At 48.3% G+C, this 125525-nt stretch overlaps 3 protein-coding genes, 1 long non-coding RNA gene, 2 pseudogenes and 1 gene segment (V, D, J or C); 4 read left to right on the forward strand and 3 right to left on the reverse strand.

Annotated features, from left to right (window-relative positions):
* The first annotated feature begins 349 nt into the window (after positions 1–349).
* LOC148163175 (uncharacterized) lies at positions 350–20095 on the forward strand. Its single transcript, XR_015769144.1, has 5 exons — positions 350–509; positions 16832–16866; positions 17981–18067; positions 18380–18509; positions 19741–20095. It is a non-coding gene; the product is annotated as an uncharacterized LOC148163175 (long non-coding RNA).
* LOC114203761 (immunoglobulin lambda variable 5-39-like) lies at positions 4556–15320 on the reverse strand. The segment is given in 5 exon segments: positions 4556–4949; positions 5582–5650; positions 6330–6486; positions 6799–7158; positions 15096–15320. Coding segments are annotated over 4 exon segments (651 nt in total).
* LOC114203763 (AN1-type zinc finger protein 6 pseudogene) lies at positions 7402–8956 on the forward strand (annotated as a pseudogene).
* An 805-nt stretch (positions 20096–20900) lies between the features above and the next one.
* Positions 20901–21481, reverse strand: LOC148163176 (large ribosomal subunit protein uL11 pseudogene; annotated as a pseudogene).
* A 14996-nt stretch (positions 21482–36477) lies between these two features.
* On the forward strand, positions 36478–62981 carry LOC148163177 (pyruvate dehydrogenase phosphatase regulatory subunit, mitochondrial-like). Its single transcript, XM_088026915.1, has 10 exons — positions 36478–36701; positions 37850–37983; positions 42605–42692; positions 42778–42919; positions 44552–44669; positions 45377–45526; positions 46598–46697; positions 47189–47313; positions 52545–52640; positions 58492–62981. The coding sequence occupies exons 1-10, from the start codon at positions 36478–36480 to the stop codon at positions 58632–58634; spliced, it is 1320 nt and encodes a 439-aa protein (XP_087883041.1). The 3' UTR covers positions 58635–62981.
* A 3071-nt stretch (positions 62982–66052) lies between these two features.
* LOC148163178 (D-lactate dehydrogenase, mitochondrial-like) lies at positions 66053–70350 on the reverse strand. 2 transcript variants are annotated; one of them, XM_088027146.1, is made up of 12 exons: positions 70277–70349; positions 69878–69925; positions 69419–69533; positions 69055–69196; positions 68703–68844; positions 68418–68577; positions 67954–68153; positions 67731–67859; positions 67505–67632; positions 66862–66952; positions 66641–66752; positions 66053–66566 (listed from the first exon to the last, which is right to left on the reverse strand). In XM_088027146.1, exons 1-12 carry the CDS (start codon positions 70347–70349, stop codon positions 66401–66403), a joined length of 1506 nt encoding a protein of 501 aa, XP_087883272.1. In that variant the 3' UTR covers positions 66053–66400. The 2 variants fall into 2 exon arrangements, with proteins under 2 accessions (XP_087883272.1, XP_087883273.1); XM_088027147.1 differs by lacking the exon at positions 69878–69925 and having other exon boundaries at positions 69419–69531; positions 70275–70350.
* Positions 70351–84489: 14139 nt separating this feature from the next.
* On the forward strand, positions 84490–110803 carry ZFP1 (ZFP1 zinc finger protein). Of its 3 annotated transcripts, none has more exons than XM_028096913.2 (4): positions 84490–84628; positions 90498–90556; positions 106306–106432; positions 108003–110803. In XM_028096913.2, exons 2-4 carry the CDS (start codon positions 90542–90544, stop codon positions 109076–109078), a joined length of 1218 nt encoding a protein of 405 aa, XP_027952714.1. In that variant the 5' UTR covers positions 84490–84628; positions 90498–90541; the 3' UTR covers positions 109079–110803. The 3 variants fall into 3 exon arrangements, with proteins under 3 accessions (XP_027952714.1, XP_027952710.1, XP_027952718.1); XM_028096909.2 differs by lacking the exon at positions 84490–84628 and adding an exon at positions 89472–89561 and having other exon boundaries at positions 106281–106432; XM_028096917.2 differs by lacking the exon at positions 84490–84628 and adding an exon at positions 89472–89561.
* The last annotated feature ends 14722 nt before the right edge of the window (positions 110804–125525 follow it).

Genomic DNA, 125525 nt, shown 5'->3' on the forward strand with positions numbered 1-125525 from the left:
TTGAAAAATTATAGGTGACATTTACTTTTATTTTATACATATTTTCTAATTAGCATAGATTACCTATGTAATCTTTATTTTTTTTTTGTAATCTTTAAAGGCCAGGTTTTTTATTTGGGGATAAGCGGTAGTTATAATTCATAACCCTTTCTGGAGAAAATGAATGGTTCAGACGCGGGATTATCGCCTCCGCCGGGAATTATCTCGGTCAGGTTCTTGCCACCCGCCAAACTAGGAGAAGACCTTCCAGAGAGTCCCCAGAGCGGCACGCCCAAAGGCTTATGGGAAATGTAGTCCCGGCGTTCTATAAACCACCCCTCAGAGGACCCTGGGACGGCGAGCAGCCCTTGCATCTGCGCATGTGCAATGTTGCGAGCGCGCTGGTGGCTGCCCTTCCCCCACCTCCTGCCGTGAGTGGGTGACAGGGCCCCGGTCTCCGCGCGTCTTCACCGACCCGCGCCGTGACCCGGCCTGGCACCGAGCCACAAGTGGAGGCTGTGCCCCTCCAGGTATGAGGGGGGTTGCCACGCAGCTCCGCGGGCCTTGAGGGCCGAGGGGAAGGAGATGAGGGATGGGCTCCTATCCGCGCGGGGTGGGAGCCCAAACTTCGGCGACTCGCAGGCGGCGGTGACCCTCGGGGCGGCGTCAGGGGCCGCCCGGCGGTGTCGTCGGCGCGGGGCTAGCGGGGCCCGCCTGGCCGGACGTGCGGGGGCGGAGACGGCTGCGAGGGAGGGCGGCGGCGAGGGCTCGCCTTCCTCCCTTTGTCAGGAGAAGCGCCGCCGACCGGCCGCAAGTGTCTCCTGCCGCTCGGGAGCGAGTCCGGAAGCCCGCACGGGCGCGCGCGTGACCAGGCCCCGAGGGCGCGGGGCGAGGCCGGGGGCGGGGCCGGACACACCTGGCGGCGCCCGGAAGCCGTGTGCTGCGTGCCCGAGCCTCGCCAGGTGCAGGGAGGCAAGAAAGCCCCCGCGAGTTGCCTGATGCCCACGGCGTGCCAAATGAGAGCTCTGACCTTTTTGCGAAAGCCTTTAAAAGCTAAATCTTCCTCTGATCCTGACATCTAGCCGGTGACGCCCCTGTATCTCAGTTGCAACTGGAGGTAAAACGGAGGCTCGGATGCAATACCCGAGATCATACGGCCAGCCAGTACTTATGTGTGAATGGCACGTGTTTTTTCATTTGCCTTTTGATTTTGCTCACTGGTAGTTTAGCCATGCAGGCGTTTTGAATTTCTCTGTCGTTGAATTTACTGCTCTTCCCCTGTACGACATCCAGAAGCCTTCACCACTTTGAGATTATGCAAGTTGACTTATGATTCCCACTGTACTTTGGAATCGGTTGTATTAAATCTGTCTATACTTTTATGATGATCCTATTAATGGCTGCATTTAATTAGGGGGAATGGACTCCTTTATGATGTTGGGGCTTAACTGCAGGCCTTCCCAGTGTTCAAGTTGGCATTATTAAGGCCCTTGATAACCTTAATTACAAAAGTTTGTTATTTTTCTCTATTTTTTTAATATATTATTTATTTATTTGACAGAGAGAGAGAGAGGGAACACAGCAGGGGAAGTGGGAGAGGGAGAAGCAGGCTTCCCGCGGAGCAGGGAACCCGATGTGGGACTGGATCCTGGGACTCCAGGACCATGACCTGAGCCAGAGGCAGACGCTTAAGGACTGAGCCACCCAGGCGCCCCTCTCAACTTTATTCTTATGTCGTATTTTATTGCTATTGAAGACTTAATCATTTTTCCATTATTTCATGTTTTTTCTCGTTTTTGTTGATATTTTCCACTGTTCTTATTTTGTATATTTGGGATTTCTCCTTTTTGTTTTCGCCTCCTTAATTATTGTAGATAACAGTTATTTTTATTATTAAAGAATAACTCTTTAATATCTATAGCATCTATAGTAGTGTCTCCTCCATCATTTTTTTTTTAAGATTTTATTTATTTGTTTGAGAGAGAATGAGAGAGAGAGAGAGCACGAGAGGGAAGGGGGTCGGAGGGAGAAGCAGACTCCCTGCCGAGCAGGGAGCCCGATGCGGGACTCGATCCCGGGACTCCAAGATCATGACCTGAGCCGAAGGCAGTCGCTTAACCAACTGAGCCACCCAGGCGCCCCTCCTCCATCATTTTTGATACTGGTAATTGGTGTCCTTTTATTTTTCCTTTGGCCAGTTTGCCTAGAGGTTTTTTCAATGTTATTGATCTTTTCAGATAACCAGCTTTTGGTTTTATTGAATTTCTCTGTTATTTTTCTGTTTCGAAGTTTTTTTTTTTATTTCTATGCTTTATTATTTCCTTCCTTATGTTTGCTTTGGGTTTGATTTCCTTTTCTCTTTCTGATTTCTTAAGGTGGAAGCTGAGTTCATTGATGAAAATCTTTTCTGATATAGTTTAATGCAATGTTTATTTTTTATTTTTATTTTTCGAGATTTTATTTATTTGTCAGAGAGAGAGAGAGCACAAACGGGGAGTGGCAGGCAGAGGGAGAAGCAGTCTCCCTGCTGAGCAAGGAGCCCAACGGGACTCGATCCCAGGACCCCGGGATCATGACCTGAGCCAAACACAGACGCTTAACTGACTGAGCCACCCAGGTGTCCCTAATGCAGTGTTTATAGTTACAGTTAATACAATTAATAGTTTAACGCTATATTACTACTTTAGGTATATCCCTCAAATTTTGATGTGTTGTGCTTTCATTTCCATTCAGTTCTATGGTTTTTTTAAGGTTTCCTGGTGACTTTTCACCCCTTGGTTATTTAGAAGTCTGTTGTTTAATTTCCAAATATTTGGAAGGAAGGAATTTCCAGATCTCTTTCTATTAATTGATTTCTAGTTTAATTCTGTTTCAAAGAATATACCTTGTTACAGATTTCAGTTCTTTAAAACTTGAGGTTTGTTTTCTGGCCAAGAATGTGATCTATCTTAGAAAATTTTAATCCGTACTTTAATGACTGTTGTGCTGGTGGTGGTGGAGTCTTCTATAGATACGAAATGGGTCAGGGTGGTTGATAGTGTGGTTCAATTCTTCCGTATCCTTACCGGTTTTCTGTCTACCTGTTCTGTCACTGAGAAGAGTATTGAAGTCTCCAACTATAATTGTGAATGTATCTATTTTTTTCTTTCTGTTCTGTCAGCTTTTGCTTCTTGTATTTTGAAGTTCTTTTGTTAGGTACATATGCATTTAGGATTGTTAGGTCTTCTGGTCCTTTGGCACATTTATCAGGTGTTGTCCATCACAGTGACATGTAATATCACTGTCTCTGGTAATATTCTGAAGTCTCCTCTGTTTTATATTAATATAATCACTCTAGCTTTCTTTTGATCAGTGTTTACAAAGCACATCTTTTTCATCCTTTTACTTTTTTTTTTTAAGATTTTGTTTTAGAGAGGGAGAGAGAGAAAGAACGTGTGGGGAGAGGGGAAGCACAGGGAGAGGGGTAAGCAGACTGCACCTGAGATCATGGCCTGAGCCAAAGCTGAGAGCCGGCCGCAGACACCTGGCAGCCACAGACCGAGCCACCCAGGCGCCTCCGTCCTTTTACTTTTGATCTAGCTATGTTTTTATGTGTCTGACTGCTTATAAACAGCACAGACTTTGGCCTTGCTTTTTTTTTTCCAGTTTGACAACCTCTGTCATTTCTTTGGTGTATTTATAGCAATTATCAGCATGGTTTGATTAAAATCTACTGTCTTGCTAGTTTTTTCTACTTGTCCTGTTTGCTCTTTGTTCCTATTTTCCTCTTTTTCTGACTACTTTTGGATTAGTGGGTATTTTTATGATTTCATTTTTTTTTCTCCACTATTGGCTTATTTATACCTCTTAAAAACTTTTTTTTGTGGTTGCTCTAGAGTTTACAGTATACATGTGGAGTTAATCACAGTGGACCTTTAAGTAATATTATATTGCTTTATGTATAAGATCCTTATGACAGTATACTCCCAATTTCATCATCCCATCTTTTGTGCTCTTGTCATGTATTTTACTTTTACATATGCCATAAGCCCACAAAACTGCTGCTATTTTTTGACAAATCAGTTATCTTTTAGAGTGATTAAAAGTAAGAAAAAGTTTCTTTGGGGTGCTTGGGTGGCACAGTTGGTGAATCAACTGACTTCGGCTCAGGTCATGGTCCCAGGGTCCTGGGATGGAGCCCCATATTGGTCTCTCTGCTTAGCGGGGAGCCTGCTTCTCCGTCTCTCTCTCAAATAAATAAATAAAATCTTTAAAGGGGGGGTAAGAATAAAAGGATTTTAACCAAAAAGGGGGGGACCCTAGATACCCCACTCTCAACTAGATGAAGAAGTGAGAGAGGGTGGGTGTGACCCGGCTTTCTCAGTTCATGAGCCGCAAAACATGATCGTCTGCCTCTGCCATATGTGTTTCCCTCCAACGAGCCATATTGGCTTCGGGACCTATTTGACCATCAGGCTCCGGGCTGGGGTGGCTGACCTGTCCTCAGAGTCTGCCGACCCTGGACAGGCCTCCCCTGGGAGCTGCTGGCCTCGGTCCTGGGATCCCACCTCCCTTGCCCAGAACAACAGCACAGCAGTATCTTCTCAAATTCCCTGTATTTGTGGAGAAATTTGAACAGTCTGGGAGAAAAAAGGGGGCCCCACGGGGTAACAAAAGGCAGCAGACTAGGAGGAAGCTGGCTGGAGCAAGGAGGGAGGGTCCAGCGCACGGGCAGCCCCTCGGAGGATGACGTGGAATCCGCTGGGGGGTAGGCCCCTTGCGCTCCGGGGCCCTGACAGGGGGGCACCTTCTGCCCGCCTGCACCCTGGAACCGAGGGCTGCTCCTTGACCCTGTCGGGTGAGTGGCTCCATAGGGTGGGCCTTACAGCAGCGATCCCTCTGGAGGGCAGCCACGATGAGGCCATAGACCAGAGCTGCAGCAAGCAGGCCCAGGTAGCAGCAGGCGGCAGCGGTGAGGGTCTGTTCCAGCTCTGCTGCGAGGGAGACAGGCACAGCGTGAGTCGGACCAGCCTGGCCCTCTGACTGCCTCCTGGAGAGCTCTCTCTGGCTCACTTGATCCTCCAGGAGGTTCTATTACTCCCCATTTTTACAGATGAAAAAGTTAGACTTAAGATCTGTAAGGGCAAAGACAGTTTGGCCTGGGAGTGGTAGATGGGTGGGTGGATCTGAGGCCGAGAGAAGGTGAAAGACTCCAAGGGGCCACAGAGAGTTGAGGGCAGAACCAGGACTAGACCCAGGTGCTCTTGACTGGGTCCAGCTAGAATCTGAGGGCTCAGCTCTGACTCTGCTTCGTCCACGGGAGCTTCCCGGGCCCTCCTGCAGGAGGGCCCCCCCACCCCCCGCCCCAGCTCTCTCAGCTCCTGAATATCCCGTGTTCCTGCCCTAAAACCCTTAGGGCCGTTCTCCTTGCATTTTAAACATTGGTTCAGTGTCTGACCTAGCTTTCTAGACTCACTAATGTTCACACTGTTCCAGTCATCTCTCTGCCCTAGGAAATACATAGTACTCCCTAAATGCTTGTCAAATGGGTGGTTGGTGGTGAAAAGTCATGGCTTTGCTACCTAGGGGTCCAGGTCCCAGCTCAATGTCTGAGGGTCCTAACCTAGACGAGTGTGTCCGATCTTGTCATGAGTCTCCTTCCTGTTCTTCAATTCCAGCCTTCTCCCGCACCCTGGAACAGAGCAGATGCCCTTCAGATAGCTTCCCTCTGCTGTATCCCCCAAAGGAAATAAAGAGGCATTTGCCACTAGAGAATGCAGAAGCCAGGAGTGACAGAGTAGGTATGAGGGCTTTGGGGGAAGTTGGTCCCACAACGTCACTGCATAGGCTCCAAAGCCAAGTCCAGGCTTCACCCGGAAGCTGGGGCAGAGCCAAGGGTTCTTTGCCCCGCACAGCAGTGCCTTGCAGTTTGCCAGGGGGAACTGATGTCAGTGTCCCAGGTGGTTGCATCAGGAAGCCTGGAGCACACCCCTAGGTCCTCTTTTCTCACCTTGGCTGCAGGGGAGGGACAGCGCGGCTTCTGAGACTCCAGTCTGGTGCAAGCTTCGGCAAGTCACAGACATTGCCGCCACCTCCCGAGGCAGCTGCAGCCAGCTGACCACGGGCTCCCCGGCTCCTCCGGTGGAGTCCTCTTCCTCCCGATACTGGCCTTTCAGGACCCAGGAGACCCTCAGAGGGTCAGGGTTGTGTCCGAGGGCCACACAAAGTACGTGGAAGGGAGGGCCAGAGGCTGGGACAAACGGGCTCAGCTCAGGTGGCTGGAAAGCCGGGGATTGCCTCTTAGCTGCAGGGAATGACGGGGAAGTCACCCACTACCACCAGCCCCTTCCAAGCTCATAGTCCTGTTGCACCTCCTTCCTTCTGGAGACACTTCTCCCCTTCCTCCATGGCCTTCGCTTGCTTTTCTCGGAATCTGTTTCCCCCCACAGCTAGCCTTCTGGCCAGAAGATGAGCTCTGAGTTTGTCTCTGCCACGTACTCTTCATCCTCTGGGCCTCCAGCATCCTTCCTACAGAGCAAGGGAAGGGAAGGGATGTAATGTTCTTGATTAGGCTTCCCCTCCCAGGCCTAAAAGTCTGGGCCTAAGGTGTCTGTGTCCATCCTCAGATGCTCGCAGTCGAATCCACCATCCAGAAGCTTGAGCCTTTTCTCTGCTGGTCGTCTAGTCTTCTGGGCCTTCCTTCTCTTCCCCTTATCCCTACTGAGCAAGGCTTCCTCCAAGGGGGCTCCACCATCGACACCTTTCTGCCCACTGCCACCCCCACCATTGCAGTCTTACACACTAGGGCTACCACATCCCTACACTCTGAGACTCACTCACCCTGATAGAGCAGACGGGTACCTTCTCCAAAGACATACTGGCCTGAAAACCACAGGGCACAGTAGTAGATGCCCTCGTCAGCAGGGCTGGCATTGCCCACAGTAAGGAGGGCGGCATTCTTGCCTGGGTCCATCTCTACCAGGAAGCGAGGATTCACACCCAAACCATAGGTGGGGGGCATCCCTTCTCGCTGACTCAGCAGGAAGGTGGGGCCACTCCCCCTCAGCTGCTGGTACCAAGACAAGACATGAGCACTGGCAGGGCTGCCCTGCACCACACACCAGATCTGTGGATTGCCTTGCCCACTCACCACAGAAGACTGAGTCTGGAACAGAGAGGGCTGGGAGACCTCTGAGGCACCTGAAGAGGCAGAGAAGATAGTGACCCGCTCGAAACACCTCAGTGGTCATTTATTAGACACTGTCAGCTCAGCCGAGTGCACGGTCTTACTAGAGGGCCGTTTGACAATACCTGTCAAAATTGCAAATCGTCATACTTTGTGACCTGGCCATTTTATTTCCATAAATTTATCTTACAAAAATAACTCATGTATATCGGTATACCTATAAGCATGATTATTGCAGTACTCATTATAATAATGAGAAAATAATTATAATTAGAAGAGAGGTTAAATTTTTAAACGAGACACTCATATGATGCAATACTCCACAGCCTCCAAAAAGGAAAATGTAGAACTCTCACGTCTGGGTAGGATGGAGTAGTTGGCAGCCAAATAACATTCCCAGTGAAAATAAACAGGTGATATTTCAAGTTTAAGAGAGTTACAGGAGCAACAGCTATTGGAAGGGTTAAGGTTGTGGAGAGGGGAGAACCGTGGGGATTTTCAGCCACTTGCCTTTGCTGACTCTGGCAGGAGGCTAAGGATCCAGGCTTTCCCCAGGCAGAAGGGTTTTTATAGTGAGACAAGAGAAATTAGCGGAGGTTTTTATAGTCTCATAGGCTGGAGTGATGAAATTGAAGGTTTGAGAAGCCTCAAATATAAGTTCAGGTTTCATGCCATTTACTGAAGACTGAAGTTTTACAAGATGGGAACCTTAGAAGCTAAGCCCAGACCTCTGTAAAGCAGAGCAGAATTTTGCAGAGTCACAGTGCTGAGAAGATAAGAGATCAGAATTCAGCCTCTCTCAAAAGGAAAGACCCTGCTGTATACACCAGGATTTCAGTTGAAAACCCCAAAGGGGTAGGCCCTTAGGAACAAAGCAAATGAGAAGTAGATGGAACTCTTATTAAAAAATGCATTCTGGAATCTGAGGGGAAGCAAACAGAAAATTGTGGAGGTTTTGGTGGTGTGCAACAGAGGAACATGGCTCAAGAAACTAATCACAGCCAAGTGCCTATGCTTTGTTCCACTGGCTGCGGATTTTATGGAAACCCTCGTACAAATGGCATGTGTTCAGTGTGCTATAAAGAACATCTTCAAAGACAGAATAGTAGTAATGGTAGAATAAGCCCACCTGCAGCTTCTGTCAGTAGTCTGTCTGAATCTTTACCCGTCCAGTGCACAGACGACAGTGTCCTGGCTGCCCAGTCACCGCTAGACACCACGTCTGCATCTGTGCAGCCAAGCCCTGTATCAAATCAGTCTCTTTTATCAGAATCTGTAGCATCTTCCCAAGTGGACAGTACATCTGTGGACAAAGCAGTACCTGAAACAGAAGACCTGCAAGCTTCAGTATCAGATACGGCACAACAGCCATCTGAAGAGCAAAGCAAGTCTCTTGAAAAACCAAAACAAAAAAAGAATCGCTGTTTCATGTGCAGGAAGAAAGTGGGACTTACTGGGTTTGAATGCCGGTGTGGAAATGTTTACTGTGGTGTACACCGTTACTCAGATGTACACAATTGCTCTTACAATTACAAAGCTGATGCTGCTGAGAAAATCAGAAAAGAAAATCCAGTAGTTGGTGAAAAGATCCAGAAGATTTGAACTCCTGCTGGAATACAAAATCCTTTGACCATCTGCAAACTAAAAATTGACTTGAGGTTTTTTTTTTCCTAGTCATTGGGAATGTAGAGCAATGTATCTTGCATAGACCTTTTAATCATGCATGTCATCAGAAGAATAGATTTTTATTTTTGTTTTGAAAATGACTCTGAACATTTATTTCCATTGCAGTTTCTGTGGCTGAAAAGACTTAAGTAAACTTCACAAGTATTATCCTTTTAAGATCATCTTAATTTTAGTTGAGTGCAGAGGGCTTTTATAACAAACGTGGAGAAATTTTGGAGGGCCGTGATTTTTCCAGTATTAAACATGCATGCGTTGATCTTGCAGTTTATTTTCTCATTGTGTGTGTACATAGCTTTTCTCTGCAGCACGATCTCTGTCGATGGCGCCCCTCAGGGCACAACTAGTTACCAGTCACTGAATGTATCTTCATCCTTACGGCTGCTTCTGGGTTTTCATTAACAAAGGTTCTACATATGTTAGCATATAGTTTCTTTGCACCCACTATTTATGTCTGAATCATTTGTCACAAGAGAGTGTGTGCTGATGAGATTCTAAGTTTGTGTGTTTTTAAATTTTTTTTGAGCGAGGGAAGGAAAAGCTGTAAGCATTTCATTGCCGACTGCAGGTTTCTTTCAGATTACATTTATGTATTTATGTTTACCCACCAGTCTTTGATTAAATAAAAAGGAAAACCATAAAAAAAAATGCATTCTGTAGACTTCCACCTAATTGTAGAAGGAATTCTGGAATTAGAAAGCCACCGTTTGACAACCACCATAGTAGTAATTGCTCAGGCAAGAAGCATCAATAGAGGATAAAAAGTTTTGGGCTTTTGGGGGGGGGGTGTGTGTGTGTGTGTGTGTGTGTTTGTGTTTTGAGATCAGTATCTTCATAAATTCTCAAAATTCCTCCCCCAAATTACTTGTTAACTACAGGGAGAAAAAAATAGTAATTTATAGTGCAGAAATCTGGCAGACACAGCTTAACCACATGATCAAAATTAGTATCAGCAGGAATGGGGCAAATAGACTTCATGTGCCTCCTGATATAATGCATTGAGAACACTACCTCCTTTCTGAGGTATTCCTGTCAAAAATGCATAGCCTGAATCTAATCATGAGGAAATATCAGACAAACCCAAGCTGAGGGATGTTCTACAGAAGAACTGGCCTGCACTCTATCATGAAAGGTGAAGACTAAGGAACTGTTCCACATTAAAGGAGACTAAATCAAGAGATATGATAACTAAATACAGTGTGAGCCTAGATTAGATCCTAGACCATATTTTTTGTTGTTGTTCTACAGAATACTGGAGAGAGAACTGGTGAAATCTGAGTAAGATTGGTAGGTTAAATCCCATATTAATGTTGACTTCTTGATTTTTTTAATTTGATGAGACTTTTTTTTATTAACATATAATGTATTATTTGTTTCAGGGTTACAGGGCTTCTTGATTTTGATTAATGTACTGTGTTACACTAAGAATAATGGCTTACTTCTCATCAGATATGATGAAAGCCAGAAAACAATGAAAAGACATATTTAAAGTTCTGGGGTGAAAAAAACTGCCACCACACTTTGTTTTTGTTTTTGTCTTTTCCTAATGAAAACAGTCTTTAAAATAAAGGTGTTCTCAGATAAAAGCTGAGAGAATTTGTCACCATGAGGCTTTCACAAAAGGAATCCTAAAGGGAAATCTTCAGGCAAAAGAAAAGTGATCCTAGGGGCACGCCTGGGTGGCTCAGTCGTTACGCGTCTGCCTTCGGCTCAGGTCATGATCCCAGGGTCCTGGGATCGAGCCCCACGTTGGGCTCCCTGCTCCGCGGGAGGCCTGCTTCTCCCTCTCCCACTCCCCCTGCTTGTGTTCCCTCTCTCACTGTGTCTGTCTCTGTCAAATAAATACATAAAATCTTTTTTAAAATAAGTAGGCAAAGATTTCCTAGATAGAAATAGGGAAATGCATGAAGGAATGAAGAGCCTTAGGGTGAATATGTAGTTAAATATAAATAAACATTGTCTGCACAAAGCAATACAAATGTCTTTAAAATATATATTGACTTAAAATGCCTTACCAAAACAACACAAAAGTTGGGAGGAGAAAAGTGAAGTTAAAGTACTCTAATATCCTAGCCTTATTTGAGAAGTGATCAATGTAATATTATATTAGACCATAAAGTCAGAAATGCATATTTTAATCTGTCAGAGTAGCCACTAAAAGAATAATAAAACAATGTTTAATTAGCAAGTTTTTAGAGGAGGGAATGATATTTTTTTTAAAGATTTTTTAATTTATTTTTTTTAAAGAGAGAGAGACGGCGAGAGAGGGAATACAAGCAGGGGGAGTGGGAGAGGGAGAAGCAGGCAGAAGCAGGCCTCCCATGGAGCCGGGAACCCGGTGTGGGGCTTGATGCGGGGCTCGATCCCAGGACCCTGGGATCATGAGCTGAGCTGAAGGCAGACGCTTAACGACTGAGCCATCCAGGCACCCCAGGAATGATATTTTTTAAAAGAATCCAAAAGAAGACAACAAATGGAGAAAAAGGAAGAAGAAACAAACAATAGAATAGATATAAATGCAAATATATTAGTAATTATGCTAAATATAAGTGGATTAATTCTATGATTAAAAGACTAAGATAGAATGGATCAAAATCTAACAACTATAACCTGCTAACCGAAGACACACCCTAAATATTAGGACATCAAAACACTGAAAGTAAAAATGTGAATATAACTGGTACAGCTATACTAGTATCAGACCAAGTAGACTTTAAGGCAAGAAACAGTATGAGAGATAAAGATGTCCACTTAATGATGTAAAGGGGTCATTCTACCATAAACCCAGCCATATCAATAATCATATTAAATGCAAGTGGTCTAACACCTCAACTGAAAGTCTGATTGGATAAGAAAATAAGCCCAACTATATTCCATCACAAGAAACCCACTTAAAGACAAAGATAGTTTAAAAGAAGAAAGATGGAAATGAGAGACTATGCTACTATGATTTAAAAACAAACAACTGAAGGGGCAGTATCAAAATCAGATAAAGCTGATTTCAGGGCAAAGAATATTACTGATGGTAAAAAGTTTTATTTCATAATGTTAAAGAGCTTAATTCATCAAGAGAATTTAACGATCTTAAACATTTATGCACACAATGGAGTTTTAAAATAAAAGAAGCAAAAGGAATAGAACTGCACAGAAAGATCCACAGTAACAGCCAGAGATTTCAACACCCATCTTTTAGTATTTGTTAGAAGTACAAAGAAAATCACTGAGGATAAAGATGACTTGAATAATACCATCAAACAACTTTTTTTTTTACCATCAACCAATTTAATAAGTGCTATTTATGGAACAACCCACCCAACAACTGCCAAATATACTTTTTTTTCAAAAGTCCATGGAACTTTTATCAGCATAGATCACAGTCTGAGCCATAAAACAAGTCTTAATTACACTTAAAAGGATTCAAGTCATACAAATAATGTTCTTTGACTACAATGGAATTAAATTAGAAATCTAACAAAGATATTTGAAAAGTTCCCAAATGTTTGGAAAACAGCATACTTCCAAATAACCCTTCTAAAAAAAAATGCTTTAAAACTCGATTGTACACTTAAAATGGGTGAATTGTATGACACGTATACTTCACAGAAGTTGTTTCTAAAAACATAAGGACTGGAAAGGAAGAAATAAAATTTCATTTGTAGACAACCTAGTGGTATTCATAATAAGTTTTTAAGTGTATAGACTATATTAGAATTAATGAATGAGTTTAGCAAGGTCACTGGATATAAGGTGAAGATAGAAAAATAGACAATGAAATTAATAAAATATCTATGATAGCATCAAAAACATCAGATACCTAGAAATTAATAAAAATATGCAAGTCCTCTACACTGAAATCTATACAACATTACTGAAAGAAATTGTGAAAATGTAAATAAGTGGAGGGATATACTATGTGCATGTATTGGAATATTCAATAGTATAGAGTTATCAGTTCTTCCCAGACTGGTACACAGTTTCAAACCAGTTCCAATCAAGCCCCAGCGTGTCTTTTTGTGGAAAATGATAAGCTGATTCTAAAATTTTTATGGAAATATAAAGTTCCTAGAATATCTAGGGCCTTCTTTTTTTTTAAAGATTTTATTTATTTATTCATTTGAGAGAGCGAGAAAGAGAGCACATGAGAGGGGGGCGGGTCAGAGGGAGAAGCAGACTCCCTGCTAAAAGCAGAGAGTCTAGGGCCTTCTTGAAAAACAGCAAAACTGGAGGACTTACACTACCAGGGAACCAAACCATTGAAGGACTGATGTAACGTGAACAGTGTGGGGTTGGTGCAAGAATAGACAAGGGGTCAGCGGAACACAGGACAGAATCCAAAACGTGTATACAGTGTTAGGACAAAGGAATACCGCACGTCTATGGAGAAGGGACAGTCCTTCCCATCAGTGGTGCTGGGTCAACTTGGTAGGCACAGGAAGTGAATTCTCACCTCCATTCTTCGTAGATTATAACCAAAAATTAGTTTCAGCTGGATTATATACTAAATCTGGAACGTAAACCAATAAAGCTTAGAGGAAAACATAGGAGAATATCAACATAAATCCTAGAAAGAAATCTCAGTAGGCAAAGATTTCTTAAATACAGTACCAAAAAAAGTCAGTTATAATGGAAAAACTTTTATTTGAACAACAAAAAACTGGGAGCCTTTGTTTAGCAGGAGACACCATTAACAACAGTGAGAAAATCCACGGAGTGGAAGATACAACACATATGACCAACAGAGGAGTTCTTTTAAAGACCTGCAAATCAGTAACAAGAAGTCAAACGAACCAATAGAAAAACAAACAAAAATTTCAACAGGCCCCTCACAGAACAAGATATCCTAAAGTTCGATACACATGAAAACGCGCTCAATCCCGTTATTCATCAGGGAAACAGAAATTAAGACTACAGTGAGATCAGGTGCACACACACCTGAATGGCTAAAATGAAAGGTAACGTTTCGTTTTGGCAAAGATGTGGAGCAATGGGAATTCTCTTATATTGGTATGTGTCTGTTTTGGTCTGTATCCCCAGATCCGAAGGAGATTTTAAAACCAGTCATAGCAGTGGTCTGTGGGTTTAGAATCGTGGGAGGTCCTAACACCTTTTAATATGTCTACCCCTGTTGAATTGTATTTCTCAGGCTTTACTATTACAGTCAGAAATGAAAAGTTTCACATTTGGAAAAGAACAAGCCCCTCTCTCCCACCACACTCGCCCGCCACAACCAGTAGGTACTGGGATCTCCTGGTCTTCATCTCTCCCGAACTTTCTGCAGCACTGACCTTGACCACTCCTGTGGCAAAGCCCGGTCGGCTCTCACCACCCCCCACCCCCGCTAGCCCCCCCCACCTCCCCTGCCCATCCCATCGGCCCTTCCAGTGCCTCCATCTTAGTCGCTGCTCCATCTCCCCCTCCCTGTCTCTCCTCGCTCCCGTAGGAGCGCACCTGGGGTAGCTCTTCCCTGAGGACTCCTCGGTTCCTCTCTGGTCTCCTTTACACACAATTCGAGGGAGGAAGATTCCCCACCCCCTCCATTCCCCATCCTCGGAGCTTCACCAGCCTGCAGACAAAGTCTGGGTCTCCAGGTCCTGCAGATCCTGTCACCCAGCTGTCCACCCCTCCACCGAAGCCTCCCCAGCCTGAGTCACCTCCTGCCTCCTGGATGGCCCCCAGCCTCCCGCTGCTCCTGCTGACGCCTCTGTCCTGCTCCAGCCCATCCCCCCCCAGGAACTCCACGGCTTCCACCAGACCCCCAGCGGCCCCGGGTCAGCCCCCATCTGCGAGCTGTGTGACTGTGGACACCTTACGGGAGCCTCAGTGTCACTGTAAAGTGAGGGTTGTAGAACCCACCTCGCAGAATCGTCATAAGGATTAAATGAGATAAAGTCTAGCACACAGTGACTGCTTGATCAGTGTCACGAATTTCTATTATTTCTGTTTAGCTCCATTGGACAGCATCACACAAGGGATCTGTCCCCCTTCCCCGAGTACCGGTGCCGACCCTCCCATCCCTCAACTGCCCTTCCCAAGACTCAGCCCCCTCAACCCCCCATCTTCTCGGTGCCCTGTTGTCCCTCAGGTCTGGGTTCATCACAGGGGCTGGGAGTGAGGGGTCCACGGAGCTGTGCACCAGCCTCTCTCCGGTCCACACCCACTCCTTCTAGGTTCCTAAACCAGAGTCTGTCTGTTGGGCAGCCCTCCACCCCTATAAAAAGGAGAGAGAGGCCTAATTAGGCTCTGGGACAGGGAGAAGGGAGGACCTCACCAGAAACAGACAGCAGGAGCCAGACACACAGGACCCAGCCACGCCAGGACACCGGGACCCCGCTCGGAAGCTCTGGTTGGGTTGCCATCTCGTAACCGCCCCGGGACTGGAGGGAGCGTGCAGCGCTTCTCAAACTGAGCCCTCCCTGGGGCCCCAGAACCAGGGGCTTGGTGTCTGCTTCCTCCCTAGGTCTGGAGTGTGGGGGACAGACAGGCACAGTGCAATTGCGGGCCAACCCCAATATCCGGGTCTCTCGGAAAGCCCCTGTAGGAGTGGGGGTGGGGCATCTGAGTGCTGGGTCGAAGCACAGACGACTGCTTGGTTTGCAAAAAACAGAAACCCAAGTGCAACCAGTTTAAGCAAAGGAGGTGGTTTATTGCCCCCCAAAAGAGTCCTGAAGAGGTCCCAGCTTCATGGATGGCTGGACAGGCCTGAACTATGATGTCAGAAACACATCCCTTTCCTTCTCTCCATCCTGCATCCATCTTTTGGTAGGCTCTCCACGTGTGGTGGAGAGATGCCCAGCAGCATCCAGGGCTCCCGTTGGCCAGCATAGCCAGCCACCCCAGGGAAAAGGGGAAGTCTCCTTCCTGTTACTTAGAGCACATGTCCAAGGCTGATGTTGGTTGACCTAGCCTGGCTCATGCATTTGCCCGAGCCAATCACTGAGATCAGTGAGCTGGCTGGGCCCTCTGGAAGCTGTGGTGGGAGCAGGGGGCAATTTCAGCTGACCTTTGAGGACTTCAAATCATAACATGGTGGTTCCCAGAGGAAAGCTGGATACAATTACCAGAGGGTCCTGGGCGGGCATCTACCTGTCCAAAGGGATAATGTAGCAGAAGAAGGGGGGACCCCTCCTGCCCAAGAGAGGCCCCTCTGCAAGCCCCTTCCTGCTTCTCAGTTCAGCAGCCATGTCCCGACACTCGTCCACAAAGCCTCCACCTCATTGTGTTGCTCTGTAAAGGGCGCCTCTGCTTCCTGACGTGTCCCAAGAAGTGGGGAGCAGCTTCTCCTGCGGCTCAGGGAGAAAAGCCCTGATGTCCTGCTCACCAGAGCCCTGAGACGCCCTTCCCTCCCAGAGACCAAGACCTCATGGCTCTCTGATCACAATCAAGATAATAATAACAATAAAGAGTTGGCCACTTCCTCATCTTCCCTTCTGGTTGGGTTGCTGGGTGGGTGGACTTAGTACCAGTGCTGTAAAGTACTTAGCACACATCTGGTTGAAACACCTGCTGAATGAGGTAGGTTGTATTTTCCAAGATGGCGGCCACAATGTTTCTCACCCCACACACCCTTCCTTTTTCCACCATAGTATTCATTTTGGAAGTTGAAATATAATTGACACACATCAAGATATTGAACATATCCATCAACCTTAAAAGTTTCCTCATGCCCCTCTGCCATCCTTCCCTCCACCCCACCCCTAGCATCTCCAGGCAACCTTTGGTGTGCTTTCTGTCATCACAGGTTAGTTTGTATTTTCTAGGCTTTTATATAAATTGAATAATACCGTACCTGCACTGTTTTGTCTGGCTTCTTTCACTCAGCCTAATAACTTGGAGAGCTGTCCACGTTGTTGCATGTATCAACAGTTAATTTGTATTGATGAATTGTATTTCACTCTATACCATAAATTACTTATCTGTTCACCTGTTGAGGGACATTTGGGTTGTTTCTCATATTTGGCTAGTTCAAATAAAGCTGCTACGAACATACGCTTTCCTTTCCCTCAGGTGGTTACGTCGGAGTTGCATGGCGGGGTCATATGGTAAGTGGATGTTTCACTTCTGAAGAAACTGCCCAGCCCTTTTCCAAAATGGTTGTATGAGAGCATCCTTGACAACACTGGGTATATTCCCAGTCTTTTTCGTTTAGACATTCTAGGAGGGGTGTAGTGGTATTTCAGTGTGGTTTTAATTTGCATCATCTAATACGAATGATCCGGCTGGCCCGCCACACTGGCGGGAAGCCCGGCAGAGGCAGGCAGAGCCCACGTGTAGGGGTTCAGCTGACGACCAGCCGCCGCCGCTGGACATGTAAGAAACTGTCACGTGATTCCATCCCCCAGCCTCCAGGCCACCCCCACAGATGCCACATGGAGCAGAAACAAGCTGACCCCACCAAGCCCGCCCCAAACGACAGATTCATGAGCAAAACAGATGATTGGTGTTTTAAATCCTTGTTGGGGCGGGGGGGTGTGCAGCGGTAGATAAACCAGAACAGTGAGTCGGCTAGCTGTGATGTTATCACCACTGACGTAATTCTGTTCATCCACCGGTGGTTTATATTCGTCTTCTCAACAAACCCGCAGCTCCTGCAAGACAGACATCAACTCTTCGTTTCTGGAATCCTAGCCCCAGAACCTGACTCCTGACTTTCATTTCTTATCCCTTCAGGTCTTTGCCTTCAACCCTCGGACACTTCACCTTCTCTTAGCCACCTCTCGGGGGCGCGGGGTAGAGGTGTGGAAGAGCTTCGGCTCTCCTGCGGGGCTGTCTGGATTTGAATCCTGTCCCTGCAACTTCTTTTCTAAGCTGTAAGAAGTTAATCAAATTCTTTAACCTCTCTGAGCCTGAATTTATCTCCCACAAAATGGGAACAGCAACACCTACCTCAGAGAGTAGTTAGTCTAAAATGATCCATGTAAAGAACTTAGCAGGATTAGCCTGGTCCCTGCTAGGGTTGTTTTTACTAGTGTTGTCTGATGGCTGTCCGGGTTTAAACACACCCTCCCTCGTTCCCTCCCAGGGAGCTTGTCTGCCCAGCTCCTAGCATAACGGCATCAGGTATACGGGTAGTAGGACTTAATATCGATTGTTCTAGGCGATTTACAAACATGAAATCCCTTGGGTTTTTTTAAAATCTGGATTCTCTCTTTATAGGTCCTGTATTGCCAGGCAAAATGTTCTGCCCCTCTGAACCTGCTTCCTGTCCCCCAAAAGGGTACCCCCATGCTGTCTCCCAAACAGGTGTGAATGTAGGGATATGTTATAAGGCACCATCCTGACACAGGTCCCTGATAAATAGTAGCTATTAACACTAGTAACATTTATCCTGTGTTATGTCAGGTAACTAATTATTTTGGAAGGAAAACAAGGGTGGGGGCTGACTTGCTAATGTATATTTTTTGGAGCGTTTCAAGTTTTGTATTATCTATATTGTTTTAAAAATTAAACCTAAATTTTAATAAATTTTAATAATGTTAATAAATTCAAATTATTAATAAAAATTTAAATCTGATATCCTGGGTGCCACATAAATATTTTTATCCTGGTTTATAGGTGAAGACACTGAGTCACAAATACTTGCCCACATTCAAGCAGCCAGCCAAAGCCAGAGCAGGATGAGAACCCATGTCTGCCTGATTCCAGAACCCGTGGCCTTTCCTTGCACTTACTGTCTCGTTTCTGGGTAAGTAGCACTTTGGTGGTCAGACAGCATAATGGATGAGAGTAGCTTCGTAGTGAGAAGCTGGCCCATGCCTGGTCCCCCTTAGGCTTCTGAAGATGGGGTGTCTCCTCAGGCAATCTTCCAGCCAGGAGTCCTGGCCTCCTTGCTTTCCCACATTTGCCCTTGGATGTTTCAGAGGTGCCGACAACTACCCGCCACCCTCTCCTCCCAGGTCCCGTAACTCAGGGTCTCACATGGGCAGCAGTCCCATCTCCAGAACCCAAGTGGGGGCACCCATGGAGTTGGGGAGGTTTGGGAGGGCTTTAGCACCCCGATAATCTCCATCCACTTCTTCCCCCCAAATAATGAAACAGCTTCACGACAAGTCCTCGAATCCCCACTTCCTGACGCTCTTCACTCATTTCTATCCCATCTGTGACCCGTGGCCGCTGGTCAGAGCTCAGTTTCCTGACGTGTCTTTGCTATAGCCTGCCTCCTATTGGCCCTACAGAAATGCAACCCGGGTATTCCAGAAACAACTACGTTCTAAAAAAATTACATCACTGTGGGGCGGGGGTGGGCCTGCGTCATGGGGCCTGGTCCCATCATTTTGCACTTGAGGAACCTGGATGGGGACAGGCAAAGACGCACCTCTGGACAGCGGTGGCCCAGGCTCTCCCGACCCCCAATCACCCGCCAATGCCCTTCTCCCTGAAGGCCCCTCTCCCCTTGCAGGGAACCCGAAACCAAACAAAAACAATGACAAAAACAACACCCTGCCTCCAGGGCTTATGAATGTCCCTGCTAGAGAGGAGAAGATATAGAGTGAGGGAGATTCATGTCAAAAAATGAGGGAAGCAATGGTTATTCCATAACAAACAAAGTCCTCAAGCCTACAGATGAGACCAACAGTCAGACCTCCATGGGACTCGGGGAGTGGGTAAGTGAGTGTGTGGAGTGAGGGCAGGGAGAATATTATGGCCGAAATTTGAGTCTTTCTGAAAAGGTTAGGTCTAGCCACTTAGCTGTGCATGGAAAGAGACTCAGGAAACAATGAAAGAGTCACACTAACTGTGATGTAGGAGCTTCTCAGTGTGGGGCATCGGGTTGTCTGGTGAGAGCAGGTGTCCTCAAAGGGAAGACAAAACAGATTTTGCTCAATCCGCCCCCTCCCCCCCCATGGACATAACTGCCAAAGTGTCTCGGAGTGCTCCCGGGAACACCAGTGACACAGATACAATTACCTTTAAAGGGAAAAGAAGATTCGGAGACAGGACCAGTGTCAGGTATGAAACAGGAAACCCACAGCCCAGTAGAGCTGTTCTAGCTGATCCTTCCGCAGATAAAACTGAGTGGCTTAACACCCTGATGGGAGGCTGTCATTAGACCTTCAACCCAAACCCCACGAGGAAGAGGAAGAAGAGCAAGAATTTTCATTTTTTTAAGCAGAGAAACTTCAAAATAGTGCTGTAACAAGGAAAGCACACATACACTATGTCCCAAAACATTGTATAAAAAAAGAAATGGCATACATATGTTTTTCATTGTAAGTAAATTTACCCCCATCCCCCCGCAACAAACCAACTTTAAATAAACATTGAACTCTAGTTAATGATGTGAAAGCTGAACTGTTTTGGAGGGTGACCTGTCAAGCTTCCATAATGGAGGAGAAAGCTCCTCAGAAACAGATCTTCCAGCGAATAACAATTATACACTTTGGACAAAATACAGAACACAGTGCCCTGAGAAATTTGAAGATTGAACAAAAGCAGGCAGTTTTTAGAGGGGAGTCAAAACTTGGAGCAGCAGCCTGAAGCACCTGATGCTAAAACTCCAGGACTAAAACCCACCAAGTTCTGGCGCCTCAGAAGACCCCTGGCTGCTAGAGTGAGGAGGACGCCTAATTCCAGTGAAAACTCACCCAAGTCTGGCTGACCCCAGAAATGTGCATGGGGGATGCAAATGATTCCAGACTTGTCAGCCCCCATCGTCCCCGGAGCCAAGACACAGGCACTCCCAAGTTTTAGTGAGATGCCGTGACATTGGAACCTACATATATTGCTGGTGGCAAATTAAAAAAAAGAAAAAAAGTACACTTTGGAAAAGAGTTTGGCAGTCTCTTAAAAAGTTAAATATGTACTTGCCATGAACCCCAGAAATTTTACTCCTAGTTCTCTGTTCAGGAGAGACAGATACAAGACAAAGTCCATACAAAGACTTGGTCACAAGGAAGTGCAGCACCATTCATAACAGCCCAAAGCTGGAAACAACCCACACAACCCTTGAAATGTTGAACAGATAAACTGTGTATGGCCATAAAAGAGAATACCATTCAGCATTAAAAAGGACCAAACTTTTGTCCCTGAGCTTTATTGACATATCATTGACAGTCATGGAACAAACTTTTTTTTTTTTTTTTTGGTTGTCAAATGATCCTTTATTGAAACATTTTCCTTTGTAGTTAACTAGCCGGGCATTCCAGCGCACCACTGTTGATGTCATCTGTGATGTCATGAGGGTGGCGGCCATCTACATTGCAGCCCACAGACTGGTCAGTCCCGAGGATCTCTTTAATGGTTCCAGAGAGTTCTCTCTCTAAAGATCGGTGTCGCATCTGTTGGGCAATATTGACGATCTCATCAAAAGTGATATTTCCACTGTGCTTACTGTTTTTCTGCTTCTTTCTGTCTCTTGGTGGTTCCTTGAGGGCTTTGATAATCAGGGCAGAGGCAAAAGGTACCACTTCAATCTGGGCCTGTCTGTTCTGAATGGTCAGTTTCACTGTAATCCTTAGACCCTTCCAATCACCAGTTGCCTTGGCGATGTCATCACCAACCTTTTTTGGAGACAGACCCAGCGGGCCTATCTTCGGGGCCAGGGCAGACGTGGCACCGACTTCGCCACCGGTGCACCTCAGGTACACGACTTTGATCTCGTTGGGGTCGAACTTAGGCGGCATGGCGGAGGTGGCTGGTGTTGGATGAACCCGGATTCGGGACGACCGAAGAAAGTTGCACCTTTGCCTCCCCAAGCCGAAAGCCAAAAGATGGAACACACTTTTGATTCATGCTACAATATGGATGAACTTCCAATGCATGCAGCAAAGAGAGGGAAGTCACACAAAACGCCGTATGTTGTATGATTTCCTTGATAGGAAATGTCTACCAAAGCAAATCTCTAGAGGCAGAAGGCAGACCAATCAGTGTCTGGGGATGGGAGTGGGGCCTGACTAACTATAAAAATTCATGACAGAACGTTTTGGATGATAAAAACGTTCTGAACCTGGATTGTGGTGATAGTTGCCCAAATGTATAAATTGATTGGAAATTATCCCAGGGTACATATACGATGGATGAAATTCCTGGCATGTAAAATATATCCCCATAAAGCTAAAATGAACAAACGGAGGAAACACCAACTCGTTTTATGAGTCCAGCATTACACGGACACCAAAACCAGACAGAGAGATCACAAGAAAAATATTTAGGGTGAAGAGTCCCTATGTCTACCATTTACTTTGAAATGTACTGAAACCAAGACAGATTATTGAATGGATGAAGGGATGACCAGATGAATAAAGATGTGACAAAGGATGTTTAGTACAATGGTAGGATCTAGCATTAGGTATTTGGGTGTTCACTGTAAAATTCTTTCAACTTTGCGGTACCTTTGAAATCTTGAATGATAAAACGGAGAAGGAGAATGAAATCATAGCACAGGACACGGCTCAGCTGCGATTATCTTTTATGAAGTCAAACAATGTAAATAATATTGAGTTCATCCAAAAGGGAAAAGAAAAAGTTTAAAAACTAGGTGTCACGGTGCCTAGGTGGATCGTCTGTTGGGCATCTGACTCTCCATTTCAGCTCAGGTCATGGTTTCGGGGTCATGAGAGCAAGCCCTGCGTGAGGCTCCACATTCAGTGGGGAGTCTGCTTGAGATTCTCTTTCCCTCTCTCTCTGCCCTTCCCGTTCATGCTCGCTCTCTCTAAAATAAGAAAGAAAGAAAGAAATCTTAAAAAAAATAAAAAAAGGTGGCTCACTGAGCTCATACAATTTTGCTGAGCTCCCAGGTACATCCTGGAATAAATTTACATCAAGCCCAGGTCCTTAGTAAACAGGTCATGATAAGTTCAGTTAAAAGGCATTAGCCTTAGTGGCACTTGGGGACTCGAGCCCAGCTTTTGTCATAAGCATCTGCTGAACAGACCCTTTGCTCCTCGAGCATCATGACTCTCATTCCCTTTGGATCACTCAGTGTTGCCCATCTCCCCACCGTCTCCCACCCCCTAAGGTGCCAGGCCATGCAGCGCACCTTGCAAGGGTAAGAAAAGCAGCTGTCGTGCTCTGAAAATTGTGCTCTGAGCCAAGTATTTTATCCACATTATTTGAGTCTTGCCAAAAACGAAAGAAAGAAAGAAGGAAGGAAGGAAGGAAGGAAGGAAGGAAGAAAAGGTGTCATTGCCCCTTTTACAAGAAAGTAGATAGAGGCTACGATGATTAACTTTATGCGTCAACATGGCTAGGGCAGGGTGCCCAGATGTTTGGTCAAGCACGAGTCTGGGTATTCTTGTGAAAGTATTCTCTAGATGTGATTAACATTGAAACCAGTTGACTGGTTAAAGCAGATCACCCGCTGTAACGTGGGTGGGGCTCAAGCGTTCACTTCAAGGTCTCAAGAAAAGGACTAAGGTCTCCAGAGGAAAAAGGAATTATGCCCCCTCGACATCAATGATTCCTGGGCTTCCCACCCTGCCTGCCTGCCCTGCATTTCAGACTTGCCCGCCACCAAATCCTTAAGACAAATCTCTCTGTATATACACACATCCTCTATGGCCCTCTCTCTCTTTCTCTATAGTCTCTGTTGTTGACAACTACAGAGGGGGCTCGGGAAAGGTAACGTCTCGGTGTCATACTCCAAGGGGGAGGCAGTGCGGGCATTCGGACCCAGGCCAGGTCAGCTCCAAAGTCACGTTCTTAACCAAACAGGACCACGGCCCTTCCACCCTGGACTCTGGGGGACTGAGTCAGCGGATGCCCCAGATCCAAGTGTCTGAGGTGCCTAAATCCACAGACCCCTCCAGGTGAGGACAGCGGGAGGGAAAGGGCACATCCCTTTTTTCTTTCCTTCTTCTTTTTTTTAATATTTTATTTATATATTTGACAGAGAGAGACATAGCCAGAGAGGGAGCACAAGCAGGGGGAGTAGGAGAGGGAGAAGCAGGCTTCCCCGCGGAGCAGGGAGCCCGATGTGGGGCTCGATCCCAGGACCCCGGGGTCATGACCTGAGCCGAAGGCAGACGCTTAACGACTGAGCCACCCAGGCGCCGGAGGGCACATCCCTTTTTTCGAGGCTGCCCAAAGGAGCCTCTCCTCAGCCCCTCCTGAGTCACGGGGACCACATGGGGTGTCACCTCTCAGGGGGAGATTTGATTAGTCTGATTTGGGTTTCTAGTTCATCCTGACAACCCACACTCCAGATGCAGGGCTGGGAGGCCCCAGGAACCCTCATTCGTAGGTCACGGCGCCACCTACTGGTCCATTGGAGGGCCAGCTGCAGTAACCGAACGCCCCCTGCTCTCTGTGGCCAGGACATCATCCCCATTTTACAGATTGGCAAACAGAGCTTTTGCTCGCCACTTTCCCCCATTCGCTCGATCATGTGCTAGATGCCAGGCACGATACCAGATGCTGGGGGTTCAGAGAAGCCGGTCCTCCACGGAGGGACTGACAGAACGAGTAGGGGAAAGAACCAGCAAAGACAGAGGTGGAAAGAGTAGAGTGGGCACCCCAAAGGGAGGCCAGTTGTCGTGGGAAGGAAAGGCTTCCCCGGGGAGATGCTGGTGATGGTGGGCTGAGGTTTTGAAATTCTGGAGGCGTCTGCCAGGCTGATGGGAGGGGCCATGGGGGATCATTTGATTCTCAAGTCAGGACTCTTCCCCAAGCACAGGAGGACAGGTGCCGGGAAGGGCATCTTAGCGAGCAGAAGATGTGTTTGGCGGAGCGGGACTTGAGAGCAGGGTGTGAGATGGGATCAGTCGCACACGGGGGGCAAATGGGCCAGGACTCGGGCCCCAGCCTCGCACACAGATGGCCCCAGAGCCCCCTGGGGCACCTCCGCCGGTCTCACCATGGAGACCGTGCTCCGCCACGCTAAGGAGTCTGAACACGTCTCCCCAGCAACGGGGAGTCCTGAGGAGCTGTTAGGTTAAGCCAGTGAGTGAAATGATCTGACGTGCGTGGGGAAGGCAACCCTGCCGAGTGGGGATGGGGTGACACCAGAAGCAGGGATCACCCTTGTAGGGATGATCATCGCAGCAGGGGATGCCAACCCTCTGACCTCCAGCAGCGGGGGTGAGGAACGAGAGGCCAGGAGAGACGAGAGATCTGGAGGCACAGACTCGGTTGAGCTGGGCGATGAACTAGAGGTACAGGGAGAAGCCAGGGGGGTGACCAGATGACGCCCCGGCTTGGGGCTCGGTTGACGGTTCGTGGATGTGAAATAAAAGGAGACTTGGAAGACAGGATGACGAGGTTGTTCCTGACATGTTAGCCCGTGGGAGTCCCACCTGTAGCTGCTGGAACATTGCTTGGATGAGCGGAATAGAGACCGGTGACTCCAAGTTGGCAGTGAGTGGAGAAGTCCTCAAGGGGATGAGGCCGTGATGGCATCATTCCTACAAGGCTACACTGTCAGAGACCCCGTACTTGAGCTGCACAAGGCGGCATACAAACCAGCCCGAGACCTGGTGCCTTCCACCAGCATTTCGCCTCGTGCTTAGGGGCCTGCGGTGACTACGGTTTGGCTGGGCAGCCGATTTAGGCTGCGGGTCAGTGGGCTTTGCTTCAGGTCGGGGTCCCATCTGTTTCCCGTGTCTGTCGCTCATGCCGCGTGATCCTCCGAGATACGGTGGCTACTCAGGGCACCATCTAATGATGACAGCAGCGCCCAGGAGGGCTGGTGACCACGCACGTTTCGCCTGAAGGCCTCGGTCGCGCCCCCTGCACACCGTGGCGGCTGCCTAGCTTCTAAAGCAAGGTCCCAGCATGGCTGACGCCAACCAACACGACAGGGCGAGAGCTATGCTCCAAGCCGGTCATGCGCTGCAAGCTCACGGGGCAGACGAACGAGGGACTGAAAATGTCCAGTGTACCACAGCCAGGGAGCGCCTCCCTGTTACACTGTGTGCTCTTCCCTCGCTCCCTGTCCCCAGCCTCAAATGGCCTCCTGGCCCCCTGCCCTGTGCTATAATGCAGCACCTTTGGGTCCATTTCCACATCTTCCCCCAAGCTGTGTGATCCTGGAAACGTCATGTTCCTTCTGAGTCTACATCATCTGCTAAAACCTCACCTCCTGAGACTGTCATAAAGATTACATGGGATGATGTGTAAGAAACACCCTGTCCTGCTCAGGGACCAGCGAAAGTCCTCCCTAACCCACAGATCTCTCAACGACTACCATGTGTCCTGCGGACTCTTAAACCGTCGGCATCCAGTGGTTTCGAGACGCAAGAGAAGTGGCTGGAAGTCTCTGGAGAAATACTGATCAGATTTCCAGCCCCGTTGATTCCAATTCACGTGGAGGGGATTGCTTTAGGTGCCCCAGACGATTCTAAGGCACCCCCACTGGCGTCTAGCACATGCTCAGCTCTTACTCGACTAGTTCACCGGTTTCGTGGGTTAAAGACTCAGGTGTGAGTCCTCGTAACCTTCGGGAGGAGGAACGGAGGCTCTCCGTCCCCAGCCACGCCACCACTGCATGGACGGTGGCGTAGTGCCCACCTGTGTCTGCCGTACGTGGGTGTCCAGACTCCGTTTCACACTCTGCTAACACAGATGCGAACGGTTTTATGTACCACGTTTAGCCTTTGTGATGGCAAATACGACACACAGCCACTAGAGATGAAGAACGTTTCACAAGTAGCCACGGCCAGAGTAATGAACATGTCTGTTTATTCACTTACAAACCTGGTAGCGTGAAAAGAACATCTTAATTAAAATCCGGCTTGATAGAAATACAGGGCACGATGTCACTACCGCCCTCGTGGACTCAGAAATGCTGGTCGCTCTGGGTGCCTAAGATCAGCAGGGCTCCCGAGAAAGATCCCATCCCCTAAAGTGCCTCAAACGTCCTCAGGACCTCGTGCTGTCGCCACCCAGGGACGGGAAGGGGCTGAGCGAACCGCACACTTACAGAGGTAAATAAGGAGTTACGGCCCTGTACAATCATTACAATGGCATTTCCCAGATCCCAAGAGTAGACCCGAGAGTGAAGGGAGAACTGTGCTGCTAGAAACCCTTTGACTGAAAGAAGCTGCAGAAAGGCGTTTGATCTGGGGACGGGAGACTCTGGGAGGAGGATGGGAACCCTCAGAATGAGTGAAGTCACTTTCTTTTTCTCTTTCCTGTCTACACCCACCATGGGACATTCTGGGATAAGGCACGAGAACCCGGCTTGGAGAAGAGAGGTGCTCCCAGGTGCAGTTCTTGGTGCGCAAAGGATCGAAAGATCCTGGCAGAGATCTTTTGAAAGAGATGCCAGAAATACCCTCCCCACCCCTTGTACTTTCTGTCCTTGAGAGACAGAAAACCAACAAGGCAGAAGGTTTGCAAAGGTGAATCCAAACATCAGGCGAATAAAGTCCTACCGGGACATGTGTGATTGTGCATGGGATGCTCTTCTCTGTGAAGTATCGTACAGGAAACCACTCCGACCTTTCACGGACAAGGAGTAGCCAAAAAAGATTAAAATATCCAGTCCTCTTGAAGAATAGTGCAGTTGGTGGGTATGAGAGCCTACAAAGTACAAGAATCAACGTTGACAAGAAAAGGAGGCTTAGGACATTGCAGAGAGAAGAAAAACAGTGGTGGTTGAGGGAAGCAGGGAGAAATCTGTACAGCTTGTTCAGCACTCACTGCTTGTCCACAGAACGGGACGAACACCTTAATGATCACTTTACTTCACCCACCGTTTCCTACAGACAGCGAGGTTTCTCCCAAATTCATAAGCCTGCAAATGGCATAGGTCAAGCTGCTCATCAGGGAAGCCTGTGAAGGTCTTCTCCCCAAATTGCCACGTCTGGGCATCAGGAAAAGACTTCCCCAGGTATACACCTCAGATGAGTTCGTCTATGTCCTTTTTTTTTTTTAAGATTTTTTTTATTTGACAGAGAGAGAGAGAGAGAGAGAGAGAGAGGGAACACAAGTGGGGGGAGTGGGAGAGGGAGAAGCAGGCTTCCCGCCGAGCAGGGAGCCCGATGCGGGGCTCGATCCCAGGACCCTGGGATCATGACCTGAGCCGAAGGCAGTCGCTTAACCAACTGAGCCACCCAGGCGCCCCTATCTCCTCTTCTGTATGGGCAGTCAGGTGACACCAATTAGCCGAAACATTAAAGTATTTCTCTAGCACAGAAGCCCGGAACGTCTTAAACTTTCACGTATCGGACTAGCCAGAGAGGACTTTCTGTCCTCAGGCAGGCCGAACTCACGTGCCCTGCATCGTGTGAGTTAACTGGCGATCGCGTCTGGGGTAGAAAGTATGCAGCTTGGGGGCCGGCGTGGTGCCACAGGGGTCCCCGGAGCTTTCTTGCCACTCGCGAATGGAAGAAGCCCTCTCTTTCTTGTGCACTGCTGAATCCCATCGCCCAGTACGGTGCCTGGCCAAAAGAGGCCATAAGGAGACAAGATGGGCTTGTGTGGTGGTGAGGAGGGCCTGGATTCAACGAAAGGGAAACGAGAGCGTGGCGCAACCTGCAGGGGCCGCTGTACCCTCCGAACGCTCTCCATTCAAAGAGCTAGTGACTGGACGACGCGCCAAGCAGGGCTGCACGTGCCGGGAACGCAGCCGTGCCTACGACTGAGGTTCTGTCGAGAGAGGGCAGGGCTTGCAACTGGCGGGAAAGGCAGTCCAACCAACGCAGACTGTACAGGGTGACGAGTTCCACAAGGGAAAGAAAACGGGGCCACTGACAGTAAGGGAGGGCTGGACCGGGGCCTTCTCAGAAGACGGACTGGCATTTCCTCGGCCCAGACAAGCCAGGAAGGCGCAGAGTGACGACCGGCCCAGAGCTCAGGGCCTCTAAATCCCGCCTCCCAGGTCGGGCCAGGCCCGCGGAGCGGATTTCAGTCGCGCTCCGCTAGAGCCTCGCCCAGGAGGAGCCGAGCGCCTGCGGGTCCAAGACGCCCTTTGGCGCCCTGGACCAGAGTGGCTCTGAGCCGCGACCCACTCGGGGACGGAAGTGGGAACGCGCCTGGAGGGCAGAGCGAAGCCCCGCGCTCCCCACAGCACGGCACGGCGAGCGGCCCACCGCGGACGTCCCGGCTCCACCTGCAGAGGTCAACCGGGCCGGACCCCGCGGCTGCCGCCCAGAGGCCCGGGGCGGGGCCTCGCGACACCCAAACAAGCCCCACGTGGCAGGGGCGGGGCCGCCGCGGGGACGTCACGGCGCGCGCGTGCGCGGGAGCGATCTGGCGCCGGCGTACCCTTGTGGGGCCCGTAAAGCGCGGAAGGTCGCGGTCCCCGGCTTTCCCCGGAACTTTTTGCTCCCTCCGCCCCGCCCCTTTCCCTTCCCCGTTCCCCGCGTTCTGGCGCCGGGACCCCCCAACCCCCGCAGCTGTTGTGGCTGCTGCCCCGCTGCCGCCGGGGTGCTGCTGACCGCGGAGCCCGCGGGGGCCCGTCAGGTAAGGAAGACAGCTGCGGGGCCGCTCTGGCCTCCCCTCCGCGCGCGTCCCCGCGTCCCCCGTTCCTCTCTGGTCTCCCTCGGGGGTAGTCCCGTCCGCCCCTCGTTTCGCGTCGCTTGCGCCGAGTCGCCTGGGGACTCCGGCGGCCCGGGCCGAGAGGGGTCCGCCTCGTCTCTGTCAGCCTGTCCGCGGTTGCGCTCCGTCCGGCCGAGGTGGTCCGGGCCTCGGAGACCCGTGCCCGGCCGCCCCGGGGCCTGCGCACCGGCTCCTCAGGGGGCGTCCGCCGGCTCAGGCCGACGTCCAGAGCGGCCGGGGTGACCTCGCTTCGGGCTCCCGGTCTCGGGCAAGCCCCTAGCGCGCATGAGGCGGGTCTCGCCCGGTCTTCCTTCACTGCGGGTGCGGTTGCTTTCCCGCCTGGAGACGTGCGGTCCGCCTGTGCCTCCCTCACTTGTAAGACCGCTGCAGAGTGCGGCGGCCGAGTTACGGGGAAGAGTGTAGGCCCAGGGCCGTGAGCCGACTTCGTGATGTGTGACCACTCGGGACCGATGTGAAGGACACTGAGATTAGATTCGGGCATCTACAAGTGCAGTTTGCCGGTGTGTGTAAGCGTGACGTACGGGGCCGCGGGGGGAAGGAGGAGGGGAGCCGGGCCACGGGGCACACTTGGCCAGCGCTAGCGATTTGTCTTAATTTCTTCAACTTGTCTGATCAGCTGGTGGCACTTGTTGAGAATTACACACCCAGGACCAAGCAGGATCCACTCTCCAGAGAAGGAGCGTGGGCTAAATGTGCTGCTGGCTCTTGTGCTGAGGCAGGTGTGGGAAATGTCGTTAATCGCTCTCCACCCGCCGGGCTTCCTAGTCCCCAGCGGCCCGGTTGTGCACACGCTGTGACCATACAGAGGAGCAGCTCAGAGGGACCTGGAGCTGCCCTCTTGTTCATGTTGGTGGAAGCGGATGGGAGCATACCTAGTCCCGATATCGAGGTTGCTTGGCAGATACTTTTCTTCTCAGCAGAAAAGACTGTAGGGTCATCTTAGCTTTTAAAACATGTAATTTATTTTTGGGGCCCCTGGCTTGTTTAGTCGGAAGAGCATGTGACTCTTGATCATGAGTTCCAGCCCGAATGGGGTGTAGAGATTACTTAAAACTTAACATGTATATATTTAGGTGTGTGTGTTTATTTTAAATGTGGTTACGACTTTTATTTCTTTGTTTTTGACATCTTCAGTTTCTTGTCTACCGACTTTCCCTTCTCTGCCGGCAAACTTTGCCTTGGTTTTGCTGCCAAACCTACTTGGGTACTCTGGTGCCTTCCTTTCTTTGTTTGCATCCACTTTAAATCCTTTTCTGTTCTTGTTTGCCCTCACCTCTTCAGTGACTCTTTGAAGGTCATGTTGCACACAGGGTCACAAATCCTTTTCTTGGTTCTTATCACCCTAGGCTTTTTTTTTTTAATCACCCTAAGTTTTTAACATTGTTTATTCCATCTTGAGCCTCAACTGTTGTCATGTGTCTTCTGCTACATTTGCAGTTCCTTTTATCCTGCCAGGGGCTGTGTCCTCACAAGTACCCTTTCTTTACTCATCTGATGTTGTTTGAAAGGTAGAAGGGAGGAAAGATCCCAGGGCAGACTCCGGTGCCAGCCCGGCAGGGTTTGACTCCTGGCTCTGCCCCTCACCGGCATTAGAGAAGCTCGGATGAGTTACTTCTCTGTGCCTCAGCTTCGTCAAGTGTAGGAAAGAAACTTTAGTGTCTACCTCGTAGGGTTGTGAGCCTTAAGTCCCTTGTAGGCATGAAGCGGCATCTGGCCGACTGTAACTGCCTATGAAGATACTACCATTTTCTTTTTTAAAGAATTCTTATACGTGATTTAGATATCCCCTCAAATCTGAGGGCTAGCCTTGAGATCCCAGAGTCCTCACTGAACTTTCTCCCCTCTCGTGTGTTCTCTCCTCGCAGCCGTTCGGCAATGTGTATTTCCTAGGTGCCTCCCCTGAATACTGGGAAAACCATGATCAAGTTATATAATTGGTCTCAGCTCCCAGAGAGCTCCATCATAATAGGAGACTAAAAAGGACCACTTACTGAGTGCTGCTTAGGTGCCCGTTGCCATGTTTTTCCTTCCTGTCTGACCGAGTGTTTGTAGCAACCGTGTGAGGTGGGTAGTCCTAGCTCACCTTATGGATGAGGAGCCCAAGGCACAGGGATGTGGCATAACTTGCTGAAAGAGCTAATGAGAGGTGGGGGGAGGTTTTCCAACCCACGGCTGTCTCCCTCTCTCTCAAGCCTACATTCTCAGCAGGGTGGTTGTGCTGTTTCCCTGATTGGCGAACAGACCGTGACACAGTCCGGGAAGCTCTGTGCTGGGAGAAGTGCAGGGTGTGATGGGAGAACATAGAAGAGTCACCTGACCCCGTGTTGGGGGAGAGGAGGTCTGGTAAGATGTCAGATACGCCGAGAGCTGAGGCAGTTACCTTTGGGTGGGGGAGAGTGGCAGGAACTATACTGTTAGGTTTAGAGGAACAGCGTGCCCAGATCCCGGAGGTTTCGGAATCCTGTCCTGTTTGAGGAGTCAATTACAGGTGGTTGCGTGTAGCTCCAGAGAAAGAGAGCAGAGATAAGAAACGAGAGCCAGGGAGTGAAGGATCTTGCCCTTCCTGTGAAGGAGATTGCCTTTTCCTGAGGACATCAGAAAATCATTGAAGGGTTTTAGGCAGGGGCGTGAAACACGATTTGCCTTTGAGAAGACTGGCTCTGAGTCCTGTGTAAGGACTGTGGGGTGTTGGGGAGAACGGTGTACAGAAGCCCCAGAAGTCCCAGGAGGAAGCCTCTGCAGTAATCTGAGCAAGGGTGGCGGCCTGTACTCAGGTAGCTGCAGTGGGAATGGGGAGAAGTGGGAATGAGGGAAACGTGGCTGTGGAATTGTTAGTCCTCGCTGGTTGGCTGCGTAGAGGAGAGGAGAAAGGAGGAGCCCAGGGTAACACCCAGGGTTCTCGAATATGGTGTCACTGGGGGACACAGAAGTGGAGCAGATTTGGAGATTGAGGAGGATGGGTTTCCCTGTCGGAGGTGCCCAGTTTGACCTTCGGGAGCCCAAGTGGATATGCGATTGTTCTGCTTAGAGGTACAGACGCAAAGGTCGGGGCCGCTGTGGGGTGGGCTCTCGGTCACGGTAGGCAGTGAAATCCCCCTGGAGAGTGGTGGCCCGAGGGGAGAAGCTGGTCCCAGAGCACCGTGAGGGACATGGACTCGGAAGGACGGGCCGGGGAGAGAAGCCAGCGAAGACGTGACCAGGGTGGTGGGAGTCAGGATAAAAACCGGGAAAGAGGGTGTGAGTAGCGGGAGCCATGGGCGATGTGCAGTGCTGTGGAGAGGATGTGAGGTGGGGCCGGTGTCCCTGGAAGTTGGCGACATGAGCCTTCTTGGTGAGAGCAGCGTTCCTGGCTTGGCGGGCAGAAGCCCGACCGCTCTGGGTTCAGGACAGACTGGAAACGGGGAAAAGGGGACAGATCATGTAGGAAGCCCTTTCCTGAAGGTATTTGTCAAGTGAAAAGACAGGCTGTGAGATCACATTAAGAGTCAGTTCTGGGGGCGCCTGGGTGGCTCAGTTGGTTAAGAGACTGCCTTCGGCTCGGGTCATGATCCCAGGGTCCTGGGATCGAGCCCCGCGTCGGGCTCCCTGCTCGGCGGGAAGCCTGCTTTTCCCTCTCCCACTCCCCCTGCTTGTGTTTCCTCTCTCGCTGTGTCTGTGTCAAATAAATAAATAAAATCTTTAAAAAAAAAAAAAAAAGAGTCCGTTCTGGCTTGACGGCCGGCAGACTGCGGTCACTGAGGAGTAAGGAAAGAAGGACACGGGACAGGCGGCGGCACTCAGGTGGGCAGCAGGGCAGCACATCGGGACTGGTAATTTTGTATGGTGGGAAATCATCGTTTTAAATTTTATTTATTTACTTGAGAGAGAGAAGGAGCGCAGGCATGTGCGTGTGTGCCTGTGCGTGGGGGAAGGGGCAGAGGGAGAGAGAATCCCGACGTGGGGCTCGATCCCCCCCGACACCGAGAGCACGACCTGCGCCAAAGCCAGGAGTTGGATATTCAGGCGCCCTGATGGGAAGTCATTACTGCCTCCTATGTTTGTGCTTTTTGCCAAGACCATAGTTTTTACCATTTAGAATTTTTAAAATGACGCTACTCGAAGACAGTTATGGAGCTTTTGTTCCGTTTCTCTGGTGGGTAGGGAGGACTTGAGCATATGAAAACGCCGAGGGTCAGAGCGGAGCACCGAAGGTACGTGGGAGAGGAGCTGGGTCCCAGGAAAGGAGGGAGAGAGGTCTTGTGGCTCTTGTGGGGCGACGAACTCCTGAGAACTCCTGACCCTCTCAGGGAAGGAGAGATGGTTGTAGATGCAAGTGGGATTATCGGTGGAGTTTCAGGGGATGCGATGAGACAGGTTATCTGCTTTGAAGGGAGGAAGAGAGGGGGTGGGGTCCGAGGTTGGGAGAGGAGGAGCGTTGTGGGTTCAGAACCCAAATGTAGACAGACATCTGCCTGAGGCTGAACCCGCAGTGGCCCCGGGGCTAGGCAGGGGGGTGCCTGCTAGCCTGAGCCCCAAAGGAACTGGGCCTTTTCGCGTGTGACCAAGCAGTAATAGTTCTGAAGGAAGGAGGAGGAGGATACTTGCCCCCCCCCCACCCCCCGCGTGGCGAGCTCAGTCGAGTGGGGCTGGCCGTGTGGCGGTGGCCGCTCCCTCAGAAGAGCTGCATCCCGGTGGGGACAGGTGAGACAGTACTGGCGAAGGGCCGGGTGCTTAACTCTGGGAGGGATGTGCTGGAGGGCACGGTGGAGAGGTCTGGAGGGGAGGACCGCAGAGAGAGAGATGGAGGGAGGGACAGAAATTAGTCACGTGGAGACGAGGTTGCAGGAAGAAGCTTCTGTCTTGAGACCCTTGGACAGGGACCGAGGGTGTGAGGCCTGGTGACTACCGCCAGGTGGCCGAGTCATCGGCCCTGGTTGGGTGGGATTTATCCTGGGACGCGGTGTAGGCCTTGCTCGGTCTCCGTCCTGAGATGCTGTGTGGTGATGGACGGGCACCCACACCTTGGCCTTGGACAAGTTGGGCTGTTTGGGGCCCGCCGTGGGGCCCGCGCTGGTAGTGGCATGCCGCTGGGCGCACTGTCTGCCGGGGTTCTCCTCTGAAGTCCCCCCTGTCCCCATGCTCGGTGACCCTGCCGTCTCCTGGCAGGTCTGTCTGCGGTTTCCCGAACAGGCCTCTGCTTTGCCGGGAGAGTAATTCTCCCTGGGCCCGATCCTGTACCCTTTCCCTTCTCTGCCTTAGGATGCTAGTTGTCTCGTAGACACGTGTGCTCGGTCACAGCATGTGACACCCGAGGGTACGGGAGAAGCCCACCTGGACTAAGCCTCCCCTGCTTCCGGGAGGAGGCCTGCCGGTCCTTGAGTCTCCCTCCAGCCCGTGGCCTGTGCAGACCCGGCGCACGCTGTCCGTCACTGCGGCTTTGGGTCCTCTCTCTCTCTCTCCTCTTCCAGGACCTCGTTCTTTGTCACCACCTCTCCTTCCGGACCCACCTCTTTCCCCTTTACTGGCCCTTCCTGCCAGCCGTGAAACAGTCTCCACGGCCCGCGCCTTTATAGACCAAGAACCTTGCTCTGCTCCCATTCTTTTCTTGCTGCTGCCTGGTTTTTCCACTCCCTTCGGAGCAGAAAGTGAAGGAGTGGTCTGCACTCCCTCATCTCCTCGCTCTGGAGCTTGCTCTGGTCCTGATTTCATCCCGAGCACTCTCCTGGGAATGTTCTCTTTGGGGACACCAAGGACCTCTGTTGTCAAGTCCCAGCGGGCGGACCCTTGGCCGTCCTGCTGCACCCCCGGGCACCCTCCGTAGCGAACCGCTTCTTAAAACCCTTTCCTCTCTCTCTTCTCGGACACCGCTGCCCAGTTCTCTTTCTGCCTTGCCGCGGCTCCTTCTTGGTCTGTTGCACCACCTCTGTTTGTCCAGATGCTCTGTGCGTCTGCCCAGCGCTCTGTCCTCTGTCCGGTACTTTCTTTCTCTTCCCAAGCTGTATCTGCTGGGGAGCCTCAGGGCTCTTCTTGTTCCTTGGCGTGCCGGGTCTCGGATACCCCACGTGTTCCCCTGGCTGCCGGCCTGGATGTCCAGCTGCTGCCTGGCCTTTTCCCGTGCGTGCCCGCCCGGCGTCTTGCACTTGACCTCTCAGAGGGGAACGTTCGCTTGTCTGTGCACCCGCGCCTTCACCCCTTCACAGCCTCCCTCTCGCTCCCTCTCCTTCCCCGCCTCCCTCCCCATCCCTAGCCCTTCACACTGTAGTAAGTGGCACCAGTTGCTTACCCCAGAAACTCTGCCATCATCCTTATCTCTCCCCTTGCCCCATTTTAACATCCCGTTTGTTGGCAAGTCAGTTCCGTCATTTCACCTCCAGAACCACCCAGCCGTGGCTTTGACTCCACTGCCACCGCCCGGGTCTCAGCCCCCAGGCCCTCCCTCTAGGACTACCGCAGCAGCTGCCTGGCCCTGCCTTTCCTCTCGTTCTCCAGCCCACTCCCCGCCGCCGTGGAGCCTGACTGATCTTGGAAAAGCATATCCGATCATTTCATTCCCCGCTTTAGTATTTTCCTTTGCACTCGGAGCAGAATCCCAGCTCGTCACGATGGCGTCCAAGCGCTGTGTGTCCTTGCTTTCTGCCTCCCTCTCCGGCCTTGTCTTGGGTCCTCTCCGCCTCACTCCTCATGCTGTGGGCACACTGGCCTCCCTTCTGTGCTTGGACTCCGCAGGGTCGGCCTCCCCTCGGGGCCTTTGCACGTGCCTGCGCCTCTGTCCGGAAGACGCATCCAGCTGATTCCTGGTCACCGTCAGGTCTCTTCTCCGATGTCCCCTTCTTCCCAACCATCCTAGTTTACATATGCCTTCGGGTATTCCAGCACACTGGCCTTGTTCCTTGTTTTATCTGTGTCTGGGCCGCCCCTGCCATAGGCACCCTCACACACACTCAGACATCCGCTCCCTCTCTGTGTCTCTAATGAAAGGTGCATAAAGGCAAGCCCCCCCCCCTCGTTGTCCCCTGCTGTCTCTCCAGCTGGCAGAGCGTCTGGAACTGCGCAGGGCCTCACACATTGGCCGAGAGCATGATTAGCGTTCTTTGGGGCCTCCTCTCCCTTCCTCAGTAATCCTGTGCCCTGAGTACAGTGGAATGAAATCTGGTTGCTTTCTCCGTCTAGTGTGCATGTCGGGGGTCTCCGCCGTAGCCGAGTGAGAGCGCACCGCCGAGCTACTGGCAGACGTGATGTCTTACCGGTTGCTGTCGGTGGTCCGAAGACAAAGGACTGGCCGAGGATGGCAGAACTGGTCGTCGGGGAGGAGCGGCGCGTCGGCTGCCGAGGCGCATTCTGTCGCCCTGCCTGCCCAGGCGCAGGTGGTCATCTGTGGTGGTGGGATCATGGGCACATCCGTGGCCTATCACCTCTCCAAGATGGGGTGGAAGGATATTGTCCTTCTGGAGCAGGGCAGGTAAGGACCAGCCTGCGTGGGCTCCCCTCAGCCCCTCCCCTCCCGGTGATGTTGTCCCGCCGGTAGCTAAGCTGACTGGCGCCAAGTCACAGGACAAGAACCACAGACAGGCCACATCCCCTGGACGCGGTTTTGCGATGCGAACCGCCCGTGTTTTCCGGCTTGGGCAGAGGTGGCTGATTTCCAGCACACCCAGGTCTCTAGAGAGGGTGCGTTTCATTCCAGGGTCACGGCACACCGCGCCGTCTTGTCCTCTTCGTTGTAGTCACACAGCGACATCAAGCCCGCGGCTCAGGAGCTTCCTCTGTGAGCCGAGATGAAACTGGCTGCCTCCTGCCTGATCTCTGTTCCTTTTCCCCGTTGAACTCACTCACTTGAGAGCGGTGGTAGATTCACAGAACGAACGTGAAGGTAGTGCAGCGGTCTGTAGGCCTGGGTCCCGTGTGCACCTCGGAGGAACATCTTCGGGTGGGATCAACTAGAAATGCAGTGAATCCGTGTGGATACCTTAGTATTAACTGAAGTTCATGCTCTGTTCAGGTTGTTTCACTTTTCCCCTAATGTCCCTTTTCTGTTCTATTGCCTACCAGAAATCGGATGACCTTTAACACGTCCTTTGTATTTATTTCTGAATAGGCAATACATGTACACGAGTCAGATTGAAAATTGTAAAAGAGTGTGTACAGGGAAAAGTCTGCCTCCCACCCCTGACTTCTAGCTGGAACGTTCCCTCGCTGGAGGCAAGTTAAGTTCCTTGTGTATCGTTCCAGATACTCCCCGAGTCATTATATGAGCAAATCTGTATCGGTCAGTTTGTATATGTGTACCCGGGTATTCGTTTATTATTTTTTTCTCTTTTCTATACAAGTTAGTAGCAAACCTTAAACAGTGTCCCTCCCCTTGCTTTTTTCATTAGGGTTGTTCCGTATTGTTGCATAAAAGCTTTCTCTCGTTCCTTTTTTAATGGCCGTGTAGAGTATCCCATTGTAGAGGGGACCTCCAGCCTGTTCAGTCCCGCTCATGTCGGTGGATACGTAGGCTGCTTCCATCTTTTGATATGACAGACGATGCCGTAGTGAGGATCTTTGAACTAGTTGCATTCACAGCTGTGGGAGTGTACCTGATAGCATTTTGGATGCATCCTGCAGGCTGGCTGCTGGCTCTACGAGGTTCTGTGCTGGTATCCTGAGCACCGCCAGGCACTTGACCATCGAGCAGAAGATGGCAGACTATTCCAACAAACTCTACCACCAGTTAGAGCAAGAGACGGGGATCCAGACAGGTAAGCAGGTAATCCGCCATGTACTGGTCCGCCTGTGCCCCAGACTCTGGTGCTCCGTGCCGTGTGTGGCCCGACGCCACGTCGGCCTGCCGATCTGGTAGTCAGGGCTCGGGTCTTAGGCCGGGCTCTGCCAGTCGCCAGGGTCTGTCCTGGGGCAAGTCTGTTAGCGTGTTGGGCTGTCTCCAGTTTCCCTACCCGCCGAGAGGATTCCGTCCTTACCCCAGATCCTTTCCAGAGCCTGTCATTCTCAGGATAGGAAAGGCTTCCCGGGCCATCTCCTATTATTTCACTCACTGAAGTCTAGCAAGTGGCCACGCTTGGCTCCTGAACGAAGAAGCCAAGGACATGCTTCCGTTTCGGTGCTTGATGGTGAAATTGTGGTCCGACCCGCCGCATTTCACCTCACCAGTTGCTCTGAAGGCCTCTTCTGACTGAGAAGCTGAAACAGAGGTTACCCCTTATGCGTGTCAGCAAGGGAAAAGAACCCAGGGAATCGTGAGCTCAGTACGACCGGAGCAGGTGGAAGGGGAAGGCTGAGCCACGGGAAGGTCCCGCACGATCACGAGTTAGAAGCGTGTCTGTCAGCGTGTCGTCAGGTGATGGATCGGCCAGGAGCCCAGGGGCGAGCCTCGCGTCGTGGCTGATGAAACCGTTTGGCGGCCACGGGAAATGTCCTGGGGAGTAGCGGGGCCTAGTGATGAAATTCAGGACGCCTCCGTCCGTCAGGGTTGCTCTTTGGAAGACCCGCATAATTCAGATCACAGGTAATTCCAGGCTAATCCTGACAAGGATGGTGGCCTGATCTGTTCGCCCACTGAGGCGGCCCTGCCTGGGGTCACAGCGTAAAACATAGTGGATGGTCGCCTTTGCTGGCCGGCTCAGACTTCATGTGACCCGTGACAGTTTTCGTTGGCAAGGTGAGAGTTGAAGTATTGGAAATTCTGATGACAGCCTGAGGTTTTGTAGCATTTCCCTTTCATAGGATTCCTGCTCTGGCGAAGTGTCTCCTTGTGTGTAAGTCCTCGATTAAGACTGAGCGTCTGGGAACTGGGATTGGGTAGCTGTGTTCGTGGAGAGAGGAGATGCCAGGAGAGGAGCTAGAGGAGGGGAAGGAAGGGGCTGTAGCCCTCGAGCACATGAGCAGTGCTCCCAGGCTGGCTCTGCCCCGGCTCGGTGCCGAGAGCGGGCGCCTCACTTGCCTCGCCCTGGTCCCTGCCCAGTGGATGAGCCTGACTTCCCCACGGTCACCTCACACTTGGCCAGGCTTCCTTTAGAGAGGCGAGGACTCTGAGTGAAGATGGTAGAAGGCGTTCCTGCTGCCTCACCACCTCTGGCTTTTGTCAGGCCTGCTACGTGCAGGACAGGCGGGAGCGAGTCCCTTTTGGTTGGATTTAATTTGATGGCAACGGGTACTTGGTTGGTAAGCAGAGTTTGAGTCAGAAGAGGGCCCACCTAAAGGGCCCCGGGCTGGAACTGCTGACTTCCTCACGGTCCCCTGGTTCGGTCCCTAGTGCTTTGCGGAGCCCCGCATTGCTTACCTGCTGGGATGCTAGAGGAACCCGAGTCGTAGGCCTCTTTTCTGTAAGGTAAGTCTGTCTCACTGGAGTTCTGGGTCACCATCTGGAACCCCTTTTTGGGCCTGGTATCTCCTTGATGCTTGCAGGGCAGCGAGGAAGTCAGGCAAGGGAGGGTCAGGGGAATCACCCTCAGTCTGTCACTCCCATTGCAGTTCAGCCGTGGTGCAGTGAAAATGGGATGTGGGGTCCCCCGATGGAGGATTCTGTTATTCGGCAGGACGCGCAGGGGCCGGTCAGTGGACTGCTTTTGAGACATTAAATGAAGACACGTGACATGTGTACAATCTGGATTTCCCGATATTACAACGCTAATCCTCAGAAGACAGTGCATTTATGTGAGGTGTATGTTTGCTCCTTTAATATTCTCACACATCAGTACTTCATCCAGAAGTCCACACAGATTTTGTTTCTCCAATGTTTCCATTACCTTTTGTTGGTGCTTTTTCTTAACAGTTTATCATATACTCTGTATCATCTTTCGTTTTGGTAATTGCTTTTCTGCTACATGTTTATTTATTTTAAAACAAAAATATTTTTAATCATTCGATATAAGTGTATTGTGGAGGGCTCCCTGAATTAGCTCATATAAATAAGTCTGCTTTGGGGCGCCTTGGTGGCTCAGTTCGTCAAGCGTCTGCCTTTGGCTCAGGTCATGATCCTGGTGTCCTGGGTTCGAGTCCCGCATCGGGCTCCCTGCTCAGCGGGGAGCCTACTTCTCTCACTCTCTCCCTCTGCCCTTCCCACTCATGCTTGCCCTCTCTCTCTCAAATAAATGAGTAAAATCTTTAGTTCATGTATTTTTTTTTTAAGATTTTATTTATTTGACAGAGACATAGTGAGAGAGGGAACACAAGCAGGGGGAGTGGGAGAGGGAGAAGCAGGCTTCCCACTGAGCAGGGAGCCCGATGTGGGGCTCAATCCCAGGACCCCGGGATCATGACCTGAGCCGTAGGCAGACGCTTAACGACTGAGCCACCCAAGCGCCCCATAAATGAGTAAAATCTTTAAAAAATTCTGCTTTTTATAACTGGAGAGGAAGTTGCCATAGTATGTGCAGTTTTTTTTTATCCGTTTCCCATTACCTGATGTTTATAGTTCCTTTTTTGTTGTTATAATGATGCAATACAGATCCTTGTCAGTATATATTTGTTTTCTATTGCTAGTTCTAAAGGATAGATTTCTAGAAGGTTGATAATTTGAGCAAAAAGTGTTCGTATTTTCAACTCTGATATGTATTGCCAGATCATCCTCCAAAAGAGCTGCCCCCTCTTAACCACCAGCATATGAGAGTGCTTATTTCTTTAGAGTCTTCTCAACATTGTATATTGTTTTATTTTTCATTGTACTTTTTTGTTAAGTAATCTCTATGCCCAACACGAGGCTCAAACTCATGGCCCCGAGATCAAGAGTTGCATGCTCTACCGACTGAGCCAGCCAGGGCCCCAGCATTGGGTATTATTTTCATTATTACTAATCTGAGAGAGAGAAAAAGTTATCAGATTCCAATTTGCATCTTTTTCAGTTAAACGTTATTTCATAGGTCTATTGGCCATTCATATTTCTTCTCTGACTTGTTTTTTAATATCAGATGTCTACCTTCTTTTCTTACTGAACTTGAGTTCTATTTTATTGCTTTGAACCTGTGATAAAGGAAATTTTATGTCAGAAAGCTCTAGAAAAAACAAACTTTACAAGGCCTCTCTGGGAAAACAGTAGAGTGTTACTCTTGTGAACTGGTGATAGGCTTTTGTTATGGCTGGTGGTTCTGTTTGGAAGAGCATGATTTGACCTCATGTGTGTGCCATGATGTGTTATGTTGCCTCGTGCATAGTGGCCCTGTCCTCCCAGGGGGACTGTTTGGTAGTGAGTGGGAAGTGACTGCTCAAGCCTTTGTCTGCAGGTGAGACTCAGAGTGTGATAAGCCCTGTACATCACTGGCCACGATCACTGCACTGGCCTGGTCTGTCTACAGTTTTTATTTTTTTTAAAGATTTTCTTTATTTATTTGACAAAGACACAGCGAGAGAGGGAACACAGGCAGGGGGAGTGGAAGAGGGAGAAGCAGGCTCCCCGCCGAGCAGGGAGCCTGACGCAGGGCTGGATCCCAGGGCCCTGGGATCATGACCCGAGCTGAAGGCAGACGCTTAATGACTGAGCCACCCAGGCGCCCCTGTCTACAGTTTTTAAAAAACCAGTCTCTGAAATTTCAGTTCTCCAAACGGAGACATTGTTGTCAGGGAAGGGCATATTTACCTGATGATTTCAAAAGAGATGAGAAAAACATTTAAGTGACCCTCCTTGTGCTGCCTTTTAAAAAAGATAACCCTGATTGATTCGGCTTTTTCATCGTCAGAACTGAGAGTCACTGCTTGTTAGGAAGATTGTCATTAACCCAAGCATGATCAAGGTTGTGTCAGGTATGTTGATTGCAAAGAGCAGGAGTCGACTCCAGCCAACTGGGGCAAAAAGGAGTTTGTTGGAAGGCTTTTGGAGCCAGTCGAGTTGGCAGGAGGCTGCCAGCTGGAGGAGACAGCATGGAGGCCGGACCAGGGGGAACCCACAGCAGGCAGCCCCTCAGGGGAAACAGGCCCCATCTGGCCAGGACACCGCTGCTTCTGAGATGATCGGCCTCCAGCCATTCACCTGCTTGCTCCAGACCTGCTATCCCGGGAGGGTCTGATTGGCTGAGCTTCGGCCACATGCCCACTGGCTCTGCCCGGGGCGGGGTCCGCCCCGCGCCAATGTTGTGAGTGGCCTGCATCGGGGGTCAGAGTCCCACCAAAACCATGGGGGGAAAGATGGGTTTTGGGGTACATTCCCTTCCAAAAGGCTTTGTAGCAGCAGAATCTCTGGTGTTTAAGAGTGATTATTTAAGATGTACATGAAAATCCCACTCTATCCTCCCCAAATCCTAGCTGAGGATGTCTGGATGGTGAGAGTGCCAGGACTCCTCACCGCTCTTCAAACTTGTAGTCTAGTGGGCTCGCCCGCCTGGCCCCTGCAGGGGGCCTGGGCTGCTCAGTCTGGGCTGGTTTTCCTTACAGGTTACATAAGGACAGGCTCAGTCTTTCTGGCCCAAACTCAGGACCGGCTGATCTCCCTGAAGCGCATCAAGACTGAAGTACGTATGAGGCTAGAAGCCTGTCCCGATGCTCCTGTCAGACTGACCTCTGCCAGAGGGCCATGCATGTCATTGTCCCCTTGTGTTCTGCGGCAGTGTCATAGGCATCCCTTCTGAGATCATCTCCCCCAAGAAAGTCGCCGAACTTCACCCTCTCCTCAACGTGCACGACCTGGTGGGGGCCATGCATGTTCCCGAGGATGCCGTAGTGTCCTCTGCTGATATGGCTCTTGCCCTGGCAAGTGCTGCCTCCCAAAATGGTAAGCAGGTTTCTGGGTAAAGAAGGAAGAGGTTATGGAAGAACGTGTCTCACAGCCGGCAGTGACGCCAGCTCAGCTTCCGTTCTTGAACACTGGCTCTTAGAATTTTGTTTGAATATACTCTCTGTTAATAAGTGTGTTTCCTCAGGGCCACATTTTCCTTATTAAAGTTCTAAGGAACTGCTTTTAGTGCTGACCAGTGCACTTCAAGCTTATGGGAATCCCCCCCACCCCCAACATGAGAAGCTCCAAGGTCAGAAGACTGAATCCACAGCTGGTCATGTCCTGGGGTTGGAATGAATGAGGGGAAGACTAACCAGTGTCCAACGTGCTCTGTACTTTGGATGAACTGATTCCCGGTGTGGGTGGATTAGGGTTTAAGATGCCTTATTTAAACTTTTTCTCCCCTGCCCGTTTTAAGATTCCCGGAATTGAGTTGTGTACTAAAGTCGTCTGCTGTTTTCAGGCTTGGAATAGGCCCATTGACACAGTCTTAGGATGTGGTTCCTGGGAGTTTTTGTTTTTTTTTTTTAAATAAAACACTGACTTGGCTTTTTCAGCATTTCTTGGGGGTTAAGAATCTGCTGCAGAGGCCTTAATTCTGGGCCATCAGAGGATGAATGCACCAACTCTTTCTTTACCTTCGAACAGGTGTTCAGATCTATGACCGGACCGGACCAGCATTCTTCATGTAATGGTCAAGAAAGGTCAAGTTACTGGTGTGGAGACAGATAAAGGACAGATCGAGTGCCAGTATTTGTCAACTGTGCTGGTCAGGTAGGTTAGCAAAAGTACTGGGTCACTGATTTTTCTCACTTCACTTTTACCTCTGGGATTTTAGGTATGGAGATGTAAGGTTAATACTGTGATGAATTAAGCAGATGTCAGGGACCTCCTATTCCTTCTTTGGACTAGAAACCTCAGAATTCCTGTATTCTAAATCAGAGCCTGTAGCTAGTCCTCACAGAGGAGCACCAGTGATGACCTTTTCCTTCCTTCACCCTGGGTTAAACGGTGCCAGGAAGTCTGCGAAATGGTAGGGCATTGACAGAAATCCTTGGCATTGGGTCTCCTCTGGTGTTTCATTTCATCCTGCAACCTAGCAAATAAAGCATGGGGCTATTTTTTTGTGTAAGGAGTGTGGATTCAGTTAGGAACACTAAGCTGTTCTACTGACCTAGGGGTACTTTTTGCCTTGCAGATGTCACATGTGCCGGGATCTGGGGTTTGTAGTTGAGGCCAGGAGTTTTGTTAACAGGGCATCACTTGTCCCCCCAATGAGCTCCTTTTACTAGTTGCTGAATCTCTTGTTTTTTTTTTTTTTTTTAAAGATTATTTATTTATTTATTTGAGAGACAGAGAGAATGAGAGAGAGAACGTGAGATTGAATCTCTTGTTCTTTGGTCTAAGAATAATTGTTATGGTTTAAAAAGGACCGTGTTGCTCCCCATCCACATAACTAAAGCAGTCTGAACCTTGGCTTCCCACGGCTCACGTTGGGGCAAGAGCACACACAGACCGCTTGCAGTTAAACTCTTGCAAGCGGCTGAATATGCTCATTTGTCTTTCTGTTCCTCTTCCCACGCACGGATCAATCTGTCCGTTTGTAGTGGGCATACGAGCTGGGTCTGTCCAACGAGGAGCCAGTTAGTATCCCGTTACATGCCTGCGAACACTTCTACCTTCTGACTCGCCCCTTGGAGACCCCTCTGCGGAGCAACACACCAAGTGAGGACTTACACTTTGTTTTTAATCGTGTTTCCTTGCCACTGTCCTGTCTTCTGAAAAGGAAGATTTTCTGCTCAGGATAGACTGTGCTCCAAAGAGCCTCGTCTCTTCTGGAGCGTGTTACGGGGAGGCCGACCCAGTTCTACCTTTTCTCTAAGAACTCTTTATGAAAGGATGGACAAAACGGGCATTCCACTGAAGCAATTTTTTGGTTTGTTTTGTAAGTTAATTGCAGTCCCACACAGAGGTCCAAATTGAGAATATTTGGAATGTAACCTGGAGTTTTGACTTGAATGGCATACGTTGCAGACAGGTAAGCTACAGTGAGGTTGCTCCACGACCCTGAGTGCCACAGGAAAGGGCTTGACATCACCTGCAAGGTCTCAACCCCTAGAATGGGCTCGCAGTCCCCCTTTCTGCTAGGCTTTCATGTGGCACTGCGGCAGTTCCGTAGTTCGGTTGCGAGCACCAGCGGTCAGAGCTTCTGGGTAACTGATCAGAGAAACAGGGTCCCCTGTAAATCTGAGGGGGCAGATTCCCCACCCCCACGACCTCGAAAGGTCTGCGTTCACTGGATGCTCTTTCGCTAATGAAGCCAATAATGGCTGTCCTTGTTCTGCTTTTTCTGTCCATTTAGAAAGCTCGCCTACCTCTAAACCTTGCTTTTCTCTTCTGTCCCCCACTTCCTTGTTGTTTCTCTTCCTTAGCTATTGTGGATGCCGATGGAAGAATTTATATCCGGAACTGGCAGGGTGGCATCTTGTCTGGGGGCTTTGAGAAGAACCCGAAGCCAATCTTCACAGAGGGCAAGAACCAGCTGGAGATTCAGAATCTGCAGGAAGACTGGGATCACTTTGGTGTGCAAACTAGAGGATGACTATAACGCCCTGTGTTTGTCTAAGATGGTAGCTTTTTGAAGCATTTTCAAGAAGAGTTCCTTCTTTGATCTTTTTAACAGCCCCATGAGGCGCTTACAGAGGGCAGCCTGCAGAGTTTGCCTAAGGCTGCAGTTACTGGGCAGCAGATTCTGGGGACGAAGATCTCGGTTAAGGGACTTCTGGCTTATTATCTAAAACCACTGCTGAAATTCTAGGCTAGGAGGAAGCCGTTTTGTAGGACAGCATGTAAGATTGAAGAAATTTTTAGAAAGTAGAATCGTTTTGTTAATACGGTCGTTTAGTTGGTTTTTGTTTTTATTGAAAAACTGACCTATGCTACTGTATTAGTTTCAGATGTACATCATAGTGATTCGGTATTTATATGCTACTTGATTGTGTAATTTATTTTTATTTCCTGGATGGTTAATGCAGTCCCAGGGTCCAGATTCCAAAGATACGAAGGGGTCTATAATGAAGAGTTCACCCTCCCACCCTTAATGGGCGTATTTTAAAAATAAACTTTTTATTGTGGGAGATTTCAGACACTTAAAAGTAGAATAGTATACAGAACCCTCTCTGTACCCACCAGCCAGCTTCAGTCTGGTTTCATCTGTTGCCAGTATCCCCCTGGAATAATTTCCAGATGACGGGCTGACTTTCAAACAGGCTGGGGACCTGTCTTTTGCAGCTGTTCCAACTTGGGAAATCCTTGCTTTGATTGCATGTCTCCTCGGGTGCCGCGGAAGAGCTTTTCCCCAAGTACCGATCCTGTGGAAATCTTATCTCCTCCCGTGTGTTGTGTGCCCTTCCACAGCTCCTGGCCTTTCTAAAGAGTGTTTTTTTTCTATGTCTTTATGCCAAGCACTTCGTAGGTTTGTCCCTTAATTCTGCCACGGTTTCTGCTTTCTGATCAGGGCCCATTTGGCTCATCTGAGAAAGCCTCTTCCAGGAGATTTTCTGAGAGGAGAGGGAGTCGGGAAACATAAGGAGCAGAAGAGTTTGAATTCCCTAAAGCTGAGGCCTGTGTTTGGCTTTGTGTTTATGGCTCAGAGCCCCTGCTGAGTTCCCTCCTGCGTCGCATGCCAGACCTGGAGACTCTGGAGATCCTGAAGTTGGTGAACTGCCCCGAAACCTTCATCCCAGACATGAGGTGCATCATGGGCGAGTCTCCTTCAGCTCAGGGCTGCTTTGTGCTGGCGGGAATGAACTCTGCTGGCATTTTTTATTCATGAGGCCATTTTTCTTGAGTGACTTGTAGAATGGCTCTGAAACAGTTATGGAAGAGGAGTTACCAAAAGTGTTTGGAGCTGAGATGTGGTCAGATAGTTGTATAACCTCCGAGAGTTTTCCAGAAGAAAACCACTGGCTGGATAAATTAGAGTACATTTGTATATTTTAGTCTTTCTTCATAGATGTGGCTTGTTTTATAGCACTTACTAGGGAATCTTATTAGAGCTAAAATCATCAGCGGTTTTGAGAGTAATAGATGGATCCATGTTTGTTCAGAAAAGTTAAGGAAATGGCCCAGAATTTCTCAGCCAGTCTGTGACAAGATGGGATGTTTCTGTTGGTTCTCGATTCCTCGTACAGTTAGGAGAGTGTCCCATCCGAGGTCTAGCAACTTCCCCCACATCTAAACAGGTACCTCGCTGAATGGATGGTGCACGGTTACCCATCGGAAAACATCTGGGAGCTGGACCTGAAGCGTTTTGGAGCCCTCCAGAGCAGCCGCACCTTTCTGCGCCACCGGGTCATGGAAGTCATGCGTGAGTGGAGCTCATTCCCAATTGCCCCGAGTCGAGCTTCTGATGTTTGGTTGAGGCATTAGGCCCCATGTGGTATTTATGGAACCTTCTCTTTAGTATATTGTCTTTTACTTACCTACCATTAGAAGGGCGCCTCTAGATTGGGGTAGAGGAAGCCTGTAGCAGCGTTTGCTTGGTAGAGCCCATCCAGGGCAGAATCAGGGCATTACAGACAGATTCCCCTTGGTGCCCTGTCATTCATCCGTTCCTCATTTTGAGAGGTTGGCAGCGAAGGACCAGGAACCCTGTAACTTCCTTGCTTCTGCCACATCCCAGTGGGAGAGGAACTGCTGTCAGACTTGGCCAGCAATAAGGAGCTAGCCAGCCCTTCACTGTGTCAGTGGCCCATATTAAAGCCCCAACACGTGCAGGGCCCTGCCTCTGATAAGATAGGGAGAGGGAAAGCGTGCGCGTGCTGTCCGCCTCCCAGCTCCCAGGGTGCCGTGGGCAGTCAGGTCTCAGGTGCAGGCAGGGAGAGTCTGTCCCAAAGGCTCCGCCTGTAGCTCTCGTGAAGGAAGACAAAGCGTGTCCTGCACATACTTCCTGAGTGCTGTTGAAGGGCTCTTCTGAAATTTGACTCAGTCTTGTCCACATGGTGACTTTGTGAACCTTTGTCTTTGTCCACAGGGCTGATTTTAATTTGTCCTAAATTTTTTTCCCAAATGGTATCAAAATTTCCTAGCTATTTTCACCTTCGGATAGCTCATGAAGATCACAGTATTTATCATTCTGTAGGGCTGTTGATGCTGAATCGTGTGACTGGACATTTGCAAGAAAAGATTGGGGTAGTAGAGTGGTAGCATCCATTTTGATCGTCGGATGCCCTTTGAGGAAAGAACGTGGGGACATTAGTTTTTTCCCCTTAGCTCTCCTTGTCTTTCCAGCCCTCTTACTTCATGTCCTTTATTTTCCATTTAAGAGGTAATTTGCAAACTCGGCACCTTAACAACCAGTGCTACAGGCTCCGTGCCAAGCTCCATGTTAACACAGTGCCCAGGAACAAGAAAAAAAATTCTCGATTGTTTCCGTTTATGAGATTATCCAGGCCCACAGTGCTTCAGAAGAAATTGCTGGGACAGGGTGGAGGATTTGAAGTTATTATTTACTAATACCCAGCGTCTATGTAGTGTTTATGTTCCTTTTGCCTAGATCGCCTCCTCCTTAGACCAGCCCACCCGTCACCCAGCTCGGCAAGCGGGGCACACGCAGGTAACAGTAGTGCCCACTCCATAATCTCGTAAATGCAGACACATACGGCCCATTGGCTGCTCACTTAGAGTAACAGCTCAGTGCACGCAAGCTGTTGTCTGCCATCACATGCAAGAGGCTGAACAGGGAGCCTCGTTCCACACGGGCAGTGTGGAAAGTGCCATGCATGGCGCTGCAGAAGTTCAGAGGAAACAGATGGGACAAGCAGAGATGGCCACCCCTACGCCCGGGCACACTTTGCGTTACCTGTGGCCTCTGTGCCCTGCTGCTCCACCACCCCCCACCTCCCGGCCCCCCAAATCCTTCCCCAGTCCTCTTCTTCCTTCCTCCTCATTCAGGGCTGCCGGGCTTGATGGTACATTTGATTAGCTGCTTCATCGGGCGCTTTCAGTTTTCTTACCTCATCTGATCCTTGCAAGAGAGAGGCAAAGTCTTCTTTTTTTCCAATGAGAACACGGAGGTCCAGGGAGTGTAGATTACTTACCACATCTCAAAGCTGGAAAACCCAGGTCCTCTTGTCATTTCCCACTCACGTAATAGACCCTGAATTATTTTTTGATCCTTAACCCCGCCCCCCCATTCCAGAGGAAGGTCATGCAAGTGGCACTAACCCTGCTTTCGCTAAACTGTAGGTCTCTTCCTACCACAATGGTGCTTCCTCTCCCGGTGTAATGTTTTCCAGCCCACCTCTTCTTAAAACCCTGTTCTGAAGTGTTTTCCCAGCACCACCAAGCAGTTAACCCAATTTCAACACTGTCTACTTGGAGATAGCATCGGACCGCACAGGTTAAGGGCTCCGTCCCCCAAGAATGCCCCCCACTTCAGACCCCAATCACAAGTACAGGTTGTCACCTTTGCTTCTGCCTGACTGGCTCTTAATCAGACGTTCCCATGACCCCCTTCTCGGTTCGTGTAATTTGCTAGAGCACCTCACAGGACTCGGAAACACTTTACTTACTTGATTACCGATTTATTATATAAGGATATAACTCAGGAACAGCCAGATGGAAGAGATGCAGAGGGCAAGGTATGGGGACAGGGCATGGAGCCCCCGTGCCCTGTTGTGGGGCACCACCCTCCCTGAATCTTCATGTGTTCACCACCCTGGAAGCTCTCGGAGCCCCATCCTCTGGGGTTTTTATGGAGGCTTTATTACATAGGCATTACTGATGAAGTCAGTGGCCATTGGTGATTGAACTCCATCTCTAGCCCCCACCCCTCCCCAGAAGTTGAGGGGTAGGACCCTCTAATCAGCTGGTTGGTTCCCCTTGCAACTAGCCCTCATCCTTAGTTTACCAAGGAACTTTCCCAAAGTGACCTCATTAACATAAATTTTGGTGTGGTTGAAAGGGACTCGTTATGAGTAACAAGACATTCCTTTCACCCTATGGCTCTGGAGCTATTTCAGGAGCCAGTGACAAAAGACCAAATACTGCTGGTCTTATTATGTTAGGAAATTCCCAGGGTGTTAGGAACTCTGTGCCAGGAACAGGACGAAGACCAAATACATAGTTCTTATTGTAAATCACAACATCACAAGTGTAGTCGGCTCCTTCTTCCTGGATAGAAAGGACTTGAGATGGCCAGCTAAGAAATCTGACCAGTTTCAGCCCCACCCCCACAAGTGTTTGAGCCTGAGTCTTCTTCAGGGCCTCTTTCTCTTTACAATGAGGGCACTGGCCTAAACCTGGGAGTCTCACCTTGGTTTGTTTTTTCTAGGACATAAATGTCCGATGACATTTCCTTGTAGACCTTCTCATTGGGTGGCCTACGTCCCAGTACCTTAGCTATAACTTGACTCCCTGTCCTGCGTTCAAGAAGTCATGTTGGGATGCAGGCGTGATTGATGCTATTATAGTGATAACCACGAATCTGTTCTAGGTTATCAGGAAAGTGAGTAATGTGAAGTGTAAGGCCTTTTATCAGTAGTAACAGTTCACTTTAGCACCTCCCAGCGACAGTATTGGGGCCCGGTGTTGGAGGAGCTAGTCCAGAGCGTGTCCACCCTGGCATGCCCTCAGCTCTGAGCCCTCAGCCTGCAGACGAGGTGCTAACGTAACAAGTTTTTAAACTAGAAATGTCCTGTAGTCATTTAAGGTAACATAAAACCTTGGTCTTTTGAGTCAGAAAAAAACGGTGAAGGAATCTCTAAGGAAAATATTTGCAGGTTTATTTGCAGGGCCTGGGCATGAGGACAGAACCAAGGCTTCAGAGGGACCTAGGGTAGATGTGGAGATACCCTCGTTGTACAAGACTCAAGTTCATTACTCACCTGTCCACCACGTGTGTCACACTGTGTCTGTAGATTTCTAAACTGGGTTAGAAAAGAATCAGCCTGGCGCATCTGAGATCGGGTTTTGCCAGAAAACTGGCGATGGACCCTCCCCCTACCGTGTTTCTTTTGTCTTCTGGTTTTGTTATTAATGGATTCATAACCACCCAGAGATCAGAAAGTACAGCCCTTGCTCCAAGCTTGGCCAGAATCTTTGGATTGATAGCACTCGCAAGACTTTTTAGCTGAGACACAGGATGCTCACGATTTTTGAGGAGAGGGGTCGGGAAAATGGGGACTATGCCACGGAGTCTGAACTGCACTTTGTCCATAGTTAACCAGACCCTGGATTTTCTGTCTGGTCCTATAGTTCATTGTCACTGAAAAGAGGAGGGTTTGGAGAAGACTTTAAACAAAGTGCTTGTGCCCTACATGGGAACACAGGAGCTGGCTTGCTTCCTGTCTCTGCACCCACAGCTGTCAAAGTCCAGGGCTTTCCATACAGAATGAGCAAGGCCCTGGGAAGAAAGGTGTGACCTCCTCCTCCGTCTGGGAGCAGTGAACAGTCAATACGAGCCCTCCGGCTTTTGTCTGTGTCATAGGAAGTGTTGCCGACAGATATTACCAGCATCCAGTGAAACTGTGCATGGAACACTTAGACTGAAAAGTTACCAGGAGAGTCAAATTTTCACAACAAGATTTAGATGTGCTGTATTGGACCTAAGAAATCCAGGCTGGGTGGGTAAGAATTACAGTCACAAAAGGGAGAAGCTGCAACGTGTGAAATTAGATGTGGACAAATAAGTAATAACCTTCCAGTGGTATTAGATCCTTTTGGTAGAATGGAACAGAGTCGATCATTTGAAAATAATTTCAATAAAAATAAAATGGGGGAAATTGGAAATCAGTTATCTTTAAAAAGTTGTTTATAAATAAGTCAAGGGACTGGGTTTGCTTAATGGAGTTCAGCTCAGAAGCTTCTCAATGGAAATCTCCAATAGGGGTACAGTTCTGATGAAACTGCTCAGATGTACAAGCAGTCCAGACTCCCCTGGTAGTGGGACAGCAGGGTCACACCACCCTGTGTTCCCCGGGCGTTGTGCAACAGCTGTTACTCTTAGTGGCATGCGGCCAAGGCGCGCGTGGCATCTGGGAGTGCTCCGGAGGGCCACCCTGCTGCTCCATACTCTCAGAGGACAGCTGCCTGAGCCACAGGGAGGCCCCAGGTGCCTTGGGCGAGGGATGGAGGTGCTGCCTGGTTCCGGGAGGTCGGGAGAGGGATGGAGGTGCTGACCTGACTGCTGTCAGGCTCGCTGCCACAGGTGGCGCAGCCAGGTGCTTTGAGGGCTGTGAGGAGGAAGAGTATTAAATGCTTTGTTACTCAAAGACTGATGATTTGTTTGCCTTGATTGCATTCCTGCCTATCCCTGCTGCCCACTCGACCCCCTTGGGAAAGGGTCTAAAGGAAAATAAAACTCAAACCAGCTGCCATGCCTTCTGATAAGTTTCGCCGAGGGGGCAGTGGGAGTTGGGAGGCTGTGATAAAATAACAGAATTAATGAAGAAAAGATCAGGGCTAGGGTGTATCTAGATTGGAATTCTCCACGTTGACTCTGACCCCACATGGCCATAGCAATCTAAGGGCCTCTGTGTTGGTTGTGGGTGTGCTTGGTTTGGAAGAAGCATTTCATACTGTTTTCCTCTCTTTCAGGTTTCAAGTGCCCCATTTGTTCCAAGTCTGTGGCTTCTGATGAGATGGAAATGCACTTTATAATGTGTCTGAGCAAACCTCGCCTCTCCTACAACGGTAAGGGTTTGGCTGGGGGAACCTCCGAATGAGGGTCTTCCCAAGTTCGTGTGGCTCTGGACAGCATTGGTGCCCCGCTTTCCGGCAGGAATGCCTGCACAGTGTCGAGGAATCAACTGTTCCAGGGATCTTGGTGCAGCAGCTGGGGAGGAAGCAGAGCAGAACAGGAAGGAAGGCCCGGCTGGGGGTCAGGCCCATGGCACTGGCCAGTTTCTCGGGTTGCTCAGTTAGGCCTTTGCCCGTTTACACACCTGCCAGTGGAGGGCCTGGGGGGAACACCACCTCCTCGGGGGAGGGGGCATCTGTGCCGCTGGTGTGCATAGCAGAATAAGTTCAGTAAGTGGACACCCTTCAGGGACTAAAAATGCTGACCTGCCACCTAGTCAGTCCACCAAGGCCACACTGCTTCCTACCTTGGAGGCTGCCTCAGAGCTGAGCAGGGAGTGCACCAGGGGTAGAATTACCAGGCCAGGCCATCCCGTGAAACACGGCACCTCTGTGGATGAAGGAAGTGTCGCCATCTGCCTGGTATGCTGTGGGTAAAGATCTGAATTCAAAGTCTGCCTCCATCACTTACTGACCGTACAATCTTAGACAAGCTGCTCAGCTTAGCAGAGCCTTGGTGTTCTGGTCCGTGAAATGGAACTGTCAGTAACCTGGCTCTTAGGATTTCTGTCAGAATAATGTAAGACATTTACACCTCAAACCCTTCAGTACAGAGCTGGGCACGCGGTCAGTGCTCAGGAAGTTAGAGCTGGCGTTGATCGAGACAGTCACCCTCAAAGATGTGAGCCCATCCGTGGGTCTCCTGTCGTCATTTTCCAGAGTGGACTGAGCTCTCTTCAGCGCTGGGCGCTGTGGGCTGCCCACAGCTCTCTGGTCTTCCACTGTTAACGTGCTTAATCTGGTCTTCCGACCATGTTCACTGGAGGAATGCATCTGCAAGAACAGGCACTGGGTCTGAGGGGGCGTGTCCCAACCCCATCACTAGGCTGCCTTCTGGGGTTGAAGTCATAGCAGTGCTCGGGCCGAATTCTGTGGTTTCTCAGTCTGTGGACGGGCTAGGAGGTGAGCCTGGGATCACTTGAGCCCCATCCTGACGAAAGTTTCCCCGGGTTGACTCTCCTTCCAGAGCTGTCCTTGGCCTCCTGCCTCCTCAGACCCAGAGGCACTCCTGCCTCCATATAGCATTAGCCTAGGGAGGCCTGATGATTCCATATTGTTCCTGCAAAGTGCATCTGACAAATCTGATCTACTCCTCCTAAAAACACACCCTGCTAGCTATTCCCTTATCTCTTACTTGCTCGGCCGATTCTGCATGCGTGTGGGCAGGGCTACACTCAGTCTGGTCCTGTTTGCTTGGGTTGGAGCACCGGCTACAGGGCAAGTTGTGGCCCCGCCCCCGCCCCTAGTGCTCCTTCCCCTTTATTTCCCACCTGGTGCCCCGGAAGCCCCTCTTCTACCCTGTGGACAGCCGCTCCCTGTCCCTGGACACCGCTGCTGCTGCTGCTTTTCTGAAACATCATAATGTGAGCTCTGGGCTTCCTGTCAGACTCGTCAGTGTACGTTCCTTAAAGGATGCGCTAGCTCCACTTTGTTCTTGCTGCTCCTCGTCTCTGCCTGGGACCATGGAGGGACACGAGTCTTCTCCCGTGGCCCACAGCCCTCCCCAACCGTGGCCTCAGAAACTGTGTTCACTTATTCTCCACATGTGCACAGCCCTCATGAAGACCGCTTTTTGTCCTGTGGGTGGCTGGGGAGAGCTCTGTGTAGACACTGCCTTGCTGTCATAAGAACACAAAGCAGCCTCAGAGTGGGCTCCACCCGAGAGGACTGTGGGCTCTTGACGTCATCAGGGAGAACTCTGCAAGGGCAGCTGCGGAGGACGGAGTGCTCTTGGGCCACCTGAGTGAGAGGTACCCGCACACCCCATTCATAGAACAGGGAAGGTGAGGGCCTTGCACGTGCCGGGTGCTGCTTGGAGCTCTCCTCTGTCCCCACAGCCACAGGGCAGGGCCTCCTCTGCCTGTCCCCTTCACTTCCACGGGAGAGCCGGCATGGCCGCCCACAGAAGTCAAAACTCAGAGTCCCCTTAGAGGAAGAGGAAGTTGGCCAACCAGTCTGAGACAGAACTGCAGCTTTTCCCATTCTGGCCCCATTTTCCCCTCTTCCTCTCATTGAAAGCCACCTCTTCAGGGTGGGTGGGTGTGTGTGTGTGTGTGTGTGTGTGTCTGTGTGTGTCTGTGTGTGTCTGTGTGTTTGTAAACTAGAGGCTTTAAACTCAAGGTCCTTTTGCAAAAGCCAGTCCTTCCCGGTGGGTGGGTGGGTGGGTGGGTGTGTGTGTGTGTGTGTGTGTGTGTGTGTGTGTGTGTGTCTGTGTCTGTGTCTGTGTCTGTGTCTGTGTCTGTGTCTGTCTGTGTGTTTGTAAACTAGAGGCTTTAAACTCAAGGTCCTTTTGCAAAAGCCAGTCCTTCCCGGCAGAGGCAAGGAGAGGCATGTTGCATCCGGTCCTATTGGTGGGATTTGACTTAAGGCCATGAAGATGCTTCAGAAATGATGGCTGGCCTCTCTCTCTGGACACTTACGCCTTCATGGCTGGGCTCCCGGGAGCCAGTCTCTGTGTTCGTTGAAGACTTCTGAACCTTCCAGATTAGAGAAGGCGTTTGCCACCTGGGGAGTGTATGTGGAGTGGAAGTCTCCAGAGCTGGTCTAGGGCCTGTTGTAATTCACGTAAAGGACAGGGCTTTCAGGGGCCATAGGCCACCCAAGTCAGGATGTCTGGGTGTTTATTTTGGTTTTGCCGATAACATACTTTACCCATGATTCCTCATCATCCCATCCTCTCCACCTTCACTTTATCTTTTCTGTGTAAAAGAAATGTGAGGAGACTTAAAGAATCTGTAAAGTGTGGCGCTCCCAGAATCTTCTGGAAAGTGGGCAAGATAGGTCTTTCTTAGTGGATAGAGAGCGAAATGCTGTTTTCTTATGAAGATTCACCAGAACTCATGGTCACTCCCCTGGAGATTTCTCATCTACACACACACATACACACATTTTCTGTAATTGCTGGCACTAATTGGGGAAATTTCTAGAAAATTTACAGTGGTTATATAAGATGAAATTTAGTTAACCGCCAAAGGAAAAAGAGTAGAAACCTCCTAAATGAGGCAAATAGAAAGTAGTATTTTTCTTATTATGAGGGTTGGCCTGAGCTGTGGGTTGGAAAGCCTTCAGTAGCGGCCTGCCAGATTTAAAAAAAACCAACTTAGGAAAGGCAAGACTAGTTTAACTGGTCCACCCAGTGCTCGAGAGAAATGCGAAGAGCAGGAACTGGAACTCCCAAGGCAAGCACCTGGCTCGCAAGGCTGGTGAATAGCCACCCCGTGCTGAGGGTGCAGGGAGAGTGCCTGACCCCAGAGCACTGAATGTTCCATCCTTCCTTCTCCTCCACAGCGGCTCTGAACTCAGGACCCCTAGGAGATGAGGGAGGAGTTGGTGGGTCCCACTTTTGTGGGTAAATGCAGTGAGCTTGAATGGGCCTTTAGTTTCTCTCCCTTTCCAACATGTTTGTAGTTCTTAGACTAGAGAGCTCGCCCTCAAGAATATGCACTCCAGTTTTGACCTTCACATTGCTCAGCCAGCAGAATGAGCCTGGAGATGGGCTGGAGGTCCTGATTTTGTTGTGAACAGAAGAGAGTCCTAATACCGTGGCGGGGGGGGTGGGGGTGCATGATAGATGGCCAGCTGTCCATGGAATGTTTAGGGGGCCTTGATTCCAAGACCAGCCGGGGGTCCATGGTCCCAGTAGATTCTGGGGTGTTTCGGGTTCCTTTGCCAGCAGTATTGAGGAGAGCTTGGTGGATATCAAAACGGCTTCAGGAGATGCTCAGCTCTCTTCTGGAGTGCTGACCCATGCCCTGCCTCTTAGGTCCTAACTACCTTCTGTCCTGCTCTCTGCCTAAAGTCATTGCCCCCAACTTCAGGGCTCTGAAAATGCTGCATGTCACACAAAGTTTCTTTAAAGGAAAGGAAATCTGACGCCCCCCCCTCCCAAAAGCAGGAATACCTCCGCTAGTTTACCCCGAGCCAGCAGACTTGTGTAAATGGTGCTTATTTGGCCTGCATTCCTGCTGAGACCCTGTGCTTGGGATGGAAGCTGCCTTTTCTTAGGCCTGGAGGAACCACGTCCTGGCCGAGGAGTGTGCCCAACCCAGTGGGGCCCTGCCAGGGGTTATTGTTAGATGCTCTAGCAGTGCCAGACTCAGAGGTGTCTGCCCTGGGACCCCTCCTCCAGGAGGGACGGCTGGAGGGAGCTCCGGCGGTTGCTGACCAGAGGGCTGCTGGGCGAGTGAGGAGTCAGCGGGCAGGAGACCCACAGAGGCTCGCCACAGCGGGGACACCAGAATCGGGGGGCTACAAGAGAAGGGACTGAGTGGGGTCGCCGTGGGGAGCCTCGGTAAAGATGAAGCCGTCCAGGGCTGAACTTTATTGGCTGACCCCTCTGGGCTTCCGTCGTTGCAGCCAACCCGCCAAAACAGTTGGAGCACGCCCCACAATCTGGGATGTTGGGTTGCGGATGCCACCGCTGGTAGGGGAAGTCTCTGCGCTCAGTTACCCCTTCTCCTGGAGATTTCCCAAGAAGGGAGCTGGTGAGACCTGGCATTGATGGCACTGCCCCTCCTGAACCGCCAGGAGACGGGGCCGGCAGCTCTGCATCTGCTGAGGAGGCTGCAGGACCAGGTTCTACTGCTCCGGGGCTGGCAATGTGGCCAGGAGGTGGAGCCGGGGTCTGTGTCATTTGCTTGGGGTTCTCCCTCCTGCTCCTACCTTCCTTCCCACCAGGGCCTTGACTGCCGTTCAGCACCAGGGGCGATGCATTATGTCTGGTGCTGCTCTCAGCTGCCGGCTCCGAGCTGCACCAACTTCAGCCTTCCCCCCGGGGTGCAGGTGCCGGCAGAAATGGATCTGTAGCTGTTTGGGCCTTCCTGCCCGCTCCATGACACCAGCAGCTCTGGGGGTCCCCTGGGGAATGTGGGAGCCGGGGCTCCGCACGGGGCAGCTCGGCCTCACAGAGGCACTAGGGGGGCAGAGTGCAGCTCCCTCCATCTAGGCTCCTGCACCCTTCTTGGGCCGCGCGTGCATAGTAGTTCCACGAGAAGAGAAAGATCTGAGACTGGGATGGGTGGTGGTTTCCAGCTTTCCTCTTCCAGGGAAGAGACCCTGTCGCCTGGTCCTTTAAGGAAAGGAGGTAAGGTGGCCAAGTGGAAGGACCTCGTCTTGGGAGCCATGGCCACTTACCAGCTAAATGAGTGATCCAGAGACCTCCCCTGAAAGGTCTTTCACATTCACTGAGATGTTTCTGTGACGTCCTCGTATACAGCTCGCCCCAAAGCAGTGAAGCCTCCTTTCTCTCCTCCTCCTAGGTATTTCTTTGACAAAAGCAGCTGTTAGAGCGCTCACCCCTATATCTCAGGGAGGGGGCAGAAGTATGCAGTCACCTCCCACCCCTGCCTCACCCCAGCGTCACCCCTCCCGCTGTAGCGCCAGAGAGTTTTGCCTCTGGTTTGGCTCCCTGGTCTAGTTGGAGGGATAGGCATTGGCATCATTTAGCACCACCCCCAGCCAGACCAAACACTTCTGAACTCCCCCTTGGGCAGTGACCTTGGCTTTGCACAGGGCATCAGGAAGCTTGGGCGGGGCCGGGCCGGGTGGTGGTGGTGGTGGTTAGGAGCCAGTAAGAAAAAGGCAGAAAGCACAGCTTCGTTTCTGTGTTCTCCTCAACCGGCATCGGTTAAGGCCCCCTCCCATGGGTACCTGGGGATACCAAAGGACATTTGTGTCCGTCTACCAGGTGGCCTCAATTTGTGCCAGGCCCAGGGTCGCCGACAGCGGGCAGCAGCCTCCTGCAGGACGAGTATGGAAATCCCATGGAAATCCCACAGGAACCTGTTGATAGCCTGGCATCAGTTTCGGCCATTTCCACCCGCCTGCTGAGCTCCCAGGGACATCTGGGGGCTGCTGACTGCAGAGCTCCAGGGATTGGGACAGGAAGTTTTATTCAGCCCACTCAGGCCTGGGGCCCGATCTGTGTAGCTCCCGCTTTCCGCTCTGGGAAGAATGCCGCTCCCTGGGCACCGCGCTGGGTGTGGACACCGCTGGCCTCCCCACACTGTCAGCTTCCCAGCCCCTCGCTCTTCCCTGTCCTCACCATTCCAGGCCCCGGGGAAGTGTGCTCTCCAGCCGGGTGGGGCAGCCCACAGTTTCTTGCCGCCCAGGCTGCAGCCCCAGGCTGGCTGGTGAGGCACATGCTTCGCAAAGTGTTGTGTGCTGGTAATTGATCGTTCAGAAGAAAATGTATCTGACCTTCTTGTGCTCAAGCCTGAGTCCTTGGTTAGAAAAAGGAACGAGAAGCTGTTTGGGACCCAGAGAATTCTAACCTGCCCCTCGGCCTCACTGCTGGGGTGCCAGTCAGTGGCGGTGGGGGGGTGGGGAATGCAGGGGACATTGACTTGGATCTGTAACCTTACTGCACCGCAAGGATAGGAACTCATCCATAAGTGTGGGGAGGGGCACATGAACGGGAGCCAGGGCCCAAACTCGCTTTACCAATGAGACGCCTGAGGCAGAGAGGGCAGAAGTCGGCGCCCAGGAGTGTCTACAGGACGGCTCTGCCTTCTCAAAGCCAGACCGGATTTCTACTCCCATCTTTATTGGGGATTTTTCCTCCAGTGTTTTATTATAAAAGTGTCAGACATACAGCAAAGTTTGAGGGTTTTACCGTGAGCACCCAAATCCCCACCATCCAGAGTCTACGTTTTCCTGCACCTGCTCAGTCACATAGCTCTGTCCACCAAATCCACCTGTCGATGCATTTCAGAGCCACATGAAAACACCAGTACACTTCCTTCTTCGGGTTTTTAATTCTAAAGGTAATGCGCAGGCAAATAAATTTAAAAATACATAAAAACATTTTGCTTCTAGTCCTCCTCTCCTCCACCACTGAAGTGTAGATCCTCCCAGATGTTTTCTGTGCTTACACGAACGTACAGATGCACACATGTATTTCAATACGGAGGGCATCCGGTGCTTTAGGAAATGGGATCGCACCCTTTTACTGATCCACCACATGCCACATTTGGAGTCTGAGGTGACATTTCAGTGGCAGACTGATGGTGTGCCATCTGCTTTTTCTGTGCTTGTCACCCTTTCGGTGGGCCTGTGGGTTAGCCTGATGTTGGCAGGAAATGACCGCAGGTGGTTGTGGTCAGGCAGCTGAGCGTGACTTCTGTACACAGGGACGTCAGTCCTGAACTGCTCCTATCTTAGGCTTTTTCCTCAGGGTTCCTGGTGGGGAACTTTGAGGCACTTTAGCCCTCTAGGCCATGAAGAATCCTCGTTTTCTGGGCCCCAGATGTTTCCCTTCCCACCAGAGTAATCAGAGAGCACCCAGAAACAGCAAGGGAGGGGGCACCATGTGAAGGGTTCCAGGCCCTGCACTACCACTCGCAAACCCCCAACTTAGGCAAGATGCTTGACTTCTCTGGCCTCAGTATCCTCGGCAAAATGGGACTAGCACGTATGCCCTGTTGCTCATGAAATTGTGAGGCTCAGTTGAACACACACAATCACACACAATCTCAGTGTGTATCACTGGCAGTTCTCGAGGAACAAGTGAAATCTATCAGTAGTGAGGAACTGATCCTGCTTCCAGCTCGTCTTTCTTCACATCCATAACCCCACCCTCTTGGTATTTCTCCTGTGGTTTTGGGAACTTCTGAGTAACCTTGGCTTCCTTCACCCCTTGCACTTGCCTTTCAGATGTTAGAGTTAACCTTGCGTTCTGTCTTCTGCCTTCTTGGATTTCAGTGAATCTCTATCCCACACGTACACCCATCACCCACATCTCTCTTCTAAACCCCAGGTCCAGACTCCAGTGGACTCCCGGAGGTTTCCATTAGCGTGTCCCAGTGGAGACGCCTGGTCATCCCCTGCCACTTGCCCAGCTGCCCTGGTCAGCGCATGCCATCCCTCCCTCCTTGCCCTCATGGCTAGTGCAGGCCCTGAGTCCTTCCCTCCAGCGCTGCTGCATCCTCCTCCAGAGCGGGCTCCCCGTCTCTGAGCTTTGCCAGCCCATTCTCCGGTACTCAGCAGAGACCAGCTGCAATCGGGATGCACTTTCAGAGCCTCGAAGTGAACCAGATGAAGCCCGGGCACCACAGCAGAACACGAGTTCATCCTGGGGGCGTCAGTCTCACCCCCCTGCCCCACTGTGGCCCCACGGCTCTCTGCACACACCATAGCAACCTTCCTGCTGTTCCCAGTGCACAGATACTGTTCCCTTTGCCTGAAGTCCTTCCCTGAACAGTCCCCACCCTGATAGGGCATCAGCCATACCCTCATACCTGGACTTGTATGCATCGTAAGGCTTCCTAGAAATTGGTGTGCTGTTCATTTCCGTTTTCTTGTCCGCCTCCCCTGTGAGACTATGACTTCAATCCTGAGATTGTGGCTTCTTTACGGAGTTGCCGGCACCAGAATGTCATAGAAATTTAATAAGGGGCTGCTCCCCCAGCCACGGTGCTCCCCCTATTTTTCTTAGGCTTTTCCAGCTGTGGCTGTGCAAGGGGCCTGTGGTGTGCAGTAGCTTCCTTCCTTTTTTTTTTGTGAGGGACCTTTTTTTCTTCTTTTTTTAAACTGAGTCATAGTAGCATTTAGGACCTTCCCAATGCTGTGCTACCACCATCTCCGTCTAGTTACTAATTTTCAAAAGAACCCCCCCCCCGTGATTGTACTTTTATCTAAAATAGAGTCCATCTCAAAGAGCCAGAGGGTAGAATGGTATGCACCAGGGGCGAAGGGGACGGGGAAATGGGGAGTTGCTATTCGAGGGGTGTAGAGTTTCAGTCACGCCAGAAGAATAAGTTCTGGAGACCTGGCACCCAGCTTTGTGCCTGCAGTTGGCAATACTGTCCTGCACACTTAAAAATCTGTCAAGAGGGTAGATCTCTTAAGTGTTCTTACCACCAGAAAAGGGGAAGAAGAAAACCCCTTACCCATAAAACAGTCCCCCCGCCCCCAATCCCTCCTGCCCCCAAGCCCCGGGCCTACTTCTTGTCCGGATTGGCCTGTGCTGCACATTTCATAGAAAGGAGTTATTGAATAGATGACTTTTTGCATCTGCTTCCTTCACTTCGCCTGTTCTCCAGGTCCCTCCACACTGCAGCCCCGAATCGGCGCTCCGCCCCTTTCCCATGGCTGACTGACACTCCGTTGCTGGGAGAGATCCCATTTGTTAATCCAGTTCTCGGCTGGGGGCACTGGGGTTGTTCCCACCTGTGGGCTGTTGCGCACATGCTCGCCCGAGCAGCCGCTGCAGTTCCGGCCGCGCGCCCCATCACCGTGCTTTGCCAAACCGGAACTCCGTGCACCTGGGCCGCATGTATGTTTTGGGGACGGTCTGCTCAGGGAGGCAGCTGGCCTCTGCTACAGGCCTATCCCCTCCTGAGCCCATGTTGCCCTCCATCCCCCGGCCGCTTCTTTGGTGATTCGTTCCACTCTGTCTTTAGATAATTGATGTGCCATGTGCATGTCTTGTCTTAGGTCAAGCTACCCCTTGGTCTCCTGTGTCGCCTACACAGCCTTGCCCACTTCAGGCGACCCAAGCAGTCCCAACTAAGTTCCTAGACCTGTGCCTGCTTTGTGCCACCTGTCAACTGTGACAGAGACGAACGGGGCTGCGCGCACGGTCTCTTCCTGTGCCCAGCGCCCCCGTCGGCCCTCTCTATCACCAACCACTCTGCCTTGGGTGGTTTTTTGTTTTGTTTTGTTTTGTTTTTGGGTTGTGGTTGTTTGTTTGTTTCCTCCATTTTTCTGGCTTGGTTTTGCACTTTTCTCCCCTTGGGACCCTGATATGTAACTTCATTGCCAAAAAAACAACCCATCAAGGATCTTCTCTTCTCCATTCCCTTTTCCTCTCCCTCCTTCGCTCCTGGTTCTGGTCAGTTCAGAGGATTTAACATCACAAGTGTCCTGCAAAAATGCCTGAACATTTTTCTTAGACCCTTGTGGATTTTTTTTTCCCGGAAAACTTAAACAGACAAAAGACTTATTAAAGGAATATGTACAGTTATCCCTGTTTTCAGGCACTCTGTTTGAGAACATTTTAGCCATTGATGTTCACACGTGGCATCAGCCCATGCAAGATAGGTTTCTGTATTTATATATTAAAATACAAAAAAAAAAACCTTATAAAATGTTTTAAAAAATGTTCAAAGCTTGGGGGAAAAGTTTTCTTCATTAGTCAAGGTGTTTTGATATGGTATTAAAATGTCTAATAAAAGATATACTGTGTGGCTTTATTTTAATGAGGTATTGTTAAACAATCAAGAAATGGGGGTTGAAGGCCTCTCCCCCACTCCCTCACCTACCTCCTTAGCCTTCCTCCAGGCTGCTACTTGGCACCACAGGAGTGTGAAGTGGTCTTCAGAGCAGTCAGGCCTGGGCAGAGGGAACCTGGCAGGTCAGACCCGAGTCCTTCAGGGTTACTGGCCCTCCCAAGCATCATGGAGTCCATCTGCCATCACCCGTGGAGTGGTTGTGACAGAACTCTTCAGGAAAGATCTGCGGGGGCAAAAGATCTTGCGGCCAGTGGAGGCTGCAAGGATGTGGATTCTTCCAGGTATCGGCCCAGTCCCCGCCTTCATGCTCAGCTCCCCATCCCACGTCCCGTCCTGCCCTGCCTGTTGCTCAGTCTGCATCTCAGTGCTGACTCATGGGCATGCTTCAATGAGGCCCAGAAAGAGGCCCTGATTTGGGGCTGAGCCAGCTCAGAGCCCTTGAACTAGAAGCAGCCACTCCGGGCTCACAAGAGTTGGCACACCTCAAGCTGGGCGGGAAGCTCAGAGCAGGGGGTAGGGATGCATGCCCGGCCTCTGTCACCGTGCCAGAGGGGCTCCTGGAACGGCATTCCAGAGCCTCCTGCAGAACCTGCGGAGGAAGGCTCTGGAGGGAGATGCCTCCAAACTTCTGTGCCCACACCCCCCGCCCCAGGCCTTTTGAGTGCCCTTGCTTCTGTGGGCTCTGCCTCCCCAGGCCCTGTCTCTGCAGTGCTCTAATGTCACACGCCTCCCGAAGCACCTACTCTGTGCAAGGGCACTGCAGGCCAGTGGGCAAGTGTGAACCAAGGCACAGGCACGCTCGGCATCTTCAGAGAAATGCTAAAGAATTTGTGGGTCTGAGCGTCAGAAAACCCTCCCCCTCCCGCCAGGGGACTAATCATCCCCAGGGTGGCAAGAGCATGAGCTCTGAACTGTCTGCATGTGAGCTCCTCTGTCGGGCAGAATGATCCTGGGGAGACGACTTTGCTCTTCTGAACTTCAGATTCGATCGCATGTGATCACAATGTTGCACAGCTCAGAGGTCACTGTGAGGGTCAGAGAATCTGCCCGGAAGCCCCTGCCACATGCATAGCAGGCTCCCTGGTAGTCTGTCACTGCACAGAGCACTGTTCTATTCACAGCACCTCCTGCTTCTGCCTGGCAACTGTGTCTCCCTGTTCTAAATTTAATTCCTCTAGCAAAGCTGGCCCTGGAGATCTCCTTGCCTGACCCCTGGGCCTGCAGGCGAAGGCTTCTGTGACCACCTTGGTGGCTTAGGCCCTGTGGCCTTGGCAGCACCCTGGGTGAGCCAAGTGGTCATGACCCAGTGGGGCAGGCTGGAGCCCACGGCCGGGGGCTATTCCAGGCTCCTGGGGCTGGTCCCTGTCCCCACCCCCAGCGACTTGCACTCCCACCCAGCGCACCGCACGGCAGCCCTCTGCTGGCTGTGGTGTTCTCCGATTCCGCCCCGGTTGCCGCCAGCTCCTCTGGCAGGGGTGGAACGGGCTGGTGCAGGCTTCCCGGGTGGGACTGGTCTGTCATTCATGCTCCATCCGGGCAGTTCTCCCAAGCTCTATCTTTCCGGGAGGGGAGGGAACCGGCAGGAACTGCGAGGGGGCTTCTGCCCCCTCCCTCCGCTAAGGGCCCAGCACACTTTGCAGGGCTCCCTGGCCAGAAGCACCTCCCTAAGACCGTTCATCTAGCAGCCATTTAACAGTGTTGAGGTTTTTAGAAGGTCCTTATGCTTAGGAGATAGATGCTGAATTCTGTAGGTAAATGGTGTCAAGAGATGTGTAACTCAATTCCAGATGGTTCCCCAGAAAGTACACACACAAAGCAAATAAGGCAAAAATAGTCACTTGAGTCCTCAGGGGCTGGTATTTCAGTGAACGGTGTGCTTGTTCTTTCAGCTCATCAAAGAAGAGCCATCCCCAGTAAGGGGAGAAACCTCCACTGCGGACTTCTCCCCTGGGCTCAGGAGCGAGGCAGTCGGGTGGAGGTGGGGGGTGCGGCCAGGGAGCTGTATGTCCAGACACGCTCGGCTGACGCTTAGATTGTTCATGGAGCGGGGTCGCTTGGGGAGAGCCGGTGCGGGTTGCCCCCACACCACCCCCTTGGCCCAGCGATTGCTCGTGGCTCCGGGCTAGAAATGTCACAGAGGAGCAAACTGGGCTCAGTCCAGCGTTAAGAGTGGCTTCCAAGAACCAAGTTGGGCTGAGGAGTCCCAGAAGGGCAGCCTCTGCCCAGGGCCTGGACAGCTGATGGGGAGAGGCAGGAAGGGGTCCAAGGGGTAGAGGCAGCGAAGGAGCTCAACGGTGGCTTGTGGGGGTAAGGGGAGATGGGAGGGTACCAGTCTCCCTGCTTTGCTCACTCAGCACTTTTGCTCAGGGGCCAAGGGAGATGGGCCCGCATGATGGGCTCCTGGGGCGGAGTTTAGAGACTGGCTTCCAGGACACCAAGCCTCCCCCACCCCAACCTCGGGGAAGTAGTGAGGGGGACCCAGGGCAGGGAGCTCTAGGCCCTGGACAGAGGTGAGTCCTGGGTGCCGCTGCCCAGTGCGGATGCTCTGGTGTTGGGCGCCCTCTCGTGGGCTTGGGAACAACTGACAAGTTCGCGGACCAAGCGGTCTGGCCAGGGATCCTAAGGTCCGGGGGAGGCCCAGGGGAGGGCAGATCCTGGCCTGGAGGGGAAAAGCTAGTAACCTGATACATCACAGCATGGAGCAGTATAACACAAGGAGAAAAATTTCACTTCCATTTCCACTGATTGGCAACAGCCACTTGGAGAACATGTTCAGAATGTTCTTAGGCCCCGTCCAGGCTCAGGTGGGTGGCCTGTCGTGAGGGATGTCGGCCACGGGCCATGATGTCATCCTCAGGCACTGGTCTTCTCACCAGCAGCAGATGGGTCAGGGACCTGGGTCCCTGGAAGCGACTTTCAGTAGCCTAAGCAGCATCCCCTCCCAGGCTGCAGTAAGTCAGAGGACAGGTAGGGGACGAGGGACGAGGGACGAGGGACAAGAACAAAGGTCAGAGAACCTGAAGGAGGGGTAGGGAGGGCAGGCACAGGAGGGCGTTCACAGGCACTGTCTGCTCATGTCCAGACTGCTGCAAATGGGGTTCTAGTTTATTTCAGGGGTCCGAGGACACCTACACCAGGAAAGCATGTGCCTGTCACCAGGCAGGCGGAGTAGGGCTAAGAGAGCTCAGTCCCTGAGGCCTTGCCCCTGGCCCCCGGCAGCGGGGCGGCTCTGACCAAGGGGAAGGCAGGCAAGGACCCCTGCAGGTCTGGGCCAAGACAGAACTGTTCCGTGACGAGAAGGAAGGTTCCAGAACAGGAGGTTTCCACTGTCTGGGGGCTGCTGGGCCAAGGGCTTGGAGCCCCTCACAGCACCTTGCCTGGGTTCATGAGGCCTCGGGGATCCAGCGTGGCCTTCAGCTGCCGCATGGTCTCCATGCCCACGGCGCCCACCTCCTCCTGTAGCAGCTGCCGCTTGCCCAGCCCAATACCGTGTTCCCCAGTACATGTCCCATGCAGTGCCAGTGCCCGCCTGGGAGGCCGTGAGGAGATCCTCAGCAGGGTGCTCCTCCGCCCCGCCCCGCCAGCCAACGGTTTTGCTCTTACCTGCCCAGATGTTCTCCAAAGGCCTTGACCCGACGCAACTCCTCGGCATCCTCTGGGTCCACCAGCAGGATGCAGTGGAAATTGCCGTCGCCCACGTGTCCAACAATGGCTCCTGGGGGCCCAGAGGACAGAGCTGCTGCCCCCCAGAGGACAGAGCTGCTGCCCCAGCCCAGCCCAGCTCCTTCCCTCCCGCATGGCGCTCCAGCGGTGGGCATGCGGACCTGTGAGTCCCGAGGCCTTCAGGTCCTCCTTGGTCTGCACCAGGATCTCTGGCAGCCGGGAGATGGGCACACACACGTCAGTGGAATAGCCCTAGGTGAGGGCAGGTTTGTGAGCTTCTCCCCCCTCACCCCCTGCCGGCCCGGACGTAAGAGGTCCTTGTGGTCAAGGTTAAGAGCAGGCCTCACCCACAAAAACTAGCTGCTTTTCTCTAGGCCTGTTTCCCCTGGACAACTGGACAAATGGCCAGAGTGAGTGCCCTGCCCTGCCCTGCCCTGCCCGCGGAGGCTTCCCCAGCTCTCACCTTGCTCCCCGCCCCGCTCTGTGCAGGGCCCCAAGCAGCCCACGAGGCCGAGCCTTTGCACGTGCTGCCTGGAGCCCAGTGTCCCCTTCCTGTTGGCTGACCCCTTCCGCTTCATCATCTCTCTCCAGCCAGCCTCACAAACCCTAAGAGCACCTGCGCTGTCCCTGTGCCCAGGCGGGGGGCTCCCTCCTGAGGGTTTGGCAGACAACTACTTTCCCCACTAGACAGTATCTGAGATACAGCTGGGTAGGGGCAATGCTGCCCACGGTGGGCCTCAGGCTACTGCTCGGGACAACACGGTGGCGGGTTGGGGGTGCCGCCACCACCCCAGCGCAACTCACCTTGCAGCCCGGCCGCAGGGCCAGAGCGGCGTACCCGGCGTTGTGCCGTGCCGCCCAGAGCCGGCTGCGCTCCTCGGCATCCTTGGCCCAGAAGAAGTGGGAGCCTCCGTTGTGCTGGCTGATCTCCTCTGCAAGGGGGGGGGGGACGCGGCGGGAGAGGGGTGGTCCCACGGGGCCTTACTCAGGACCAGCCTGTGGCCCCCCACCCCACAGCACCCCAGCACACCTGCCCGCTCTATCTGCTCGGCCAGTGCCCGCTCAGATCCGTGGAACTCGAGGAAGAGTGTGGGCGCCACGGAGCAGGTCAGCTGGCTGTGCCTGTTGCAGGCATCCATCATGACTTCATCCAGAAACTCTGGGGTCGAGGAGAGGGCAGGTGAGGGGAGGCCCAGACTTCAAAGGGGGCCTCTTCCCGGGAGCCCACCTGGACTGCCCAGTCCCCAGCTCACCGATGCGGGCCAGAGGCAGTGCAGCCTGGAGGATGTGAACAGTGGTGTCCACGGCCGCCTGGACGCTGGGAAATGCACAGGTGGTGGCCACCGCGACCTCGGGGGCAGGGTGCAGGCGCAGGGTGGCAGCTGTGATGAGTCCTAGTGTCCCTTCAGAGCCCACAAAGAGCCCCGTGAGGTTGTAGCCAGCTGCACTCTTCCTAGGCCCCGGGGACACACAAGGTGGGTGAGCGCCCAGCCATGAGATGACGGGTTTCTGGCCACAAGCCCGAGCCGGACGCCCAGCTCCGTCCCCCAGCCCCCTGCCAGGTGGGGGCGTCGGCCCAGCCTGCCATCACCACCGCTGTTCCTTGCGCAGCCCCAGCTGGGCCTGGCGCGGGAAGAACTGCGGCTCAGACCCGGGCGGACTCATTGGCCTGGCCCACCAATCCAGGAGGCCGTTGCCGTGGGGAGAGGGTGCTCACCGGAAGTGCCGGCCGGCGCCGGCGGTGTGAAGCAGCCGGCCGCCAGGCAGCACCACCTCCAGGTTGAGCACGTTGTCCCGCATCGTGCCATAGCGCACAGCATTGGTGCCGGAGGCTGCCGTGGCCACCATGCCGCAGAGCGAGGCGTCTGCGCCTGGGTCTGCAGGGCAGAGTGAGGCCTGGGGCAAGTGCCCGGGGATGGAGGGGTCCCCTCGTGCCCCGGGACCAGCCCTGCCACCTGGTAACCCTCGGGGCCCCAGGGAAGGGCCTCCAGTTCCAGCCTACCCACAGGAAACCAGAGGCCACTGTCCCGCAGGTAGGTGTTGAGAGTTTTGCGGGTGACGCCCGGCTCCACCACCACACAGAAGTCCTCCGGATCCAGCTTCAGGATGCGGTCCATGTGGGTCAGGTTGATGCAGACACCGCCCTGGCAGGAAGCGGTGCCAAAGAGCTGATGGACCCGCATCTTCCCAGAGCCAGGCCACCTTCCACAGGAGCTCATCTCCAGGGTGCCCTGGCATCCGGTCGGGAGCCCGCCCCCCGCCGCCCACGGCAGGTAAGGCAGGGTGGAGGCAGCCACAAGTGTGACAAGTGGGAGGGGGCCAGAGCCCGGGGGGGGGGGGCGGGGGGGGCCTACCTGCACGGCACAGACTCCACCCTCAAGCCCGGTGCCAGTGCCAAACGGGATAATGGGCACTCCTTGGCTGTAGCACAGGGCTGCCAGCCGGCTGACCTGTTCCACATTCTGCGGCCACACCACAGCACCTGGAGGCTGGCACCTAGAACCAGACCCTTAGCAGTTTCCGGGAGCATGGTACCCACTGGTCCTGCTCATGTCCAAGGAGCCCCGAGGTATCACAGGGCCTGAGGCTACATGGTGGGAGACGGATGGGTGTGGAGGAGGGGCAGACAATGCCAGAGCCCCCTAAGTCGGATGGGTGGGGGAGAAGACAGCCCGAGCCCCTTACTCCCAGCCCAGGGCTGGGGAGGGGCCCCCAAACCTGTGCATGGACTCATCGTGCCCATGCTGCTCACGGTCGGCGGCAGCGGTGGACACGTGCGGGCTCCCCACAACTGCCTTCAGAGCCTCCACAAAGCCTTTGCTGAGCTCGCCCTGCAGAGAAGAAACACGCCGCCAGAGTCGCTCAGAGGCCCCTGGGGCCCCGGGGGCTGGTCCAGGAGTGGGGGAGGGGCTGCCGGCACTTCTGCCCCCACCCCAGCCCCACTGACACCACCCCGAGGGCCAGCACCGCTAGGCCTTGCCAGTGCGCCCACTGGAAGCAAACCCACTCTACAAAAATGCCCCTTTCCGAACAGAACCATCGAGATCAATGTTTCACGTGGGGAAAAAACACCACCTGGGTAAAAATAGGAGCCAGATTCACTCTACAAAAAGGAACGTCACAGGGTTCCATAACGTAGCCAGCCCTGCCTTAGTAGCTGGGAAGGGTTACTTATCTCTGCCCGTCCTCCAACACTGCCCCAGGCGCACCGAGAAATGCTGAGTTTGATAAAGAAAGAATGGGAATGGAAAGCCTCCTGGCCAGTCCAGAGGGGCACCGCCTCCCACATTCTTACCTCCCAGGCATTGTTTCAAAATGTGTCTGCACATTTCGGAGCCCCAGAGAGGGCGCCCTGGAGCCCGTATGCTTTTGATTTTACACCCCATTTACAGTCCCATTTGTGGCAGCCGGGGGGGCCTCGGCCCATCTCACTCAACACCCACGCTTGGCAGAGTGAGCCCAGCGATCCTCTGCTCAAGGTCGCAGGGTGCTGATGCAGCGCAGAGCCTGGCGGAAACTTGGCATCTGTGGCCGCCCACCCTCCAGCGGGCTTCCCCCCACCACCACCACCTACCTGCGTTCCCCTGGAGCAGTAGCCCCTCCAGGGGAACAGCCCCCAGGTCGCAGCAGCGCGGAGCAGACTGGCCATAGCTGGGTGCGCACTGAGGTGGGTGGCCAGGTGGCCGCACCAGCCCATTGGCTGTGCAGCGGGTGGGGCTGCTTAAGGCGGCGCGGCCTTAAGGGGGCCCTGCCAGACCCTGCTGAGTCAGGCACAGCAGCAGGCGCGTGTCAGTACTCCTAAAGGAGAGGTGAGGCTTACCTAACACAAAGGGAAACAGGAGAGCAGCTTCTCGGGCTTAACGCTCTGCGGTGGCTTCCCTTGGTCTCCCGAACAAAGACAGGCTCCTTGCCATGGACTTAATCGTCCCGCCGGTCCCTGCTCTCCTCTCCACCAACCCCACTTCCTTCCAGTCTCCTCTTTGGCGTCTGAGTTCCAGTTCCCCATTGGGTTCCTGTATCCCCTGAGCTCCAGCTCATCTCAGGGCCTTGGCGCACACGCTTTGTCTCTCTCACCCTGCAAGTCTCAGCTTGTGTCACAGTTAGAGGAGACCGAGAGCAGGACTGTGAGGAGGGAAGTGCATGGAGCCAACTTCAGGGATGGGATGGGGTAGGGCGGTGAGGTAAGCCCGGAAGGCTCCCCGGAAGAGGAAAGCTAAGTGTGCGTTATAGTTCACCAGCTCAGTAAAAGGAAAAGCCAGCTGTCCTTTCATCTCCACCCTCCCGCTGGGTGGATTTCAGAACCATCCTGCAGTGATGAGGCTGCCGCTCTTGAAGCTCTTCCAAGCTCCGTTTTCCTTCCACAGCAAATTTGGAGAAGCATGCTGCTAACATTACTAAGATAAAGCTATTCCCAGCTTTGTTTTTCTTCTCAATTGAATCACGAATACAAACTCCTACTTGGGTCCTTCTCCCCAGCCACGTTTGAATGAATTCACATTTCCACTCTCTGCGTGTTGCTTAACTGGCTTGTCTCAAAAAAACGTCTCTTTTACAGTTGGTTAGCTCAAATCAAGATCCTGTGAAAGTCCACACAATGCGTTTGGTTAACATGTCTCATAAATCTCTTTTCATCTCTAGCGGTTTCCCTCTCCCCTCACTTTTTTCCCATGCCATTTATTTGTTAAAGAAACTGGGTCGCATGGGACTCGTGGGTGGCTCAGTCGGTTAAACGTCTGCCTTCAGCTCAGGTCATGATCCCAGGGTCCTGGGATGGAGCCCCGCATCGGGCTCCTTGCTCGGCAGGGAGCCTGCTTCTCCCTCTGCCTGCATGTCCTCCTGCTTGTGCTCTCTCTGTGTCAGATAAATAAATAAAATCTTTAAAAATAAATAAATAAAAGAAACTGGGTAGCTTGTTCTGCAGAATTTTCCACATTCTGTATGTGGATGACTGCATCCATGTGGTATTGCTTAGTATCTTCCTTTAGTCTCTGTATTTCACGTAAATTGTTAGATCAAGTTGTGGGACTGTCCAGTACAACTTTCTGTTACTTACGGAAGTGTTCTGTAACTATGCTTCCATTAGCCACACGTAGCTAATGGTCCTGGAGGTACCTATGATTGGAGGAGAGATGCCAGGGAGAGTTTGTGGCAAACCCTACAAGAAGAACCCCACTATAGATCCCTAAGGTTTGGGAGCAGGGTCATGACATTTGCAACAGAGACTATACACCATTCAGAAAAGTACCCCTGGCCCACTACTAGGTCCTGGTTATGATGGTGAATGTGACCACAAGATATCAAGTGCCCACATGGTCGGAGGTGGCCATCATGAGCTGTGAACGTTCTATCAGACTCACCGAGTCATAAAGGCAGGTGGGTCCAAAACAAGCCAGCACTAGACAAGAGAGAAATAGACAAAATTGGGCACAAGCAGGGCCAGAGGGCAAATTAAGCTGCACAGGTAGATGGCTCGGATCCCCAGGTCACCCACCATCGCCTGGCCAGCACCTTTCCCTCAGCTCACACCTCCATGGCCGTAACAGGGAGCTCTTACTACCAGCTCATAGAAGAAGAGTTCAAGCTCGATTCATGAATGCGTTGGCTCAGTATGAGGCTGTCAGCTAACAATGGACTGTCACTGCACTATAGCTCCACTTAGGGGTAACTGAAGTCCCTCCAGTTGGCAGAGCTCCAGGTCACACACCTGATCATCCCCTTTCGTAAAAAGAAAAATGGCCCGATAGAAGAATAAGTATAGGCTCCTGGGTAACGGTGAATGGCTTGAAGGAGAAAGATTGGAAAATCAGGGTCCAAAAGGTTTGGAGAAGAGGCATGTAGATGGAATCTCTAGGAGTAAGCACAAAGTGGCATCTCTGGAGCATGGGCATCACACGTTAACGCCCATCAGCGAGCATCCGCCACGGAAGAGACCAAACGAAGCAGATAGCATGCTTCTGCCGGTCATCATTGGCCAATGATATCAGTGGTCAGTGCCCACTCCAGTGTTGGCACATGGTAGTAGGGATAGAGGCAAAAAATGAATCCACTAGCATGGAACCCACTCACTACAGCTGATCTGGCTACTGCCACTGCTGGGTGTTCACCCTGCTGCAACATTGAATCTGCCACATGGTACCATTCCTCAAAGAGACCAGCCAGCCTCTTGGTCACAAGTCAGTTGTACTGGATTTCCTCCACTCTGAAAGGGGAGCAATTTGTGTGGGCTGAAATCAACACAACACATATTGTGCGTCTGGGTTTGCCTCTCCTGCCTCCATAGCCTCAGCCAGCCCTACTGTCTGCAGTTTCCCAGAGTATTTGATCCACCAACAGAGTATACCACATAACATCACCTAAGGCCGAACAACCCACTCTTTTTTTTTTTTTTTCGTCAGGTCGGAGGCCACTGACCTTACAGAGCAATGGTGGAATGACCTTTGGGAGGTACAACTGAGGCACCAGCTTAGAGATGCATCTACTCAACTGTAGTGCAAGAAGAGAAAGATATTTTCATATAACTAACAGATAAAAGGTGAGTTCAAAATGACTTCCAACTTTTTATTTTGAAATAATTTTAGACTTCCAAAAAGACTGCAAAAATAGGACAGGGATTTCTTATATACCCTTAACTTGGTTTTCACTAGTGTTTACATTATATATAACCACAGTACAGTTGTCAAACCTAAGAACTAGTAAAATATTCATGGATATAGTTAGAGAATTGGTGCAAATTTGATTTCACCAGCTCCCCCACTAATGTCCTCTTGTTTCTGGGGGGCGGTGGGGGAGCTGTTTGGTCCAGGATCTCATCCATCATCTCCTTCTGCATTTAGTTGTCTTGGCTCCTTTGTCTCCTACAGTGTGTGACAATTCCTTCGTCTTTCCTTGTCTTTCTGACCTTGGCATTTTGAGGAGTACTCGTCAGTTACTTTACTGAATGTTCTTCAGTTTGGGTTGTCTGATGTTTCCTCATGAGTAGATTGAGGTCATCCGTTTTTGGCAAGAATACCACAGAAGCGATGTAGCCTTCTCAACATATCATAACTGTGGTTTAAGATGTCAATATGTCTTATTAGCAGTGACGTTGACTTGGATCACTTGGTTGAGGTCATGTCTGTGGGGTTTCTGCACTGTGAAGTGACGATTTTTCTCTTTTTAATTAACAAATATATTGGGGTAGATACTTGAAGACTGTGCCAATATCCTGTTTCCTCTCACTTTCATCTGCTATTCTTAGCATCTACTGGTGGATCTTGCCTACAATAGTTGTTTTTGTGGTATTGTTCTTATGGTGATTTTCTACTTCTCTTATTCCTTCTATATTATTTTTTTTCTTTCTATATTATTTAATTAGAATTATTCTCTGGGGCGCCTGGGTGGCTCAGTCACTGAGTGTCTGCCTTCGGCTCAGGTCATGTTTCCAGGGTCCTGGGATCGAGCCCCCGTATCGGGCTCCCTGCTCAGCGGGAAGCCTGCTTCCCCCTCTCCCACTCCCCCTGCTTGTGTTCCCTCTCTCGCTGTGTCTCTCTCTGTCAAATAAATAAAACCTTAAAAAAAAAGAATTATTGTCTAAGGAAGAGCCATTCCTTCTGCCTTATTTATTTCCTTATTCAATTATTTATATATTACCAATATGAATTCATGGATATTTATTTTATTCCATAGGTTATAATCTAATACTGTTACTATTTTGTGGCTCAGTCAGTTCTGGCTTTGGCCACTGGAGGCCTCTGTCATATGGGTTTCTCTACCCTTTAGACAAGCTCAGGGCTTTTTTTGAGCGCTGTCTTACTTTCTAGTACTATAAGATGCTCCAGGCTCATCTTGTCTTTCCCCTGCTCAGACCCAGTAACCAACCACTTTTCCAAGGATTTCTGGTTCCTTTTAGTGGAGAATAGTATTTAGAAATCGAGTTTTGCATGTTAGATGTGCTCCTAAACTCAACAATAAGAAAACAAAAAGCGTGATTAAAAAATGGGCAATGAGGGGCACCTGGGTGGCTCAGTCATTAAGTGTCTGCCTTCGGCTCAGGTCATGAACCCAGGGTCCTGGGATCGAGCCCCGCGTCGGGCTCCCTTCTCCACGGGAGGCCTGCTTCTCCCTCTCCCACTCCCCCGCTTGTGTTCCCTCTCTCGCTGTGTCTTTCTCTGTCAAATAAATAAATAAAATCTTAAAAAAAAAAGGGCAAAATACCTGAACAGACACTTCACCAAAGAAAACATACAGATGGAAAATAAGCATATGAAAAGATGCTCAATATCACCTGTCATCACAAAATTACAAGTTAAAACAAGATGCCACTATGCACCTATTAGAATGATGAATTTTAAAAAACTGACATCAAGAGCTGACAAGGACACAGAGCAACAAGAATTCTCAATCACTTTTAGAAGGAATGCAGAATGGTACAGTCACTTTGGAAGACAGTTTGACAGTTTCTTACAAAGCTAAACATAGTCTTACCATATGATCTAGCAGTCATGTTCCTAAGTACTTACCCAATTGAGCTGAAAACGTATGTCCCTACAGAAGTCTGCACATGAATGTTTACAGCAGCTTTATTCATAATCTCCAAAAACCAGAAACAACCAAGATGTCCATCCAAAGGTGAATGGGTAAGCCAACCATAGTCCATTAAAACAAAGGAATACTTGTCAGCTCCAAAAAATCACAAAAAGGCATGGAATCTTAAATGCATAGTGCCAAGAGAAAAAAATCAGTCTGAAAAAGCCACATGCTATATGATTCCGACCATGTGACATTCTGGAAAAGATAAAACTAGGGAGGCCGTAAAAAGACCAGTGGTTGCCAGGGATTTGAGCTGCAGGGGATGAATCCATGAACTACAGGGGATTTTTAGGGTGGTGAAACTATTCTGTAAGATACGGTAATGGTGGATATATGACCTTATGCACTGTTCAAAACCTATAGGACTTTACAACAGCAAGAGTGAACCGTACCACAAAAAAAATTTTTAAAAAATCATTTAGGGGATTGGAAGATCCCAGGAAAGAATGCAGGCTGTGACAAGAGACTCTAACTGTAGCTTTCTAAATGTATGAAGCAACCTCACTGAAGAGGGTGGGGGAAGGAAGAGCTGACCTAAGTAACTTTAGGAATGGAGTGTGTAAGACTAAAGGCAAAAGAAAATGCCCATAAGTATTATGCTCTAGGCAGTACCACAGGGCCATGAATTAACAGTTCAGATACAACCGTACATATGTACCGGATCGATTGAATAAATTAAAAATGGGGAGAAGAGACAAGTTCCCCATGCAGGAGAATTCCAAATAAGTTATGTAGATACTCAACCCTAAAGATAGGGAGCATAATTTCCCACTCCAAAAATGTGGGCTGCTCATAGTGACTTCCTTCCAAAGGGTACAGTATGGAAAGGGGAAAGGAAAAGAGTCACTTTGCAGTGGAAAGACCTGACAAACGCTAGTTCGCCAAGGTCAACACCAACAGTCATGAATCGTGTGCATAGCATGTACTGGTACTGGGTTCGAAAGTATCCTCCCAAAATTCATGTCCTTCCCAAGACCTCAGAATTTGACTCTATTTGGAAATTGGGTCATTGCAGATGTAATTAGTTAAGATGGGGTGATTCCGGAGTAGGATTGACCCTTAATCCAATATGACTGGTGTCCTTGTAAGAAGAGAAGAGACATAGGGACGAGCTGAGAATGTCACGTGACAAGGGAGGCAGGGACTGACGTGCTGCTGCGGGAGCCAAGGAAGCTAGCGAAAGCACTGGAAGCTCGAGAGAAGCAAAGGAGGATTTTCCTGTAGGATTCAGATGTGGCATGGCCTTGTCAACGTCTTGATTTCAGACTTCCAGGCTGCAGAACCGGGAAAGAACAAATTTATGTTGCTTTAAGCCAGTCTGTGGTACTTTGTTAGGACAGCCCTAGGAAACTGATACAGTACCCTTGACATGATATGATGAAAATGGTCCCTTAGCTTTCCTCCCCAGCACCTATAACTCCTGTCTAATCAGGAGAAAAACACCAAACAAGTGCCAGTAGAGGAGCATCCTACAAAATACGGACTAGAACTCCTCAGAACTGTCAACGTCATCAAAAACAAGGAAAGTCAGAGAACCGGTCACAGCCAAGAAGGGCCTATCCCTCAATCCACTAGAGCTGCGGAGACCATTAACAACAACATGTGTTTCTCATAGTTCTGGAGGCCAGGAAGTCCGAGCTTTAGTCTTTCCATTTGTAAACAGAGGTTTTTGGACCAATAGACACCCTGACCCATTCTGTTTCTGAACCTACTCATGAAAAATGGGAATCTTTGATTCAACTGCTTAATTTTGTGATACTTGGCCCAATAGTACTCATACCATGTCTTTTTTTTTTCTTTTCTTTTCTTAAGATTTATTTGAGAGAGCGGAGCCTGGGTGGCTCAGTCGTTAGGCGTCTGCCTTCGCCTCAGGTCATGGTCCCAGGGTCCTGGGATCGAGCCCCGCATCGGGCTCCCTGCTCCGCGGGAGGCCTGCTTCTCCCTCTCCCACTCCCCCTGCTTGTGTTCCCTCTCTCGCTGTGTCTCTCTGTCAAATAAATAAATAAAAATCTTAAAAAAAAGAAATTATCTCTAAGTCCTCTATAAAAATAATGCATCCAGTACTAAAACTTATTCAGAATGACTATGACTTTGTTTTTTCACTTTACAAACTATTCTTCATTGTAATTTTTATTTTCATTTTTTTCATTTAAATTCAATTAGCCAACGTATAGTACATCATTAGTTTCCCATGTAGAGTTCAATAATTCATTAGTTGCGCCTAACACAGAATGACTATGACTTTTTTGCTGAGCCAGGATCTGGCCAGCAGGAGAAACAGACTGAAGGGGCAGCTCCCTCCTCTGGCATGGGTACCACTCATTCCCCTCAGGTGGTTGCCTCTGAAAAGCTGGGTGGTGCTGGTAGCAAGATGCAGGCTGCATAGGCAGGACCTGGTACCCTCAGGTGGCCAGGACTACAGAATTGGATGATCCTGGTCATGGCTGCATTTCAAGCATCGTAAGATCCCGCTCCTGTCATTCGTTCATTCCTCATCTACCCCAAGCACAGTCCTGGCAAGGCAGAGAGAAATGAAACAGTCCCCTGTATACCCAGGGGATCCTTAGATATAACCTGTCTAAGCCATTGGCCATGTGGGAATCTTTCACTCATCAGGGAGAAAGATAGACTTGTCAGATGCTTAGGAAGATAACTGGATTTTGCAAGTTTCAAGCTGTTCCGTTTACGTTTAATTGATGTTTAAAACCAAGGAACCGGGCGCCTGGGTGGCTCAGTCGGTTAAGCGACTGCCTTCGGCTCAGGTCTCGATCCTGGAGTCCCGGGATCGAGTCCCGCATCGGGCTCCCTGCTCGGCAGGGAGTCTGCTTCTCCCTCTGACCCTCTTCCCTCTCGTGCTCTCTCTCATTCTCTCTCTCTCAAATAAATAAATAAAATCTTAAACAAAAAAAACTTTTTTGGAACAAAAGCATGAGGTATTCACTTTCCTTGGATTTGGGAGAATTTTTTTGCGAGCTTCCTACTTTGTAATTTTGCCGGGAGAAAAAGAGATGGAAGGCCACTTCTCATAGCCCCCAGACAAGGAAGGAAAAGCTGTGATCAGGTCTCAGTCCCTCCCATCATCTCAAGTATGAAAGAGGGAGGGAGGTCGACTTGCTGGGAGGAAGGGAAACCAGATGGAGTGGTGTTGTCAGACGCTGGGAATAACCAAGGGCATCTGCCAGTAGGGGTCTGACGGTAGAGTCTTGGAATTATGATTGTGGAGCCTCACACCTGATTGCAGAGTCTTGGCTCAAACCGCACCTGCTCAGTAAAGCCTTCTCTAGCCACTCTGTTCCCAAATGCACCCCACCACAGCACTCCTGACAGGTCCTCCTCCGTGGTGACCGCCACCTGACACGCTGCATATTTTACTTTCTCTCTATCGCCTGTCCCCCACCAGGAATGTAAGCTCACAAGGGGAGGGAGCTTTGTGTGTGACACACAGCTGTGTCTTCACAGGCGCTTGATAAACCTTGATGGCGGGAATGCTGAATCAAGGGTAGAAAACAAAGACACCTGTCACCGAGCCTGTTGCTCAGTACCTTAGAGAAAGAATCATTTGTAGACCTGGCAAGGAGTAGGGAATCGTTATTAATATATAGTCAAAAATTCTTCCTAAACATTGACCTTCTCAGGTTCGGAGTCCAGATGAGGCAACAGAAAGTTGATAATTAAAATTTAACATGGTCAGGAAAATCCAAATGTGGAAATTCTTCAGGAGAAACAACACTGTGTTTTCAACATGTAAATGGCAAAGAAAGAAAAGATATGGATGGAGAACCTACGTATTAAAAAGACATCGATCACAGGTTGTGGACTCATTTGGATCTTGAGTTATAAAAACTTGAAGAAATATATGATGTTTCTGAAACGAAATTGGAAACACGAGGGCGCCTGGGTGGCTCAGTTGGTTAAGCGTCTGGCTTTGGCTCAGAACATGATCCTGGGGTCCTGGGATCGAGTCCTCAGCGGGGAGCCTCCTTCTCCCTCTGACTCTCACCCCCTACTTATGTGCTCGCTCGCTCTCTTTCTCACTCTCTCTCAAATAAATAAACAAAATCTTGAAGAAAAAAAGAATTTGGAAATATGAACACCAACTGGATATTTGAATACCACTGAGGAAACGACGGTAATTTTTTTTTAGGTGTGATAATGGCACACAAAGGTTGTGCTGCAAATGTAGTCTGCAGACTCCTGGGGTCCCCAGGATACTCGCAGGAAATCCAGGAGGTCAAAACTATTTTGATAATAATACTTAGACATCACTTTCCTGCAAAAGCAGTTGGAGGGGAGGGGGGGCCTTCCCAGTGCCACAGCAGGATTCCAGAGAGTGGCACCGCACTGAACTAGCGGTCATTGCATTCTGTGCTCTCACGCAATTCTAGAGAAGGAATGCTAGGTTCACTTAAGAATGACCTTAATGGAGCAGTAAAAATTATCAGTTGTATTAAGTTTCAACCTTTGAGCGTGTCTTTTGTTTATGTTTTTAAGATCTTATTCATTTTTTTGAGAGAGACCAAGCAGGGGGAGTGGGAGGCAGAGGGAGAGGGAGAAGCAGGCTCCCCGCTGAGTAGGGAGCCCCACGTGGGGCTTGATCCCCGGACCCCGGGGACCACGACCCGAGCCGAAGGCAGACACTTAACGACTGAGCCCCCCCAGGAACCTAGAGTGTGTCTTTTTTTTTTTTTTTAAAGATTTTTTTTATTTGTTTGAGAGAGAGAATGAGATAGAGCATGAGAGAGGGGAGGGTCAGAGGGAGAAGCCGACTCACTGCTGAGCAGGGAGCCCGATGCGGGACTCGATCCCGGGACTCCAGGATCATGACCTGAGCCGAAGGCAGTCGCTTAACCAACTGAGCCACCCAGGCGCCCTAGAGTGTGTCTTTTTAATACTCTGATGAAACAGGAAGAATGCACAAGTACTTCTGCCCCACGCAGGAGCATGACGGTTGTCTCCAGGAAAATCACTCATGCAGTCATTTGAGTCATGAGCTGAACTAGCTGCTTTTCTCTTGCAACACCATTTTTACTGGCTTGGCCGACAGTCAAACGAAGGCTGGGTGTTTGGTAGACATTTTCTCAAAAATGAATGAAGTGAGCTGTCACTTCAAGGAAAACAACTGACTATATTTGTTGCCCAATGATGAAATGAGCTTTCAAGTGAAGATCAGAATTTTAGCAAAAACTTGTATCTGCTTCCCAATATTTAAAGCTTTTCTGGTGAGACCAGTGGTGATACTACTGTGGTCCTTTGATACTTTGTAATGAAATGTATTAACACTTAAAAGCTCTTCATGACTCAGTGAGCCAGTTATTTTTCAAATGACCAAGGCATGATGTTACAAAATCATGCCTGGATAAATGATCCATTCAAAGTGCAAGAAAGACCAATGGATTTTTTTTTTAAGAATTTATTTATTTATTTGAGAGAGAGAAAGCACAAGCGGGAGGGGGAGGGGCAGAGAGAGAGAGGGAGAAGCTGACTCCCCCCTGAGCAGGGAGCCCAAGCCAGGGCTTGATCCCAGGACTCCGGGATCACTACCTGAGCTGAAGGCGGACGCTTAACCAACTGAGCCACCCTGGTGCCCCCCAGGGGATTTTAACATAACAGAGTACAAAAGTTCATTGATAAAGTCACGTGTTGTGATATACGATCTCTGCCCCATGGTAATGTCATTTGAGCAAGTTAACAAAATTAAAACTCTTTTTGTTTAATGCCTATGAACAAACCACACTGTTATTTATGTGCTCCACTTTAGTCACTATTATTACAGTTAAAATCCCTTTACATCCTATAGCAGTGCCATCCAAGCATGTCCTTAATGTTGGTGCCAGGGCCCGTTGGAACAGAAGTAGATATTACAACACACCTAGAAGGTGATCGAACAACCTGTAGGATATACTGGGTAGTTGACTGAGAAGAGAGCACTCTGTGAACCTTTAGTGGAAAGTCAAAAAAATTAAAAGCTACATTTAAGATTTTTAAAAAAATGTTTAAGTAATCTCTACACCCAATGTGGGACTCGAACACACAACCCCAAGATCACGAGTCCCATGCTCCACCAGCTGAGCCAGCCAGGTGCCCCTAAAAGCAACAGTTAAATAACAAAGGCAATTGTGGGGACGCCTGGGTGCCTTGGCTGGTGGAGCGTCTGCCTTCGGCTCAGGTCATGGTCCCAGGGTCCTGGGATCGAGCCCCGTGTCGGGCTCCCTGCTCCACGGGGAGCCTGCTTCTCCCTCTGCCTGCCACTACCCCTGCTTGTGCTCTCTCTCTCTGACAAATAAATAAAATCTTTTAAAAACCCCCAAAACCAAAAGAAAAAGCAATGTGTTTTCCAAAAAACATTCTCTACACTTGTCCTTTATTCCTAAGAGGAAATTAATAGAAAATAATGTGGTTTTGAATTTTTCAAGCTCTTCAGAAACAGTTCACACACACAGTATTCTGTGTTGTCAAGCATAAGGCGGTAGGAGAAATTATTTTGTGTGTGCATATGGAGGATGAGGGCTCTTCCCTCTTTTTGTGTATTCCAGTAGTCTTCAAAATACACATAAAAGGTATTATTTTGTATAATACATTTTTACATCTAATAGTTATTAGTCTTTTGTAAAAAAAATGTCTTGAGTAGTCTGTTTTTCTTTCTGAAGTATGGAATTATTCCATCAAATGAAAATATAATCAGAACAGTATAATTAGTAAATAACAAAAATACCTTTCAGAGAATTTGATTTTTAGTGATTTAGAGTTATGCATCCGTCACTTCAATACAGGATATTATTTTTTTATTCTTTTTTCCCCCACTTTTAAAAATTTAGATTCAATTAATTAATATATAATGTATTATTTGTTTCAGGTCTGTGATTCATCAGTCTTATATAATACCCAGTGCTCATTACAACACATACCCTCCCCAATGTCCATCTCCCAGTTTATTGAGAGAGAGTGTGTGAGCAGGGCTGGAGGGGCAGAAGGAGAGAGAGAAGCTCAAGCAGGCTCCACGCCACCAAGCACGACCCTGAGATCGTGACCTCAGTGGAAATCATGAGTCAGGCCCTCAACCGACAGCCACCCAAGCACCCCTAGCACTATCTCTTTTCAGAAACTTTTCATCGTTCCACACATCATCCCCATGCCTCCCTCCCTCTAGTCCTTGGTCATCTCTATTCTACTTTCTCTATGAATTTGCCTATTCTGGATACTTCCTGTATGTGGAAGTACACAATACTGGCTTAGTTCACTTAGCATGTCTTCAGTGTTCAGCCACGTTGCAGCATGGGTCAGAACTTCATTTTTTTTGACTGAATAATATTCCATCATACATATATACCACATTTATTTATCCATTCTTTTGTTGATGGGCACTTGAGTCCTTTTTCCGTTTGACTATCGTGAATAATGCCACTATGAACATTGATGTACAAGTACCTTTTTGAAACCATGTATTGTTTTAATTAAAAGCTAATTGCTACCACTACACACCTATCAGAATGGCCAAAATCCACAACAGTGACGATACCAAATGCTGGCAGGGATGTGGAGCAATGTGAACTCTCATTCACTGCTGGTGGGAGTGCAAAATGGCACAGCCACTTTGAAACACAGTTTGGCAGTTTCTTATAAAACGAAACAAACTCCTACCATATGAGCTAGCAATTATACTCCTTAGTACTTACCCAAATGAGTTATTTTATTTCCACACAAAACCCTGCACACGAATGTTTATAGCAGCTTTATTCATAATCGTCAAAACTTGGAAGCAACCATTCAGTAGGTGAATGAATAAATAAATGGCAGTACATCCATGTAACAGGATATTATTCAGTGGTAAAAAGAAATGAGCTATTGGGGCACCTGGCTGGCTCAATCAATGGAATGTGTGACTCTTGATCTCAGGGTTGTGGGTTCAAGCCCCACGTTAGGTGTAGAGAGTACTTAAAATTAAAAAAAAAAAAACTTTAAAAAATGAGCTATCAAGCCATGAAAAGATATACAGGAACCTCTAATGCATGTTTCTAAGTGAAAGAAGCTAAGCTGAAAAGGCTACATTCTATATGATCCCAACTAAACTGTGCACATGTAAATATCAGTGTTTTCCAGGGGTTCAGGGAGAAGGAGGAAGGGATGAATAGAAGGAGCACAGGGGATGAAAAATTATTCTATATATTATAGTGGTGGATACATGTCATTATATATTATACATCATATATATACGTATCAAAATCCATAGACTGTACAGCAAGAATGAATCCTAAGGTAAACTATAGACTTCGGGTGATGTGTCAATGTACATTTCATTATAACAAATGTACCACTGTGGTAGGGGACGTTGATAGTGGAGAAGACTATGCATGTGCAGAAGCCAGTGGTTTATGGAAATTCTCTGTACTTTCTCCTCAAATTTTTCTGTGAACATAAAACTGCCCTAAAAAGTAAAGCCAAAAGAAGCTAGTTGCAGCCCGTGACATCTTTATAGCCAATTTTATTATTTTTTTAAGACTTTATTTATTTATTTGACAGAGACACAGCGGAAGAGGGAACACAAGCAGGGGGAGTGGGAGAGGGAGAAGCAGGCTTCCCTTGGAGCAGGGAGCCCCAAGCAGGGCTCGATCCCAGGACCCTGGGATCACGACCTGAGCCGAAGGCAGACGCTTAACTAAGGACCGAGCCACCCAGGTGCCCCTACTTTACTTTTTTTTTAAGATTTTATTTTTAAGTAATCTCTACACCCAACATGGGGCTTGAACCCATAAGCCTGAGATTCTCCATGGAACTGAGCCAGGTAGGCACCCTTGGCCAATTGTATTTTTAAAGAAATGAGAAAGGTATGAATTTAATGTTACACACGCCTATCTTTGAAAAATTATAGGTGACATTTACTTTTATTTTATACATATTTTCTAATTAGCATAGATTACCTATGTAATCTTTATTTTTTTTTGTAATCTTTAAAGGCCAGGTTTTTTATTTGGGGATAAGCGGTAGTTATAATTCATAACCCTTTCTGGAGAAAATGAATGGTTCAGACGCGGGATTATCGCCTCCGCCGGGAATTATCTCGGTCAGGTTCTTGCCACCCGCCAAACTAGGAGAAGACCTTCCAGAGAGTCCCCAGAGCGGCACGCCCAAAGGCTTATGGGAAATGTAGTCCCGGCGTTCTATAAACCACCCCTCAGAGGACCCTGGGACGGCGAGCCGCCCTTGCATCTGCGCATGTGCAATGTTGCGAGCGCGCTGGTGGCTGCCCTTCCCCCACCTCCTGCCGTGAGTGGGTGACAGGGCCCCGGTCTCCGCGCGTCTTCACCGACCCGCGCCGTGACCCGGCCTGGCACCGAGCCACAAGTGGAGGCTGTGCCCCTCCAGGTATGAGGGGGGTTGCCACGCAGCTCCACGGGCCTTGAGGGCCGAGGGGAAGGAGATGAGGGATGGGCTCCTATCCGCGCGGGGTGGGAGCCCAAACTTCGGCGACTCGCAGGCGGCGGTGACCCTCGGGGCGGCGTCAGGGGCCGCCCGGCGGTGTCGTCGGCGCGGGGCTAGCGGGGCCCGCCTGGCCGGACGTGCGGGGGCGGAGACGGCTGCGAGGGAGGGCGGCGGCGAGGGCTCGCCTTCCTCCCTTTGTCAGGAGAAGCGCCGCCGACCGGCCGCAAGTGTCTCCTGCCGCTCGGGAGCGAGTCCGGAAGCCCGCACGGGCGCGCGCGTGACCAGGCCCCGAGGGCGCGGGGCGAGGCCGGGGGCGGGGCCGGACACACCTGGCGGCGCCCGGAAGCCGTGTGCTGCGTGCCCGAGCCTCGCCAGGTGCAGGGAGGCAAGAAAGCCCCCGCGAGTTGCCTGATGCCCACGGCGTGCCAAATGAGAGCTCTGACCTTTTTGCGAAAGCCTTTAAAAGCTAAATCTTCCTCTGATCCTGACATCTAGCCGGTGACGCCCCTGTATCTCAGTTGCAACTGGAGGTAAAACGGAGGCTCGGATGCAATACCCGAGATCATACGGCCAGCCAGTACTTATGTGTGAATGGCACGTGTTTTTTCATTTGCCTTTTGATTTTGCTCACTGGTAGTTTAGCCATGCAGGCGTTTTGAATTTCTCTGTCGTTGAATTTACTGCTCTTCCCCTGTACGACATCCAGAAGCCTTCACCACTTTGAGATTATGCAAGTTGACTTATGATTCCCACTGTACTTTGGAATCGGTTGTATTAAATCTGTCTATACTTTTATGATGATCCTATTAATGGCTGCATTTAATTAGGGGGAATGGACTCCTTTATGATGTTGGGGCTTAACTGCAGGCCTTCCCAGTGTTCAAGTTGGCATTATTAAGGCCCTTGATAACCTTAATTACAAAAGTTTGTTATTTTTCTCTATTTTTTTAATATATTATTTATTTATTTGACAGAGAGAGAGAGAGGGAACACAGCAGGGGAAGTGGGAGAGGGAGAAGCAGGCTTCCCGCGGAGCAGGGAGCCCGATGTGGGACTGGATCCTGGGACTCCAGGACCATGACCTGAGCCAGAGGCAGACGCTTAAGGACTGAGCCACCCAGGCGCCCCTCTCAACTTTATTCTTATGTCGTATTTTATTGCTATTGAAGACTTAATCATTTTTCCATTATTTCATGTTTTTTCTCGTTTTTGTTGATATTTTCCACTGTTCTTATTTTGTATATTTGGGATTTCTCCTTTTTGTTTTCGCCTCCTTAATTATTGTAGATAACAGTTATTTTTATTATTAAAGAATAACTCTTTAATATCTATAGCATCTATAGTAGTGTCTCCTCCATCATTTTTTTTTTAAGATTTTATTTATTTGTTTGAGAGAGAATGAGAGAGAGAGAGAGCACGAGAGGGAAGGGGGTCGGAGGGAGAAGCAGACTCCCTGCCGAGCAGGGAGCCCGATGCGGGACTCGATCCCGGGACTCCAAGATCATGACCTGAGCCGAAGGCAGTCGCTTAACCAACTGAGCCACCCAGGCGCCCCTCCTCCATCATTTTTGATACTGGTAATTGGTGTCCTTTTATTTTTCCTTTGGCCAGTTTGCCTAGAGGTTTTTTCAATGTTATTGATCTTTTCAGATAACCAGCTTTTGGTTTTATTGAATTTCTCTGTTATTTTTCTGTTTCGAAGTTTTTTTTTTTATTTCTATGCTTTATTATTTCCTTCCTTATGTTTGCTTTGGGTTTGATTTCCTTTTCTCTTTCTGATTTCTTAAGGTGGAAGCTGAGTTCATTGATGAAAATCTTTTCTGATATAGTTTAATGCAATGTTTATTTTTTATTTTTATTTTTCGAGATTTTATTTATTTGTCAGAGAGAGAGAGAGCACAAACGGGGAGTGGCAGGCAGAGGGAGAAGCAGTCTCCCTGCTGAGCAAGGAGCCCAACGGGACTCGATCCCAGGACCCCGGGATCATGACCTGAGCCAAACACAGACGCTTAACTGACTGAGCCACCCAGGTGTCCCTAATGCAGTGTTTATAGTTACAGTTAATACAATTAATAGTTTAACGCTATATTACTACTTTAGGTATATCCCTCAAATTTTGATGTGTTGTGCTTTCATTTCCATTCAGTTCTATGGTTTTTTTAAGGTTTCCTGGTGACTTTTCACCCCTTGGTTATTTAGAAGTCTGTTGTTTAATTTCCAAATATTTGGAAGGAAGGAATTTCCAGATCTCTTTCTATTAATTGATTTCTAGTTTAATTCTGTTTCAAAGAATATACCTTGTTACAGATTTCAGTTCTTTAAAACTTGAGGTTTGTTTTCTGGCCAAGAATGTGATCTATCTTAGAAAATTTTAATCCGTACTTTAATGACTGTTGTGCTGGTGGTGGTGGAGTCTTCTATAGATACGAAATGGGTCAGGGTGGTTGATAGTGTGGTTCAATTCTTCCGTATCCTTACCGGTTTTCTGTCTACCTGTTCTGTCACTGAGAAGAGTATTGAAGTCTCCAACTATAATTGTGAATGTATCTATTTTTTTCTTTCTGTTCTGTCAGCTTTTGCTTCTTGTATTTTGAAGTTCTTTTGTTAGGTACATATGCATTTAGGATTGTTAGGTCTTCTGGTCCTTTGGCACATTTATCAGGTGTTGTCCATCACAGTGACATGTAATATCACTGTCTCTGGTAATATTCTGAAGTCTCCTCTGTTTTATATTAATATAATCACTCTAGCTTTCTTTTGATCAGTGTTTACAAAGCACATCTTTTTCATCCTTTTACTTTTTTTTTTTAAGATTTTGTTTTAGAGAGGGAGAGAGAGAAAGAACGTGTGGGGAGAGGGGAAGCACAGGGAGAGGGGTAAGCAGACTGCACCTGAGATCATGGCCTGAGCCAAAGCTGAGAGCCGGACGCAGACACCTGGCAGCCACAGACCGAGCCACCCAGGCGCCTCCGTCCTTTTACTTTTGATCTAGCTATGTTTTTATGTGTCTGACTGCTTATAAACAGCACAGACTTTGGCCTTGCTTTTTTTTTTCCAGTTTGACAACCTCTGTCATTTCTTTGGTGTATTTATAGCAATTATCAGCATGGTTTGATTAAAATCTACTGTCTTGCTAGTTTTTTCTACTTGTCCTGTTTGCTCTTTGTTCCTATTTTCCTCTTTTTCTGACTACTTTTGGATTAGTGGGTATTTTTATGATTTCATTTTTTTTTCTCCACTATTGGCTTATTTATACCTCTTAAAAACTTTTTTTTGTGGTTGCTCTAGAGTTTACAGTATACATCTGGAGTTAATCACAGTGGACCTTTAAGTAATATTATATTGCTTTATGTATAAGATCCTTATGACAGTATACTCCCAATTTCATCATCCCATCTTTTGTGCTCTTGTCATGTATTTTACTTTTACATATGCCATAAGCCCACAAAACTGCTGCTATTTTTTGACAAATCAGTTATCTTTTAGAGTGATTAAAAGTAAGAAAAAGTTTCTTTGGGGCGCTTGGGTGGCACAGTTGGTGAATCAACTGACTTCGGCTCAGGTCATGGTCCCAGGGCCCTGGGATCGAGCCCCTCATTGCGTTGCATTGCATTTGGTCGCATCAGGCTCCCTGCTCAGTGGGACGCCTGCTTCTCCCTCTCCTTCCTGCCGCTCCCCCTGCTTGTGCTTTCTCTGTGTCAAATAAATAAATCAAATCTTAAAAAAAAAAGTTTCCTTTAGAGTCATCTTTAACTACTCCCAGAGATCTTTATTTCTTTATGTAGATCCAGATTTTTGTCTCATATCGTATTCCTTCTACATGAAGAACTACTTTAAGTATTTCTTGTAGTACAAGTCTACTGGTAATGAATTCTCTGTTTTTGGTTGTTCAAAAAGGTTTTGGTTTCAGCTTCATTTTTTGAAGGATATATTTGCTGGGTATAGAATACTGGGTTGATAGTTACCCCCCCCTTTTTTTAAGATTTTATTTATTAGCACATGAGAGGGGGGAGGGTCAGAGGGAGAAGCAGACTCCCTGCTGAGCAGGGAGTGCGGGACTCGATCCTGGGACTCCAGGATCATGACCTGAGCCGAAGGCAGTCGCTTAACCAACTGAGCCACCCAGGTGCCCTGCCCTCCCCTTTTTTTAAGTACTTTAAAGATGTCAGTGCATTATCTTCTGGATTGTATAGTTTCTAATGAAAAATTGGCTGTGACTCTTTTTTTTAAAATAATTTTTATTGTTATGTTAATCACCATACATTACATCATTAGTTTTTAATGTAGTGTTCCATGATTCATTGTGCATAACACCCAGTGCTCCTGGCTGTGACTCTTTATCTTGGTCCTCTATATAATGTGTCAGTTTTCCCTCTGGCTACTTTCAAGACTGTCTCTTTAACCTCAGTTTTCAGTGGTTTTGAATATGATGTGTTACATATGATTTGGCTTGGTATTTATCCTGTTTGGATAAATTATTTGAGCTTCTTGGATCTATAGTTGGTATCATTCCTTATTTTTTAAAATTCGCAGTCATTATGTCTTCAAATACTTCTGTTCCATTCTCTCTTATCTTCTTGGGATTCCAATGACATGTTTGTTAGGCTGTTTGATACTGTACTACAGCCTTTTGATTCTCTATTTTTTTTTAAGATTTTATTTATTTATTTGACAGAGCACAAGTAGGCACAGCCCCAGGCAGAGGGAGAGGGAGAAGCAGGTTCTCCTCTGAGCAGAGAACTGGATGCGGGCCTCCGTCCCAGGACCCCAGGATCAGACCTGAGCTGAAGGCAGCCGCTTAACTGACTGAGCCACCCAGGCGCCCCTGGATTATCTATTTATTTAATTTTTCATTCTACTTTGTGTTTCATTTTGGGTAATTTCTTTTGACTTGTCTTTAGAATTACTGAAACTTTCCTCAGCTTTATTGAGTCCACTGCTGAACCTGTTGAAGGTATTCTTTCAACTTTGTTACTGTGCTTTCTGTATTTTCTGTTTGAGTTTTTTTTTTTTTTTGCAGTTTTCATCTCTTCTCAAATTTCCCATTTGTTTATTCATGTTGTCCACTTTTTCCATTAAAATTTTTAAAAGATGAATCATAATTGTTTTAAATTCCCTGTCTGATATTTTCATCAGCTGAAGCTTGTGTTGATTGCTTTGTCTCTTGATAGTGGGTAGTCTTAGTCTTGCCTTTTCTGGTATCTCATAATGTTTGACTGAAGGTGAATGTTGACAGCATGATCCTTTCTGTCCCTTCTCTTTTTTTTAAAGATTTATTTAGGTGTGCCTGGGTGGCTAAGTTGGTTAAGCCTCCAACTCTTGATTTTTGGCTCAGGGTGTAATCTCAGGGTCATGGGATTGAGCCCTACGTCGGGCTCCATGCTCAGCTTGGCGTGTGTTTGAGTTTCTCTCTCCCTCTGACCTTCTGGCTTGTTCTCTGTCTCAAATAAATAAATAAATCTTTTTAAAAAGAATTGATTTATTTTAGAGAGAGAGAGACTATGAGTAGGGGAAGGGGCAGAGGGAGAGAGAGAGAGAGAATCTGAAAACAGATTCCCTGCTGAGCATGGAGCCCAACGCAGGGCTTAATCCCAGGACCCTGAGATCAGGACCTGAGCCAAAATCAAGAGTCGGCTGCTCAACTGACAGAGTCACCCAGGCACCCCTTTTCTGTCCGTTCTGAAGAGGCAAGGGACTATCCTAGTAGGTGGTGTTTTCCCAAGTGATGTGTAAGGCTCTGTAAAGAAGTCATTGTAGGGGTTCCAAGGCAGGTCCAATCATTAATAACTATCTTCCTTTTTCTGTCTTCCAGTTCTGCCTTCATAGTTCCCAGGCTTCACCCAAAAACTGCAAAAAATGAACAAATCCCAGGTGAGTTGATTGTTTTTCCCAATTTTATTTTTCAGTGCATCTGAGGAAGTTTATAAGGACCCAGAGAATGAAATAGAAAGGCATAGATGAGTAAAACTCAAGGAAAACATAGTAAGAATGCTTGATCAGTACCAGCAGCCAAAAAGCAAACAAGTTGTTTTGAATTGAGTATGAGTGTCATCTCCTTGGTTCTCTGGTATTAGGTCTGAATAAATTTTATGGACCTTCATATAGATGGTGTTTTGGACAACATCCCCACACACAGTGGGTTTATCAGTTTGTCTCTGGTTATTTTATGTAGCATTCTTCACTGCAAATGCAGGGTTTTATGTGTATTTTATTTTTTCAATCAAATTATCATGATGCCAAAGAATTCAGTAAATCTCTGGGTGTGTATTTAAATTCTCCCCCAGCCTCCATGAGTACCACTGTCATTCCTTTCTTGAGTAGCTTTCCAGAGTTTATATGTACATATTTTCACAAGTATAAATATAGGTTATTATAAGATAGCATATTAATCATGCTGATTTGTTTATAAAGATTTTTTATTTATTTGAGAGTGTGAGAGAACACAATCAGAGGGAGCGGCAGAGGGAGAGGCAGGCTCCCCGCTGAGCAGGGAGCCCGATGTGGGGCTCCATCCCAGGACCCCGGGATTATGACCCAAGCTAAAGGCACACGCTTAACCACCTGAGCCACCCAGGCATCCTGTATGAGTTTTATTTTGTTTTTAATTAATAGACTTCGGGGCACCTGGGTGGCTCAGTCGTTAAGTGTCTGCCTTCAGCTCGGGTCATGATCCCAGGGTCCTGGGATCGAGCCCCGCGTCAGGCTCCCTGCTCCGCGGGAAGCCTGCTTCTCCCTCTCACACTCCCCCTACTTGTATTTCTCACTCTCGCTCTCTATCAAATAAATAAATAAAATCTTTAAAAAAAATTAATAGACTTCATTTTTTTAGAGCAGTTTGAGTTTACAGAAATGTGAGCAAAAAGTACAGAGTTCCCGTATACTCCTTCACTCCTTCTACACAATACCCTGTTATTAGCATCTTCCACTAACGTGGTATACCTGTTAGAATTCATGAGCCAGGGGTGCCTGGGTGGCTCAGTCGGTTAAGCGTCTGCCTTCGGCTCAGGTCATGATCCCAGGGTCCTGGGATTGAGCCCTGCATCAGGCTCCCTGCTCAGCAGAAGGCCTGCTTCTCCCTCTCCCATTCCCCCTGCTTGTGTTCCCTCTCACTGTGTCTCTCTCTGTCAAATAAATAAATAAAATCTTAAAAAAAAAAAAAAAATTCATGAGCAAATATGGACACTTTAACTAAAGTGTATAGTTTACATTAGGATTCATTCTTGGTGTTATACAGTCTATGGATTTTGACAAATATATGACAAGTATCCACCACTATAGTTTCCTAGAATAGTTTCCTGGCCTAAAAATCTCCTGTGCTCCATCTGTTCATCCTTCCCTCCCTCTCCCTGAGCCCCTGGAAACCACTGATCTTTTTACTGTGTGCATAGTTTTGCCTTTCACAGAATGTCATATAGTTGGAATCATACAGTATGTAACCATTAGTTTCTTTCACTTAGAAATATGCATTTGAGGTTCCTGTATATCTTTTCATGGCTTGATCATTTCTTTTTACCACTGAATAATACTCTTTTATATGGATGTACCGTCATTTATTTATCCATTCACCTATTGAATGGTTGCTTCCAAGTTTTGACAGTTATGACAGCAGCTACAAACATTCATGTGCAGGAGATAAAATAGCTTACTTGAATAAGTACTAAGGAGTGTAATTGCTAGATCATATGGTAAGGGTATGTTTAGTTTTGTAAGAAACTGCCCAAGTGTCTTTCAAAGTGTCTGTACCATTTTGCATTCCCATGAGCGACGAATGAGAGTTCCTGTTGCTCCACATCCTTGCCAGCATTTGGTGCTGTCAGTGTTGTGGATTTTGGCTGTTCCGATAGGTGTGTAGCAGTATTTCATTGTAATTTGCAATTCCTTTATGACATGATGTTGAGCATCTTTTCATATGTTTATTTGCCATCTGTATATTTTCTTTGACGAGGTGTCTGTGAAAGTCTTTGGCCCATTTTTAACTCAGGCTGTTTGCTTTCATATTGTTGATTTTTAAGAGTTCTTTTATATATTTTGGATACCAGTCCTTTTTCAGATATGTATTTTGCAAAGATTTTCTCCCTATCTGTGGCTTGTCTTTTCATTTTCTTGATTTTGTATTTTTATCACTCAATAACATATCTGAAGTCTTTCCATATCAGAACGTAGAGTTTCCTCATTTTTTTTAGAATTGTGTAATGTAACATATATACAGAGGAGTATTTAAAGCGTTGTAATACTCTCTATACACATTATAACAATGTGTATAATAAATATGTATGCCTTAAAGAATAATAATAAAATGGGCACCCATGTACCATACCCAAGTTAAGAAATAGAACATTCTCTGAGGTGCCTGGGTGGCTTAGTCAGTTAAGCGTCTGCCTTTGGCTCAGGGCATGATTGCAGGGTCCTGGAATTGAGCTCCACATCAGGCTCCCTCTTCAGTGGGGAGCCTGTTTCTCCCTCTCCCTCTGCCCAACCCCCGCCTCATGCACTCACAGGCTCTCTCTCAAATGAAATAAAAATTAAAAAAAGAAGTAGAACATTCTCTGTTCCTTATGATACATTCTATGATTCAGTCCTCCTAGTAGGTAGCCACTATCTGGATATTTTTGTGAATTATTCTCCTGCTTTCTTTAAAGATTTTACAGCTTTTCTATATATATCCCTAATCAATATAAAATTCAATTTTGAGAAACTGTAACTGGAATTTATATTACATTGTTTTGCATAATTTTCTTTCTCATTGGTGGAGTTCTTTTTTCTTTTTCTTCCAGACATTAAGATCTAAAGATGTCCTTTTATGCACCCATGTTCCCTTTGCCAAGACTTGGGTGTTTTTTGTTTTTGGGGGTTTTAAAAAAATTTATTTAAATTCAGTTAATTAACATATAGTGTATTATCAGCTTTAGAGGTAGAGTTCAGTGATTCATCATTGTGTATAACACCCAGTGCTCATAACATCATGTGTCCTCCTTAATGCCCATTACCCAGTTACCCCATTCCCCCACCCACCTCCCCTCCAGCAACCCTCATTTTGTTCCTCATAGTTATGAGTCTCTTATGGTTTGTCTCCCTCTCTGATTTCATTTTATTTTATTTTTCCCTCCCTTTCCCTATGATCCTCTGTTTTGTTTCTTAAATTCCACATATGAGTGAAATCATATGATCATTGTCTTTCTCTGATTGACTTAGTTCGCTTAGCATAATATCCTCCAGTTCCATCCACATCATTACATATTGTAAAATTTTGGGTTTTTGTGGCTGAGTAATATTCCATTGTATACATATACCACATCTTCTTTATCCATTCATCTCTTGATGGACATCTGGGCTCTTTCCATAGTTTGGCTGTTGTGGACATTGCTGCTATAAACATTGGGGTGCAGGTGCCCCTTCAGATCACTACATTTGTATCCTTTGGGTTGTTAATCATTGTTTTTTCAAGTTACATTAGCCAATGTTAACTAAAGAGATGTAACCAGTCATGCGTTATTGGTCATAGTCTAAAATGATACAGGCTTACTGGGGAGCAGTATGGCAAAAATGATCAAGTAAGCATAAGTCTAGTCGTGTCTAGAAATTTTACTGGTGTTGGATAAAGGTTTCTAGGAGAAGATGAGTTGAATAGAGTCTGAGTCATAGTCTGGCTTCAGCTTTTTGAGAGTTTCCAGAAATCCCATTTGGAGAAGTCATTGGCAAGGTCATGAGAAACATAGGGCTCACATGGTTGGGCCATCTGGCAGGGTCAAAGTGTGGATCAGGTATTGAATGTCTGGTAGAAATATAATTAGAGCAAGTGGGTTGCTCTGTATTCTTTGCTTCTTAGCTCACTGGTCAACTGCCCACTCCCAGGAGTAGATCAAAGCAGAACACAAGAAGAAGTGAGTGTCCTCATCTGATCCAAGGCAGACTGGTATGGAGGGGAGAAAGAGTTGTCATCAGCACATGTCATAACAAGTCAAACCAAGTATGGAAAAGAATCTGGTCCAGGTTCACCCAGGCATTCTGCCCTCAAGTTAAAAAGGTGGTACAATGCAGTAGGCATATTGTTTTTGACAGCCTTCAAAATGCCTGCTTTTGAATCACACTGTTCCGGTCTCTATGACAAGCAGTTTGGTATCAGTAGAGAATCCCTGCCATCCTGCATTCTCTTTCACACTTTTCCTAGGGATTTCCTTCACCTCTGATATTGATCGTTTCCTTGCCCCTTCCCATGTCTTTGTCTTGTTTGGGTGACTATTGTTTTACTGGAATACATTCTCCAGTATCTTCTTAAGAAAGGGTGTGTGAGAGATACGTTTTTGTAGACTTTGCATTTCTGAAAATGTCTTCATTCTGTTTTGGTACTTGATTGATAGATAGTATGAATATGTATTTGTCCCTTTGTTGCTTTAGTTCTGTCTGGTTTTGCTTAATGTAATTTGAAGCTGTGTTATTGAATGCATGTGCATTTATGATTGTTCTGTCTTCCTGATGGACTTACCCTTTTATCATTTTGGAATGCCCTTCTTTATCTGTGGTTATAGAAATATAACCATACCTACCTTTTTATGATTAATGCTTTTGTGATGTATTTTTTAAGTGGTTTCTGTAGGGATTACAGCTTATATACTTTACTAATCATCCTGAATTAATATTATACCACCTCAATATTATCTAAAACAGTATACATTATATTGCAGTGAATTCTTGCAGCTTTTATCTCTATATATGCCTTTATTTTACCTTTTTTTTAAGCTTTATTCATTTGAGAGAGAGAGTGCACACCATACAAGCAGAGGGGAGGAGCAGAGGCAGAGGGAGAAGCAGACTCCCCACTGAGCAGGGAGCCCAGCATGGGATTTGATCCCAGCACCTGGAGATCATGACCCGGGCCAAAGGCAGACACCCAACCATCTGAGCCACCCAGGCAACGCCCCTACTTTACCTTTATTTTGAAAATACTTTCCCTGGGTATAGAATTCTAGGGTTTGTTTTTTCTTTCAGTACTTTTTTTAAAATTTTTTTAAAGGTTTTTTTATTTATTCATTCGAGACACAGAGATACAGAGAGAGAATATGAGCAGGGGGAGAAGCAGGCCCCCGGCTGAGCAGGGAGCCCGATGCAGGGCTCGATCTTAGGACCTGGGATCATGGATGACCAGAGCCAAAGGCAGATGCTTAACCATATGAGCCACCCAGGGGCCCTTTCTTTCAGTACTTTAAAGATGACATTCTGTTTTTGTCTCACTTCTGTGATTTCTATTAAGAAATGAGTCTTCATTTTTTTTTTTTTTTTCTTGAAGGAAAGGGATCTTTTTCTTTAGGCTACTTTTAAGATAGTCTCTTTTTCTCTGGCACTCACCGGTTTGAGTATGATGTGTCTAGGTATGATTGTCTTTGCATTTATTCTGCTTGGGCTTTATTGAGTTTTTTGGATTTGTGGTTGATGCCATCTACCATATTTGTAAAATTTTCAGCTATTAATCTTCAAATATTCTGTCCCTTTTTTTTTTTCCCTCTTCTTGTGAGACTACACTTTACTCTTTTTTGGTTTTGCTTTCAGCATTTTAAGCATTAGACTTTTTGGCCATACCTCATATTTCGTATTTTGAGTTTTCCTCCAATTTTTCCTCTGTGTTAGTTCAGACACCATCTTACTGGCCTGCCTTCAAGTGCACAGTTCTTCTGCTGTGTCATGTCTGCTATTAAAGTCTGTACAGTGAGTTTTTAATTTCAGTTAAAAACTACATTTTGCAGTTCTGTGATGTCCATTTGCTTCTCTTTTGTAGATTCCAGTTCTTTATTGAAATATTCCCATATTTTTGTCTACATTATCCATCTTTTTCTCTGTATTTTTTTTCTAAGTAAACTCTTCCCCCAACATGGAGCTTGAACTCATGATCCCTAGATCGAGTCACATGCTCTACAGACTGAGCCAGCCAGGAGCCCCTCTCTGTATTCTTTTACATAATACTTTACAGTTAATCTGAAGTCTTATGTAGTAACTCTAATCCATGGATTATCTCTAAATATATACTGTTGACTGTTCACCTCTTGTTTCTTGTCTTAACACTGCTTTTTCTGGTTTTTCACATATTTTCTAGTAATTTTTGTTTATTTGCTGGACACATGTATAATACATAACTCCCTCTAAAGAGTGTTAAATTGTGTTTTGCCAATAATGTAACTATCTGGCAGAACAAAACTATTGCCATCTACTAGTTCTCCTAGAGGCTTGCCCTACGTGCACATATTAGGAGCTACCCAGAGATCTGAAGTGAATTTTTATGCAGAATTTTAGAGCCCCTTCTCTATGTCTTCTTTATGTTCATTACCTTGCCCCCAAATCTCAGTTGCTTTGCAGACCCACATGCTAATTTTTATTTTTTTCAGTGTGGCAACAGTGCCACTTGCTGCTTGGGTTCTGTTCTTCTGTGCTACCGTTTAGAGAAAATACCGTTAGGGACATTTTTGCTGTGTATAGAATTCAAGATTGATATTTTTTTTTTCAGCATTTTTATCATTGTGCTCCCCTTATGTTCACTGTTCTTGCAATAATTGTAGCCCTGCGATGGTTGGTCTTCAGTGCCTGCAAATTATTTTATATATTAGTCCAACTTTTATTATTGTTTTTCTCTCTCAGAATTTTATTTTTTTAAAGATTTTATTTATTTATTTGAAAGAGAGAGCATGAGCAGAGGGAGAGGGAGAAGCAGGCTCCCCGCTGAGCCAGGAGCCTGATGCAGGGCTCGATCCCAGGACCCCAGGATCATGACCTGAGCCGAAGGCAGACACTTAATGACTGAGCCACCCAGGTGCCCCTCTCTCAGAATTTTAAAGTGATTGCTTTTCACTGTTGTAGGCATGAAGTCCAAAGGCCTTTCTCCTCCCAGAATGTGATCTTTCACTTCTCTCCGGAAACTTGTAGGCTTTTCTCTTTGTACCCAGTGTTTTAAAATTTTCTGATGATTTGTTTTTTAATTCTGTTTGCATGATAGTTCATAATGTACTTTTTCTCACCTTATTTTGTTTGGTTTTGTCAAGTGTGAAAATGCAGAGAAATACAAATAAAATTGTATTAGGGTTGAGCTATATGAAAGTGCAATATTTGTATGTCACAACAGTTGAATGGCATCAATTTCAATATGGCTCAACCTAATAACTATCAACCTATTACAGTATGCAGTAGTTAAGACTTAACATCTTGGTTTATTTGCTTCCGTACTGTAGGTATATATAATATATATACACGCATGCACACACACACTAGGGAGATAGAAAGACTATGTATATATAGATAGATAGGTGTCGTGTATATGCCATGTATATATATATGTAAGTTTTTGTCTTCATGTTACACAGTTTCTATTGAATTCTCTTAGTCTTTCTCATTATCATGGTTCTGATCTCCCTAGCAGGCTCTTGTTACTCCAGGTATTAAGTCACCTTATTCAATGCTAAAATCCTCTTGACCATTAAAGCTTGTCTCCTCACTTTAGAGGTAGCCAGTATTATAAGTTTTGTGCGGGTATATCCACTTCTCTCTTTTTTTCCATACTTTTGTATGCATTAAATAGAATTTATAGAATTTGGGGTTTGTGGCATATATGTATTTTTGGAATTCTGTTTTCACTAATATTTTAATTATTGATGTTCCTGTGCCAGCTTTTGTGTGCCTTTTGTTTTGAAGCTTTGCTATTTAAGTTTGCCTCTTGTAAAAAGTATGTGGTTTTTTGGGTTTTTTTTAATTATCTGGGGGCATCTGGGTGGCAGAGTTGGTTAAGTGTCATACATCTGACTCTTGATTTCAGCTCAGGTCATGATCTCAGAGTCATGAGATCAAGCCCCATGTAGGGCTCTGCACTGTGTGGAGCCTACTTAAGTTTCCCTTTCCGTCTCCCTCTGCCCCTGCCACCTCTAAAATAAATAAACCTTTAAAAACAAAACTACTCTGAGGATCTTAACCTTTTATTAAATGTTTATTCTATTTTTATTTTGATTACTGATTTTCTTCCTCTTGACACTTGTAGCACTTTTCTTCCTCTACTTGTCTGTCAAAATACATTTCCATTTTGGGATGCCTGGGTGGCTCACTTGGTTAAGCTTCTGCCTTCAGCTCTGGTCATGATCCCAGTGTCCTGGGATCAAGTCCACATCGGGCTCCTTGCTTGGCGGGGAGCCTGCGTCTCCCTCTGCCTGCCGCTCCTCCTGCTTGTGCGCTCTTTCTGTCTCTCTGACAAATAAATAAAATCTTAAAAAATATATATATATATTTTAAGATTTTATGTATTTATTTATTTTAGAGAGAGAGTGGGGGAAGGACAGAGGGAGAAGGAGAGCATTTCAAGCAGACTCTATGTGAAGCCCAGTGCAGGACTTGATCTCAGGCCCCTCAGATCATGACCTGAGCCGAAACCAAGAGTCAGACGCTTAAGTGACTGAGCCACCCAGGTGCCCCTATTTCCATTCTTTTAAAGGTTTAGCTTGGGCGCCTGGGTGGCTCAGTTGGTTAAGCGACTGCCTTCGGCTCAGGTCATGATCCTGGAGTCCCGGGATCGAGTCCCACATCAGGCTCCCTGCTCGGCAGGGAGTCTGCTTCTCCCTCTGACCCTCCCTCCTCTCATGTGCTCTCTCTCTCTCTCTCATTCTCTCTCTCAAATAAATAAATAAAATCTTAAAAAAAAAAAAAAGTTAGCTTACTCCTTTGGTGCTTATATTTTAAACAAAGTTTAAGAAGTTAATTACAATTTATATTTTCCATACACACACAATACTTTCTCTCTGCTACAACTCCCAGATTGCTGGTCCAAAAATTAGTTTCAGCTAATTATTTAACACCTCCTTCCCACATCCCCTATGTGCTTATTTTTTTTTTTTAAAGATTTTATTTATTTATTTCAGAGAGAGAATGAGAGATAGAAAGCACGAGAGGGAAGAGGGTCAGAGGGAGAAGCAGACTCCCTGCCGAGCAGAGAGCCCGATGTGGGACTCGATCCCGGGACTCCAGGATCATGACCTGAGCCGAAGGCAGTCGCTTAACCAACTGAGCCACCCAGGCGCCCCCCCTATGTGCTTATTTTAACAACATATTTTGCTGACTTATTTGCTTCCTGATGCTTTTTGCATCCACCTGACTCTTGTTAGATTTAATTGTCTAATTTATGGTTCTCATCATTTTATAGTAGTAAAATTACCTAACACTTACCTGACATTTAGTATTTAGTAGCCATTATTTTATTTTATTTTATTGAAAGATTTTTATCTATTTGACAGAGAGTGAGTGAGAGAGAGAGCACAAACAGGGGGAGAGGGAGAAGCAGACTCTCCACTGAGCAGGGAGCCCGACATGGGGCTCGATCCCAGGACACTGGGATCAGGACCTGAGCCGAAGGCAGACGCTTAACCTACTGAGCCACCCAGGCGCCTCTAATAGCCATCGTTTTAGATCAGGTTGTTAAACTAATGCCCATGAACCAAATGGCCTTCAGCTTTCTTTTTGTATGACCCACAGCTAAAAGTGTTTTCTATGTTTTTTTAATGGCTGGAAAAAAAATCAAAATAATAGTATTTCATGGTATGAAAATTATATGAAATTCATATTTCTGTGTCCATAAATCAAGTTTTATTGGAACACAGCCATGCCCATTTGTTTACATATATCCTATGCCTGCTGTCACAGTACAATGGCAGACTTGATTGCTTGTAGTTGAGACTACATGTGGCCTGCAGAATCGAAAAGATTTACTACTTGGACCTTTATAGAAAGTTTGCCAATTCATTCATTCAGCACTTTGAAGATATTCTGTTGTTTTCTGGCTTACGTTGTTTCTGTCGAAAAGTCAGCTATCTGTCTTATTGTGCCTTTGTAGGCAGTGCATCTTTTTTCTCTGGGATTTTTAGTAGTTTTATGATGTAAATAAATGTGATTTTCTTTGTATTCTTGGGGTTGATAGTGTTCAGTGGTCTGGTGTGTGAACTCTTTTGGAAAATTCTAAGCCATTGTCTCTTTCAAGTATTGTTTCAGTTGCATTTTTTCTCTTGTACTGGGACTCCCAACTGCAAGTATATTAGGCCTTTTTAGTTTGTCCCAGGTGTCTTTTAGTCTTTTTGATGTTTCCCATCCTTTGTTCTTTGTCTATTTCAATCTAGGTTCCTTACTGACCTATCCAGTTTTCTCATCATCTTTTTAGATGTGTCTGACCTCCTGTTAAATCCAGTTACATATTTTTAAAATATCTTTTCTAACATTCTTTTTTCCTGTTCAATTTTACTCTGTGGTGTTCCTTTCTTTTGTGGGAGGTTATGTGGCCGATGACTTATGCCTGGGTGATGATGAATCACATTGTATGTCTCTACTTACATTATGCTGAAAATGTGGAGATGGTTTCACTTATACTTATTTCATGCTGAGAAGCTGAGTAACCACTAGTAAAACTGGTATCTAGATACAAATTTATTGTCAAGTACAAATATAGCCAGAATTGATCTAGGAATCATGTAGATTACAAACTGAATAAAAAACATTTTTTTTAAAGATTTTACTTATTTGCGAGAGAGAGAGAGCACATGAGAGGGGGGAGGGTCAGAGGGAGAAGCAGACTCCCTGCTGAGCAGGGAGCCCGATGCGGGACTTGATCCTGGGACTCCAGCATCATGACCTGAGCCGAAGGTAGTCACATAACCAACTGAGCCGCCCAGGTGCCCTAAAAAACATTTTTAATAAAGAGACAAGCATACTAGAGCATGCATGACATCTCAGGAAAATGAGCCAGATATTAGGATTTAGCACATATTACCAAAATCTACACAATCTGACTTGTGAACAATACAGATGCTATATTATTTTGGCTGGCTACTTAGGATGTTGCTATAGGAATTATGTAGCATGTCTTTTCAGGAAGAAGAAGATAAAGAAAAACAAAGTTGAATACTCCATTCAATTTAGCATTTTTTTTTTTTTTTTTTTTGTGCCTAACATAAACTCATGTGCTTTGTGCTAACCGGAATATAAAAATAAGCAAGGTACAATTTCTGGTCTAAAAAATTTTAGCATCTAGTGGGGAGAATGGAAGGAATATGACACACTTAACAAAAGAAAGCAAGGCAAAACTGCCACAAGAGATAGAAACAAAATACCCCAGGGTTTAAAACCGATCAGGGGGGCGCTGGGTGGCTCAGATGGTTGAGCGTTTGCCTTCGGCTTGGGTCATGGTCCTAGGGTCCTGGGATCGAGTCCCACGTCAGGCTCCCTGCTCCTTGGGAGCCTGCTTCTCCCTCTGCCTCTCTCTCTCTCTCTCTGTCTTTCATGAATAAATAAATAAAATCTTTAAAAAAAATAAAATAAAACCGATCAGGGACTCAAAATATGGAAGGATCACATCTAAGTGATCTAGAATGTGATCTTACTGGAAAGATCTTTGCATAGAGAGGAGAGCCATGGGAAGGAGGGATGGAAAAGAGATTTGAATGATGTTGAATACTGAGCTAATCATTGTTTATTAATTTTCAGTAGATAATGATTGTATCTACTCAAGGTAATCGTGTACTAGAGCTATTTAGAAAAATGATGTTAGCTTTAGAATGTGGAGTAGATGAGAATAAGGGGAGACAAAATAAGAAGAGGTTTTTGTAATTGGGTTTTCAGTGGAAACAACAAGCAAAGGAAAGACTTGAGGGGTTCTCTAGCTTACCTATCAGGGTGAAGAATGATCTTGCTTTTTGTGTCCCTAGTACTTAATTTAGTCCCTTGGAAATTTCCTAATGATCCTGTTTTTCGAATTGTAATTTCAGAAGTGATCTGATAATAAGAATAAATATTTACTACTGGGAAAATGTTGGCTCTGGGATTGTTGACCCTCCGTGGCCTTGATCTCTCAGGCATGACCCACCACTTGTATTCTCTGCTCCCATGCCAAGTGGCTAAAGAATTCTCGAAGATGTCATGAAATAATGCTGATTAGGCTACCTGCAGATTTGTTCAGTATAACTAGGTCATTTGTCGTACTCAGACCTTTATGTCATTTTTTTCTTATTTTCCCAAGGCTAGGAGTTATGAATGGGAGATGGTAAGAAGTCAGTAGGGCAAGGGTTTTAAAGATGGTGACAAGTGTAATCTAGATTTTGGAGGTATGGAATCTTACAGGGGCAGTGACAGTTGGGAAGAATCACCAAGGCCTAAGGAATCAAAGGTCGTAACTGAAGATGAAAGATACGTAGATTCAGAATAGAGAGAATGTGAATAGGTTAAAGAAGATTCTTGTACTTAAAAGTAAATTGGGAGGTGACAGTTTAGATGTATAGACAGTCCCCAGCATAAGATTGTTTAACTTAGGATTTTTTTTTTACTTTACAGTGTTGTGAAAGCAATACACATTCAGTAGAAACTGTACTTTGGATTTTGAACTTTTCTTGGGTTAACAGTGTGTGGTAGGATATTCTTGTGATGCTGGGCAGCGGCAGAAACCACAGTTCCCAGTCAGCCACACAATCATGAAGGTAAACAGCCAGTACATTTAAAACCATTCTGTACCCGTACAACCAGTCCGTTTATCATTTTCAGTACAGAATTCAATAAATTACATGAAATATTCAACACTTTATTATAAAATAAATAGGCTTTGAATTAGATGATTTTGCTTACATGTCAGCTAATGTCAGTGTTCTGAGCGTGTTTAAGGTAGGCGAGGCTACGATGTTCAGGGGGTTAGGTGTACTAAATGCATTTTCCAACTTACGATATTTTCACATTATGATGGGTTTATCAGGATGTAACCTTGTCATAAGTCAAGGAAGATCTAACAGTTTGAAGAGGTGAGGAAGGGATATTAAAAAATGATCTGCTTTGGATATCAAATATGCTAGGCACACCTCTCCTCATGGCCATAGGCTTTTTCCCCCCAGAACACGAAATTCATTCCAGATGGAAACTATACTGTCTTGACAAGTCTTTGAAGTCAATCATGTTTGACATCCCTTTTAATGCTATGGTATCAAAATTGTGTTTTATCAACAATTTTTGGGGTTTTCTGTTTGTATAGAGTATGGAAAACAGCACTGTGAGAAAAAAGAATATTCACATTTGATGGTGGAGTCATTTCTAAATTATTTTAACTTGAGGGCGCCTGGGTGGCTCAGATGGTTAAGCGTCTGCCTTCAGCTCAGGTCATGATCCCAGGGTCCTGGGATCGAGCCCCGCATTAGCCAGAGTCTGCTACTCCCTCTCCCTCTGCCCCTCCGCCTGCTTGTGCTCTCTTGGTCTCGTGCACACACACACTCTCTCTCTCTCGCAAATAAAATTTTAAAAAAAACCTTGTTTAAAAAATAAATTATTGTAACTTGAGTCAAAGTAATGTGCCACAGGTTTATCCCCCTCATTGGTCTAGCAACCATGCAGAAGTTCTTACTGTACTTATCGTTTAGCCAAGTGGATGTAGATGAATAAAATCCATATAGCCACCATTCAGGCCAAGAAATAGAAATTAGCCCGGATTCTTGAAGCTCTTGTGAAATCCTCCCTGTGTAGCTGGAATTAGTTCATTTTCATTGCTTTATAGGACTCAATTGTTTTAATATACCACAAAAAATCTATTTTTTTTAAAGATTTTAATTATTTGACACAGAGAGACACAGTGAAAGAGGGAACACAAGCATTGGGAGAGGGAGAGGCAGGCTTCCCGCTGAGCAGGGGCCCGATGCGGGGCTTGATCCCAGGACCCTGGGATCGTGACCTGAGCCCAAGGCAGACAGTTAACGGCTGAGTCATCCAGGTGCCCCCCACAAAACTATTGATGAACATTTGTTTTGGGGCTTTGGGCTCTTAATGTAAAATGTGACTGTGAACATTTTTTTTTTTTATCTTTTGAGGTACAGTGACATACAGGATTATGAATTTCATGTGTACAGTGTAATGATTCGATACTGGTATATATTGCTAAATGATCACCTCAATGAGTCTGGTAAACATCCATCACCATACATGTTACAATTTTTTTTCTTGTGATGAGAACTTAGCAACTTTCGAATATACAATACAGTATTGTTAACTCTAGTCACCATGCAGCACATTACACTCGTACATCTTGTCTTATACTTGGAAGTTCGTACCTTTTGACCTCCCTTCCCCCATTTTGCCCACTCCCTACCCTCCACTGTAGCAAACAGTTTATTCTCTGTATCTATGAGCTTGGTCGTTTTGGGCTTGTTTTCGATTCCACATGTAGGTGAGATGATACAGTATTTGTCTTCCTCTGACTTATTTTGCTTAACATGATACCCTCAAAATCCATCCATGTTGTCACAAGTGACCAGCTTTTCTCTTATGTCTGAGTAATAATAGTCCATTGTATGTATGTGCCACATTTCCTTTTCCACTCGTAAGTCCTTGGACACGTAGGTTGTTTCTATATCTTGGCTGTTGTGAATTAGGCTGCAATGAACATATACATATATATATATATGGGAGTGCATATTTTTTTTTAAGATTTATTTTTGTGAGCAAGAGTATGTGCACGGGGGTGGGGGGATGGGCAGAGGGAGAAGCAGACTCCCCGCTGAGCAGGGAGCCTGATGTGGGGCTCGATTCCATGATCCTGAGATCATGCGTGAGCCAAAGGCAGACACAACCATCTGAGCCACCCAGGCGCCCTGCATGTATCTTTTCAAGTTAGTGTTTTTGTTTTCTTTGGACAGATTCTCAGAGGTGGAATTGCTGGATCATGTGGTAGTTCTGTTTTTTGAGGCAGCTTCATACTGTGTTCCTTAGTGGCTGTACCAGTTTACCTTTCCACGAACAGTGCACAAGGGTTCCCTTTTCTACACATCCTTGCCAACATTTATTCCTCTTTTTGATAACAGCAGGTATGAGGTAATACCTCACTGTGGTTTTGATTTGCATTTCTCTGATGATTAGTGATGTGTTGAGCAATCATCTCATGTACCTGTTGGCCATATGTAGGGCTTTAGAAAAATGTTCAGATCTTCTGTCCATTTTTTAATTGGATTGTTTTGCTATTGAGCTATGAGTTCTTTGTATATTTTGGATATTAACCCCTTATCAGATGATTTGCAAGTATTTTATCCCATTCAGTAGGTTGCCGTTTCATTTTGTTGATGGTTTTCTTTCTGTGCAGAAGCTTTTTAGTTTGATGTAGTTCCACTTGTTTATTTTTGCTTTTCTACCATTTTTACGGCTTGGATATGGTAGAGAGATACCTATATATGCCTGACATTTTGTCTTATAATTTTAAGTTCCTCTTCGGCCTTTGTATATTTAAAGCATTAATTAACCCTTTAATACTATCTGGTTTGATACCACAGAAGTACCTATATAAGCATCCTCTCCACCCTGGTAACATTCAGTACTGCATTATTTATGTATTTATCTCCCTATACACATTTTCAGAGAACAGTGTTTGATTAATTTTCGATGCCTGTCACATATGATAATGTCAGAGGTAGAGGGGAATCTAAATAAATGCTTTAACTATTATTAAAAATAGTTTGGAAACATAAAACCGTGAAGATGTAGAGTTGGTGTTCTGGTGAATGACTGTTTTATAAAAGGTAAGAGTAAGTTTTCACATTATTTCTACATTATCAAATGTTGATCATTTCAGAATGAATAGCACTATGCCATTTCAGGGATCTGTTTCATTCACGGATGTGACTGTGGACTTCACTCAGGAGGAATGGGAGCAACTGGACCCCTCACAGAGGATCCTCTACATGGATGTGATGCTGGAGAATTATAGCAACTTACTGTCAGTGGGTAAGGACCTCTTTCGGGTGTAGCTTAGTGTTTGCCTACCTTTTGTGTACTTCCTCCCGTACCAGCAATTCTGAGTTTCTGAATTACTGAGTGGTTTTGTCCTTCAGCTTCAGTTGTTAAAGCTGAGAGAGAGTGCAGACTCTGAAGTTCTCTCTATCTTCTTTATTTTGGGGATTTCTGAAGTCCAAGCAGTTAGGAGCTATGTTCCATTAGCAAGTTATCTGATAGTGTCAAACCAGATGTGATTTTCAAGCAACAGGAGGAGAAGTATAGAAAGCATATTAACAATTGCCATTTCACAGTTTTCTAGGGAAGATGCAAGAGAGGGAAGGAAAACCAAGCCAAGGGAAGTAAGATCCTAGGGGTCATGAGTGGGTTAAAATATTTTTAAATATTTTTTAAGAAGCAGTTTTTCAGGTCCCCAAACCTTTAGCCATGGCCAAGACCAGATATAACCTGTATTGCTCAGATCTCTGAATCATACCTCCAATTATGTCTGTCCCTGCTTTTTTCCTGTTTAACTTTTGTATTTTTCCCTCACACTTGGCATTGCCTAACCTTTCTTAAACCTTTGTGATTAGTATTGTCAGTTTGCCAGAATGGTGACTGTGATATTTTAGGCATGGAATTCGTGTAATAGCTGTATGGGGAAAAAAATAAAAACCAACAACAAATTTTTTTTTTTTTTTTTTTTTTTTTTTTAGTGTAAGGGCGCTTTGTCCTAGACACAAATGGCAGCAGGCTCACAAGAGTCAGGAATGACCAGGACCACATAGATGAAAATAAAGGTTATTAAAGGTCTAGCTCAAGGTTGGATAAATCTGATCCTTAAGATTTCTTTCAAATGAAAGCAGGGACAAGACTGGTTTAGAGAAGAAATTAAACATGTTAGGAGAAAAATAAGATACTTCAGTAGAAAAATGTAGTGAAACAAATGATTCTGTCTCAAGGATCTTGGACCCTTGGATTAATTTCATCTCCCACAAAATGGGAGTCCTGGATCTTGTCATCCACTTGCAGAAGTCATACTTTAGAGATTTGGATCTTTACAATAGGATCAGCTCTGGGGACCGGTGAGAAGTATTGGCTTTAGGAAGTTGCGTGGCAGAAATGAGCAGATCGTGGTCATTCAGAGCCTAGGGGGTAGTTGCTAAGCTCAGATCAGCCTAGGCCTTTTTCCCTTAGCACAGACCAAGAAAACAAGCAGATGAAGATGTTGACTGTTCAGTGTCCTTGAGGACAATTCTGAATCTCCTTTGTCCCCAGACTTGCCACATCATTTGTGCCCTGGCTGCTGTCCTTTTCTTATTTTACCCTTTAGGGCCATTCTGTAATCTGGCAATGCCACTTGCGTCCATTGTCAGTTTCCACTTTTTTTGCCAGAGGCTTTTTTTTTTCTTTCAAAGTTTAAGAACTAGGCAAAATTTGCATTGGAGACTTTTTAATACTAGAAAACTGGATCCCGCAATGAAGAGGCAGCCCCACAATAGAACATTTGTGGAGACTTCACATTCTCTAACAAACATTATAGAGAAGGGGCTGACAGCGTTTTTCATGTGCTCTTTCCTAGAGGTGTGGAAAGCTGACGACCAGATGGAGAGGGACCACAGCAACCCAGATGAGCAGGCGAGGCCATTTATCATTTTTAAGAACCAAACCCCAATTGAGGAAAGAGGTAATCTCTTTGGAAAAACATTTAATCTGAGCACAGATTTTGTTTCTTTAAGGCAAGTACCCTATAAATACGACTTATATGAAAAAACTTTGAAATCCAATTCAGACTTACTTAATAGTAATAGAAGCTATGTAAGAAAGAGAGCTGATGAGTGTAACGGATTTGGAAAAGCACTCCTCTATCTGAAGCAAGAGAAAACCCATAATGGATTAGAATACTCTGAATATAACAAAAGTGGAAAAGTCTTTAAAGAAGCCATTTTTAAACATCAGAAAATAAGAAATTTGGTACAACCTTTTATTTGTAATTACTGTGACAAAGCTTTCTCCTTTAAGTCACTCCTCATTAGTCACAAGAGAATACACACTGGAGAAAAACCTTATGAATGTAATGTATGTAAGAAAACCTTCTCGCATAAAGCAAACCTCATTAAACATCAAAGAATTCATACGGGGGAGAAACCCTTTGAATGTATTGAATGTGGAAAAGCTTTCACCCACCAGTCAAACCTCATCGTACACCAGAGAGCACATATGGAGAAGAAGCCCTATGAATGCAGCGATTGCGGCAAGACATTTGCCCAGAAATTTGAACTTACTACACACCAGAGAATTCATACGGGAGAACGACCCTATGAGTGTAATGAATGCGCAAAAACCTTCTTCAAGAAATCCAACCTCATTATACATCAGAAAATTCACACAGGGGAGAAACGCTATGAGTGCAGTGAATGTGGTAAGTCCTTCATCCAGAACTCCCAGCTCATCATACACATGAGAACTCATACCGGGGAGAAACCCTATGAATGTACCGAATGTGGCAAGACATTCAGCCAGAGGTCAACCCTTAGATTGCATTTGCGAATCCATACAGGAGAGAAACCATACGAGTGTTCTGAATGCGGGAAGGCCTTCAGCAGGAAATCCCGGCTCAGTGTCCATCAGAGAGTTCACCTGGGGGAAAAGCCCTGAGAATGCAGCCAGCCAGGACCGTGGAAAGCCCTTCCACCCCAACCCTTGACCATGGGGGAGAAACCACACGAAGGTACTGAAGGAACATGGAAATTCATAGTGAGATACAATCCATCACATCAAAAAACATGTAAAAACAGGGTCCCCTCAGAAGAGTGTTATACCCAAAGTTAGATATGATGCTCAGCTAAAGAATATATATCAGCATATATCCAATTGTAAATAGACATGCTTATTAGTTGTATTACAGTGAGCTTTTACAAATCTTGAGTTACTCAAGAATGAAATGTTCTGGTCAGCAGCATAAAGGATCAATCCCTTAGGAATTTAGTGGTTACGTGTGATCCTTAGATCGACACATGTAAATTTAACACAGTCACTGGGAGTTTGAAATTCTTGTCCTCTGACAGTTGGGATACGAATAAGATTTTCCATGCTAAACATAGCGTGTTTTTACTACCTTTCCGAGCCAGTATGCATTCCACATGAAATAGGTAACAGTTTCCGTGGCAAACGGCCTGTGTTTTCTCCTACTGCTCGCTGGCATAGAGAGTCGGTCTGACCATCGTTATTCTGCTGCCTCTTCAATAAACAGAAGACAATGTTGAAGTTTTAACTTGCTTTTGGGGTTGCTAATCACATCAATATGTAAATGAGCCATAATTAAGAGGGGATTTTGAGAGTGCAAGAGCACTGTGGGCCGGCACTCCGTGCATGCCCCAGCTGAAGAGGCCCTGTCTCTAGCGCACAGTTGTTTTGCAGTGGGCTGTTTACATACAAGTGCATGTCTTTCAACACAGTGTGTAACCCAGAAACTACTTGTACTTTTATTTTTGTGTTTCCCTATTTCTCAATATTTTATAAATTGTCTTACGAAAAAGTAGGATGTGTATGTGGTTCACAAATGTTACATTTTAGAGACTTTAAACTGTCAGTAAATGTCTTACTGCCTTTTAAAATGTCCATGTGCACAACACACTTTAGAAACGCGTTTTTGCCCACATTCTGTTTAAGGGACGCATTTCCACTGCCTGAGTTTCACGGTCGTCAACCAAAAGCGTCTCCCTTCGGAACTTCAGTCCACAAACACCTTAGAAGTTAGACTTTTCAGTGATCTCTCCATCTGTTTAACAATTAACCTAAAAAAAACCTTTTTTTGCATAACTCAGAGGCAAACCATCTTAGTATTGATTTCAAATTCCCGTTTCTCTCCTGATCAGTCATAAATCACACACTAGATTTGTCACTGGCAACTGTAACTGGCCTTTCTCTTCCTTGTTTCTGAATGTCATTGATGTGCTGTGACTATATATGAATGTGAGTGACTTTCTGAACGGGTTTTACCAGAACAGCTCTAGTCCAGTAAGTCTTTGTCTTTCTAAATTGTCATCTTGTCTACTACCAGCAAGGAAGCAGGGGAAAAGATTCATCTCATACACTGCTGTTAGAAATGTGTAAAGTGTGACTCTCAACATTAAGGATACACAGACCCTTCAGGAGTCTCACTCCTGGGAATCTATCCCTAAGAAAAGATAAAGTGCCAGTACTTAAGATTATATGTTTATCAATGTATATTGTATTTTTTGATAAGGACAAAAAAGGAAACAATGTGAATAACCATCAGTAAGAGAATGATTGAATAAACTGCAGTAAAACTATACCATGGCTGGATGGTATTCCATGGAGAAGAATGTGTAAGCGCAAATGTTTCCAGGTCAGACGAGAAGGGGGGGGGGAGAGGGTTTGTGTGCGTACAACACATTTCTAAAATAAAGATCTAAGTATATGTGTTTGTATTTGTATGATTTTATGGTCCTGGATAATAAAATTCTCTATCAAAAAATATAATTACCATTAAGTCTAATGGGAAAATGTTGCATGCATTCCTTGGTCCCTAAATTAAGTCATTTATACTAAAACATAACTCACTCGTAACACAAATTATTCACTCATAACACAAGTTAAATAGTTAACACTAGCTAACATAAGGCAGGCTCTCTCTAAAACGGCTGTCTTCTGTTCTCAGGCTCCAGCTTTCATAGCTGTATGGAATGCTTGAGCCAGTGTTCTCCATGAAAACACATATTTGACATTCATTGTTCACACAAGGAAATCTTTAATACAAAAAAAAAATAGTAGAGACACAAAAACCGATCAAGTCATTTTTACAAGGTCGTTATTACAAATCAGCAAATTACAAATGGTTTGAGAAGACATACCCACCTTTACAAATGCAGAGGTAACCCATTGGGTTAACTGTCCTTTCATGAGCTGTTTGCTCCCAAGGTCCTAGAAATTCAGATCGGGGGGAAAAAAAGAATTCCTTGTAATCCTCATAAATCAAAGTGGTTTAAGATGAAACTTCTCTTGAAACAGGTTCTTACAGCCTGGGCATGTGGGTGCATTTCCGTCTTGCAGCGCGCTGGCTACAGCTGGCCGAGAGGCAGTGCACTGTGCATAGCAAAACCCAGCCAGTAAGGGCTGCCTCCAGATTCTGACCTCTACCTGTCTGACTCCAACACCCAGGCCCTCTGCACTTGGCCCCATTACCTATCTTTATTCCATTTGATATTTTAATTTTGGAGTTTCTATTTCCACAGATAACCTTTTCATAACTAAAATGCTTACACTTTCCCCCATTGTTTTAATGCTTCATAAATTTAAAGTTGGGGATCCTCTTGGCATAAAGCTAGCATTGATAAATTTAATTGGCATCTCTCTACTGTTAAGTCTAAGGATGGTGGGGGGGATTGTAGGTCTAAGGAAACGGATGAGGTGCTGAGGCACAGCTTGAAAAAAAACATGGAAATGTGAGATGCTGTGGGTCCTCAGGGTTGGGGGGAGGTGACTTTGTGGAATGCAGCTAGAGGTTTCATTCCAGCCACCCCTGTTCCGTCGTCCTCTGCAGCTGCATGAGGACACAGAGCCCCAATCCCAACCCGACAGCTGGTGTGGGCCATCAGGAACCTGGGCCATCCCCAGGCCTTGTTTGGCTAGAATTTTTCTTGACTCTACTACTTACCTGGATTGTCCCATCAAATCCTGCCAGCCCAAGTAGAGTGGACTCTTGGTGTCCACTTACATCTTCTGACTTGGCTAGGTCTGTATTCTGGGAATTTTGAAGGGAAAAACTCCCATAGTTCATCCTGCTGAGCAGTAGTCAACAGAACATATCTGAGACTCTCTATTCTGGTTTTCCAGATCTTAGCTCAGGGTTGGTGACCTTCCTATCCTCAGGTTTTCTCTCTTCTATCCCGAGAAGCTGCTCTTCTATCTCAGACGTACACATTGAACTGTATGTAACATGTTTGAATAAAGGACAATCTACCTTTCTCGGTTTTATAAGAACTGTCAGAATGTTAACCAAAATACAACAAAGAAACCAAAACACACCTGTAAAGTAAAAAACTTAGGTCAAAGAATCCAGAGATGGGTACCGAAGACTTCAGTTATTGGTTAGTAAAATGAGCATAAACCCCCATGAGAAGTCCGGACCACAGCTGTTGACACTGACAGTGGACATGGGTATATTCATTCATTCCAGAAAACATTTTAGGCACCAGCAAGGGAGCAGGCATTCGTGGGCTGCCAGGGATACAGTGGTGAACAAGATCATATTGTGACAGAGGGCTCCGGTCTTGGAGGCGTTTGCTTATTAGCAGTGCTTCCCAGGAGCAGAAGGAAAACCGGGTAGGGGACATGCTTCAGGAAGCTGGAGACAGGTATGGGCTGGGCCTGCCCCTGTGAGAAAAATGAGAAGCCACAGGAGAGCTTCCAGTAAGGAATAGCATTATCTGCTTTTTAACAAGCGATGTTACCTGGGAGGAGAATTTGAGTAGGTTCCCAGAAACAGAAACCCCCCACTTAAGTGGAGATCCCTAAGAGATGAGGTTCTGCCAATTCATGGCCCCCGTTTCAACGGCTTTCAACAAAATTTCAAATAGCAACCAAATGCTTTATTACTGATTGTTGGCAATCAGGGAGAAATGCTCTTGCAAATTCAAGTTCACTTAAGTTCCTGCTTCCCTAGATCTCTTCCCAATGTCTCCTGGTGTTTGAACCATTCCTCTTCCTCCAGCCCATCCAGACTCATGAGAATTACCCATTCTCACCTCAAAACTCTGGAACTCCACACCCAAAAGAACATTTAGAGTAACTGTCCAGGTGATCTGGGACAGGGCTGACCTGAGCACTTTCTTCATCTGGCTGATGCTGAACATGGGCAGGGGAGCTATCTGAGGCTGGTTTCCCTGCAAGGTGCTGAAGCCGTTACTGAAAGTGAGAAAAGGAAGAAGAGTAGTGCATGAAGGTTGATACCTCTTAGCAAAGTGAGGCGAGGCTGGACTGAGCAGGGGCGGCCCCCTTTAAATTGAAGTGACAGAAGCCAAGATGTGGGAAGTCCTCTCATGCTGAGATGTATGCCTCTGAAGGTAGCAAGAGGCCTGTGGGACTATGGCCTCAGATCACTTTGCTCAGGGCAACAGACACTGTAATGTTGAAAAATAAAGCCAGACTTTGTGGTAAGCATTAGGCTAGGGGTGGGGCAGGGACTGGCGATGGCCGGCTGGTTTGGCTGTACTAGGTACAGGCACAGGCTGAAGAGTGGGCACAGGATGGCCAGGCCTGGGCAAGAGGGGGGTCGCTGAGGGGTGCCCTGCCGAGACAAACAGACGTCGATGGAACAGGCCATCTTGAGGAATGGGTGATTGGTAGCAGGTGGAAAAACATGACCAAATGGGTCAAGCTGCTGAGATGCTTAATATGGCTACCTGTGACCTCAGGAGGTCAAATGCTAATAAAAAATACTAGCAACAGCTGCCTCCAGCCGACCCGTAGTAACAACAGTACTGCTATTAGTGATGGTCAGTAGGTATTGCTTCTTATGCTCTTGGGCAGCATGCTGCCCTTCACTTTGTATGCATTAGCTCAGTGCAGAGTCAACTGCTTCACTCCCTGCTGTCATTCTGCGTCCCCTGACCCAACGGGATATCGTGGGTTCAATCCCTGGCGGGATGTTACTTAAAAAACGGACAAATATAAATGTCCCTGATGAGGGAGCAGAAAGCTAGCTGAGGACAAAGCAGAAGCTGACACCCCACAACCACCCCCCCCATGGGATATTTGTGTCATTCCTCAGGCACTCCTGGCTGCCCTAAAGGAAAAACAAATAGTTAATTTATAGAGATTACAATCCTGCAAGACAGGAGTCTCCCTCAGTTTACAAAAGCTTTAGCAATTTACAAGAACAAAGCATTTCTATCAATGGCCTGGCTTCCAGAAGGCAATGTAGATACAATTAAGTATTGTCCTTATAATCTGTAGCCCGTTGACAGACACTTGAAGCCGGCAAAGTGTAACGTTACTGTTAATGCCTTACTAGAAGGAAAAACAACCTTAACTTGACAATGGCAAGTCCTCCATATCCCGTGAGTCTCCTTTAACATACACAAATCCTTTTGAAACCTCCCTTTTCCTTACCTCCCCCAATTCCCAAGTATCAGCCACACCTCACAAACCTGGGGCAGCTTTTTCTCCCCCACGGGTCTTGTCCCCATGCTTTAATAAAACCACCTTTTTACACCAGAGATGTCTCAGGAATTCTTTCTTGGCTGTTGGCTCCAGACCTCACCCCACCTAACCTCACCTATATTCCAAAACCCCATCATCCCAAACATCCGCAATGAGCATCTCCTAAAAACCCTGAGGTGGTAATCAGTTCCTTGGCAAATGCAAAACCTCCGTGGAAGGTTCCTGGGTGTTGTTCAGTGCCATGGTGTACCTACTGCCAAGTGTCTGGCATTAACACTCCAGAGGTCTAGGGGTTTTTCCCAAAGTGAGTATCACACTCGTGGAGGCAAACCCCAATCCCAGGGGGGTCCTGGAAAGCAAAGTGGCTGCCTTAGAAGAGGGGGCACAGGAACATTGTCCACAAATGTTTCCGGTAACAACACAAGATCAGGGTAACAGGAAAAAAATCACAAAGTAGAAACTGAGATCAGAAACTATACCTTAACCGAAACTCAAACCTTTAAGATTTTAAGCAGCAGGAAAGAGAAAAGGGAATTGATTGGCCATCACAAGTTTGGGGGCTGGGTCCTGCATTATTACTCATGGCTGCTGAAATGCTTTAACTGGCCAGAATCTCCAGAGACCAAAAGATGCATAGATGCATAACCCACTCAAAGATCCATCCAGGCTATAGGCTTGTTTCCCCCGAGATGCCACAGATCCGGAGCCCCCTCGGCTTTCGCCTGATTGGGGCAGAACCAAGAACCGTACCTCACAGGGCATAGGAAATATTTTCCCGTTGCTATAGGAAAAACTGCCGGGGTTCGGAGACCTGCAGTGATGGGGTAGAGGGAGAAGGCAAGGCGAAGGCCCCAGAGCCACCCGCTCGTACCAGGGCCCTCCCTCTCCTCCCTCGGATCCTCACTGCTGTGTGCTGTGCCCACCCTTCCATCACTCCATCCCAGTGCTGGCAGCTAAGGCTCCCAGCGAATGGAAACCATGAATGAACCCCATCTCCTGCGGCACAAAGATAGCAGGCTCCATCGGTAGGAGGGCTCCACGCCTGATCCCACTGCGTGTGTGGGAGAGGGGTTTCCCCCACACCAACGCGCGATGCTCGGACACCAGCTGGCTGCCCTAAGATTCAGCTCAATTCTGACGCTATCCACTTAGAGATCACATCAGATTCCACAGGTTAAAGTTTCAGTCCTAAGCCCCTTGTGGGTTTTTATGAAGCCTTCAGGACATTGGCCCGATTGATCACATCGCTGACAACTGGTGACTGAACTCAATCTCCAGGTTCTCGCCTCTTCCCAAAGGCCAGGGGGTGGGACTCAAAATTCCAACCCTCCAGTGCCCTGGTTGGCTTCATTGGCAACCAGCCCCAATCCTTAGGAGAGTTCCAAAAGTCAGCTCATTAACATAACAAAAGACATCATGACCCCCCCCCCTTATCACTTAGGAAATTCCAAGGATTTTAGTAGCTGTGCCAGAAATGGGGGCAAAAACCAAATATACGTTATTATAAATCACAACGTCACAGCCCATCCCCCTTCTCAGACATGGATCCCTTACAGCCAGTCTTAGAAGTCAGAGGTTACTGGCATATTACAGAACCCCATTCAGTCACTCTTAACTAACCTGTCCATCACATCCTGGGAAAAGCTCTCCTCTGGTGAGGCCACTCAGATTTGCAGGCTACCATTCAGTCCTGTCGGGTTCCCAAAGCAGGAGGGGTCTTGAGGATACGTGTACCCTTTCATGCATCTGGGGTGGTGCAGTTAAGAGACCGTATTGCCTCTTCCTTGGAGCCTCTTTCAAGATGTTCATGTATTATTTGATTTCCCTCATCATATAACCCATGTATTCAATCCTTTACCCATAGCTAGTATTTTTTCCTTCTCTCCATTTATCCCCCAATTCTTCCCTCTTTGGAAGGGACATTAGGTTTGCCTGCTGCGCTGGTCTCGATTGCAAGCAGCTTTCCGAACAGGATGCTTGTCCATTCATCTTGAAACTGCCCATCGTAAACCAAGCAGCTCTTTTTTGGCCCGATGAGAGCTGTTCCTAGAGGCCCATCCACGTTATTCTGGAACCCTTCTGGGCACGGCCTTCCTTACTAGAGTGTTTCTCTGACATCACCCAAGACATTAGGAGTATCTCAGTTTTCACAATTATTCTACATCCTGGAAACCCTCTCAATCAGTGCCCAAGAGCAGGCTAATGATTATCGCTCAAGTGGTGTACGCAGGCCAGCAAGATCCCCTATCTGGGAACTTTCTGATCCAAAACCCCCCAGTCCCTGCTGGGAGGCTGTCTCGAGCAGTTTATCAAATCACAGCTTGGCTTCCTATGTGCTCCACAAAGCAAAGTCCAAAAATACAAAGTCACACCAGAAAGATACAACCGGGGGTAAGAAGTTAATGAAACCGACATGAAATCGGTCTGTGTGCCCGAGGCTGAGACGAGGCCCCCGTGCGGTCCGGGTCCAGCTCTCGACACTTACTGCTTATTTCCTTCAACAGTGGAGCAGCTCGGTTCTGTTCAGAGGTCCATCGGGCAGAGCCTTTGGTGGCAGCTGCCTTTCTAATGTGGTCAGACGTGAAACGGTCAGCGTCCTCCCTTTTTAAAGAGGTGTCATCAGCCTTGGGCCTCTGCAGGCCTCCTGGTGCCAGCGATCATGCTCTCGAAGTTCTTCCAGGTTCACACGGCCTCACAGATTAGCAGTCCTTAGTCCTCCCAGTCTGTGCTGGCGTCGGTGACATCTGGCCATGGGTCCAGTGCCCTTGGGCTGCTTGCGTCCCTGCTTGACCTGAGGGACTCCATCTTGCTCTCTACCGAGGAGCTCATTTTCCAAAATCCAATTAACTAACCGAACACTAGCTTCCTGTTTGGTCCTAGGGATGGGCAGTGACGGCTATTTTTAGTTGCTGGCATGATATCCCGAGTGGCCCCTGCCCAGGTTATCCCTGTGAATGTCACTGCTTGAGGAGATCCTTGGACCTGGATTTATTAACCAGAACCAGTTGGTCATGGGCATCATCATCACATTCAAATCAGCCCCAGCCTGACCTTCATTTTTCCAGTCTTTCATAAGGTCATTAATGTAGCATATTACTCTTGACACCCGCATCAAGTATGAGTCCCTTCTGACCACATTACTGATGGTAGCTGGGGGGTTCAGATAACCAAAGGCAAAGTAAACAGAACGCGAGATCCTTCCCGCATGAAGGCAGACTGCGGTGGGCGCCTTTCCAAGATAAAGAGAAGAAAGCCTTTGCCAGATCAGTCACTGAGGACCAGACTCCTTCAGCCTGTTGTGTATTTTCTCCTTCCTTCCTTCCTCTTCTTCCTTCCTTCCTCTTTTTCCTTTCTTTCTTTCTCTTTCTTCTTTCTTTCTTTTTTCAAGATTTTAAATCATCTCTACAACCACCATGGGGCTTGAACTCACAACCCTGAGATCAGGAGTCAAAAGTCATGTGTTCTGCTCCGCAGACTGAGCCAGCCAGGCGCCCGGAGCCTTTTGTCTTTTCCGCACGGCTGGAGCCGCTGAGGTTGTGGGCGGCACAAATTTATTCAGTCCTCGGTGGTTTACTGTTGGTAGCCATGAGCCATCACTGGTCCCACAGGGCACACGGGGCTACCGTGCCGAGATTTGTGGTCACCAGGACTCGAGTTTCTGGCATGTCATTAACCAAAGTGGCAATCTCCTCTTGTTCACCCAGTATTCAATTAACCACCTATGTTGGCTCAGGCAGTTCTAGTGCTTTCTGTTGGGCATCTCCAATTAACGCCGGCCTGAGGGTGGACTCACACGCCTTCTGTATCAGCCCAGAGAAACAATCCCCACTTGGACACAATATCCACCCCATAAACTCAGGTAAACAAGATGCCACCACCGTAAAGTCTGTTCAAAAACAAAATCCCAATTTTCATCCCAACTTTCCCCTTCATCCCATCTAAGCCTGCATCTCCATAGCCTCCCGATCTAACCTCGGCCCCTGTCAAGACCTCACCAGCGGGTTTTGGAATCACAGTGCGTGGGCTCCTGCATCAAGGAGTCCCCGAAAAGGCTCTTCTCCCCGCCTCACCCCAGCACATCTGAGAAGGCTTCTTGCACTGCTGTTCAGTTTATAGCAGTGAAGTTACATGGGCAGAAGCGGCCCCCACCATCCCATCTGGGTAACAGGCACATTCCGCGGCTGAAGAGCCCCGTTATCACAAAGCCAATCCCACAGACCTTGCCTACGCTCTATCAGCCACGTCCCGCGGGGTGTCCCACCTGGTGTTTATAAGGGAAGTGAGCAGTCCCCCTTCTCAGGATAGACATACCTCACGGGGGCTTTTATCCGGTCCGCCCAACAGGCTCTGCCCTCGGCAATAACCTCTTGTGCGTCTGGATCGGGGGCAGCCATGTCGGTTCAGCCCGCATGAAGCCACCTCCCCGGGGGGGGGCGTCAGACCCCCGCTGGAGATCATCGAGGGGACAAGACCACCTGCTGACCCACAAACTAGACCCTGTCAGGCGGAAGCTCCGGACCCCTCCCCTGACCTTGCCATCTATGTTCCCCTCTGTCCCTGTAGGAGGAGCCCCTGGAAGGACGCAGCCTTGAGCGATTAATGTGTTTTGAGGCCATCTGGACAGGGTACATGACTGAACCCCACTGAGGCCTCTCTATGAACCAGTAAGGTTCTGGGGGGCAGGTGTGGAGATTGACTCATGGTGCAACTGCCCAAGAGAGCCTTCATGGCCGTCCCCTCGCTCGTGAAACCTGCCGCGTGCCAGGCCGCAGCGGTCCACCTCTCCTTGCCCTCCCTGTATGGAGGCTGGTTTCAAATTTCACCCAGAGAGCTCCTGAGGTTGTAAACCACCAATTCCAGAGTTTAAGGGCTCAGTCCCACAGATTGCATGTGCACCCCACCCCCATTTCAGACCCCAGTCACGTCAGGTTTCTACCTGGGCTTCTGACCACATGGCCATCAATCAGAGTCCTCCCTCGTGTTCAATTCATTTGCTAGAGCAGCTCACAGAACTCAAGAGACCCGTTTACTCACTAGGTTACCATCTTATTATAAAAAGATGTAACTCGGGAACAGCCAGAGGGAAGAGATGCAGACGGCAGGGTGCGTGGGAAAGGGGCACAGAGATTCCATGCTCTCCAGGGGGCCCCACTCTTCTGAATCCTCATCTGTTCACCACCCCTGAACCTCTCCCAACCTTGTCCTTCTGGGCTTTTGTGGAGGCTTCATTACATAGGCACAACTGATTAAATCATCGCCCACTGGTGATTGAACCCCATCTCCAGCTCCTCTCCGGTCCCCAAAGGTCAGGGGGTGTGACTCAAAGTGCCAACCCTCCAATCACAAAGTTGGCTCCACTGGAAACCCGCCTCCCATCCTTAAATGAGTTCCAAAAGTCACCTGATTAACCTAACAAAAGACACCTCTCCTGTTCTCACCACTTAGGACATCGCAAAAGTTTTAGGTGCTCTGTGCCGGCGACAGGGACAAAGACCAGGTATACGTATTTACTATAAATCACAGTATCACAAATGGGCTTATCATTGACGGGACCATAGTGACCCAAATGACCCCTTTTTCATTTCCAACCCTGAGGAGGCTCACTTGACCCAGAGTGGAGAGAAATTTTTTTTGCAAGGTCCTCCCCCTAGTTACAGGGCATGGCTACTACATTTTACTGGGATTGCTAAAACCATCCACAAGGCCCTGGAGAGCACTGATGTGGTTACTAGACACAGAGGAGATTTCCACCCCCAGACACTTCAGACTCATGCCCCTCCCCTCCAACAAACTTCCTTCAATAGACAAGGCTGCCCGCTCCCTCCCCAGTAAACTCGTGGTCCAACATTGCCCATTAAGGTAAATAGAAAGGTAAACCTTTCTTGGGAGTTATGAAAACTCGGGGTTCCTGTCTACTTGCTCTCTGGACAGCCATTCTCTAAACTCCAGGCCCCGAAACTAGCATTCTCCCAGCTACAGCCCCCCTCTGCTGTCTACCCTCTTGCCACACACTTGCCCCGTGACCCCGAGCCTGTCCTGGCTACTTCCTCTGCCCCCTTCTCTAACCTCCAGGATTGGCAGTCACCTAAGTACCTACCCTACGAAACTAGCAGCCCCCCAGGGCCCATCCCACTTCCCAGAGAGAATGGCCCCTATACCACCTGGTGGCCCGAGACAATAAAAATATGCAGTCCGTTTTGGCCCTACGAGACACCAGCATCCAAGTCAATGTCATTCTAGGAAATCCCTATAAATTCTCTGAAGGGAAGTCCTTCTACCTACAAGGCATTGCCAGTAAAACTATCAAGGGTACACAGACCCATTCAGATGTAACTATTAGGACAGTGACCTCAGCTTCCTCTGGAGGTGGCCCCCTGGCTCGCTCTCTCCAGGCGTGGGTGCATTGACACCACCCCGGCACACAGGACAAACCCAAGCTCTTGGCCTTCCTGGTGGGACTCACGACGTGGAGGCCGGGGACTCTTCCTCACCCAGGGAGGACAGACAGAAAGCACTCCGGAACACAGAATTACACGAGCACCGAAAGCCAAGGCCCTGTTATTAAAGCTGTGACGGCAGGAGTCAGGAAGCCCACCATCTGCCGTTGTAATGGCCCCACGTGGCCGGCACTCAAGCCAGTCACTAATGATGGCGCCTCACCATGGACTGAGGTTCCCCTAAGGCTCTGATTCGCATTCTCACAGAACAGACTGGGCACATATGATGGGCACAAGGAGCGTCCTTCACAGTCACTCATGTAGCTAATATGTTCTGTTTGTTGCCCCACAGAGGAATTCCAGGCCCAGTCTGGTTTCACTTTGGAAGGGGCTACTTTTATGCAGTTCCCAAAGGGATTTATTTTTTCATTTTAGACAGACAGGGAGTGGGGCATGGGGAAAACAGAGGGAGGGGGGAGAGGGAATCCTAAGCAGGCTCCACACCCAAAGTGGAGCCTAACATGGGGCTTGATCTCATGACCCTGAGTTCGTGACCTGAGCAGAAATCAAGAGTCGGACCCTTAACTGAGCCACCCAGGTGCCCCCACAATGGGACACTTAAACAGCCCTACAATTCTATGTAACCTTGCCACCAGAATTTGAATGCCCTACAGTAAGAAGTCTTGTTCGGGGCACTTCACTGATGACGTTATGCTGAGGGGTCCCCCTGGGGAGGCGGTCCCAGCAGATTCGCACACCTGCACAGGCCACCGACACCACACGAGGTCCAAGGCCCAGCCTCATCCGTCACGTCTCTGAGCATCACCTGGTTCTCTAAGGACTGAGAAATTCCCCCAACCATCAGACAGGAATCCCTCGCCCTTAAGCCCCCCACCACACTCCAACAGGCACCACACCTACGCAGCCTTCTCGTGTTCTAGAGGACACGTTCTCCATCCCTCACCAACTCTTCGCCCTCCGTACGCCACCACGTGCATGTCTGCCACCTTCCACTGGAGCCAGGCCCAGCAGTGCCCTTGGCAGCTGCCTAGCACGCAGGCCAGCCCCCCTCCCCGGTAGTCCCCCAGCTCTGCGTTCCCACGCAGGCCCTTGGCCACACCAGACTACGCCACCTGGAGTCTCTGGAGCAAACACGAGTCCACCCGGCTTCCTACGGGGTTGCAGCCTAAGCGCCCTCCCCCAGCCCCATATATGCCCCTCGAGCGCCAGCTTCTGGAATCCTACTGGGCTCTTTGAGGGACCAAGGTCCTACCCAGCGCCCACCCAGTACTACTCTGAGAACAAGCTCCTGTACTGGCTGAGGTTAGAGACACCGGCCCGCAGAAGCTTGGCACAGGCTCTGAGGCCTCCTTGTGGAACGGGGCCTTCAGGAGAGGGCTGACCCTGGCGTCAAAGGCCTTTCCCTTGCCCGAGAGCCCTGAGGAAGTGAGAGGGACACCCTGCTTCCTCCTGCTGCCGCTGCCCCGTGAGGGAGCCCCTCGGGACCAACTGTCTGTGGTGGACAGGAATCTTCCTCACCACTGGCGGTATCACCGTCCGTCACACGCAAGCAGCTTGCTGGGGCCATGGCAGCCCTGCTAGTCCCGGAGGGGGCTCTTGGCCCAGCCAGTGGGCGGAACTTGCCGCTGTTGGCCTCACCCCTGAGGAGATGGAGACACAGGGCCTTCTGCAGGTCCACATTCTCCCAGATTCCTGGCCTTTGGCTAACGACCTTGCCGTTTGGTCTGACCAACAGCCAAGGGACAGTTTTCTCACAGAGGGCAAGCTCATCTGGGGCACCCACACGGGGAAGGAATTAGCAGAGGCCCCACTTCCCATCACGGTCACACACACTAACCGTCCACCCAAGACCACTCTCAGCCATACCTCTGACCCCCTCGCTCCAGCCAACACCCACCCTTCCCAGCCGCTGGTGAGGGGCCCACACAAGCTCAGGTCACAGGGGTATTCGTGCCTGAACAAGCCGGGCTCAGGACTCCCCCTCTCCACAGCTGCAGCCAAGCTTGGGTCACCCAAGTGCATTCTCTGCTCCCCAACCAGACCACGGACACCATGCAGCTGGGGACACAGCCCTGGGGAGACCCACCGCACACATGCCAACAGACTGACTTCCTTGGCCCCTGCCGCCCTCTGCTAGGGCTTTAAGATAGGCCAGCGCCATCTCGGATGCTTCCCCGGGACTCCTCTCCGGGACCCTCACCCAGAGCTCCTCCTCAAAGCAGGGCATCTCCTTCCTTGTTAGCTCTGTGCCCTTGGACCACCCGATAGGACAGAATCTGACCAGGGTGCCCATCTACCTGTCCGGAGACGCAGCAGTGGACTCTCCAACACAGTGCTCCTGGGAATTTGCATTTGGCTACCACCCCCAGGTGGCTGGCTCCTTCAAGAGACTCCCCTTCGGTTCCTTTCAGGCAAGTGATCCCTGAAACAGATCAAAGTCTTGCCCAGACCCTTCTCTTGCTTGCTTCTTGCCCCCTGGGCCTTCATGCCCCATGTGCCCCACACACCAATTGTTTCAGAGCCTCCCCCCAAATTCCACTTTCTGTCATCTCTGGCAATCCTCACTCCCACCCTCCAGGACAGTGCCCTTTTTACTTTGTCCTGATTCCACCCCTTGCTTCTGTAGAATTTTCCCAGCAGTGCACCATCTACTTCACACTGGTGAGTTCATCGGGGCCAACAGCCCAGTGTGAGGCCCCCCATCCCTGAATCGCCCTCCCCAGGTCAGGAGCCATCGAGTTAGTGGGAGATCACTTCCTTGGGAGTCCTGACCATGGTGGGGACACTCCAAAAGGAGCCACCTCCCTGCTGGCTGCTCTCCCCAAATATAGTGGCAGCGAGGGCTGGTTCATGCCGCTAAAATCCCTGCTGGGTTCCAGGCAGTAGAAACCCTCTCCCGGGGACCCACCAGGGGCATGGTTTGGGTATCCAAAAGAGAGAAAAGCTCTGCTTGGGAGACATGAGCCATACTCAGGAGTGAGAGCACGGCGTGAAAGCTGCAAGGCATGGCCTTCCCTCCACTGGACAAGATAATCCACCTTAGCTGCTGAGAGCTCTGTACCCAGCAGTCAGTCAACAAACAGCTGGGCCCTGGGGAACCGACCCAGCTCATCCAACGCTGTGCTCTATGGCTGTGGCTGATCTTCAGGCTGTGTACGGCCTGGGGGTTAGGGTTACTGGTAGACCCCTGGGCTTCACCATCACACCGACATAATGCTGAGACAGTACCGCTCCAGCCTGCAATCGCACCACAGGATGGAAAAGCTGGGAATGTTGGAGAGCCCAGTTGGCGGGTCTCAGGCCAGCGTGCCACGCATGTGGGCGGCAAAGAGACTTGAATCTTTTTGGACAGTGTCCCCTTGCAAGCCATGTCTCAAGGACACTCGCGAGCCCCCCTCCCCCACTTTCTGCACAGCACGTGTGGCTGGAAGCTAACTGGCCATAGTGCTGTGTCAGAAACCTTGTTGACGGCCCAAGATGTTAAGGTATTCCACAATATTGCCTACATCTTAGAGACTCCCAGGGCCTCGGAGATCACCAAGCTACTTTCACGGCTGGACTCAAAGTTTGGGGCTGTGGCTACTCGCTGGATTTTAGACTAGTGCCTGTGTAATCTTTACAGGATTTGCTACTATAATCTTAATTCTTGGTAAAACGTGCTGTACCTGACTTTTAAAACACCTGCTACGGATGCTGCTCATGTCGTCCCCAGGAGCTCCCGGGCCTCACAGCATTGGCTGACCACGGGTTCGGTTGCAGACAAGCGTCTGACTAGAGTTGCTGATCGCCAGGGCATCTGCTTCCAGAACAGTTGTCTCCAATAAACCCGCCACCAGACTCTCTAGATGAGAAGCCAGGCTGCCCCACACCCCCTGTTTCCTTTGTTTTAGAGATCTCTGGTGGATTTGGAGAGCTCATCCTTCGACCTCATTTTTCCCTTCTGGGGCTTGCATTCCCCCACTTGCTTTAAATTCACCGTAAAGAGGGGGTCCTTGAAACGCCGGGCCCCGGCATCACCGGTGAGTTCCATGGGATGCGGGAACGCCTGGGGTGAGCTCCCCGCTCTGTAAAGCAAGCCCTGCTCACAGAGGAACGACTCTTGCCCCACCAAGCCCACGATCCAGATGCAAGAGGAGAGGCCAGGGCCCGATGGGTGGTCTCCGACAGCAGGGCGTCCCAGGTGCCCCAGGGACGCGGAGCAGGGGATGCTCCTGACCCTGGTTGCAGCAAAGGAGGCCTGCTGCAATTCGCAGGTGCCCAGAACGCCAGACTGGGGGAGGCAGCTCAGCCTGCTGGCCATCGTCCTTGATTTCCTTTGACCGTACAGACTGAGCCGGGCCCCTGGTAGCGCTCCCACTGTCTTGCCCCGGGGCTGCCAGGCAGAGGGCTCGGTCTCCACATCCCCGCAGGGCAGGACCCCGGAGCCCACCGGTTAGGGTAACTGCGTCCACGTGGCCCAG

This window comes from Eumetopias jubatus, unplaced genomic scaffold, assembly GCF_037043125.1.
Source record: "Eumetopias jubatus isolate StellerSeaLion01/CBP00866 unplaced genomic scaffold, mEumJub1_p1.0 scaffold_10, whole genome shotgun sequence".
In the NCBI taxonomy this organism is placed as follows: Eukaryota; Metazoa; Chordata; class Mammalia; order Carnivora; family Otariidae; genus Eumetopias; species Eumetopias jubatus.

Coding starts and splice junctions, on each gene's coding strand:
- LOC148163177 (XM_088026915.1), top strand. CDS start 36,478: ATGTCTTACCGGTTGCTGTCGGTGGTCCGAAGACAAAGGACTGGCCGA. Junction 37,984..42,604: donor AGAGACGGGGATCCAGACAG/GTAAGCAGGTAA, acceptor TTTTCCTTACAG/GTTACATAAGGACAGGCTCA. Junction 42,693..42,777: donor AAGACTGAAGTACGTATGAG/GCTAGAAGCCTG, acceptor GTTCTGCGGCAG/TGTCATAGGCATCCCTTCTG.
- LOC148163178 (XM_088027146.1), bottom strand. CDS start 70,349: ATGGCCAGTCTGCTCCGCGCTGCTGCGACCTGGGGGCTGTTCCCCTGG. Junction 68,578..68,702: donor TGGCCTCTGGTTTCCTGTGG/GTAGGCTGGAAC, acceptor TCTGCCCTGCAG/ACCCAGGCGCAGACGCCTCG. Junction 67,860..67,953: donor ACTGCCTCTGGCCCGCATCG/GTGAGCTGGGGA, acceptor CCTCGACCCCAG/AGTTTCTGGATGAAGTCATG.
- ZFP1 (XM_028096909.2), top strand. CDS start 106,282: ATGAATAGCACTATGCCATTTCAGGGATCTGTTTCATTCACGGATGTG. Junction 106,433..108,002: donor TAGCAACTTACTGTCAGTGG/GTAAGGACCTCT, acceptor GCTCTTTCCTAG/AGGTGTGGAAAGCTGACGAC.